The sequence below is a fragment of the Phragmites australis genome, chromosome 3 (genome assembly GCF_958298935.1).
Source record: "Phragmites australis chromosome 3, lpPhrAust1.1, whole genome shotgun sequence".
Classification (NCBI taxonomy): domain Eukaryota; kingdom Viridiplantae; phylum Streptophyta; class Magnoliopsida; order Poales; family Poaceae; genus Phragmites; species Phragmites australis.
In genome coordinates, this window is record NC_084923.1 from 7,947,296 (window position 1) to 8,088,336 (window position 141,041).

Below are 141,041 nucleotides of genomic sequence, written 5' to 3' on the forward strand. Positions count from 1 at the left end.
GAGTAAAAAGTGAATTAGGAACATAGAAGAGGAAATTGTAACACAAGGACTAGGTACAAATAGGATCACAAGAAGTTCGCTCTGATTCCCGGAAAAAATATTATCTCTGAGTTCTGAGTTTTTTTAAGTTCCTCTAAATACATGTATTCTACTTCCCTTTACTTCGGATTTATTTTACTTGCTTAAAAGCATTAAACAAACTTTCAAATGGACTGCAAACGCCTCCAAATTCATTCTTCACGTGAAAACGGGTTTCAAACCAATAAGGCATTAAGGCCAAAAAATCTCACCGAAGATCGAATGCCAAAAAATCGATACAAGAGTAGCATTACTTCAATATATAGACGATACAATATTCGCTTTCCAATGTGACATTGATATGAGAAGATGACGGGACTCAAAATCAACTATCAGAAAAGCAATGTTATTTATCTAAGAGAGGATTGAGATAGAGTGGTGGCTGTGACAGAATTACTCAATTGCAATATTACGTACTTACCAATCTCATACTTGGGAGTACCAGTGTCTGAGCAGATTACTACCCTTCTGATTGCAAAGGTAGATTGTGTATAAGAATTAAAAAAGTAGATTAAATAATATTATTGTCTATTATTTATACCGTGTTGGAAAATATGGCTAATTTATTTGTGAGAATTGAATTATTTATTAAGTAAGTGCAAAAAAGAAGAGAAGAGAAAAAAGTGACTAGAAATTTTAAAATGACTTATATTTAGAGAATAATTAAATAATATATATTTACAATTAGAATGAGTAATTACTGAGTGTCAATTTCTCATGGACAACGAGGTTAAAAGTAGGTACATGGAAGCGAAGGCAACTTTCTCAGGGAGGCAGGTTAATTTTGTTAGAATCTTGTTTGACTTTTATTCCTACATACATGATGTCTATGTACAAGATGTCTAAAACTGTCATTCGTTAAATCAGATCAAGAAGAAGTACCATTTAGTTATCCAAAAATTCACAGAACAAAATTTGGAGAAATAAATACACAAAACAATCTGTTTTCTCTCCCCCTTAGACCATTTTCAACAGCTACCTCAAATCTTTATCCTCAAAATAATATTACAGCATCCCCTATCACTATTACAGCATCATCTATCCCTAACACTGTAGCAGTACTGTATCACTGGATAGAGGATCTGTTGGAGATGGATTTCTAGTGCTACAGTATACTGCAAAACACTGTAGCACTAGAATCCTCAAATTTGAAGACTCCGTTGGAGATGAGCTTACTGTTCCTCCCTCTTCTCTCTCCGCGAATCCCACCCCACCGCCGCAAATCCTCCCACGCCTCGTCGCAACAGTATCTCCGCCGCCTCGGACTTTGAGCTGCCGCGAATCCCGCTTTTCTCTTGGCCGTATGCCGCTATCGTGGGCCGCTAAAATATGAGCCGCAACGGGGTGGCATGTTAGAGCGAATCTATTCGTGGGCCTCAGTTGGTGCTGCAAACCCTGGATGATGATGCACTGGGGCTGCCGGGCTGCGGCGCGCGCAACTGAGATACGGATCTGTGCCTACTCACGTGTGCTCTTCGATTCCGCGTTCTGTTTCTTTTGGTCTGCAACTCTGCATGATGTTTTGGTGTCTTGAGCTGAACAGCCAGTGAAACGGGGAATGAACTATGCAGGTCAGCAATCTGGAAGGATGGTGAACACGCAGCACTCTTGGCGGTGATCTTAAGTAGTCAGCTTTTTAGAAAGAACAACTAGTTCAATCTTACTGCGCAGTTTGAAAATCTAATAAATACATCAAGTAATATGGTTGCACTTGCATGCTTGCTTGTCGCTAGAAACAAGAATGATCATCTCATGCTATAATATATAGTAGTACTACGTAACATAAGACCCAGAATGAACGTTCAACCCACGCTTTTTTTAAAACAAGAACGATCATCTCATGCTAATGAAGACGAACCGTATCAAAATGATCTTTTGGCTCGTGATGATGTCACCGGTCCGCACCTTACGACAGTCTACTGCCTCTTTGCTGCTTCTTTCCTCTCCCCATATTCCTTATCTCTTCCCTAGTACTCCCTCTAGAAATAGGTATATTTCTTTTTGAAAAAATTAAATTTTATATATTTTGACTAACATTTAATTAAATTATAAAAATATATAGTGTATAAAAATGATACAACTAGATTCAAAATTCAAAATAATTTCATATTATATAGGTTTTGTAGCCATAAATGATACATGTTTTAAGAAAATCTTAGTTAAATTTCAATTTCGAAGGCTGAAAAAAAAATCTACTATTTATGAACGGAGGGAATATATTTTACTCTCATAGTCTAATGGCACTACATCAAACTATGTACTTCACCGCACCAGGAAAGTTTTGAAAACTAAACCAGAAATCTCGTTCGAGCAAAGAATTCAAACAAGGGCATATATATACACTAGCTAAATATCCGTGGTTACAACGAAAACATAAATATTGGACGTGATAATATCAAGTATAAACTCAAAGTATAGTGATACGGATATGTCATAGGAATGCCAATGAACGAATACATCAGGAGTGACGCCGTAATTTGATTTTAGATAGAATCTGAAAAAGGAGGAGGAGATTATCCGCTAATTCCTCTCCTAATTTCTTTATTTATTTTTATTAGTAAAACATATCTCTTATTCGTATCCAGTAACGAGTTGGGAAGACTAAAGGACGAGAGTGGATGATAAAAGTGGGTAAATTATCTAGGAATTTTATTATTTAGGATGCGAATATAGGTAGATGTGACGTGAAAACTAACTCGTGTTTTATACAGTAAAGATAAAAAGCAACCTGCAACAACGTACCAACGTATTGTAGCGTAAGTTAGGGCTAGCAACAGAGCGGGTTGGATCTAGTCATCGCGGGTTTACATCCGGTTGAGATGGGATCAGGGATAAATTTTGCCTCGCTGGGTCCGTATCGAGGCCCTAATTTGGGTTCGGGGTGAGGGTGGGGGCTGTTTTCACTCGCAGGCACCCGAAAAGCTTGCTCGCCTGTCCTCCATTAGCACAACACCAGTGCCGCCGATCGTCGTCCACGCCACCTTGCTCAGTCGTAGCCGGTCCCAGCTGCGCTCAACCTCACACACGCCCGTCACACGCTTCTGCTCATGAGGTCTCCATCAGATTTCGGGTTACCACCGGGTTTGAGACTAGCTAACTGAGGTTGAGTTTTCACCCGTTAGATGTTTGAGGAGTGAGTCGGGTTTCTTGATTCAGATTTCGAATTAGATACTTTCTTGGTGTATCCGTTTTGATCCGTCCTGTTAGTAGGCCTGGCGTCAGTACCAAAATCAAGACCCCTCCTACGTTCAACTTCAGTCAGCGCCAATAATTACCACCACGATGAAAATCTCACGAGCCGGCGGCACTAAAAGAAAGAAAAATCTCGCGAGCCGGCTCGGTACCATCCACCCAGGCAAGCCGCATCTTTGCACCACCGTCAACCCAACAACGCGCACGAACACAGCCACATTTCCCGCGCGGGTGCCGTGCCCGGTTGGGTGCCGAGAGCAGCAGCACGCGGCCCAGCGGACACGGGGAGCGGCGGTCAGTCAGTCAGTCTCAGTCAGTCACTGCTCACCCCGACTTCCCACCAGCACGCACCCTCCTTTTCGCCCCCTCACGTCCGTCAAACCCTCCAAACTCAAAAGCCCGTGTGGTGCCAGCTCCGTGCGCTCAAAAGCCGCACGGGCGCACGGGCACTGGGAGCCGCAGCATTGGCTAGCTAAGCGCAATGAGGGGGCCTAGTTGTAGCGTAGTATAGCTGGGACATGGAAAGAGGGGCAGCAGGTGCTAAGATTACCGGCATGATCGGGTTCGCTGGACTCACGCTGTCGCTGGTAATCATGCTGTTGGCCGCCGAGTGGGAGATTGTGCGAGAACCCAAGAAAAGAACAGCACATGAGCACAAGGATGATCGAGTTTGCACTAATCTCCGTACGTTTCGCAGAAACCAATGCACGCTTCTCTCCTCTCTCCTACTTAAAAAAAAAGGCGTAAATCATGTTCTTTTTGTCAGATTCCTCAGCTAGTTTCTCTTTCCATTGTCTATCTGTCCGATCGCTTGTATGTTCACCTAATTAGACATTCATGCCCTTCGTCCGCACGCCCGCTCGCTCGCACGATCGTCCTCTCGCCTGCTCAGGTCATCATCCTCTTTCTCTCTCTCACCCCTCTCTGTATTTCCCACTACTGAACACCCCCTCATCCCGATCTCTCCCGTCGGCCAAGCTCCACCACCACAGCGCCACCTAGAGCCCCCTACCACCCCCACCACCTACTCCCGCACCTCTCTCCCTCGCCCCCTATCGAGCTCCCCACGATCTCGGCAGGCCACAACAATGGCGGCTCGCCGCCACCATACCTCCACCCTCCCATACCCTACTCTCTCGCAAAACGAGCTCCCCGTGTCGCCAGCATCCTCCTGGTGCCCTCACCATCGCCAATGGTCGCTAAGAAGCCTATTTTGGCGAGTCCTCCATCGCAGATCGGAAACAAAGCGATGGCGCCGCCAATGCCCTTTGGTTGTCGACGTCGTCTCCCCCACCAAGCGAGCCTCTATGAAGCGATGGCGAACAGCGGCCAAAATCCGAGCTCGAGAAGCCGAATCTATGGTGCAACGGGCTGAACCCGTGCATGTTAATCACGTGCCGCCCATCGTCTTCAACTTCAGGCGCCGACTGTAGACTTCGGCCAGTCACTAGATATCTCTAGCTGCCATCGTGCACCGGCCCACTCATCGGTCCTCTTGCTCCGTTCGCCAGAGCCCGACTGTCGCGCTTCGCCTTCTAGCCAACTACCAGCCCACTCGAACCACTTGACGTCGTCGGCCTCCTTTGTTCAGACACAACACCGCCTTGCTGGTCTGCTAGCCATTCTACGGCTTACCACCACCGGCTTCCACTGCTGCTTCTGAGCTTCGTCGTCTCCGCCTCTGTCCGCCAGAGCCCGGCCGACTGCCACCGCCGGTTGCCTCTGCGAAGATCCAATCCAGGCCACATGATCTACCACACACCTGCAGCCGCAGAAGATCCAAAGCAACATCATCAGATCCGGACTGCTGATGTGAGATATCTTTTTAGAGACGCTTTTCTAGATTTATCAAAATTGCCAGCCTGTGATGACTAGTTTTAGAGGAGTTAAAAATGTTAACGTGTGCAAATTTTTTGTTTCTGTTGCAACACACTTATGTATGATTGTACATGTGTTACATCAATTTTATATTTAACAATTTTTTGACATCCATAACAACGTACATGCAAATAATCTAGTCAAATTCAAAAGACAGAGTCATGCATGCATGCACGCTGTTGGAAAACGGCGACCAACAGGTTGCTTTCCTCCGAGGGTGCGGTCGCGCATCGCTTGCCGCGTGGACTTATTTACGAGCAGTGCATGCTATTATACTTGCCGGCCTGCAGTGCGTGTTTCAAATTTGAAACCAGATTCCCAGATATGCACATGCAGGCCAGGGGGCTCATGTCTCGTACTCCAAGTCACTGCTGATGAGTGAACGATGGCCTATGGACGGCCCTGCAGGGCAAAAGAAACGAGACAACAATGGACTCCACACACAACACGCTCTCATTATGTTGTCCTGCGCGCTGACATCCCACGGCTTACGGTTGCCCACAGATGGGGTCAGTGTCGGGATTTGGCAATTAATAAAAAGGGAAGCAGGTGATGCGCTTTGGTGTAATTGTCAATGATGCCCGAATCCTTGCACGGCATGTTGGAGGACATTCACGCAGTGATTAAAACAAGTTGACCCAGCAGAAATCCATAGCTGTAGAAGTACTAGAATACTATTCCTGTTTTGTAGTATCAGCACGCACTCAAGTGGATTGGACTATGAAGGAGTATATTAAGTTCCTATTTATTTTTACTGTAGATCATCGTAATCTAATTATTTAGTAGAAATTTATTCTCATCAGATTTTATAACTTAGTTTGTGAGGATAAGAATTAGCTTTTAGATTGAGATTTTTTTGCTTTTAGAGCTAAAATTCATAATCAAAATAAAAAATAAACAGAGCCTACTACGCGATCATGGCCTAATTCAAGGACAATGCTTAGCTACATTACACTGGCTACCTTTGCATGAGGAGGGTAGTAGGTGAGGTTGGACGCAGACATGTGTGCCCTACACCCGACATTCCGCGTGATCCGCGGTGGTCCGCCCGTAAATTATTGTTCACCAGTGATCTTTTTGGAAAACGAACAAAGGCGCTAGCAGCAACTGCAACGCATGAGGAACCTAATTTTATCGCACTGCATGCAATGCAACCCGTGGGGACCTTGGTCCGAATCTAATCGCCCGTGGTTGGTAGCACTGCAGCTCTAAGCTCTAGACGAGCACGAACCCGCCTATCGTATATGTGACCCATCGCAAGTTCTTGTACAGTGCTTCTACTCACAGAGTTGGAATATTCATGCGTCTGCTGCATGATGAGCAGTCCTTCGATTTTTGCGTAATTTTTGTCGCGACAGGAGTATCTTCTTTTGATCAATCATCAATGGCGAACATATGCGCCCCACCTTTGGAGAAAGACCAGAAAGAATCGAAGAATGTACTAGTAGTGGCTAATATAGCTGATCGATGGTTCTCATATATGCCTATATTGCATACCTCTACGGCATCTATACTTGTTGAAGCTCTTACATAAAACTCATTTGTCAATTAATCTTAAAATAAGTACGTATGTAGGTCAGTGACTTTTTAATGATGGAGAATGGTTATTGCTTATTTGACAACTTTGATCCTGCGGTTATTTACCGACTTCACATGCGTCCGTATGTATGTCCAGCCTGCTCTCACTGATCTCCCGGCTAGTGGAGCGCACAGAGTATCATTTGGACTGACTGAAAACCGCTGGTTATTCTTGCATCACCTTATTGCAGACAAGGACTCGAGTACACCTCGTCCGGATTCAAGTTCCTCGGAAACGGTAAGCTGGAAATTACGGTCAATCCATCTGGCGCCCATGTGACAGTAGTACTACGCGAAATGATAATATTCAAATGGGAAATGCTTGCTTGCTCGTACTAAACCTGAGCCCAACTCCAAGTGCAGACTGCGGAGCTGGACTGACAATACACTGTCATCTGGCCTCGTCGCCATGACGGTCCGATGAAAGCAATGCAGCCTCGCAGTACACACTGGCAATCTTGTATTACACACACGAGCGGAACAAGTAACATAACTCATGTCCTCGCAAAAAAAAGGTATTGTACCATGATACCATCGAGCGTTCGTTGTGTTTCATGTACGAATCGAACCTCATAGGTCCACAAAACCGAATCAAATTCAACGATGCAAATCATACCGTACTGGTAAATATCGTATCTTTTTTCCCCAAAAGGTAGATAAAGCCGAACATCGATCGGAGAGAGCACCAAGGTCTGATTAGTTTTCTACTCGAGATCAATTTAGCTCGGCGGATATTTATAATTTTAATATAAGTATGTTTAATCATACATATGTACTATTTTATTCTAATCGGATAGATATAAATGTACACTCGTAATCTAGCTAAGGAGAAAATCTTGAGCTGACCCGATAGATACAAAATTTTGTATTCGCTCGTACAATTGAGCCCATATGTCAGTGTCATAAAATCATAGAGTAATCAATCATATTCTTAATTCTTGTATTCACTTATACAATCTCAAATTCAATCAATTAAATAGAAATTCAACTCAATCTATCCAGAAAGATATTATCAACCAAATAATATTCTTTTTAACAAATATCATTATGCTCAGCATATTTTCTTTCGATTTATATACTCCCTCCGAGTGCACAAGGATTAAAAAAGTAGATCAAATGATCTTGTTGCTATTTATTTATTATGTATTGAAAAAGATAACTCATTCATTTGTGAGAGTGATAGTATTTATTAAACAAGGAAAATAAAGGAACAAAAGAAAAAAAAAGTGCATAAAAGTTCGAGAACGATCTATATTTAGAGATAGTTGATGATGCTAAAACGACCTACATTTATAACTAGATTGAGTATATGATTCATACAGACAAAATCTATATAAACAACTAATCACATGATTAAGCAGATGCAACGTGATTAAGCAGATGCAACGGAACTGAACCCCACCAAATCCATCAATCAATCGATCCACCCGTCCATCGGCCGATCGAGCAATCACAGGGCTCGGGTACCCAGCCAACCGCTGCGGCGACATGATCGATTGACGCTGACGCGAACCCACTGGATCGAGCGACTTCCCCAAACAATCGAGGCAGCGCGAGCCAAAACCGTCCCCGATGGGTTGCGCATCCGGCACCCCACCGCGCCATCTCGTCCCCGTCCGGTCCCGGGATTCGGCCGAGCGCAAGGCGACGCGGCGCTCGCCGCCAACCGCCTCCAATGGTCAACCGCCCATGCATGCACGCACGCCGGTGAATTTTCTTTCTTTCCGCGCCTCGGGAACTGTGAAAAGAGAGGCTCGTCCTGGCGTGGCGTCTGGCGGTGGGGCCCGGACGGCTGCCTCCGCTCCGCACCGCGCGCGCGGCGTCGGCCCCGCGACGCAGGGAGAGTCGGAGAGAGACCAGCGTGCTTGCCTTGCATAGTTGCATGCATGGCAGCATCGGGACCTTGGAGTCGGGTGGAAAGCTGGAAAGGCTGGTTAGGTAAGCTGCAATGCAAGCACTGTCGCGGTCAGTTTTGCGGTTAAAAATCCGGGACGAGGTGCCGCTTTTGTTCATTTCACGTCTCGCTGGCAGTAGTGTTGCATCCAGTACCTGCCGGGGCTGGTGGGTTGGGGGCGCTGGGCTGGGCATGGTCGACCGTCTTGTTACCTTTCGCGGTTGGCAATTTTCAACGTAAGAAAATCACGTGTGGCCTCGTCGTTAACTAACTCTAGGCACTTGGTTGTAGTACCTCTATACAAACATAGCATCGAGTCCAATATTTCAACGGTACGGGCAGTCGGGTGGAGTCAGGCCCTGGGCCTGGACCCGTGGGAGTCCAATCAAAATCTTTTGGCTGGGCTGGACCGGGCTTGTCCTTGTCCATGTGTTGGCTCAAGAGCTCCATGTCCAAACCCAAGCCCAGCCGTATCCAAGTCTAATCAGGTTTACCAGCTGCCACTAACATTGGGTGCTGCGGCGTGCCTCCGTGCAATCGTGCCCCTCTGTTGGTGAATTTTTAATAATATTATTTTATTAGAAAATTATAAAAATAATAGCTAAATTTAAAAAATTGTAAGAATATGTATCTGTCGGTATGTGAAATACTGATAAGGGATATATCGGTATTCCACATGCTGACAGCCTATATAGCACTGAGCTTGAGGGCCTATCGGCACGCGGAATGCAGAATAAAGGCATGTCGGTATTCCTCATGCCGACAGACATTCGGGTAGACACCAATAAGAGTGTCACGGTAGCAAACAGCCGACAGGGCTGTCGACAAGCGGAATGCCGACAGGACTATTGGCAGTCCGTTTGTTGACATACCAATATCTGTCTCTTTTAATTGTTTTTTATTAATAATTAGGAGAATATCATGTATTTAATGAAATTTTTTTATTAATAATTAAGAGAATATCATGTATTTAATGAAATTTTTTATTAATAATTAAGAAAATATCATGTATTTAATGAGACATAGCTAGAACTCAATGTGCATCCTATAAAAGAAGTTAAACTTTTTTGAAAATGGCAACTAAAGGCTACACGTTGGTTGAGGCAATGATACATGTTGTTGTTGAAGATTGAAAATGTTCATTGTTCAGAGAGTTGTCCAAACGACATTATAGAGTGATTTATTTTTCACTAATATTGCTTTGATGTAATTTTTTGATATTTTGTTATTTAGTTGATATAAAATTGTGTGAGTAATTTTTTAGTAAAGTAGAGTTGGGAGGATACAAAATCAAAATTTTCGAACGATAGTAGTTGTGAATCATAATTATCATAATATCCGGTACGGAGGTTACATACGCTAGTAAATATTATATGGGATATGGGGTTTATCATCGTTGCACGAATGGACTATAACCATAAAGAAATGATGACAATAAATATTGCCATCTACGGTACGTCTAAAGACTAACCTAATAGCATGCTGTTGGTAAATCTAACATGTCTTATGGAATAAAAATAGGTCGAGTTACAATAGATGCTCTCTACTGAATGCACATAAGATATTTGCTCTTTCTTGGGGCATCGGGACCCTCCGACTTAGTATGACGGGTCCTCTCCTGCTTCCTTTTCCTCTCTGTTTCGCGTGCTTGAGCCACAGCACGCTCCTTTATGGCATTCCTGATACGCTCCTACTCTTGCCGCTTCATCCGTAGTTCCTCTTGATGTCGCTCATACTCGTGACGTTCGTAAGCTTTTCTTCTCCATTGTATCTCTATGTCCACCCACCGCTTCTAGTGCTTATTTTACTCCATGTCGAACCATTGCATGAAGTCGTAGATAGGTGTAGGAGACTTGACAAAAGAAACAAGAGGGGAAATTAGTAAGAGAGTGCATGGAACCGTATGAAAAGACTCGCATGAGTGATCTATGTCGATATACTGGTGGGTACTCATACGGCCTATGTCGATGCTTATCATATTGGTAGTTGGCACATATGAAGAAACGTAGGCCATAAGTGTAGGAGATATTCTGAGGCTCACGAAGCCTACAAGGGTGATCACATATGCACATCGACGATTCGATCCTCTGGAGGAAGAAAATCCCCCTATGTTTCTTGGGTAAGTTTGATGGAGCTGAGAAAGACATTGCAGTTGAAAAAACTTAGTAAAGAGTGATCTATCTATAGATAAAGAAGGAGTTATTTATAGTGGCTAAGGGCTGGTGCATGGACTGAGTTGCAGTAGGGCTTGGATGGGGCTGGAGCGTAAGATTCCATGTGAAAGCTAGAAAAGTTATGGTATTGATGCTGGACAGAGATTTTCTGTGAAAGCTGTTGCTTGATGTGGTTATTTTATTCTGTAAAAGTTAAACAAGAAATTATTACTGCCTCTACATGTGAGGCATCGAATCCTATGAAAGAATTAGGCTTAGAAAAAATGTATTGGTAGAATGATAAATCCCGACGAGTTCATTGTTAGCCAGTTTGACTAAAAGCAATGTATCTTGATGTATTGTCTTAGCCTTTTGCACTATTTCAATGTACCCTATTGTTTGTAACGTTGGATTTTGTACCCAGACATGCAACGTTAGATTTTGTTTCCACACGTAATAGTAGTGCGTCCATAATACGCATGATTTTGATTTCAAAAGTTGTAGTAGGACGGCACACTGATACATTTAAAAGCTGATAAGATTACACGATGTTACGTTTTAGGATGGAACGAGAACACGGGTAATAAAACCATGACTGATAACATAGTACTGACATAAACATCCTACATGACATGTCAATTACGTAATAGAAATAACATAAACATGTACAAGTACTATATAATGGCGCAATCAAGGGGCGTCGTCATGGCCACGGGCGCGCTTGATGCGCACGGCTGTGGTCCTCCATCTACCAGCTACTATGTGACACACCTGGTCGGTGGAGAACATAAAGGGGCCACGCAGAGGATACCGAGGCCATGCAGCGTCAATAGGGGTGGTAGGGTTGTCCTGTGACAGCTGCGTCAGTGGAAGTGCCCCGCTGTTTGTGACGGGGTCCTCTTCGTCAGTCGGCTCCATCAACTGGTTGTCCGTCACGAAGTGCAACGAGCCGGATACTGCGTCGAAGGAGGGTGGAACCGTTGCATAGTACAACTATGTCAAATGTTGTGCATCATAGTATAGTTGACTTGAAAGATATAATCTATGGCACGAGACATGGCGAAACCCATCAAGGCAAACTATTTTTTCTGACTTTTTTCATGTAAAAAAATGGGAAAAACGTTCATCAGTCATAAGTCACTTATTAAGATCATAAGTGATGAGTCATAGCTATGAAAAAAACTCAAAAGTAACAGGTCTTAATCATCATAGATGACGGGTGCCGCACCTGTCTCTCCGAACGCGTCACTGATGACAAGTCATAAATGATGGATAAGGATCCGTCACCAATGATATCGTTGGTGACAAGTCACAACTGTGGCCCGTCACTTATGATCTTAATAAGTGACGGGTCAAGTGTTGATCCGTCATCAATAATATTATTGGTGATAGGTCCTTACCCGTCACTTATGATTTGTCGTCAATAACGTATTCGGGGTGACAGGTGCGGCACCCGTCACTCATGACGATTATGACCCGTCACTTTTTAGTTTCTTTAAGTAGTGGTGTCGGTATTCCGTGTGCCGACGGGTATCTATTCCTGTAATTTTAAATTTAGCTATTATTTTTATAATTTTTCAATAAAATAATATTATTAAGAAAAATTCTTTTGGTTGCCCACTTCTGCTGATTTCACGTCAATCTGTCGCGTCGTGGACACTCGATCGTGCATCCTTGTAAGTTGTAACCCACCAAGCGATGGCTTTATCCAAGTATCCATCACCGATGCACGCAACTAGGATGTTTTTGAGCTTTTTTTATAACACTGAGTAAAACTCATACTTACGCATATATTCACACCAGTACATATATTCATACAGTGTCTAATAAAAATAAAAAATATGAAATTTAAAAATTAATAAAATCATCATTATCGCCGGCGACGGATACACCTCCCATTTAAAAAAGATTCGGCTTTGCTTTTGGAGTTTTAATTCCAGCAGAGTACCAACAATCGTTGCAACATCGCCTCACACTCAACCAACTATCATTGTGCAACGCTAGTTGATAATATTTTGAAGTTAAAAAATGCCGATCAGGAACCGTTACGTTATACTTCTTAATAGTACAAAAATGCCAACACTTACATTTCTTAACCCACAAATGCCTTTCGGTTTTGATTGGGGGGTGTCACGTACATCACAACTGACCACAACTTGTCCAAATTTCCATGGCTCCACTATGCCCTAACCCAAGTAAGCAATGGAGATTCGTGATCGAACAGTATAGTAGATGGACCATGGTTAGCAATAGCATTGCGTTACGTAGCTCGTTCGGAGACGCATGGGGCCTATTGGTTGAGCTGCCATGGGATGACCCACAGCGCTACGTACGTACGGATGAGCCCAGGGCGAAAAAGGCACAACGGTGGTTGGCTGCGTGTCATCGTGCGTGGAAGACGAAGCCAAGATGCCAAGGCGGCCAGACACGGCTCGATCGAAATAGAGTAGCCTGATAACGTACGTCCGGTCGAGATCACTTGAATGATTGCAACACAACACACACGTCACCGGTCTCTGTCCAGGCTCCCCCTGTCACGGCCGGCCCCTCGAGATCACAAGCAGAGAAAAGGCCCAGGCGTGTGAGCTAGCTATAGCTAAAGGCTGCCGATAATCCGGGACAAGACGCCAATGGACACCTCTTATCACAGGTCGCCTGTTGCTCTGCTTGGTAGTTAGCCATGAGCCGGGGAACCCCCCACACATGCGAACAGAATCCGCGAGCGCATACGTCTCGCGGCTGGCCTTGCTGCCTCGCCAGCTCAATGCCAGGCGCCGAGCGACGGAGTGAGACATGCATGCGCGGTTGTCCGGCTGCTGGGCGGCGAGCGCGACAGCCTAACCAACGACGGAATTTGCTACGATGCATGCATGCACGGCTCGCTGCTGCTGCTGGTGGTGATGTGTGCGCCAGAGACAATAACACTGGCTAAGCATTGCCAACGCCCGACTGCACACATCTGTACACGCCTGATTATGTACGTAAGCTATGTTGGCATAATGCTTTTTTTCAAAAAAAAAAAACTAACACACCCCAATTCGATGAGTGTGCCCCCGACTTCAAGGTTTATTTTTTCCGACGCAACGACGGGGGGCCAGGAGCCCCCGGCTTCAAGGTTAAATAATAATATTCATGGCGACAAACTTATCTTAAATATTCTACATTACACCAGATAGATGAACACCTTTGCACAAAGGAATCAATGGCCACTCGTCATGGAGCTGGAGCCAAAGGTGGAGGTGATATATGACAGAGCTGATAATATATACCGTTGGGACTCTGGTTTACGCTGTCCATTACATTAAAACAAAACTTGATGAATAAAAAAGATTATGGAGATAAACATGCATGCGTGAGGAAACAACGTCTAATGCTACGTTATTTACATGTAAATAGAAAATGTCTAAGTGGCTCTGAATTCATAATTGGGTTCCCCACTTAAATCCAGACATAATAAGTGCGTCCCACACTTTCAAACACAGATGTAGTAACATGCATATACGAGACAATTTAAGTGAATAGATTTTGTGATGCTTCATGTGATGAACCAGTGCTATAGAGATGTCCATTTATTTTCCAGGGGTGAAACTAGGAGATTGATGATGGTAACTACGTAAGAAACCAACGAGACACCATATTAGCGACGACTGCTCAACATATATCATTAATATACTATTAGTAACAGGTCAAAAAAACACGTACTAATGTCTCTTTTGATCAGGACTAGATATAGACCCGTCACTAATAAGTGGTCATTAGTGACGGGTCGTAATATGATCCATCACTAATAATAATAGTGATGGGTTAAGTTATGACCCGTCATTAATGACTAGGTCATCAGTGATAGATTATCTCAGATCAGTCATTAATGACGGGTCAACCTAGGGCAGTCATTAGTGACGGGTCATCCTAGGGTAGTCATTAGTGACGGATCAAGTTGTGACCCATCACTAATGATAAGGTTATCAGTGACGTGACGTCTTAGACCAATCATTAGTGACGGATGACAACTTGACCCATCATTAATGACCCACTCATTACCGACGGATCGTCCTATGTCAGTAATCATTGACGGATCAACTTGTAACCCGTCACTAATGACCAACTCTAGTCACTAATGACGGTATATGGTGTAACATCCTGAGTTTAAGCCTGCCAATTAGTACAAATCTCACTCCAAATTTTAGTTGGATCCTTTGGTTCAAATCGTCTTGAAAATCTTGAGATCCAAGTTCAAATATTCAAAATAGAGTTGTTGAATCCAAAGTCAAAACCAAATTCAAATTCTCCAAGTTGAATTATTCCAAAACTTTTTCTTTCTCTCCTTCTTTTTCCTCCTTCCATTTTTCTTTTTCTCCCTGGGCCGGCTTTCCCCTTCCCTCTCCCTTCTTGGCCCAGCTGGCCAGCTCGGCCTCCTCTCTCCCACGCGCTGCGCCCGGCCCAGCTCGCCGCGTCGTATCGGCCCACTCACGCGCGCGCACTCATACGCCCTCGACGGTCCGCTGAGCCACGCGTCGCTGATCCGCCCGCACGCGTCTGCGCGCCTCTCCTTCCTTCTCCCCTCCAGCGCGACGACGACATCGCCGGTCGCCGTCTCTCCGGGAAATATCTCGCGCACGCCCGACCACTCTCCGCAGTCCCCGCTCACCCTCCGCTCTCTCTCTCTCTCCCTGCTACCCATGCCTCTGCGCCGTGATTTCCGCGGCCCACGCGCTGGCCGGCGCAGAGTGCCCATGCTCCGGGGAAAATGGTGGGCGCCGGCAGCCACCTCGCCACCGACGTCCCTGTGACGCCAGCACGTGAACCGCCTCCCCGTGCCTTCCCTCCCGTCTATAAGTAGAGCAGCCTGCGTTTCTCTCTCCCTCCTTTTCTCCACTTCGCCGCGCCACCGTACCACCACCACCGCCATTTCCGCCGCTGCAACCTCGCCGTCACCCCTTCACCGTCCACGTGCCGTCAAGGAGTTTCAGGACACTACCGCCGTCTCTGGGCCGTTGCTTGTTCACCGGAAGCTCGACTGGAGCTCGTCCGTGCCGATAGCCGAGTTGCGCTGCTGCCATCTCTCTGACGAATCGCCGGCCGCCACCCCGCCCGTCGTCATTCCTGCGCTCGGTGAGCACCCCAAGCCCTAGCACCCCCCTCCTAGATAGCGTGTAGGTGTCCTCGCGCTCTCCTTTAGCTTTTCACCGTGCGCCGCCGTGTTTTGGTTTCCGCCGCCGCAGTTGCGCTCGCCGCCGGCATGATTCTGCCCGGTGCTGTGATCCGGCCATCGTGCCATATGCTCTAGAGGCATTAGGCCTCTTTTCCTTGCAGGATTGGCCCCTCTCCGTGCGGGGGAGGTGCTGTCCAGTTGCGCCGCGCCGCCATCTCCTCTCCGGCGGTGATCTGGCGTCGTTCTCTCTGCCGGTCGCCGTCAAGATGATCCTTGCCGAGTCCGCCATGTCGCGTAGAAGCCCGGCGTTAACTCATAGTCGTGAAACTCCGGCGAAAACCCGATCCCGGCGAGCTTTCCGGCGCTGCGCCGCCGTGATTCCTCGCCGCCGGCTTGTTTCCCCTCCGCTCCGCCGCTCGCGCGCGTTCGCGCGCTGGCGCGTTCACGCAAGCCAACTGGGCCATGCCTCTGCCTGGCCAGCCGGCCTGGCTTGGCCCAGTGGCCGGCTGACCGGCCTGGCCAGCAGGCCGTACACCGTGGGCCGACCCAGCTCCTCTAGCCCGTTAGCTAGCCAGCCCAGACCCGAATGGGCCAGTACTGTGTAGTTATTACTGTGCAGTCCAAGCCCAGCCCAGGCCCATCTAGGCCCAAATTCGGCCCAATCTGAGCCCATTAGGCCCACTGGGTACTATTTATGTGGGTCCCACCTATGAATAGTGTCATTTCATAATTTTCCGATTTAATTTTATATTAAATCTTCCGGGAGCCGTAACTACTCCATTCTGGCTCCGATTTCGGCAATTCTTTCGCCAAAATTCATCTAAAATCGAGATCTAGTTATCTGTTGCATTATGATGTTTGTTAAGGCTCATTGGTTTTCCATTTGGTGTGATTGGTTCTTCCCTATTATAGCTCGTTAATGGTCGTAGTCGCAATTGCAGATCTGCCAGAATTCTGTGAGTGCTGCGCGGGAAGCATCAGAAGCGAAGAAGATCCTGATTACAACCAAGATTTTGAAGAAAACTCCGGAGAAGGCAAGTCCTATTTCCTTGATCATATTGAACCTATGTTTTCGAATAATATACATGATCAACTAAAATCGAACTTATTATCGCATGTGCTATATATTGCATTTCTTTCAAACTACTTGTAGTAGTTAACCCTATCAATACTGCCATGCCATACATGTCATCATCCAGAATATATATCACCCTAGGAATACCTGTTGTTAAATATATTAACGATGGACGACGTCTTGATATCTAGCATGCTTAGGATTGAATACATCTCCTCGGAGATGTCGCTTTTAAAATACGTCTCCTCGGAGATATTGCTTTTAAAACACTTCTCTTCGGAGACAAGATTTACTGTTATCAACAATAACTCATATACCATGATTCCTTGATGGTTGTGAATTCCGTGATTGTGGTAAAATCCTTGATGTCGGGTGGGACATGGAAGGTGATGTGTAAAAATGGGTGAAAACTGTTTTGGCACGGGCAGGTAGAGTGGTCCTCCGGGGAGGATGCTCATGGGGGCTTGAGTTACATGATGGTATTCATTGCCCATGAAGATGCCTAGCCCGGCCGCTTAAGGACCGAGTCTTGCGCCGTCATGCTTAGTCACCCCGTGCAACCATGCGTCTTGTATGGGCAGGACTTGATTTTCCTTCACTAGACTGAGTTGGGCATCATACCAGGAGGCTGAGAGCAACGAGCAGCCAGGGGTCTATCTGTCCCGCTGTTTGGAGGTTCAGGGACCGGCTTAGGCTTAAAAATGGAGGCTGGCCTTCGGAACATGCAGCTCTGGAACTTGGCGTGTCTCGTGGAAAAGCCCGGCAGGAAAGGTGTTTGGAGAGTCTCGGTATGATTCGCTCCTCCGCTTGCAACGGTTGGAGGCTGAGCATATCGTATGGGTAAAGCTGTACAACCTCTGCAGAGTGTAAACCTATTCGAATAGCCGTGTCCACGGTCATGGACATGCAAAGCATTGACCTCACTTGAATAGACTCCGGGTGCGTGCGTCTTGATGTGTGAGTGTGTGGACTAGATGTCCGTGTGATGTGGTTCCTGGCTCGATCCGCCAGAAGCTGTGTGGTACTAGAGGTACACCAGATGTGATAAAAGGGACTGCGGAGTGAGGTATAGCCCCTCCCAGGACTGAAAACCCCCAGATACAACTTGTTACCAGGTCACCTTCTAATACGTTGGGGACTTGAGGTGATACTCAGTACCATTAGAAGATGCCTGCCTTTGTTTCAAAAGCTTTGTTGCGTTTATTTCAAAAGGGTAACAGTGGAGAATATAACTTGATACCTGCATAAAACCTGCTTTACGCTTAAAACTATACCGTAAAGCCTTATCCTTGAAATATCCATTATGCATTTATCAAACCCTTTGAAGTAATATAGGACTTGTTGAGTACCTTCCGTACTCACTCTTGCTGTCATTCAGATGAAGAAGCCGATGCTGACTTCGCCGGAGAAGAAGCCAGAAATGAAGAATAGTATTTAAAGTCGCGTCCGCACCCTCGTTGCTTGTGGCTTGAGCTTTTGTTCCGCTGTGTGCTTTGATGTTCGCTAGGCCAGTTATGTAATATACAGTATGGGTTGTAACCTTTTGTACTCTAAACCATATTAATCATGCACGAAGTTTGACTGTGATATCATTCTGTTGAATTCTGTGCGTATCAGCTACTTGATCCAGGGACTGATACAGGAGGCACAGGGGAACCCGGGAACGGGGTCCTGACATATGGGATAAGGTCTACGTTGGGATGACTCGGGTGAAAAAAATATATTTTTTAATTTTTTTTGTCAAAAATACGAAAATTGTTTATCGGTCATTAATGACGGGTCAAGATTATATTTCGTCACTAATTTTCAGTCAATAGTGACCCGTTATGACCCGTCACTAATGACCTCGTTAGTGATGAGTCAGTCATTAGTGACGTGATAAGAGTGATATGTACATGATCCGACATTAATAATGATTATCACCCATCACTAATAACGTTTTTTCATGTAATAGGTGCACACATGTACAATCTTGAAGCAATATTATCAATTATAGTTGTTTTAGGTAGTCACAATGAGCTACCTACTACTAACTTTTTTTCTAGCATGATACATGTGCACCACCCTGCTTAACGTGGCTTCGCCGTTGCTATTTTACATTGTCTATCAGATAGACAATTTGGACATAATGCATTATATGTATTGTTTCCGGCTTGTTTCTATGTTTTTTTCCTGAAGTCAGGACTCAGGAGGGGAGGCCTCCACCTAAATTTTCATTGAAGCGAATAAAACGATAGTTCTGTTGAATGCAAGCAGAATTAGGAGGGAAATGTGAGGGAATCGGAGGCACGCAGGCTCCTGAAGATTACAATCGCCAAAAGAAAAATTTTGCATCAAATTTACATGTTATTGTCCGCTATGCAACTAGCGATGCAAGTGGCACGGGCCTTGCCGCAAAGCCGCTGGACCGACCCGCATCGTGAGCCCACGTAACGCGCCGCACCGCAGAGCCCACATAACGCGTCGTGGGCTGACGTGGTTGTCCCTCAAGACCCAACAGTGCTGCAATCGCTGCAAGATTGGGGCACAGTGATGGCGCCGCCTTCTCCGCCTCCACCCTTCACCGGCCCATTCATCCCCGTCGTCGTCTCGTTGGCTGCCCCTCATTGGTGGCCTCATCTCCATTCATCGGTGCCTGCATGGTCGGCGCTCCCTTCAACATCGCGCCCTCCGGCGCCACCGTTGCTAGCAACGACGCCAACCTCCGTGGATGCACGACCCATGCCAGATCTGAGCACGGTGGTGGCTTCCCCTAGCGAGGTGGGTCGAGCTAGGAGCTGAGACTCCAGCCGTGGCGTAATTGGGATTAATGGCGCTATGGCGACCGCTCGCGACCGCTTGGTGGATCCCTAGGCCTCGCATCCACCACTGCGCAAGAAATACAATGAGCGGCCTTTAGTGACCCACGATGATACGACTACAGCGACGGGCAGCAAGGCACCGTGCTGCCTTCGCCAGCCCGTGGGTTGACATGTTGAAGCGAACAACCTCCCTGGTCCGCTTCGTCCAGAGGTGCGACAAGATGTTGTGGAAGACAATCCAGACCTTGGTTCACTACTGTGGTCACCGAGGCGACAAGTGGGATGTCCGCTTCAAGCCGTACCGCAGGCGGCAGCTTTTGTCCATCTACACGCTTAAGCTCCCTTGCTCTCTTCTTGGCTTGATGCACTGTCATTTTGGCATGGTGAGTAAGGCTTGAGATGGAGTGTGGCCGACGTAGGACGGGGGTCATCTCGGGCTGGTGTTGCTGTCCTCCAGCGTCGTCGTGGTTCCACTCATCCCAAGTGTGGCTCGATTATTTGCAATTCTCCTAATATTTGTTAGTTCAGTTCTTTTCACTTATGTTCTAATTATGTTCTTTATTGTTTTTTCTCTAACTTTTATGAACTAAACCAGTACGTATAAATGCCAGGCTATAATATATGGTAGTGCAAAGCTACCAGTATGAATGTAGCTGCAGCTGCAGCATACAACGTACAACGGCATCTCGGTGTTTGGTATTGCTGGAATTCATATGAGATATTGCAAGTACTGAAGCATACGGGCTTAGGCAACTGAAGCAGCTCGTGATCGCTTACAACCATGCAACTGAAACAGACCGCCAAAGCTGTCCAACTTAAGCTATCCAACTGAAGCAGCTCGCCATCTTGCGATCGGTGATACCATTGTTGGAGCAGCTCTAAACCATAGCTTGTTTCTATGTTGAGTGGCACTATCGGAAACAAGGGATTGGCACTTTAAAGTATCCGTTGGAATTTTTGATTCGAAATTTTATACTAGTTATTAGGCGCTTAATAAGTAGCACTGTCATAGATCCCTGCAGAACCAACGACGGAACTTGCTACGATGCATGCATGCACGGCTCGCTGCTGCACTGCTGATGGTGATGCTGGTGATGTGCGCCAGAGAATAGCACTGAACCAAAGTATATTATGAGATGAGAACACCATTGCACATGGGAATTGGTGGCCACTCGCGGGCGGAACCCGGTGGAGGTGGTCCATGACGGAGCTGATAATATCATCGGTACTCTGGTTCTTCATGCCATTAAACACTGAGACAAAACTTGACTAATAAGCGACGTCATGGCGGTACACATGCATGTCTGACGAATCAACAATGTCTACAGTCTACGTTATTCACATGTAAAAATGTCTATGTGTGGCTCAAAGTTCATAAGTGGTTCATTCTACTCTCAACTAAGCCTATTTTAGCTTAAGATTCTGAAAAACAGCTAGTAGATGGTGTATTATAAAAAAATAGATGGTAAAATACTTTTAGACTATAGATTTAAAAAACTTTGAATGAGCTGTTCAATAAAATAGACTTTCATAATCAATAAAAAACTGAGAAAACAATTTTTTAGATTTCTACAATCCAATAAGCAGATCTCTACTACTTAAAAAATATATAGTGATACTCGCACCAGTCAGAACGTCATGCCTCCAGTTCTGCAGACTATCCCTAACTTCACAGAACTTACCCACCTCATACTACTCAAGCTCTACTACTCCGCTCGTATGTGTTCCGCTCCCGAAAATCCCGCTCCCGCATTGCGCCTCTGGCTCGCATGTCCGCCTGCCCAGTGCGCTGCGCGCCATGCACGTCGACCGCCTCCCGCAACTTCTGTTTGACACCCGTACACGGACGGGTCCAATGACTTAGTTATAAAAAGTTATGATAAAAAACTGTCTGTTTATTTTCAGTTTTAGATTGTCACGATCCGAGGTCGAAGCAAACCAGCCCTAAATATACAAGTACAATAACCATGTAATTGCGCATGCTGTTTTAGTAATGTATAAAATTTAATCAAAAGATACAGTAAGACTAGCCGATAGTCGCGCAATTGCGCGGCTGTTTTGGTAGCGCGCAACTGCGCAGTCTGTTTTGAGTATATGATATTTGATCAAAGTAACACTAGCCGGTAGCAGAGCAATTGTATAGACTATTTTGATAGTATATAATATTTTGATCAAAAGATATCATAAGACTAGCTGGGAGCCGCATAATTTCACATGTTGTTTTAGCAGTATATAATATTTGGTCAAGAGACAGCGTAAGACTAGCCGGTGATTTATGAGTACCTCTCTCTCCGGGAGCGCCTTGAACACCGCTGACCGCTCGGTCTAGCCGGCGGGTACCGAGGATGGCTTCGGAAGTGGTCTACATGCGCGTCCTTCGTTAACAAATCTGCCTACAACTCCTTCGGGCTGGACTTTTTTCCATGTGCCAAGATCCTGTGGAAGGTGTGGGCGCTAGGCCGATGCAAATCTTCCTGTGGCTTGTGCCCCGCGGCCGCGTCTGGACACCTGACCGCATGCTACGGCGATGCATGGATACACACGAGCTCTGCCCCCTTCTGTGAATCAACATATCTTTTGGCACTGCTCCTACTCACTATATGAGAAAAGAACTTCAGTAATGAATAATAATCGATACTAGTAACGGGTCTTATATTTATTATCTCAAATGCATAACTGATAAGACGTTATTAGTGACAAGTTATGATATATATTATTTATGAGATCATAGGTGATGTATCATAACAATAATTCATCATTTATGACTGATAAACATTTTTATGATTTTTTAATATGAAAAAATAAAATAAAATTCACTCGAACCATGTCAACACTAAGACTCATCGCATATGCTCCCCAAGTTACATAATTTTTCAAATGGTTTTTCAGTTTGCACTCCGTGAGACTCGAATCTACGACCTCCTCTTATGCACGTAGCTTCTTTACCACCTCACCTATCATATAGTTGTGATAAACATCGGAGATTAAATGCTTATTAGTGACAAGTAAAGATTGGTCTCATCGAGATTGGTCTTTTAGTCTCTACTCCTATTTCATTCATAACCCGTCACAAATAAAGTTATTGGTGCTGCACGAGAAAAATAAAGGAAAAATATCATCATTAGTGATAGATTATAGCTTGATCCATCACTAATAACTGATTTAGAACAATTTATTACTAATAAGTTAGTTATTAGTGACGAATCACCTAATCTACGATGACTTATCGTTATTATTATTATTATTATTATTAGTTACAGATTATATTATAATTTATTATTAATTTTATATCTATTTTATCTATTTTTTATATAGTGACTGGTCTTCATTCAGGGCCTCGACAGATTATTCATCCTCCTAACCTGGCGTCTTTGGATGGAACACAACAGCCTTACGTTCGACTCCCGGCTGTCCACCATCTAGGCGCTCTTCGGCTCAACCAGCCACGACGAGGCCAAGCAATAGAAGCAGGCGCGTGCCCGACATCTGGCAAGTCTTTGGTCGGACTAATACGAGCCTCGGCGGCGTTGTTTGGTTTATACTTTTCATGTAATATTGCCCTGTGTTTCCTCATTTCCTTTTCCTTTCGGCTGCACCGCTCGGTGTTAGCGTCGTTTGTAAAAAAAACTTATACTTCTTTACATTTCTTCTATAAAATTGACACGAAAAGCTTTGGCGTGTTCAAAAAATAAACTTAAGACTAGCCGGTAGGCGTATGCTATTTTAGGAGTACATAATATTTGATAAAGACAATGTAAAACTAACTGGTCGCCGAGCAATTGCGCATGCTATTTTGATAGTATGTAATATTTGATAAAAGAATCATAGGACTAGCGGGTAGCTGAGTAATTGCACATGCTGTTTTTTAGTGTGTGTGTATATATATATATAGAGAGAGAGCACATGACTAACGCACACTACACTTCTACAACACACATGCATGCACGTCTCGGAGGTAAACCCACTTGGAATAAATCCAGGTGGTTGGTGAGGCATGCAGGTTGATCCAAGGTTGGCCTTGGCTTTTTCGTGGCCCCGGGGATGAAACTACATTGGGCCTCATCGAATAAGAACATGATAGTACTTATATTTCAATTGTAAACATAGTATTTGGCGCATTAAAAAGTTGTTACTGGTAAACACATAGTACACGTACATCACAAAGACAACATTCATTGGTGACAACGACACTACATTAAGAGGTCAAAATCATAGCATATTGACTACTAAGGAAAACACTTTCTAAAAACATTGCATCAACCAAAGTCTGATAAGGGAAACTGGTTGTTCATCGACACTATTAGTTTCTACAGTAGGCAAATTAACTAATTTTTCATGATCACTCAAATTATTATCATCCTTATTGATGCCAATGATGTCTTCTAAATTCTCATTAGTTTGTTCTACAACAACTATGGCCAACTCCTCAATATTCCTAGATGGTCCAGCATTAATCTTAAAATTTTTGTAAGTGGCTCTTTTCTATGATTCTATTAACTCATCTACTCGCACCAGTAGAAAAATAGTGTGAAGCTATAATCGAGTCAGGATAAACTAAAGCAAAATTTACCAATTGTCATGAACAGCTTGCAAGACTTTGTAACCTTAATCCCCCTTCTATGTAACCGTTGAATTCTCTCTCAACTCATTAACCCTAACGGAAATCTTTGTAACCAAATGGAAGGAACACCTTGGGAAGGAGGTGAAGTAGGCGTCATCGTTTGGGGAGAAGAGGAGGGGAGGGGAATGGGCGAAAGGGCGATCAAGATCAGGATTCAACTGACAGGACATTTCAATGCTTGGTTTGGAAGGATAGATGAGAGCAAATTAGGTAGCTTAATTGTGGGGCTGACTGGTTATAGTTGCATACGCTGGACTTCTAGTATGGTTTTTGAGTGCCGAGCGGGCTCAATACTTTGTTGGTTCCTGGCTTCGCCCTTAGTCCATGTACTATATGTAAATCTAGTTGGGGGTCCTAAATTTTTGGGGGCTAGAATGCCTTGCCTCATGGCCAGCCTTGGGTGGATCTTGGATCCAACTTGAACGTATTGAGCGAAACCCTGTTGCTCAAACCACCAAGCTCAGCTCGGTCCTCACACATGCTATTTTAGTAGTACATAATACTTAATCAAGAAACAACTTAAGTCCAGCCGGTAGGTACATGTTATTTTAGTAGTACTCTATCCGTTGAAAAATATAAGATGTATTTTATTTTAAAAAGGCAACGTAAAGTAGCTAGTGGGCGAGGAATTATGGTGCAATTTTGGTAGTATGCTGTGAAATCACAGAGGCGGGTGGAGTGGACGTCCAAACCGTAGGGGCCTGCGCAGGCAAACGTCCGTTGCCGTCTGCCGTCAGCGCGTAGCCTCGTCTGCCAGAGTTTGTGACTTGAACGGCACCCCGCCCGGCTTATAATACTCTCTCCTCCTCTCGCCACCACTCCACTCTCAGTTCTCTCACCACACCACTCCGCCGTTCACACTTCCCTTTTCTCCTCCCCCTCCCCTCTTCCTCCTCGTGAAGGCTGCTGCCATGGCCGTGAACAAGGTGGACGCCAAGGAGAGGGAGAAGACCGAGGCCGTCCGCAAGTTGCTGCGCAAGCAGGCCCCGCTCTCCGCCAAGCAGGTGCACGCGCGACTTCCTTGCAAGGAACAGCATTTTCATGCCGTGTCCATGCATGGTGCATACATCTCTGTGCTTGACTGTTTGTTTAAGCTTTTCTCCTGGTGCTGATGGCGAGCAGGCGCAGTACTGCAACGACGCGTGCGTGGAGCGGTTCCTGCGGTCGCGGGGGGATAGCGTGAAGAAGGCGGCGAAGCACCTGAGGACCGTCCTGTCATGGAGGGAGACCGTCGGAGCTGGTACGCGCAGCTTCCATTCCTCTCGCTCCTAATTTGCTGAGGCTTTCGTCTCAGGCCCTTCTTTTTTTTTTTTTCAAAATCTGTGGTTGTTGGGACGTGAACAAATGGAAGCTACTCATTAATGCTGCTCTGCTCTGTTCGAAATCTGCATGTTCTTACACCGATACCTACGGCACAGTGCATTTTAGTCAAGTCACTGTGCGCTCGTCGAATTTATTGCGCTGCCGATTTGGTTCATTCCTGGTATTTTCAAGCAAGTACAGTCTGCAACAGTGCAATACTTGTTGCTATTATGTTCGAATGATTGATTATCCGTGAAGGGCTAACGGAGCTGCCTTTCTCTGGGGTAAGCAGATCACATCATGGCCGACGAGTTCTCCGCGGAGCTCGCCGATGGCGTGGCCTTCGTCGCCGGCCACGACGACGACGGCCGCCCAGTTGTGGTACGCTTACACATGGACCTTTCTAGTTATACAGGCAAGCTGGGCTCTGACTGGAATTTATTTGTTTCTCTCTGCAGGTGTTCCGAATCAAGCAGGACTACCCCAAGTTCCACTCCCAGAAATCGTAAGAACTGGCACTCATTTAAACACTGCCTACTTTCCTGTTTCTTTCGTTCTCCCTGCTTGAACCCAAGAACGCGTCGATGCTTGAACTTCCTTCTTACTAGGTTCGTGCGCCTGCTGGTGTTCACTCTGGAGGTGGCCGTCGCATGCATGTCCCGCTTCGTGGACCAGTTCGTCCTCCTCTTCGATGCAAGTAAGCCACCGATCCTTCTCAATGCAGAACGAATACAAAATACCAGCGTACGCAGGCGCGCTACGCTCCATTCCTTCTTGGTAGTATTTGTCCTCTACTCCAGAAATGAAAGAAAAATCAGTCAAGAAGCAGCATTCGTTTTCGACATTGCCTTGCGAGAGCCAGGCACTCAGTCAGTGCGCAGCGGTCTAGTACCAGTACGGCATCCACCGGTCAGACGCGCACATGCGGCTGGCTCGGTGAAGCCTCTGCTCAGACCCGACCCCGTCGCACCAACTGCTGCATCGGTTCTGCGCCTGCGCTCGCCGTCCCCCGCGCCCCCGGGTCCGGTCGGGTCGCGTTGCCGTGCCACTGCTGTTGCTTCCGCGCATGGTCCCTCGGCCTTGTCCGAACGAACGCTTTTAGTTTAGCCTTGCACGCTGCATGCACATTGCACAGGCACCGGCGCACTGCTACACAGTAGCAGGCACGGCCGCCGCTTTTGGGGGAGGCCGTCCTCCTCGGCTGCTTGCTTCCCGCCGGTGCGGTTTGAAACGAGTAGAAGTAAGAAAAATGATTGATTTCGCTGCGGGAAAGCGCGAGCCGTAGAATCTGCAGGGATGCAGGAAAGGGTTGGAGTTGGTCGTTGACAGATTGACGAGACGAGACGAATCTTTTTTGTGGTGCAGGCTTTTTCCGGTCGGCGTCAGCTTTCCTCAACCTGCTCATGGGCACGCTCAAGATCGTCGGCGACTATTACCCCGGCCGCCTCCACCGCGCCTTCGTCATCGACCCGCCCTCACTCTTCTCCGTCCTTTGGAAGGTACGCGTCGTCGGCCGTGTCGTTTCTCTTTGCAGCAATTGGCAAGCCAAGAAACGTGGCGATCAACGTGCACGCTGCTGTGTGCAGGGAGTGAGGCCGTTCGTGGAGCTGGCGCCGGCGACGGCGGTGGTGTGCTCGCTGGACTTCGATGACTCGCTGGAGGACGCATCGTTCATGGCGTATCCGCGGACGGCGTCGCTGCGGTTCGAGCCGGCGGCGGCGGCGGCGGTCGTGGGTAAGGCGGGCGTGGGCTCGGCCTCGTCGCGGTTCTCCGTCATCCCCACCGACAACCCCATCAAGCCGTGGTACCTCTCCACCATCCCGGCCTCGGTGGGCTCGCGCTGCGTGGTGCCGACCTCCAGCAGCCCGTCGCTCGTCGGCGCTTCCCCGCTCTCCGCGCGCTCCTTCTCCTTCGCCTCGCCCGCCGCGCTGCGCTCGACGGCGGCCACGCCGCCTCCGTTCCAGCGAGGCGGCGTGCCGCTGACGCTGTCCTCCGCCGCCAAGGGACAGAAGACACCGCCACCGCCGATGCCGCAGCAGTTCCCGCGGACGCCGCGGCCGTCGTTCCTGCAGTCGCCGTCGATGCTGTTCGCGTTCCGGAAGGACGGGCAAGCCAGCCGCGGCGAGCGCGAGCGCGAGTCCTTCCTCCCGTTCCTGCGCTTCTACCGCCGACCCTACGACGAGATATCCTACCGCGCCAAGATGCGTCCCCCGCTCGGCGGCCTCATATCCATCGTTAGCGAGAAGTTCAAGCAGAAGCCGGTGCAGCAGCCGCTGCGCCGACACGCGGGACTGCACCCGCAGCAGCAGCAGCACCATCACCACCACCATCAGCAGCAGCAGCAGAGGATCTGATCTGGTTCTGCATGAATCAGTCCAGGCGACTAGAGAATTTTCTCCATACAACATAATCCGATGCTATATTATGCTAAGTTAATCTTTTGCCAACTTTTCCCCCAGTACTTAGTGCGTAGTATGATATTCCTTGAACCCGTGTACAATAACAGCCCTGAAAATGTGATTAAAATCGACCCCTTTCTGCACCAGCCACTTGCCTCTCTGTGATTGATTGTTGTTTGATCAATTCAGCATGTGCTTGGCCCGAACTGAGATTTTAAAATACAAAAACTTTTGACAATATCATACGACAGCAAGAGCTTGGACTCGTTTCAAACACGCGACAATGTCATACGACAGCACGAGTCCACGGCCTACCACACAGTTCGAGGTAGTAGCCAGCAAGGCTCCATGCACGATGATGCATGATCAGTTAGGCGTCTGAGGTCACGTAAGTACCGTTGAAAATTTTCAAACGCTGAGAGGAGGAGGAAGAAGAAAGTGGCTTGGAGAGTGACGACGATTTTTTCCTTTTCGATCTTTTGCTGTAACCCTGTCGGGCACTCCGTAAACCGCCCAAAGCATGCATTAGCGAGCTTTACTTACTGAGAGCAGGTAGTATTACGTGGACCCTACACACATACGGTTCCAACGCCTTTTGATTCTCTCCTTGAATTTTCTGTATAAGTTGGTTTTACTTTGAGATGATCAGGGTTGACACTTTGTGCTTTCCAACGAGAGCTTACAAAAAGCAAAGCGCTTGATGACGGAATTGGATGAAATGCATCATTTCTTCCCTTTGAATATAAACTTAAATTTGAACTAGCAAGCACGTCGCAAGCCTGCGTCTTTTTTCCTCGAGTTCGGGTAAAGCGAGGCAAAGCAGTACAGGGTGCATGCGATGCAATCCTCTTTTGCGACGAGAAATCCTGCTAAAACAATCGATCGACTGCGACAGTGATGCAGTTGCTTTCATTAATCCAGATGCAGGATCTGCTTCGTGTGGGCCTCGATCCTCTTTGGTTTTGTCCGAGAATGATCGCTGCTCCATTTGCGCAGACCATCTTTAACCGCATTCTCTCTCTCTTTCTTTTTTTTTTTCTGATTCTCTTCTTTATTCTCATACTTTTATTTTTTTCTCATCTTCAACAATCTACTTTTAAATGAATTCACGAAGAGAAATGAGAGAGATTACTAAGGTGAAGAGCATGGAAGAGAGAATCGCTTCTGAAAGAAATTATGAAGGGAATCTATTAGAACGTTGAAGAGAACAAGAATCCATTCGCGAAATAAATATGAATCGCGCAGAGAAAAAAAAGCAAAATAATCCCATCTTTTCACATGAATTACATCTCCTTTAACTTTGTTGTGGGCGGCTTGCTGGAAATCCAAAGTATTATACGCCTGCTCTAAAATGTTTTTGGATATCATGCGTGCAGTTAGCAAGATATACTTAGTACTCCCTCTGTATTTTTGTATATGACGTTGTAATTGTGAGTAGAATGAGTTTTAATATGACACTGTAGTTTTGAGGAAACGCTGTCTTTCATTTTGGCCCTTTGTAGTTCTCCTGCTCAAGACCCAGCGCTCTACCCCAATAGCGGCGCTCTCCCTCGATGGCGACAGCTCTCCCTGGGCAGTGGCACTCTCCCTCAAAGGCGATAGCTCTCCTCGAGTAGGACCTCTCCTGCCGCACCCTCTTTCGTGCCGTCTTCATCGATCCGTGCCAAGAACCGCTCCGGACCTTGCGATTTGGGGAGATCCGGTGCTGACTCTAAGTCTGTGATTTTTCCAGGAATCGATTTGGGGAGATTCAGTGCTATGTATACTCATGAAATCGATTTTTCTACGGTGGAGGCGACTTCTCTGCCGGATGCGGCCGAGGTCGCGCCGATGAGGGAGATGAGTGCGGGCTTGGCCTAGAACATGGAGCTGCGGAGGAGCTTGAGGAGGCGCGGGAGGAGCGCCTGGAGGTACGTGGTGAGGTCGTTGAGGCCTCGATTGCCACCACGATGGCAAGAGCGGCAGCCAACTACGCGCATTGGTCCTGCTCATGGAGTAGCGCATCGGCTAGCGGCCTCAGCGCCGAGGGCGGGGACAATGCAGTGGCGTCCAGTCGGTGGGCCGCTAGTCGAAGACTGTGACCACGAACCCCGGCAGCTCGTCGGTGTTCAGCCCATGCATGATCTTATTTAGCTCCGCGGCCGCCATCGGCTTCGTATCCCTGTCCGATTTTGAGCAACGAGGTCCAGCCAATGCCGATTGTCGGTGCCAGCCCACACCAACAAAAGAAGAAATCAGTTGTGGTCAGGCTCTCAACTGTTAGAAGGTTACTAGTCCATTCTTGATATGTCAATGTTCAGGTCCGAGGGGAGAGCTTCTTCAAGTAACAAGTGGGTGATATTGTTGTGAACATATTGCTTGCATGTCTATGATAAACCCTTGTGTGGCTCTACTGCAAAGACATATATACTTACACAAGGAAATGAGAAGATATGTATGCCTGCAGAAGGAAGATAAACCATATTGTGCAGCACCTCTTGCTTCCGTCTCTGAAGCACATGAATTTTGGATGTGTAGTGAACAAACTGAAGAGTAAATATCTACACAGATGATAATATTGAATACATGTTGGAGTTTGAACATTGTTATTGAAATGCTGACCATGTACAATCTTGTTTAGAATGAATGGCACAAAAAAAAATGGAGAACTTTTGTACTCCTGAATTCCTTTGCTTCTTCCATTTTGCTAGTGACTAGGCTCAGGAGAAGCATACAGAAACACAATAAAATAATTTGAACACTTGTTGCCCATGTTTTTAACATGCATTTGGCGAAGTATTGCAATATCCTCAACAATAGCAACAACCTGCCCAATGGGGATCTTAAAATTGGCATGCTCGCACAGAAGGACATCCTCTTCTTGTTCCATTGTCCTCCCGCTTCTTGAACATTCAGCCCTCCATGCGCAACCCTACAGGAGGTCAATTGAAATATGGGCTAAAATGTATTGGTACATGTATTAGAAAATTTAAATAAACTGTCAAAAGTTCACAGTAATTGGCATCTTGAGTTCACATGTACTAGAATTAAAAAATAAATTGAGCAAAATAATCTGTGAGGATATGTATGTATGCTGCTACCAGAGGTTATACAAAAAACAGAGGATATTTTAGATTTAAAAGGTATCAAATAGAATGTACTAGAGCCTATAGGTGATGGATACAAATGATAGAGCTACCCTACAATCACACACAAACAATCACCATATATAATTACCACATGTAAATTCAGGTGGAAACATAATTACTCCAGAAAATGATGTTTCAAATCATGGAGGAATTCAGTGGAAATCATGTGCAAAGAAACAATATGAAAAACCTTAATTTAGTCTGCATTTTAATACTTTAAACAATAGATGATAATAGAGTAGAAACACAAATTTCACATATGGGAGACACTAACTGTAGGACTCCAAGCGATGACACAAAACAAAATGAACTGCCTAGTAACTCTGTCTTGCCTTAAATTGTAGGTGCATTGGACTCAAGAATTCATAATAACGCCACTACCTTCCCCAGTAATTTTGGTGGCCAGGAGATTGCAGAATCAGGTAGTGCCAACCCAACGTTACAGAATGCTAGACTTGAGTTAGATTCAATCAAGAATTTTCGGTAGTGTTCTGCATACATTGAAGCAAAGGGAAAGAGTTGGGTAACAACCACAATTCACAAGCAATGATTTTCATGTCAAGAACCTCATCCACAATTGTTCATTACAAGATCAAGATTACCGTGGAACTTATTTAGCACAACTTGGCAGACAGAGGGAGACAAACGGATTGGGGATGACTACCTGTGCTTGTGCTTTTCCTCACTTTAGGGAAATCCTAGGCGTCGCTCCTCGCTTTGGGCCCAATCAGTGCCAGTGCAGCGGTGGGGGCGCCCTCCTCGCCGTCGTTGACCACGCCACGCTCGTGCTCCCAGACCTCCAGCGGCATGTGCCCAGGGAGTTACACCGCGTCCATCACCGCACCAGCATGCCACCCTGCCCCGCCTTGATCCACAGCCACACCGCTGCGGTCGACGTCGACCCGTTGTGTGGCTGTCACAGGAATCCCTGCATGACAGCACACGACGCACGGGGATGTGGATGGAAGTCGAGGGGGTTCGTGGATGGAGGCGTGAGTCGTGTGGCGGCGGGGCATGGCGGGGTGGAGCGCAGGGTGGCGGTGAGGCGCGGCGGGATGGAGGTGCGAGTCGTGCGGTGAAATCTTCACGGAAATGGAGGGCACAAGAGTCAATCCACACTTTCTTCAAACTTGTCTTAAACATCATAAAAAAAAAATTTATAGAGGGAGTACCACATATCAGAATGTACCAATGTGATGTGCATTGTGCAGTATCCACATGGACCAGTGTGTACAACTCATCTTTCCATACAATGAGCTAAACCAATGCGTCCCAACCATTTGACGTGTTAACGAACACTCTAAGTATGTTTACCTTGATTACTTATAAAGGCTCTCAGAAGGTTAAAAAGAGAATTGATCTACTCCGTGATTGACTCAATCTTGGTAACTACACTGGTAGCGCGCGCGCGCACACACACACACAAAAAAACCCCGAAACGATGGCAATTTTGACTGCTTGTTCTTTCTTTTCAAGCATGAGTAGGAATGCCTGTTGCTTTTGTTGGAGTAGGTTTGTATTGAATTATTTTACAGCAGTACCATATACGTGACTTTTCATGAACTGTAATGCAGATAAACCACCCCTTTGCTAGCTTCTCGTAGCTCCACGTACGTACGTTTGGACGAGGTGTGCGTGTACTTTGGCTCGATCACTCGTGGGCAAAGGGAAACAAAATGCAAGCCGAATGGATACGTGAAGTCACGGGCGATCCCAGTCCCTTGGGGCCTCATGGCACGACGCTACGATCGGTCGTACCAGGCTACAGACCACGGACCACAGAAACGGTCGGTCTGCCTCCTCGGCGCATCGGAGGGAGGACACACGCCCTGTAACAGCGGTGTCGCCACGGCAAGCACACGCACGGACGCACAGGCGAGAGGACATGCAAAAATAATGCCCCCGCCCAGTCGCCCACGGATGCTGCCGGGCGCGCTCGCCGTAGCTCGCACGCAGTCGACCGCGACCGCCCGCACGGCCGTTCCCCAGCCGTTTTCCAGGCATCGCGACTCGGGACGCGTTTCTTTACTCGTATCAAGCGAGCCAGCCAGCCAGCGTAGGTACGTTGGCATCAGTTCGATGCCTGGTTTTGGTGCGTCAGTTCGTGACTTCGTTCACTCGCGCGCGCAGTGGTCATCTCGATCTCACAAAAGTCCACGAGCCGCGTCTCCGTGGCGGCATCGGCCGGGCGCGCGGGGAGCCGAGCCGCGCGGGCGGTGTCCGTAGCCGGCGTCGCGGCCCACGGCATCCCGCTGCGCCCGCCCGGCGCCAAACGGGAAGGCTCCAAGGCCCTTCTCCGATCCTCTCGGGCACACTCGACCGGTCCCGTTTCGCGCACAGTTTGATGCCGACGGGCGCGCGCGTCCCGCCGAGACGACGTGCATCGTTGTTTGGGCACGCTTTGGTCGAACGGGGCTGGCACGGCTCGCGCCTGGCGCCTTCCCTCGTGTCCGTTTCCCGTCGAGGCATTTTTTGCTAGGGCTGACCTTGGCATCAGTATCAACGGAGGCTAAACTTGCAAGCCGTATTGACGTTGTCTGCTCTCTTGTTCTTGTCTGCTCCTCCCTTGCGAAGTTGCAGTGTTCAGAGTGTCTTGGGACTGTAATCTCATTGTTCGCAAGGATCACCGGCCGGCTGTTGCTGAGGAGGACGTCATACTGTCAAGTGATAGATTCTTGTGGAGCAAGGAGGTTGATTGAAAAGAGGGTGGATAAGCATTTTTAAATCACTCAGAACCGGGATCTAGCAGCAGTTTGAAGTAAAGAAAAATAGGGTGGGAGTAAAGCAGACGGTTGCAGATGCGCAGACAGTGCAGTACGGGAATAATTTCCGATACAATAAGATGATTCCATGTTCAGATTTGTCATCATAGTGTGTTTGCTTGGTTACCTTGTGGAAGCAGAGTAAATGCGAGACAACACTACCAGTTGTAGAGCTTGCCATTTGACCATGGCACAAATTAGATGGCCATTTTAGAACTATGAGTATGTACTCACAAAAAGCTGACCTGTTCTAAAAGAAAAGACATTGCTTATGTACAAATCCAAAAGCGGCACCCATTATAGGGTATAGGCTTAGAGTATCTCCAATCGAACTCTCTTCCCACCCATATCTTATATTTGAGGGAAAAACGATGAAAATCAGTCTTCAACCGACCCTCTATCCGGCCCCTTTTCTTTGAGGAGCTCTCAAATCTCCTCCCTCACCCTCTACATCTAGGGGCTCCTCATCCAGCCTCTCATCCGGCCCCTCACATGCGCCACTGCGCCCGCGCACAGCCCCTCCCATGCTGCCGCACTGCCCCGCACCTGCCCACCCGCGCTTCCCCGCACCCGCTCGCCCGCCCACGCTGCGCCGTCACCCCCTCACCCGCCCACTCGTGCCGTGAAGGCGTGGAGAGAGGGAGCTCGAGGAGAGAGAGGTCGGGAAGAGAGAAAGAGCAAGGAGAGAGAGGAAGCTCTGACCAACGTCGGGAGAGAGGCTATGGAGAGAGGGGAGAGAGGGGGAGAGAGAGTTACCAGATATTAATAAAATAAAGATGATTTGAATATAGAGAGTCAAATATGAAAGGCCGGTTGGAACGCGTTGAGAAATAGGAAATGAAATCTGGATGAGGAGTCCCTAGATAAGAGAAATAGGAGGTCAAATATAAGTAGTCGATTGGAGATGCTCTTATAGCTTGCCCTAAAAAAGGCTTATAGCTACAGATAACCAGTGACACCATTGTTGTGGACAGGCAGATGTCAATACAAGGTTTTACTAGCATTTTCCACTTATTCAGATCGTAAGATTATTGTAGAAATAGCTGAAGACAGCAAGGACACTAAAATGTTTAGTCTTGAAATGGCCCAGAACAACGAGCATCATTTCTATGTCTCCGCACAAACATACTGCATATACCACGACAAATTCCTTGGCCTTCTTTTTGGTGGACCTTGGATGTTATTTGCTAAACTGCAGACTGAATTCCAATGATACCTGCAAGTGTATTTGTAAGGGCCATCGAAATATCAGAGCTATCATTTATGCAAAGTAAACCAGTTTCTATTTTTTGCACAATCTGTGTATGTACACTTCTGGTATAAACATTCTGTTAGGCTCGCTTAGAAAAAAAAACTACTAGGCTCTTTCCTATAGTTTGAAACACTAAAAAAGGGCATGTCATTTACCACATCCAATTCTAGCTCCTGCATTTCCTGTTGATTTACTGAGTTCATGGCCACCTTCAAAATATTAAAGAACATAGTCAGGAGGAGCAGTTAAAAAATGAGGATGCCTCACACTAGAACAATTGTTCAGGAATCTGAAGTATGCCGATTATTACAAAATGTGGAAGGGAAGCAAGGAACAAAATACTTCAATGTTTGACCTGCAGCAGCACGATGAGCTGTTGAACATAGTATGAAGAAAACCACTCATACTTATTTAATAAAATGAGTGTAAAACTAGGGTCAAATAGCATGCAAGATTTTCTCTCTTTTTTCCATTTCTAGCGTCCAAATTATATTTGTAGCAATTGAACCTGTACTAGTACACATAAGCATTCAACGTCCAACATATAATTATATGACAATCTTGGAAATGATTTATCGAAAATTGCGCCATCATGAATGCCTTTCTTCAGCCAATTTCATCATCTGACTGCTACTGCAAATGAGCCATCAATGGAGGGCAGGATCTCATGAAGCCAATTTTATGTACACAACAGAAAGAGATCTTAAAATATCGACTAGTAATTCATGGTTTCTAAGTGTTACATGGCATAGCACATGGTATGGTACTGCTGTAATGTGGCGCTACCCTTGCATAGTGAATTACGCCCTACTGCAGCCATAGCAGTCATGAAATGAATGAGATGATATGCTCGAGGAACAACATGATGATACTGGTTTTACAAGTGTTGCATAGCCTAGCACATAGTATGGTAGTGCTGTAAGTGGGACTACCGTTGCATACGCCCAACTTGCTACTGTAGTCATAGCAGCCATGAAATGAATGAGATAATATTCTCGAGGAACAACAAGATGGGATTGGTATCAATTGGCAGTAACATCTCCATTGAGCAAGTGGCAATGCCAGTTATTCTATCTAAATCCCACACTGAATAAAATATTTCCGGAAAGACGAGGCCCCATCTGCATCAATGATGAACATATAGGTACAGAAGGGGGCACATTTTCAATTTCGTAAGAACTATAATAAAATTGCAGTGGTGATACAAACATGCTTACCCCTCCCTAGATCATCAGCATCAGCATGAACTACAACTGCCCTTCCCAATATGGAATGAGGCCCACTCAGTGAAATCTTCAGAGAGCAGCAGAGACAGATTAGCAGCTGATCAACATTAACAAGGTCATATTTACATCCTTCAAGACAATCGAACCTGTAAGTCCTTTATGAACACTTCTGCAACTCCTGAAATAAGTATGCAAAGCATTATTAGGAGACATGGATTATTTCATAAACAAACATCTCCCCTAGTGATGACAGGACCTTATAGCAGGCATAGTACTAACCATCTTTGTTGGCTACTATGTTTCCCAGATCACCAACATGTCGCTCATCATCAAATGGTGCTCCATGGGGCTTATTATGAGGGTTAAAATGAGGTCCTATGAAGCAAATATATCTGTCAATACAACATAAGAATGACGGATACCAGCCCATAAATAACACAATCCAGTGTGATGCACTAAGGCACATACTTCAAAAGAAACTATATGAAGCTAACTTTTCTTCCTGAAAAGGTATTTTTAAAATACAGTGTTTGCGAGAAGCAATTCTATATTCCGTTATCACAGTAGATGCCACAAAATGATAAAATCCTTCTACTAAGTAAAGATGTAATATTTGGCACCTAGTTGCAGTAGCCATTAGTCTGATAGTATAATTATGAAAAAAGGATGATACTATAATGGAAATTGTTCCATAGCAAATATCGCACTTCAACAATTCTCTGCTAGCTCACTGCCAGTATACTGCAAAGCAATCACTGTTCATTTCGTCAACAGCTGCTGAAGTAGTTCCATTCACTAGCAAAGGTGAAGTTTGCAACAGGCCAGATGAAGGTATCGTAAGACCTCTGCTGGAGATATAGCATTTTATATAGCAACACATATCTATAGAACCTGGCATGTATGGCTGGCTCTTCCCTGCTCAATTGAATAGGTTCACGAAATTCTAATCCCCACTTCCTATCTGAATGGATTAGCCAAGTCACTCAAACGTTTCACCAGCGTCGTGATTCCCTGTATTATCTACTCTCCCTAATTCGACAGCACCAGTCAGTCAGTCACAACTTACAAACAAGCAACCGTGGTGGGCAAAGACGGCGACGCACCGGTGGAGTTGCAGCCGTTGGTAGTGTCGCCGAAGGCGTGGATGTGGAATCCGTGGGGGCCTGGAGCGAGGCCCGTGACCTTCCCCCTCACCTCCGTGTACCCTAGCGCGCACACAATAGAGAGCAAGCACTATCAACGGGAAGAGGTGAGCCAGGACCGTACAGAACGCAGGGGTCGAGAGAGGGGTACCGGTGGCGGGGTCCTGGAAGAATTGGAGGGCGCCAGCGACCACGCTGTTGGCGCCGCCGCCGATGAGGGCGACGCCCTTGAGCCCGCCGGCTTTTCCTGCCATTTTCTGCGTCTCCCTTCGCCGTGTCGCCTCCGTGCTTCTTCGGCTTCGGCTCCTTTCTGCCCACTGAAAAAACCAGGATGTGAGACCCGGTACGGTCCATTCGCGGATAATTTTTGCCGTCCTGTCCGACCCATAAATATGTATCGCGGATAATAATCGCGATCCGGCCATCTAGAAAAATGGATTAATAATCGCGAGCTGGCTAACCGATAAATTGATGCTTTTCTTTTATTTTTTTCAAATCTAATAATTTATGACCTGAAATTTCTGTGACATCTAGAAGATAGCATTCTCTATGCTATTTTTTAATAATTATTTATATAGTATTTGAATTTTAAGATAATAAAATGTTGTTATTTATTTTTTTAGCATATCGTCCGTTAAAAGATCGATAACCGCATATTATTTTTTCAAACCAGCATCTAAAATTACTAAATTTTAAAATCCCGGATAAATCGCGACCCGCCCGATATATTGGATCGCGGAGAATAATGGCGATCCGACCCAGTGAAAAAATGGATAGCGGATAATAATCAGGACCCAGTACGGCCCACCGGAATTCGGGAAAATATGTGAGTGCTCGACTCTTCTAGGTTCTAGCCGGCCCGTACCTTCCACCTCGCCGACGCGCTCCGGCTGGCCACCTCGCCTCCACCTCCACCCAACCCTCATCGTCCTCCACCACCCTACTGCCTCGCCTCTAGTCCCCGCGGGAGGGAAGCTGCCGACATCGCCGGAGAATGAGGTGGTCTGTGCCGCATCGGCAGTTGGGCGTGGTCCTTGCGGACGTCTCCGTTCACTCGCTGGTCTGCACGCTACACGCCTTCGCTAGAACCCTACCTTTTTAATTGTGGTGGAGTAGCTTCTTTTCTTCTCCTATATGCCTCATTTGTTCCCATAGCAAAAATCACCTTTCTTTAGTTTCTATCTCTAGCAAGTACTTCTCTGACGAATCGATTGGCCCATCCGATGTTTCAGGTTGTTGAAAGTTCAGAGATTAGTTACTATATGTCTATAATGTATCTATATGAAAGCATTTGTAAAAATATATCTGCATGTCTTTGGCATCATATTAAGCGATCCTGATCCCTGATAAAAGTATCAGTATGTATGAATTATGACCCAACATCATAGTTAGGAGGTTTTTGGATCAGTGGAGCATTGATCCAACAAACTGAGGTTCAGTGAACTGCACCCAAACGCCTCCACTTGTTGTGCATATCCTATAGATGTTCTGAACAAGCTGTTCATTGTATGCTGTTCCTATGGGCATCTCATATACTCACACTACGCAGTCTGCCTCGTTGTCGATATGTTCAGTGAACCAAGGTTTCACCTTTGCCTTGCCCATGGATCAAGAAATGTAGCATCTGCCATGGTGTCCTCATTGCTACTGATGCATTGAACAACACATATACTCCCCTTGTTCCTCTTTTTTGTTGTTTAAGATATCAACAAGATCTCCAACGAAGGTATTTGACTATTGGCGTTTCTAGTAATATTCTAGCAGAATTTATTGAGAGTATATTGAAGTATATACTTTTGATGACATATTTTAAAACTTATTTTATTTGACCTCAAACCATCATACCAGTTCAACCAATCTTTACACTTCTACTCTGCCAACAATGAACAGGTGAAATGCAATGGCAAACAGGGAAAGAAACGGCAGGTACAGCGATGCCACCCAAGCACTCCTGGTTGACTGAAACCAAAGGAAAATAAGCATGCATTCAGATCAGACAACTCAATACTCGGCTTCCTCCTCATCATTTTCAGCATCAGCTCCAACTTCCTCATAATCCTTCTCCAGTGCAGCAAGATCTTCCCTCGCCTCCGAGAACTCCCCTTCTTCCATCCCTTCACCAACGTACCAATGAACGAATGCACGCTTTGCGTACATGAGATCAAACTTGCGGTCAATGCGGGAGAAAACCTCAGCCACGGCGGTGTTGTTGCTGATCATGCAGACCGCTCGTTGCACCTTGGCCAGGTCCCCACCGGGGACTACAGTTGGTGGCTGGTAGTTTATCCCGCACTTGAAGCCAGTAGGACACCTGTGAATGCACAACACAGAAAGATGCTTATTGCCCGAAGATTGCAAGATATATCAATCTGATGTAACTTGGCAAGAGTTTTGAGCATATACCAATCAACAAATTGCACCATCCTCTTAGTCTTGATTGAATGGACTGCAGCATTCACATCCTTTGGTACAACGTCGCCACGGTACATCAAACAGCATGCCATGTACTTACCATGCCTGGGGTCACATTTTGCCATCACACTTGATGGCTCAAACACAGAATTTGTGATTTCAGGAACGGAGTGCTGTTCATGGTAGGCCTTCTCCACTGAGATAATTGGAGCATACGAAGAGAGCATGAAGTGTATCCGAGGGTAAGGCACAAGGTTGGTCTGGAACTCAGTTATGTCGACATTAATAGCTCCGTCAAACCTCAGCGAGGTGGTCAGAGATGATATAACTTGAGCTATAAGCCTGTTCAGATTGGTGTATGTTGGGCGCTCAATGTCCAGGGACTTCTTGCATATGTCATAGATAGCTTCATTATCAAGAAGCACAACAACATCAGTGTGTTCAATCAGGGAATGTGTGGAGAGCACACTGTTATAAGGCTCGACAACAGCAGTTGAAATCTGCAACAGGAAATGGTTTCAGTATAGAGTATTTGTACTGTAACAATGACAGGTAAACCTCCTTCACTAGATTTTTCTTATCATGCCAGTGCTAGTATACAAATTATTTTTATCCCTCTAGGCCTCTACACTCAAGAATACAGATGATCTATTATCAATCATGTATGTAGAAAATAAAGACAACTGTCCCCAATGGTGTAGCATAATATTCCTATGCATACCCACTCACATCTTTGCTCCATTTGCATAAGTGTGGCTGCACATGGTGTCCATACTTAGTACTTAACATAGTAACCTCTCAAAGACATCTGCTAAAGAAATTTTTGGTGCAATCAATGATAGGTCAACATAGCCCCGGGAAGAAGGTACACCTGTATGCATGCTATGTCTATTGGCAGGAACAAATGAATAGTTCCACTCTCTGACATAGTTAGCTCAACTAAAATGGCCATAAAATATACTTTTGCTTAGCTCTTCTAGAAACTTGGCAAAGGCAACATACTAGTTGGAAATAAAATATAAAGGTCCAAAACAATTATATTAGCTTGTCACAAAAGAAATGAAAGTAGGCCATACTATTTTCTTATGAAGGTAGTATCAGATATTTGATGAACCGTTTTTGTTAAGTTGAGATTTTTGTGGTATAATAAAACTGATGACAAGTTGGAGATGTGTTTGTCCACTGGTACTATAGTTGATCCTTGTAGTCTTATCAAATCACGATTCATATTATAATTTAAGTAACATTCTTCTAATGTTTACACACCACATAGTAATACAAAATCTTCCATGAGATGGTAATTTATTGTTAATAAGCAAACATGACAGAATAGTGTTCTCTAAAAACATGATAGAATAGCAACTGCCTAGATAAGAAAATGCGATGACAAATTATGTATACAGGAATGATCTCAAATTGTCATGATGATACCTGTGGTGAAGGATAGATGGTGAAACCGAGCTTTGACTTCCTACCATAATCTACTGATAGGCGCTCCAAAAGTAATGAACCAAGTCCAGAGCCAGTTCCACCACCAACAGCATTGAAAACCAGAAAACCTTGGAGGCCAGTGCAGTTGTCTGCCAGTTTTCTTATTCGATCAAGGCAAAGATCTACTACTTCTCTTCCAACTGCAGCACAAAAAGATATTGTAAATCTTCAGTTGTCACTTAGTTCCCAAACAGGATAAATATTAAAACGAGCATAGGACAGTTTCTCAAGCACGGCAATTTTTTAAAGTTGCCCCAAGTTAAAAAAGAAAAAGTGATATTGCTTGTATGAATAGTAGACAGCATAGAATGACTGAATATTTAAATTGTGGATCCTGACCCCTTAAACCCCTTAATAGTATTTTCCCTTTTGTGGATTAGTTCCACCTGCCACTTGCTAGCACTATTCAAATATATAAATATACACAATATACAAATGCACCTTACAAATGCCAAAATTCAAGGTAGCGCTTGCAAACCACAAGAGTTATTATACCCTGACCAATCTTACATTTTCAATTGTTGCAACTTTTTTTCCTTTTCTCAGGAAATGGCTTAAAAGTGAGGCAAGGCATATCACACCTGTGTAATGTCCACGGGCAAAATTGTTTGCTGCATCTTCCTTGTAAGAGATGAGTTGCTCTGGATGGAAGAGCTGGCGGTATGACCCGGTCTTCACTTCGTCAATGACAGTGGGCTCCAAATCGACAAACAAGGCCCTTGGAACGTGCTTCCCTGCACTCGTTTCACTGAAGAACGTGTTGAATGCATCCCTTGCAACCCCAGGAGAGGTATCACTGCAAGCCAACGGGCCAAAGACTGAGAATTAGATAGTGTAAAATAGGAGAGCTAGGCACACAAATCGGTAGCAAGTCACATGCTATCCTCCCTGAAGCTTGTTTCACAAAACAGGAGCTTTTTTTATACGCAAATTTTTCGTATTTTGATCATGTCCTTTTTACTTTTAAAGCAAGTGGTTCTGAAAACAAGGGTGTCATCAAGAACAGTACTGGGATGCATGGCCCAAACTGAAACAGATTATCTGAGCATCCAACAAAATTTCCCAAGTTTTACTTCTTCTGGATATCATCCACAGTTGAGGATCGTCCTCAGAATTATCTCCAAAATCGAATCCTTCTGTGAGGCTACTACTACAAGAACAAAAGAGGTACCGCTATATCTCACAAATAATTCGTCATCTGCTTTGGAATCAGCATCAATAGACCAAACTCAGACAGAATTCTGAAGGAAGAAATTAAAAAAAAAAAACAGCAGAAGTGGAAGAATTGGAAAAGAAAGGGACCTGGGCATGAGGCCATCAGGCTGGATGCCATGCTCGAGGCAGTAGAGCTCCCAGCAAGAATTCCCCACCTGGATGCCCGCCTGACCTATGTGGATGCTTATTACCTCTCTCATCTCTCTCTCCTTCTGCTACTGTCAGGGCTCAGACTTGACAATCGGCCCCTGCACGAGGAAGAAGGCAGAAGAGAACCGAAAAAGGCCTGCAGCACACAGGAAAAAGGCCTGCAGCAGAGCAGAAGGGAAGAAAGGACAAGACATCATAGCGGCGTCAACCGGGACGTTCTTCAGAAAGTAGACAGCGACGGATGGTTTGCACAACGCACACGTCGGAAGCGACTGGATGGACAAAAATTACTAGGTTACTTTCTCTGTTTTTATTTTTTTTATTTTTTCTCACCTCTAACAAATTTCTTTCGAAAAAAATTACGAAAAAAAATGAGAGATAATCTCGTTCTGAAGGAAATGATCTTGAGAATACTTTCATGACAGAAACCGTAAAGTGAAACTGTTGAAACGCTGAAGGAAAAAAAATCCCTTCACGATAAGATTTTCGTTACAAAGAGAAATGGTTGGCCTTAGTCTAAGGGACATAGGCGTATGGGTTAAGACTAAAAGTATGAAGGTGCTAAGGAATAAAGTTTGTTATCAGTACTAATTTTGTTTTAGTAATAAAATTAAATATTTTAGATCATCTTAGCACATGTGAAGGAGTGCTAAGTATAAAGTAGATGTTGCTAAGAGAGAGGTGATGCTACACGCTCTATGGTCGTCTAGCCTGTCTGTTATGTTTAGGGTCGGTAACTGATAAGTGCTAGTAGTCCAGGTAAATGGTATCTAGATGGTTTTCAAGATAGGTGAAACCAGTACTTTTCGGTTAAAGGCTTCAATTCTTTTCTTTAACTTGTGCAAAACCTAATAATTCCTCGAGTTACCTCATGTTCTGACATCCAAGGTGCATCCCGCAGTAGTTTTTGTGGTTTCGACGTCAATGTGGAAACCGAGTTGCTGATCTCCCATGTTTGTTCGTCAGGACTCAAACCACGTCATCTGGTAATAAAAAATGACTGCACCTCCTCTTCGCCATCGATTCCAAATCAAGCGCCACTATGATAAGAAGAGGACACTACCGTCGTGGGTTAAACTCATGCAAGAGGCTACGCTGGATGGCGCCAGCACAAACTGCGGCTATGCTGATGAGCTCAACAGGGGGCGGATATCGCCATGCTGGTGAGGTGGTGATCTTGATGGAGCACTGTTTGCGTCAATCTTGATGATTACTGCGTGCCGCTAACGCCACTGCCCCAGCAGCGCCCACAAGGTAATGATCAAATGCTCTGCCATCGATTGGCTTCCTGAATCTTCTTATATTTCATAGGACAGCAATAGTATCGTGCGGTTTTTGAGTGCTGCTATGCTAGCCAAGCAATGAGGTGTATACAGGAACAGTACAAAATCCAGTAAAGCTAGCAGGGAAAAATCATGTGTGATTATCGCTCTTTGCACCACGATGTCGAGGGACGTCTGAATTTCAACATCACAATCAAAGACTTGCCAAAAAATCGTAGACTTGTGAGTTCTAATAATTTTCGCTGCTTTATTCCTACTCCGTCAGTACATACAGATCATCGGCAAAAATACAAAATTAGACAATATATACGATCGTTTACCGAAATAGATAACATATCATCGTATTTACAATTTTAGCATTCGTATTCGGCACCTCGTTTATCGAAAATTAACTTTCGGTACACCGTACACCGAAAATACCATATTCAGCACACGGTATGCCAAAAATAACACTCTAGCACCGTATTCGACACACGACGTCCCGAAAATGGGCAGTACCGTGCATGAACAGTAACAGCAGTGCGTTTGAATTTTGCTTTACCTCTTTTTCAAAACAGTGGTCTTCTGTTACTCCAAAAAATTTAAAACTTTTTTACATGTTCCATATTCCATGTACAACCTATTTTAATTAGATTCACTGAAAAATCCTTTGTATATTTAAAACTAAAATTCTCAAAAAAAGACTATTTTTATAACTTGTAATAATTGTTAATGTCTTAAATAAATTCCCAAAAATCTAGAAAAATTCACCAATATTCTTCTTATGTGATGGAATAATTTCTAAAATTATTTCCAGCCCTAGTTTATATGATGAAAAAGTGAGTTCCTTTGTAATACTTCATTTACATGAAATGATAAAAATGCATATAAATGAATCATTACAAAGGAACTCACTTTTTTATCATATAAACTAGGGCTGGAAATAATTTTAGAAATTATTCCATCATATAAGAAGAATATTAGTGAATTTTTTCTAGATTTTTGGGAATTTATTTGAGACACTAACAATTATTACAAGTTATAAAAGTAGTCTTTTTTTTTTGAAGAATTTTAGTTTTAAATATACAAAGGATTTTTTTGGTAAATCCAATTAAAATGGGTTGCACATGTATTATGAAACATGTAAAAAAAGTTTTAAATTTTTTGGAGTAACAGAAGAATACTGTTTTGAAAAAGAGGGAAAACGGAATTCAAATGCACTATTATTACTGTTCATGCGTGTTACTGTTTATGACAGGCCTTTGTGCAGAAAATGTCACTTTAGCCCATTTTTAGCATATGTTGTGCTGAATACGATGCTACAGTGCCATATTCGGTATATCGTATGTTGAATATGGTATTTTCAATGTACAGTGTACCAAAAGTCAATTTTTGGTAAACGAGGTGCCGAATACGAATGCTAAAATTATAAATACGATAATATGTTGTCTATTTTGGTAAATACGGTCGCGTATGTTGTCTAATTTTGTATTTTGGCCATAGATCATCTAGTCGCGTAGCAAGTACATGTGTACTACTCATGCTATTATTTGGATAAATCTACATAAAATCTACCCAGCATCAAGAACAGAAGCCACGCAACGGGAAGACTTTGATCCTACCAATGAATTTTTTCAGTACCGCGAGCTTGGGAATTGGGAAGTTTTTAGTGCAGAGCTTATGCACTTGTTAGTTCGTGACACTGTTTAGCATACCTCAAACAAAGAAAGGCTCGCCTCAAAAGATGAAGATAAACGCAACACGAGGATCTTCGAGGGACGCTCGCACAGCCTGTTATCAAGTTTTCGGCCGCATCAACGAGGAGATCGCCACGAGAAGACAGGCGTGTGGCAGCTCGGTGATAGAATAGTTTCCCCAATGATATGCCGATTGAGATTGAGTTTCTTTTGTTTCCTATGTAATACAACTCTGTAAAGCTTGCTTGCTTCTTAATTGATTCAGCAGGGCTTTAAAAAATGCATTGCGGAGGCCTTGATTATTCTGTTCATGAATCATAATTCATCCAGCAATCACTACCTCGGTCCAAAAATCGATGCTGATCCTTCTAAGTCTATTTTGGCTCTCTCAACTCTTGCTCGAGTTCGATTTTCCTTTCTGAATCAGAAAAACAGATATTGAAGCTCTCACAACAATTGGAACCGGTTGTTATTTCCTCCCCGAGCGGTGGGCAGTGGTTTCGTCTAACGTGGCGCGCGGTAACTATCCTTGCTGGCACATGCCGGTCGCTGAGGTGGCCAGCCATGTCGATTAAAACACGCCGAACCAAATCGAGCTGTCATTCTCGCTCCATTCCATATCTCACCCCGAAACCCTAGCTGCTTGCGGCGAGTGGTAGGCGATGGCATCAACGACGCAGAGGCGATTGAGGTGGCGGGTGGATGAAATCGGCTCAGGTAGCTAGAGAGCGATTGAGAGCATGGCGAGTTCGAGGAGCAATAGTTTGTTGGCTTCTTTCTGGTAGAGCTTCGAGGGCGGAACCTCTTCTTCTCCCATCTCGAACAGGGAGGGTCCATTGGACTATCACTCACCCGTAATGTGCTTCTGCAATGCAAAGGTGACGAGGTGGATCTCGTGGAGTGACAACAACCCCGGCCTGCGGTACTTGAAATGCCTTCGTGCTCGAGTGAGTGCATTCCTTTTCTTATTGGTTCATTTCCTAGAACTTGGTTTGAAGATTAAAAGATGGGAGTTGCAATCGCAGGTGGGTGGCTGCAATTTCTTTGCTTGGTATGAAGGGGGGATGACCAAGTCTCTGAGGCAATTGCTTGTTGATTTGCGTGATGCCGCTAAAGAGGGAGAAGGAATAATTAGCATTTGCAGTTGCGAATAGAGCTTTGAAACTAGAAGAGCAGAGAAGGGAGATTATTTCATTCAGGAAAGAGTTGGCATCACTGAAGAAGATGGCCTATGAGAAGGAAGCAGAAAATGATGTACTGAGGTCCAGGGTCAATAGGTTAGAGAAGGAGAGACCTATGCGTATTGTTGTGTTTGTGGCATGTGTCCTTATTGTAGCAATCAGGTTGTTTTGGAATTAAAAATGTATGGATGTCTATCAAAAGTGGAATGAATGTTTGCTTATCATATCTATGCCACTATAATGACTGTTATGCTATGAGGATTGAACCATTAAGCATATGTTTTAGTTGCCTTTTTCATTTTGAAGAAACTGTATGTTTGTGTTACATAAGAGAAATATTGAAATAAATGTATCAATGTGAAGCATAACTGAACCATTGTGCACTAGAAGTAGTTTTATAATATAACAAATAAGCCAAAGGTTTGGTATTACATCACAGATAGTTGGCCAAATAGTATGACAGTACATCGAAGTTCACAATACCACACACATACAATAAATCTCAGTTCACGATACCACACATAAGTGGCCCAAATAGTCTGGCATTACATCATATCCTAACATTAAGTTGATAAGATAGGTTTCCTTCCATCAGTGACATCACAATTTAGCAAACTCCCACGGAGGAAGGAGGAGTAATGGTCCATGCTTAGCTTTTTTTGGTGCTGTCTTGATCCTAGCAAGTTCATATGCTGAAACTTGAGCAATAGCTGTCCCAGCATTGGTCTTGATTGAGACACTTGAAGAAGCTTGAGACAAAGGCACACGAGAATGCAAATCCATAGTAGCTGAACCACCAGGGCTTGTTTCCACTCTTGCATTGGCACTTTGTCATCTTCTGTCACTTCATTGGTGCCTACAAAAAAAGGTAAGTTTACCACATTATCATGACAAGTTCTAGATACAAATGAAGTAAACAAGGAAAAATGCCTTTTGTTTTGAAGTCCCAAATATGTTCGATAGTTGTACATGATGTTCTACAGGTGTAGATGCCTTCCTTTTTCTTGTGTTTGTGGAGTTTTGTCGTGTGTTTGACAACACTACCATGGCATTTGGAGTTGCGACAGACTGAGTACCAAGTGTAGCAGATGGTCCTCCCCCATTCCTCTTATCATATGTAGATCTATTATGACCAATACATTTGCACTTCCTGCATTTAATGATTGTACCAACTCTGGACATTTTGGTGGCTTTTGGTGGCTCATTAGGCTCCCTTCTGCTCTCTGCCTTAGACCTGCTAGGCATCCTTATATATTCAAGAGCCTTAAGTGGCTCTCTATCAGAGATTGGTCAGTTGTTCATGTTCTCAACTAGGAGTAGGCAATGACTATAAGTCTGTCTAAACTCTTCCACTGAATAGCACTTGATAATATAATCATCTAGTGTATTGATCTTGCAAAAAATGCATGAGATTGCATAAGGGCATGAGAACCTTGATAGTTGTCAATATCTACAAGAACACTCTTTCTTATCTAAGTTGACTGCGAACCTATTGTAATGGTGTTTAACTTCATACTGTTCAACCCCATTACAAATGGCATGACAAAAACCTGATTCAGTGATATAAGCATTCAACTTCTTCAATATATTTGGAAAAATTGTTGTTATCCATCTATATAACTTAGACCTTTGTTTTTTTATCCTCACCATCACTTTCCTTCTAATGGTCTCAAGCATAATAATGATAGGGAAGAACATAGCCTCTATAATCCACTTGTTAAATGATTCACATAAGTTATTATCTTCTGAGTCACAATTAGATCCTAACCTAAACCAAGCACTGCTCCACTGCTGAGGATGAGTGTTCAAAATGGCTTGAGCTCCATCACGTGTATCTTGGGCCAACTTTGCTGTAGCCAAGTTGAACAATATAATGCACGGGGCCTTAGCACACTTCTATAACTTCTTTTGATATTCCTTGTTCCTGAAATACCTTTTCCAGTTGACATATATGTGCCTAGCACAGTTCCTGTGCTCATCTTTAAGAGCTCATTTCTGAACAACTGCTAAAAGACCATGCAAACAAGCCCAACTAGTGTTAAAAGATGGTTGAGGTGGATTCATACTTAATAAAAGGTACAAGTTAAAGTGCTTATGTGAACCTAACCTTTTGTTGGTCTGATATGAACACTCAATCTCTTCCATCACTAACATTTATGTCCCTGAATAAGAGGTCATATAACCAATCTCATGAATCAAGTGTCTCCTTATCCACAACTACCCATGCAATTGGGTACATTTGATTATTAGCATTCATTCCCAAAGAACACAACAACTCCCCATCGGTTGCTCCTTTAAACAAACACTCATCAAGATCTACTACTTTTCTGTATCCAGCAATCAAACCTTTCTTGCAAGCATCTAGATAGATGTACATTCTTTGGAAAATAGGTGGATCCACATCTGGTTCCTTATTCACAATGATAGTGCTCCCAGTGTTACTCCTCAGAAGCTCAAGCTGGTAGTCATACAACCTCTGTATTAGCCTTTAGTTGCATCCATTGCTTTTTTTCATCACAATGGATTTGGTTCTCTTCAACTTGGAGATGGACAAATCAGCAAGCATTTCTTCTTATACAATTCTCTTCATATGTGGTATACTCCATTGAGAGTTTGCTATTATGAACTTTCCATACTTTGTTGCTATCCTCGAGGCAGTAACCAGCTTGTTATCTCTTATGGGGGGGGGGGGCAATTATGGACAAGTATGGAAATTGATAAAGGTTGAAATTTGCCAACTGTCAGTCCTTGAGTTGGTTGATAGTAGACACACCTAAGGACAAGTCTGCCAGTCACACTTTGCCTTCACCTTATTTGGATCATCCTTGATAAAATTTATCACTTTCCTCTCTGCCAAAGCATAATTGATTACAACTTTCTTGAATTGCTTCTTGCCACTGAACTTCATCCCTAATTCAAATTTTTGAACACCATCCTTTCTTGTACCTTGGATACTTACTAGTTCTTGTGCTTATGTCCCCATCACTACTCATCTCTTTTACTGACTCTTCATCATCACTATCAGCATATGGGGTTTCATTCCCATCTTTTTCAATGTCAACATGTTGGGTTGACTTGTCAACATGTTGGGTTGGCTTACCCCTTGAGGCATCTAGAATCACATCATCTAATCTGGCATATTGACCGTTATTCAACTTCTTCTTAAATTCTTTGAATTTCTTCAATATCTCTACTGCCTCTTCATCAGCATCTTAAGAGCATTTATCTCCTGGCATGAAATCATTGTTTGAGTTTGAGTTCTTGTCATCTGCATCCTTGCTTTCTACTTCATTCTCTTCTGCTTGGCTACTAGATTTCACAACTTCCTTTTCCTTCTTGCTATAGCTTGAAGCTTCATAATTTCCTTTTGTATCTCTTCACTTCTCACTAGCATCACTGACTTTTTGGTTGCTCTTCAGCTTCAACATCATCTCCTTCCTCTAAATCTGGCTCAGACATGCCATCTAGCTCATCCTCGAAGTCACTATCTTCATCACCTGGGCCGCCCTCATCATCAGAAACCTCCTGCACTGCTACCTCTACAACATATATCTCTGCAACACCTCCTTCCATAATATGGCCCGACATAAACTGACATATCTTATCCTCCACCAACACACGAAACCCATTCTAAAGTTTTGAACCTAGAAACAACCAATGCAACAATGCACCATCTTGAACATTGTAGTGGTCTCGCAAGAGCCCAACAATCTCAAGCAAACTCACCTTATCTCGCTCTATGTAACATTGCATCCCTTCCACCATGATAATGGAGCTTTTTGCCATCGTTTATGAGCTCTCCATTGAAATGAAACCCCATTGGGAGCGTGCTAGACACATCCATGTTTAAACTATAAATAAAAATGAACAATCAAAATCACGCCTTACTAAATAAATGCATAAACCAATCCCTAGACTTCAACAATTCAAAAGGGGCAACTTTTAAAGCCCTAACCAACTACACCTACTGAATCCCCAACTAAAGCAACCATTCAACAATTAAATGTCCAATCCCTAGCCATAGATTAATATTGAAATGCCCTAACCATTATCTAAACACACTGCTTCACATCAGATCCAAGACAAGCAGCCCATGTACCGTTTCGAGGGGACGGTAAGGTGCATCACTAACCTCACAATGTAGCTTCAAATCACATGAAGAATGAGCTACCCAAGCCGATTTTGTCCACCCACTACTTCAATCGCCCTCCACGTCATCGCTGCCGACGCCTACCACTCACCACAAGCAGCTAGGGTTTCGGGGTGAGATGGGGAATGGAGCGAGAATGACAGCTTAATTTGGTTCTGCTTGTTTTAATCAACGCGACTGGCCACCTCAGTGAGTGGCATGTGTTAGCGAGGATAGGTGACGCGTGTCACGTTAGACGAAACCACTGCCCAAACTGCTCGGGGAGGAAAAATAATCAGTTTTAATTGTCGCGAGAGCTTCAATATTTGGTTTTTCAGTTCAGGGAGGAAAATCGAACTCGAGAAAGAATTGAGGGAGTCAAAATAGACTTTTTCCAATCCTGTGCCATTTTCTTTTGTGAATTTCCAGCCCATTGCAGGCAATGAGTGAACCCATCAGAGGTTTTTAGACTTTCAGCATGCTATTTGACTCTCTATTGTCTATATTAGTTCTTTTATTTTAGTTATGATATTTTTATTTAAACCTTATAGCAAGTTTGCACAACCACTATCACTATCTAAGAGTTTAGGTTGCGATTTTACCTTGCGCCCTTTTGCCATAAGACAAGTGGGTGTGTCATCGTCATCTCTCATGTCACTCAAAAGTAAGCTTGTCGGTGGAGTGGAGCGGACGATGATGGTGGCGACTCCTTCATCATCGGAGTCAGAGTCGTTGGAGTCCCATTCCTCGCTGATGTGAGTTGACCTAAGTAGATGTTCTTGTGGGTCTTAATATATCCTTCTTGTGAGGCTTGCTCTTCTTCTCTTCCATGTCCTTGTTCTTCTTCTTACTAGGACACTCAGCTATGAAGTGGCCAACCTCGTCACACTCATAACAAGCTCTTTTGGATTGTTTTCTCTTAGACTTGTCTTTCTTATACTCGCTATAGCCGTACTTCTTCAAGAATTTCTTGAACTTCTTCACACAAAAAAATAATTTCTTCATCATCAGAGCTCTCTTCTTCACTTGAGCTCGATCCTTCATCTTGCTTGATCATGCTTGCCTTCAATGCAACATCTTTGATCTTGGAGCTTGAGCTTTGCTTGACAAGATTCTTTACATCCATGACTTCCTCCTCCATGAGATCATGAGCAAGAATTCTTTCAATCACATCACTTGGTGTGAGTCTCTTGTAATCATTTCTCTGGCGAATGAGTGTTACCAAGGTGAGATTTCTTAGTGCGAAAGCTCTCAACAATCTTCTCACCACCTTGTGGTCATCTAACTCATCACTTCCAAGCTCTCGAATCTTATTCACAAGCACCATCATGCGGTCATACATCTCTTGAGGGTTTTCAACATCTTCCATCATGAATCTTCCTAACTTTTCCTCTAAGAGTTCTATCTTTGATTCTCTCACATTTGTGGTGGCTTCACGTGCCACTTGAAGCGTGCCCTATATCTCTTTGGCCTCTTCAAGCCCATCCACCTTATTTAATTCCTCGAGGCTCAAAGCACCAAGTAACACACTTGTGGCTTGTGCATTGAAGTAAAGATTTTGCTCTTATTTGGGAGTAAGCTCTATGTCTTCATCCGACAGCACAAAACCTATGCAAACAATCTTCCAAATACTTGGATGAAGAGAGATTAGATGCAATTTCATATTGTGCCTCCAAGTGGCATAATGTGTATCGTTAAAGTACGGTGCACGTCCAGATGACACAGATATATAAGAGTGAGATGCATTCAATTTATTATAATTGAAACCAATTTCAACTCACTTGTTCTTGCCGTCACCCAATGTATCATCCTTCCAACTTTTCTGACTCTTCTCCCCGGATGTAAACATTTTCAAATTCTCCAAGCGGTGAAACCTTATAGCAGATTAGGCTCTGATATCAATTGAAGCATCGAGATATCGCCTAGAGGGGGGGGGGGGTGAATAGGTGTTCCTGAAAAATTAAAAGCTTTGTAGTAGATTAATTAGAATATGAAACTTCTGGTTTTATCCGAAAGTTCTGGGCTCAACCCGGATAATCCGATCACAGTTAGTAAATTTGAAAATGGACAGTGCCTAGGGACTTCTAGTTGATTCTAGATGTTACCATAGGTTATAAAAGATGTAGTGAGTCCTTCCTATAAGACACCTACAACAACAAACACACAACCGCATAGATTAGACAAACCGCCCAAAAGTCAACTAGAACACGAACGAACACAAGAGCACAAGAAAGTGAGCAAGGAGACAAATGATTTGTTTCTTGAAGTTTGAATCCAAGGATCCTACGTCTCCGTTGAGGAGCTCACAAAGAGTCAGGTCTCTTTCAACCCTTTTCCTTACCGAACGACCATGAAGATCGAGCTTGAGCTTACTCAAGTATCCTCTTTCCTTGCAGAGGCGAGGAGATGCCTTCACAAACTTCTTGTGGCACTCCACAAACTTCGGTACTCAGCAGGTAACGCCTAGCCATCTAGGAGGATGAACCTTCAAGAGCAACAAACACGATGAGAATGTTGTTCACTAGCACTCAATCTCAAATCCCTCACCAAACTCCCAAAATCTATCAAGAATTTGAAGCAAAGAGAGTGGGGGAGTTCTAAATGTGCTTTAAAGACTTTTGGCTCAAGGTAGGTCAGCACCCCCTGAGTGAAGGGATGAGGGGGTATTTATACCTAACCCTAGAAACTAGCTGTTACTGTGCTCTCAGGCTCAATCGGTTATATCTAAATTAGTCTGGAACTTTTGGATTGCCTTGAGATAGCTATGTTCAAAACCCTGCTAAAGTAACAGAATCCGGAGGTTCCAGAAATATTCGGAACTTTCGAGTTCAAGAAATTAATACAACCTGAGAGCTTCAACCGTAGATAACCCGGAGCTTCCAGAGCGACAGAATCCAGAGGTTCTGGAAATATCCAAAATTTCTGGGCTAGAAAAAAAAACTCACCCGAGATCCCTATCCAGAGAGAGTCCGGAGGTTCCCACTATCTGGAACTTCCGGAATAGCTGAAACTTTCAGGTTCAGTCATTACACTAGAGTTTTTCCGTGTTCGTGGGCTGTTTTGTGTCTCTCACAAATAGGCTAAAATATACTTTGAACACTAAGACATCTTTAAGTCTATCTAAATGCATCCATCTTGATAGTACGGTATGCCTATACTCAAATTCAAAAATAAAAGATAATTTTAAATCTATTGAGTATCTACAAGCCGCTTCTCTTTTTCTTTTTGAGGGATTCTAGCGTCATTTAACACTTTATGAGACTAATACTTGTTCATAAATTCATTAAATATCATTAGTCCCTTAATCGCTTATCATCAATTATCTAAAACCCATACGAGGGGCCTAGATGCACTTTTAACGTGTTTGTATGGGGAAACAACGGCGATAAGGGAGCATCAGTGTTGAGCGTCACCCACTCGTCCGACTATTGTTTGTATGATCCCTCGAGTCTGGCGGCCCTGTCGTTTGGCACCTCTCATTCAGCTACAAGACGATTGGACTGGTGGTAGTCAGACCATGCAAGAGACGGAGCTGAAAGAGCGTTGAGGTGAGGAAAAAGTGGGTCATTCGTAGCGCACTTAAGTGCTGACTGCTGAGGGCTTCTAACACAACTAAATGATTACTTTCAAACAAACCTAGGCCCTATTTGTTTTCTGCTATAGATTGTCATATTCTGGATTCTGTGGAGAAGCTTCTTTCCACCAGGTTTTGGATTGTGAATTTTTGTAGTATAACTTGGTTTGTGGATTGTGAGATTCAGCTTTTAAGTTGTGACCATTTATTTTTGTTTTTACTTTTAGGCTAGAATCCATAATCAAAATAAAAAAACAAACACAACTTAGTGCTTCGTTAGTATGCATGTTAAAGCACATGTGTTGCATTCTTGGCGGGGGTGTGTGTAGCCTTGTGCGCAAAGAAGTTGTTCTCTTTGATTTATAGGGTGATGGATGCAACTATTGCTCTTATAAGAAAGTATTTGTGACTTGAAGTGATTTTTTAGGGGACATTTACAAAATCCCTAAAAAAACATTTAGATTATGTTTGCAATACCTCAATGAAGTGTTTGTAGTTTGTGAGTTTGATTGTTAAGCTTTAAATCTCGTATTGCCCTTCCCCCGCATAATCTATCAAGAGGCGACACGGGGGAGACACCACCGCCGCCACAAAGAGGCCCTCCCCACTACGTCCTAGAGCGACCGTCACTGCCACCCGTTTGCTAGAGATGGCGGCAAGGGTGACTGGTGACAGCGCCAAGCAGCGGCTATCGTGGTGCTCCCCTTTCCCTTCTCTCCCTCCACTCTACTCTCCTTTTCCTCTCTCCTCCGGTGGAATGCCGACGAGATACGGTAGACCAGTGCGAGGTTTGGCTTGATATGCTATTTTGGAGGTTAGATTTGTAGGTTTTGGCTGTCATGCAGTGGTGGCCGGATAACGACGTGTTCTTTACCGACGTGCAAGGGTCCCCAGGGGCGTAGCTGTTTCGTGTACGTGGCATGGATCTGGCATTAAGAGGATATGGCGGCAGTGTGCGTGGTCGTGACATTCAACCAAGCTGTGCGACTGGTGTGCCGCTTGTGAGTGAGGTGCTCGCCTTTGACGGTAATTGTGACCCCTCAGCCCTAGGTATCTGGTGGGGACCATGCCCATGGAGTGTGTAGGCGACACGCTGCACGACTCTACACAAAGATGGCCGGGAATTCGCCGATAGGGTGCGTGCTAGCTGCGATCCAGCGCCTTGAGGCAATGTCCCTGAGCTTGAACTTCCCCACGACCACCTTGCGCGTGTTGGCTACATGCTAATGCGGTTGCTGGTCTCCATGGCTGTGCTACCACCCCCGTCTCCCCGACGCCCAAGCTCCCCCATGCTAGATCTGCCTATTCCCCCCAGATTTGGCCTGTGTGAGGTTGTGGGGCGTTACGCTCTCATGATAACGAGGGAAACAGCAAAGGCGGCGCGACCACTAGCATGTTATCTTCACAATAGGTGGGATGGGGGAGCCTAGGGCGAAAGCCTAGCCCAGTTTTGCTGGTGTCGACAATGGTGACACCTTTGGGCGCTGTCCCCCTCCATGGAAGCGCCTGTCGATGTGGCTTCCCTTCCCACCAAAAGGGCCATTCCAGGTGAAAACCCAGTCTATTCTTTGGACCGGCGATGGTAGTGCCATTAGCTTTGTGTCCTTCTTGGAGGCATCGCCTTAGAGGACCCTCACTATGATATGGTGGCTGTGGACTTGGGTGCTACGCGGTTGCGATCGACAACAAAGTTTGTACACACCTAGCCTTGTTAGGGGCTTGTTGCGGCGAGGTTTCTGTCCTTTTGGAGCTATGCCTCAGGTTTATGACGGGCAATTGATACGCTTGGTTGCGTCGGTGGAGGTGGGGTCAGAGCTGCTTTGTTGTGAGGTGGACGACGAGCTTGGCAACAATGACATGAAGTGGGGATCTCGCGTGTTTCAATGGTGGTCATGGGTGGAGACATGACGACATAGAGGCTAATGTCGAGGTTTTTCGTGGGAAGTCAGGGCTGCTATGCTGCTAATGCGGTGAGTTTGGCAACGATGACTCACGTCAGACCCCATCGGTTGTGTTTGTTCGGGTATGTGGTAGTGCTCTGTTTTGGTTTATGGTGGTCGTGGTGTTCCTACCGTTGAGGTCTTTACCGATTTCCCCTAATTAATTGTGCAGTTATAAGGTTTTCGGGCTCAGTTTATCTTATAAACTAGACCAACTCTTTTTCTTCTATGATAAAATTGGCAGATCTGAATGTCGTTTCGAGAGAAAAAATCTGGTATTGCATACCTAGTGTATCTAAAATAACTCATTTCTCCTAGGAATCAACCAACTGTAAGCAAAAAGGGTTACATTCGACGTTGGCAACAAGGTTTAGGTTTTGAGGTGGGGTGTAGGGTTTGGGAGATAGGTTAGGGTTTTGTGTGGTGTTATTTGGATTTAGAGGGATGCTTGGGGGCGAAATTAGAGCTCTAAAGAAGGAGTGCACATATCAATATATTTGAGTCTAGATGAAGCAAATGTTTGGAACTAGACGATACACAAAAGGTGAAATTAAATTACTAATAACTGAGGTTTTATTTTTTCTCTAGCTTTAGTGCACTTAAGCCAGCTACCAGCGGAAGGAGAGGCAAGGGAGGGGAGCAATGAGAGTGAAATGATACACGTGAGAAGGAAGAGCTGTTGGTTGAAGACGATGCACGGGTCATTGGATCTTGATCCTGTCCTATGAGATCTATTTTTGCCGAGTTTGATTTAGCACCTCCTAAAATAATTTGGTTGTCTTTGTTTTTTTAAGCATAGTAGCAACTTTTTACACGACAGAGATGAGTACCTCTAAGCACTTCATCAACAGTATCAGATCCTCTGAACTTAATTTCACCACGGTGTGAGCTACAATAACATGAGCTACAGTAAAAATGGGAAAGTACACAGAGGTATTCCTATTGCCTCGTTGCTACAGTAGAATTTCTATAGTATTTTAGTTTCTTCTCGCACGTTACTTGTGGACTGTTTGGTAACCTTTCTTGATGTAAATTTTTTAAGGAAACAATTCGATAAGGAAAATGATTTTGTGGTTAAAAATAATTTTTTAGTAAACTCTATAGTGGAATGATTTTGCGTGAGAAGTAAATTAAAGCTATTTTTTGAGTTTTTAGCATTTAGTTTATTTTAGATAATTACTTTATAATTTTTATTAAAATATTAAATTAAAAAACTATTTAAATTTTAATCGAGAAGCTCCTCTAAACTCTGCCAAACAGCTCTTACTTCACCCGTTCCGAAGTCAGATGATTTCGATCCTCATCAACATCGCCACCATCCCTGTCAAATGGCAAAACACATCGAGAACCCTGGCCGGACTCCGGGCTTTGCCTAAACCCTCGTCCATCGTCCTCATCGCCAACGCCCCGTAGCCGCACCCTACTCCGGCCATGGTGGGCTCGGATCCGAATGGGAGCGGAGTCGCGCCGGACATCTCCGGGCTCTTCTGCGACTACAACACCCTCTACTTCCGCGATTCCCTCGACGCGTGCGCCGTCTCCTGGGCCGAGGAGCCACTACCCGATCGGTGAGCGCCCCCCCCCCCCCCCCCTCATTCTTGAGTTCTCGAGTGGCATGCGGTTCGACTTCCGGGGCTCGCATTCCGATGGATTGTTCCGTGGTTGCAAAACGTTGTCTGTTTTGTATCTCTTCTACCTAGATTTGATGCACTGTGATACAATTGGGGAGAACCTTAGCGTATACAATTTTTTATTTGGTCCCTCTGGAAGACGCGAGCCCTTCCATCTTAGTTTCATTTCTGGAGACAGCAGTCTAATCCCCGTCTTGTTCATTAGAATTGCAACATTAGTTCACAAAAAGACTAAATTTAGCGCATCAAAGGGAACGCTTCATGTTGACAACATTAACCCAAAGCCCTTCACATGGCTAAGGGCTGGAGTTCCATTGCCACCTCTGAAGATTTCCATTATTCGCTTGTTCATTTGCCGAATTCTGTTTGCTGGAGTGTCACCAGATGGTGTACGTCGATGCCTGTATTTGCAACGAGAGGAAAAGGGGATACAAAGGAAACGGTGTAGGGCATATTACATTGATACATTTAGCAGTTAGCGCCACTCAGCAAAGTAAATGGTGCTGGACAGTTTTACAAGGTATGAACCATCAAAGACATTATATGGAGGGATAAAAAGGTCTAGAAATGAACAATTACCCACGTTTATATATCAATGCATTATGATACGCCTGCAATATGACCTGAATTTAGCTTTTGTGGTAGTATCATCATGAGGGTTTGCTTGAAGCCATGCAAGTTAAGTTCAGACAGCTCTGAGCACCAATACAAAGATTTTAGATGAATCTGGATCTTGATCACTTGGAAAGTTGATAAAAGTAGAAATTTTGATGGCAAAATTTTGTCCTGTTATGGTGTCTAGTGACAGCTTTGCAATTGAGGAATATCCCCAATGCCAATTCAGGAATTTATCTGTCAGAAATATATTTGAAGGCCCATTGAATTTTCTTTTTAGATATGGGAATGCATACTTCTTTTTAGTTAACAGCAGACTTGCGACACTTATTATACTAATAATTGATTCATTTGTGTCGAAAGACTATTAATAGGCTCATCAAGTACTGGGCATTTTCCCTTCTCTTGCACATGATCGTTTACAGCCTTTGCTTGCATATTTTGGTAGTGCAATTATAATTGATAATGTTAAACACTTCCTATATTTCTTTCCGAAATGTTGCTGCATGGCCTGCCCCTTGTTCCTTGTATTGCAGCTGAAAGTTTTGCTTACATCTTAAAGCCACCACATAAAATGTGGAACATTTATCCAGAAGGCAGGCTAAGTAAGGCTGAATGATGCTGGCCCATTAATGGTATCAAACTACAAACTTCGTAATATGATTAAATGGATTTCTGAAGTATGACTTTTGTTACAGAATCAGGTCTAATTGTATATAGTTTGCCACCCCCTTAAGTATGTCCTCCAAGTACTCATTAGCTGATGTTACCGGAAGGCTTGTTGTAAAACTTTTTTAAAAAAATTCTCTTGCTGCAGTGATGTAAGCACATGTGATTATTATCCCGGAGGAGGTGGCTGCATGATACTTCTTTCCAAGTCCTTGTGCGAATGTCATGACAACTCTGATGTGAAGAATGTTTTGCTTCATGAGATGATTCACGCCTATATTTGCATCAAAGACAATAACAATAACCATAGGTTGCTGTTCAACAGAAGCTTGTATTTTTTAATATACTTCTGATTTCTAATATCTTTCTGATTATTTTCGAAATTGTGATCAAGCAGTGACCATGGTGCAAAATTCCAGAAACTGATGAATACAATCAATTCAAGCTCTGTAGCTGATCCTCATGTAAGTTGAATTCATATATCAACTATCAATTAGTCTGTACTTCAGAATTCAAATTCCTTGTTAACATGATTAATTATATTCAGCGACCAGTTGATGGCTACAGCATAACTATGCTCCATGAGATCAGAAAGAAATATTATCACTACCAAGTAAGAGTCTGGACTGTGATGAGTAAGTTTTAACTTATATTTTCACATTAACAGCCAGCAATTTTTGCAGTGTGAAAGCTGTGGAGATTTGGTTAAGTCAATCAAGATGAGAGGACCTTCTCATGATGACTTCATTGAGAGAATAGGTGCCGATGATTCGTGTCGAAATTCAAAGTGTCACTGGCATAGGTATTTGCTATACACTCCACTGCAATTTTCGGCCTTTACTTGCCTACTCGATATAAATAAAGGTGCATCTGAATGCTGACAGAAAGGTAAGTAACAGTGAATCTTTTCATCAGTGTCTTGATTCCCTTGGGCTGGGACCAATCTGTATTGCCTTATAGACAACAACTACAGGCACATAGATTTATACATTCAATGAAGCAATCATTGATGTACTTTTAGGGGCATAAATAGTCAAATCCAAATTGAATAGTTGTCAAACCATTTTAAGGTCATGTATTCAAACAGGAACAGGATGTATCCTTGCAAAAAAAGAAGGAATGAGGTATTGGATGCATAACGGGTATGGCATCTGAATTCATTTAGGATCTCAATTCGGTTGAATTTGAATACTATACTGAGTCAATAGTAAACTACATGAGAATTTGTTAAGGCACAGTCACTCTGAATTTTCTAATTAGAGGTTAGCAACGTGATAGAGATTTGTCATATAACTAAATAAAGTGTTATCAGGTTATGTATGAAGGTATTAGCTTAGGGATTGTAGTTTCAGGTGTAGTAGTTATAATAGACCCCTATTTGACTACATCTGTGATACCTCATCCAAATTCAGTGTAGTAAATTATAATTGGATAATATTTAAATCACAATGAGTATCTGGATGGAAAATCTTACCAAATAAGCATGTGTCAGATTCAAGCTTTGGATATTTCAGATTATCCATATCAATCTATTTGGATGTTTGGCCTGCTTATGTCTGTCTTGATATGCAGGCACAAGAAACGGTGCTTGGGTAGCTATCGTAGAGTTCAAGAATCATCACCTGAAAGTTTGGAATTAAAATGTTCAAAAGGTAATTTTAGCTTCAGACCTACCATTTCTCAAATTATGACAAATGCTGGAGATGATTCTTCAATGCAGAGTCTGCAGATATAAATTTTATCTAGTATACTACCTCATACAGAGTAATGAAATTGCTAACTATTCTTGATAACTTCAGCTGAAGTAGCACTTGATGAGGGCAAGGCTGACGAACTTGTTTGCAAAAGTTGGCACCCCACTCATACATCAAATAGGATCAGAAAAAACAATAAAAACGAACTGGAAGATGCCTCTGCTGGGTTCCATCATCGTACTGAGAATACAATTGGCTGTTCAGGATTCGATTCCTCTTCAAGAGACAAGTCTAATAAGAAAATCAAACTGTCAAAGGATGTTAGCTTTGACCTTCAGACCGCAGAAACTGTTCAGGAAGCACCAAAACGTCCAAGAACAGCTGTACTACAGAACCAAGAGTGTAGCAGACGGAAGAAAAGGAAACTAAGCCAGTGGGACGGTTCCTACTCAGTAATAATTGAATGGTTGAATTACTATTGTGTTAGTGAGTCGGATGAAGATGAATTACCTTTGATCAACAAGCGAACAGAAAGAAGGAAACAGCAAAAAATACTTGGAATGTCTCTAGCAAGAGAATCCAGCAACAGTATTAAGTGTGCTAGCTCAACTTCTCATACGGTAAATGGAACAAAAGATGGTTGTGCTGGTTCTTGCTCACTAGACCCAGGGGACAATAGCAAATTTTTAATTGCGCCAGCTTCTCGACCTGAAGAAAGGTCGTTGCCAAATCATGCTCCGGGTAGTCATGGAGTTGCTGGAAATCAAGCCGGCTGTGAATCGGTGTCGTCTCCGTTGGATTCACCAATTAGAGGTGAAATTGTCGACATTTCAGATGGTTGAGTGCAAGAGCTCCGTTAGTTTCTTTTAACTGAAACCAGGATGACAGATTATCCAATATAATGGTTGTAAACCTTTGTTTCATTTGTGCACCTTGCAACTGCTAGATATGTGCGGACTGCTAAGTCGTCCCGTGAAGCATCGAACATGTGTCTTAAATGTCTTTGTATATAAGTTTTGTTACTGTCCCGTAATCTCTTTGTATATAAGTTTCTGTCTGTTCTTTTAGCATTTCACCCATTTTTTCTTGTCGTAGAGCGTTTCACTCATGCCCCTAGTCTTGCAAATGATGCGACATTGATGGTTCTTTTTCCCCGGTAGGATAACTTTGCATGATGCAAGCCACGAACCGCTCTGGTTTTGTCATGGTTCTGAAGCTTTCTTAAGACTTCCATTAGACCGTCAGATGTGGTTTTCGTCTGATTGGCAGAATAAATAGCGAACTATGTCAAGAATAAATGTTCATAACTTAGCTACCTAGCGAACATTTTAGCTACCTAGTGAACATTCAGGTAGGTTTCAAACAACTTAGGTGGTGTTTGGTTCTAGGAACGGTAATACAAACGCAAAGGGAATGGATTCACAACGATAATAGGAAAGTGATCGATGATTACTTGCTTTGTTTGGATGAGCAACGGTAAGGGAAAGGAAAGCACATAGGCCCAAAGGTAGCAAGTTTGGGCGGTGATCGACTCGTCGCAGCCCCGTTAGGCGGTCGGGGTCGCTCAGATCTGGATAGCACCGTCATTGCTCCTCACCTTGATGACGCTCATCAAGGCTCTCGAAGGCACCATGGCCATGGGACCAACTTGGAGGAGGAGGGGAAGACGGGTGGGAAAGCAAACTAAAGAGGCGTCACACGTCGCCGGGACACTAGATTTGATCTCGCCGTCGACGAATTTGGCAAGGTTGCCACCGCAAACAGGCTTGGAAATGGTGAGGGATGGCAAGGAAGCTACGTGCAACGTGGGGGAGTAGCCATGGCCACCTGATCGGCGCTTCTTCTTGCGCATATGTTGTGGCCCGTGGGGACGGATGGGGCAGCGCACCGATCACCAACGAGCGGGGCAGTCAGTGACACTCACACAGGACAAGGCCTGGGAGTTGGCCGCATTGGGTAAGGAGGAAGTGGCGTGCCGGTCGCCGGGAAGATCAATTGCACGGGCAAGACAAAGGCGGTGCGCGGTCGCAGGGTCACAGGAGGTGAAGGCAGAGGCATGGACGGTGGTATCATTTTGTCTTTGAGGTGGGGTGCAAGCGGAATCAGACTTGTATAGCGCTGGTATCTTATTCAATGTAATATGATTACAGGTCAATGAAAACAAACCGATGTAACGATATTGATTACCCTTTATAATCAGGTCGCGTTATAAAATGACGAACCAAACATCACCTTAGCTACTTAGATATCCGGTGAAAATTTAGAATTTATCTGGAGCACTGGTTATATGGGATCCATTCATGCGAGCACTGATTTCCTTTAAAATGTTCACATTCTTGAAATGGCCTTGCTAAATAGAAAAAGGCCATTAAAAATGCAAGCACGAAATAGAGGGAACAGAGACGGCGGCCCATCGTCTCCATCTTATCTCCCTCCGAAACCCCCAGTCCTTCTATCCACACCCGCAAGCCGCGCACGCGCGCCATCCGCTCCGACGCCAGCCATGGCTTCCATCACCCTCCTCTCTCTCGCTCCCACCACCACCTTCCTCCACATCCCGGCCTCCGCTGCCGCCCCCGGGGCCCTCACCAGCCGCCGGGCCGCGCCCCGCGCCCTCCCGCTCCGCGCGCGCCCGCCCCGCCGCGTCACCGTCGTCTGCAGCGGCGCCGCGGCGACAGCCGAGGCTTCGGATGCGGCGCCCGCGGAGAAGTTCCGGCTCGACAACCTGAGCCCGCAGAAGGGCTCGCGACGGCGGCCCAAGCGGAAGGGGCGCGGTATCGCGGCGGGCCAGGGCGCGAGCTGCGGGTTCGGGATGCGAGGACAGAAGTCGCGCTCGGGGCCCGGCGTCCGGCGCGGGTTCGAGGGAGGGCAGATGCCGCTCTACCGCCGTATCCCCAAGCTTCGTGGCATTGCCGGCGGTGAGTCGCTTTAAAGAGAAACCTCCCTTTGTCTCCTCAATTGAAGCATCATACACTTGGTTCTAGTACAGGAAAATGCTTGTCTCACTTCGGCATCGTCCATACTTGATTGAGTTTGAGGCATACAATCCGGTGGAACTACACAGTGTGTTGTGAGAGGAACTTTTTATCTGGGAAGGACTGTGATTGATAAGTTACCTGATGCGAGAGCCTCACCATGCTTTTCCAGGAATGCACATTGGGCTGCCGAAGTATGTGCCATTCAATTTAAAAGACATAGTACGTGGTGGGTTCAAGGATGGTGACGAGATATCACTGGAGTCCTTGAAATCGAGGGGTTTGATCAACCCGTCTGGCAGGGAAAGGAAGCTGCCACTAAAGGTATAACCTTATGACGGTAACCCTTTGTTGCTTGTTTAAAAGTTGTTTCGATATGAGTTGGTGCATACGATGGCCATAATATGAGTACCTTCACATTTGAGGGTTTAGCTTAGCTCTTGCAGTGAAAACAACATGTTGCCTAGAACTGCTCTTGAAGACCTTATTGTACCTCAGATTTAAAGCAACAATCAAAGTGTGCTTTAGAGTTCTATTTGTATATCTTTTCTTTTTGACGCAAAACTGTGGGGGAGTTCCCCACAGTGCATTTTTCATTTATAAAAAAGACAAAAAGGGTTGTTAGATATGTACAAGGGGTTAGAGAAAAGCAAAGGAAGGTCAAGCTATACAGTCTGATCTAGCCATTGAAAAATGTTGGATACCAAGTATATCTTGTTGGAATGAGTGATTGGTCTACTTATTTTTGCACTTGTTAAATGTTGCTGTATTATGTCTGAATTGGCCTGCGACAATTGTAGCTACCAAGTATAGCTGCCTTGAGTCTGAACTCTGAAGTCATCTGTTAGAACTTGGAATCCTGGATCAATTTTTGCCTGCTTTTGTTAGATGAGGGCCAGTTTGAGCATTGAATGGTATTGTTGGTACAGTTTGGCAATGTTACCATCAGCTGCTCATTTTTTTTTTTGGGAAAAGGGAAGCTTTATTAACTCTCACAATCACGTCAAGTTGATACAACGCATAAGAGTTCACCCCCGGCTTCTACATATAAATGCACGTAGCCAAACGAAAGTAACAAAGTAAAGATGGACAATCTGTAACAAAAGAGAACATGTCTTCAATAAGTCGATTCTGGTGGCGGAACTTCAATGAGAAGATTCAGCTGCTCATAGGATGTACAATATATTCCTGAGGAATTACAAGCTTCCATATCTTCCGACTTAAACATATAGTAGTATCCAGACTTCCAGCAAATACATGTGCTATAACATTACTTTAGTAATTGATCTGGTAATGTTTGCAGTGAGATCTTGTTTGGACTGCATGTTCACTTTTTGTTCACTTGTCTGTAGATTTTAGGAGATGGTGATGTATCTGTCAAGTTGAGCATCAAGGCTGGAGCATTCTCAGCTTCAGCTAAGGAGAAGCTCGAGGCAGCTGGTTGTACTCTGACTCTGTTGCCTAAACGGAAGAAATGGCTTTCACAAGCTTATCTGAAGAATCAAGCCCGCGCAGAAGAGTACTTTGCCAAGAAAAAAGGCGGCGCTGGTGAATCTGATGGCGCCTCTGTGTAGAATTCATATGTGCTGTACTTCTCTTCTACCCTTTTCTTTAGCATATGCTTATTTCTCCCTTTTTGTTCTTAATTCTTCATGTACCATGAATTTTGTATCTACGTGATATGCAATTATTTTATGTCCCTTCGTTGCCCTGGTCCTTTCTGGAAGTGTTTTTCTGAAGAAAGCCCAGAATCATATCTTTATAAGAAGAAACCCAAAAATCAGGCTGAATGCAAATTCAGTTCCGAAAAGATCAATTATAATACTAGAATCCTTGCCCTTAGATAGTTAGATTTCTACTGTGGCTTGATGACATTAGCTCAACATGCATCCATCTGCCCATAGCAGCGAATGCTACTGCGCATGCAGTGTTCTCTGTTTCTATAAGTATCATCTTACTCTCCTGCAGTGTTATGGCTCGATCAATGTTTATTTTATTTAAAGAAAAGGTGTTTCATTTATGGAGCTAGAAGTGTCTTTTTATTAAAAGTATTTTTATTATATGATCCTAAAAATAAAAAGAACTATTATTTCAGCGTCTTCATTTATGCCCTAATATAAACATGTCTGCTTCTTAATCCTGCATGTGCACCTTTCATGATTTCTGGACAAAGATGGCCATGCATGATGCACATCTTCTAACAAGAATAGTCAGTTATTGTACAGGGCACACCACACGTCATTCTATTTGCATTTAACAATTCGTTGAGATTACATTTCAACAAAACTCATGCATGGAGGATGCGTATTTGAAGAAGTTATGTTAAGATGGTGGTACAAGGTTCATAGATTTCTTGAGTTGCCTATTACTGGAGAACGTATAGTTAACATGTTCCACACAACAGTAATTTTGTGTAGCATCTATGGACTATGTCGCTATGTTAGGGTCTAACACTGGCTTTGGTAGTTGGTATACATCACAAGGATTAATTATCAGTATTCCTACCAACCATTCTTAGTTATCAGTGATCGTTTGAATTTTGAACTTTTATGGATACTAAGTTGTGGATCTGCGCCTTAGTTTCGTAGGATTTATTGATATCTCTGCAGCCTTTGTTTCCGTAGGACGTTGTTGATATCTCCGCAACTATTATACTGATATATATTATTGGTATTTTTATTGAAAATTTTCCCCGTATCTTTTTCCTTCTTGACGTTGATAATGATTTGGCTATTTAGCCTACTCTATTGTTTCTATTTGCTTAAATAATTTGATGAATTATATCTCAGTTCTACCCCATATTTTGTTCCTGTTATCTTCACCATCTCTTTAGTACAGTATTAATTTTGTGTGTTGTCTAAGTATAAACCGGAAAGAGACCTTTTTATTTGAGGAATGCAGCTAGCCATTACTTAAAACCAATCCATCTAACTAATCTATTCCGCTAATTTCCTTTTAACGTTGCATGCATGTCAACATGTTGACTAGTAGTGTGTGTGTGTATTCCGCTAATTTCCTTTTAACGTTGCATGCATGTCAACATGTTGACTAGTAGTGTGTGTGTGTGTGTGTGTGTGTAGTAGTAGTTTAATACCAGATTGACAAACTATTTAATCAACTTTCTAACATATTTCTTAAGCAGATGAAAGTCTAATATCACTGCAAATATTTGGACGATATGCATGTCTGGATCCTCACAGACAAATTTGAAGTTTTGTTAGAAACATCCTTGGACTGATGGATGCAGTGTACAATGATACTGAAATTTCCTACGTCAGGAACTGTTTCAAACAAAGTTGTGGTAGAAGATAGAATACTGCGAAGTTGCTGTGTTATAGAGATGTCATGATATCGTATTAGACTGATGTACACATATGCTTATCAAGTAAGGTTTCCTTTGAATGCATGTAACAAAGTGTTCCTTTCCTTGTCAATGCATCATGCTACTTTGGTGTCAAAAGAAAAATGTTTCATCCTAGTGATGAGAAGACTCCCCAGCCAAAGGGATCATCTCTTGCTCATGGATTTTGTGTGAGAAGACAGAAAACCAATACTCCCTGTGGCCATATCTAGCTAATTTTGTGGCAGAAAGTTAGCTTTGTGTTGGAATACACTTCAGAATTGGACCTGTCGGATATGTTTGGAGATATCAGATGCACAGGAGTCTACTCCTGTTTCGAATATAAATTGATAACCTGGTAACTGCTAAATAGTAAGAGTATGTTCCAAGGAGGGGAAAAAAACCAAGGTTTCTCTCTTTTTTGGGGTGACAACCAGGTTTCTCGTTCTTTTAGGGACAGTGAGCACAGCATCTATATGTTCCTTATGCTTCTCAAATTTATCGAGCAATGCGTGTGGTTCACAAAGCTGAAATTAGTGTTGATCACGATATTTCAAGGCCGAACTAGTGCCTTTAGGTTATGGAGAAATGATGAATTGATTTCTATTTTGCTTTACATAAATGGGGCACAGCAGTACAAGTGAATTATAGCAGCTCGATCCGTCACGGGCACTGCACCATGAAAAAGCACGTACGCGGCTGAGACATGAGAGAAATGCCTGGAATTTGAATGTGACGAGAGGAGAGAAATGTTGCCTGGAATTGAACAACGTGTTTATTCACTGCTGTTCCGGGTCGGGAATTCTACAATCCAAAGTAAATGCTTGACAACTTTGTTTGTCTGACAGTAGTTCTTCACCGAACAGAATGCCCATGTCAACCAAGCCCGGCCTGGTCCGACACTTGCTCAGCTCTACGTGACACATTCAAGCCTGAACCGCCAACGGAGGAATTGAATGCGGCCGCTGGCGTGGCGGCGGAGCAACCGAGCCTGCGCTGCGCCCCCGCCGAAACAAACGCCGGAAAGGGCTGGCCCCGTTTGCTTGTTTTTCGCACCTCCACTCCACGGCCCCGTCGGTCCAGCCGAACAGCGACGTGCCGCCCGCCTCATAACGCCCTCTTCCTTTCGCGCCAACAGAACCCCACTCTAAAGGAAATTCTATAGATTTTTCACATAAAGATCTCCGCGAGATCATGATTTATAACGTCTTTTCTCTAATCCAACGACTAACACATGAATGAGAGAAAAAAAAAATCATACTTAAAAGATAAACTCAATTAAAAAATTTCATCCTATATAATTTACTTCCCTTTCTCGTAGCCTCGGTGTGGTGCTCGGCCCAACCAACACCAACCCAGAGCCATCCTACGCATTTAACGCCTCCCAACCGCGACAGAAGCGACCGAGGCAGGCAGTGCAAGCTGATCGCCGCGCGACGCCACCCCCACCATCTCTTCCTCTTATTAAACTCGCTCGCTCTCCGCCCGCGCGCGGAGCAGCGGCAGGCGAGCGCGCCGTGACCACGCAATCGGCGATCCCCCTCCTCCCTCCCACGCGATGGCCATTAACCGCGAGCCCAGTCCAACCACAGGTCGGCCTGTCACCAGAACGCAGCTGCCTGACTCGCTCGCTCTTGCCCACCCACCCACCCACCCCGTCGTGCGCGTGCGCCTCGCATTCAGGACCCGATCGGCCTGTCAATGGCCGCGTGTGACGTGAGACACTGCGTGTTGCGTTTCAGGCAGCGTGGGACCGGCCGGCCGGCCAGCCGCTCGCGGCCAAGAGTCGCCCAGTCTGGATGATCGGACGGCTGTGGATCTTGATTGAGAAGTCAGTGCAGGTGCTTGTTGTCACCAATGCAGAGGTAGAGCTCCAGATGTTGTGAGGTGGAGCAGAAACAGAGGCGCTTCGCAAAGCCTTTCTTCCATTCAGGGAAGAGCCTGTTCCGGGAAGGTTGTCGCCATGCCAACCGCATTGCATGAGCTTGGACTTTTCCTATTGGAACAGCAAATTTGGACACCGGTGGGAGGCTCAGAGGAGATACACATGTGCATGCGTATCCAAGTCGGTGCCAGTAATGATTTTAGGCGGTTAACCTTATCGTGTAGAATGCGAACATGAGTTAAAATTACTAGTGATGAGCTTCAGTATATGCAAACTACTGAAGTGTCAGCAAATTCGGACAAGGTGAACTGTGAATCGATTTAATCAGCGTGCAAGTGGCCCTAGTGAGTGCATTAATTTTTACCCATTATCTATCCCAGTACAAATCTCAATGTCAACAGGCGGTCATGATAAGCCACGAGTGCACATCCACATCTGAAAATTTTCCTCTAGTTTACAAGGAAATGCAACTCCATCTCCAAATGTGCGCACCTGGCTAATCTCGTCCATCCATTCCTCTCACTTGATGTTCATCTATTCTTTGATTTCATCACTTATTCCATAATTTTTTTACCTATCAGTACAACATGAATCTCAATGCAAATAAATGATTGTGATAAGATATATGTGTGCATCCACATGTGAAAATTTTCCTTCCATTGTTTATAGGACTAGTTAAGAAATAGATAGATCATTAGTAGCTTGTGTTTGTGCTTAAACAATTGCTAAGCAAATGTTAGCAGCTAGCAAGCAGTGGCAACGCTACGTTGTAGTTTGGTGGTTCACATACACCACGGTGAATCCAAATTTTACTACTAACATACTACTATTCATGACATATCGCTTTAAAATTACATGCATTGCTCGATATATAATTAATTAGTACACCACCATTTAAAATTGCTCGATATATAATGAATTCGTTTTGCCGCTAGCTTCGCCACTGCTAGCAAGTGCTCCAAAGCATCACTTGATCTCAGTCCATCTCAAAGAATAGACTATTGTTGCAAGCAATTCAAAGGAAATTAACAAGCAGAAATGATTGGCACCAGTAACTAACACATGTATTCCTTTCAGCAGTTACAACTTACAACATGGATTATAAATTTATAAGTACTTGATTCCTTACCATCGGAATTCGAATCACTTAATCCTGACACATGGCGGTTTGACAATCACACCGACCTTAACATCGAACAAATAACTAAATAATCTCCTTATGGATAATTATTCTTCCTGTGACATATCCCGCAATTAATATCGATTTACGTTTTTTAATTGCGAAAAAAGAAGAAAAGAAAAGAGAAGAGAAGAAAAAAAGCAAAGAAGAAAGTAAAAAACAGCACAAAGGTTTAATTTTGAAGCGAATGCTTCGCGGGACGTACAGGTACAATATAGCGGCGCGGCTGCCGCAGCGGTTGAGCTGGCTCGTCGTTCACAGCTTGACGATCTCGGGGATGTCGACGGGGTAGCGTTCGATGCAGTCGTCCCACGGCCCGTTGGTGGGCGTCTTGATTCTTCGGAGGCACTTCCAGACGGCGCTGTTGCACTTGAACCCGCTGCCGAAGCCGATCTGCCAGACGCGGTCGCCGCGGCGCATGCGGCCCTTAGCCTCGATGTAGGCGAGCTCGTACCAGAGGGAGCTGCTCGACGTGTTGCCGAACCGGTGCAGTGTCATGCGGGAGGCCTCCACGTGCCGCGCCGACAGCTGCAGGTTCTTCTGCAGCTCGTCTATGACGGCGCGCCCGCCGGCGTGGATGCAGAAGTGCTCGAACGCCAGCTTGAAGTCTGGGATGTAAGGCTTCCAGTTCCTGTTGATGAGCTTGCGCCCGACCAGCCGGAAGAAGAAGAGCAGCTGCTCCGACATGGGCAGCACCAGCGGGCCGATGGTCGTGATGTTCGACTTGAGCGCGTCGCCGGCGATGGCCATCAGCTCCTTGGACAGCGAGATGCCCGAGTACCCCTGTTCGTCCTCCTCCTCGTAGACACACCGGTACGCGCGGTCGTCTGCGCCCTTGTGCGTCCTCACCACGTGCACCAGCCGGTATTTGGCACGCCGCGCCTCGCGCCGCCGGTTGGACAACAGGATCGCCGCCGCGCCCATCCGGAACAGGCAGTTGGGCAGCATCATGTCGCGCCGGGTCCCATGGTAGAAGTTGGGCGTGATAATCTCCGTCGACACCACCAGCGCGTTCGAGTTCCGGTGCACCTATCAATTGATCCATTGATTTTTAGTTTGGTTTTACTCCAAGTCCAGCTTTAATAATGAAGAACAACTCACTAGATCAAGAAAAGCTCACGGTGAACTACTTAGTACTGCCAAGGCAAATGGCAATGAGGTACCAATTAATTCGGCAATCACCTGGAGCATGTCGCGCGCGAGGTCAATGGAGATGAGCCCGGCGCTGCATCCCATGCCGGAGAGATTGAAGCTGCGGATGTTGCTGCGGAGCTTGTACTTGTTGATGATTATGGCCGAGAGCGAGGGCGTCGGGGAGAAGAGGCTGCAGTTGACGACGAGGATGTCGATGTCCTTGGGCTTGAGCCCCGTGCGGCGGACGAGGTCGTCAATGGCGGAGAAGATGACGAGCTGCGCCTCGGCGCGTGACGCCTCCATGCTGGGGTTGGGCGGGATGTAGTGGTTGGCGGGCGGGAGGCACGTGTCCTCGCCGAGCCCGGAGCGCTCGAGGATCTTGGTCTGGAAGCGCACGCTCTTCTCGTCGTTGGTTATGAGGCGCGTGTGCTCCATGAAGGTGGAGAAGGGCACGCGGCAGCTGGCCGGCGGCTTGTAGCACGCGTAGTCCACCAGGTACACGGGCCTGGGTCGCGACATGAAGTAGACGGTGCCCACGAAGACGACGAAGAACGCGGAGCAGAGGATGTGCACGAGGTCGAGCTCCAGCGACCGCCACAGAGACAGAAGCTCCCCTGGCCCCAGCCGCGCCAGCTCCAGCGCTGTGGCTGCCATCACCGGCACCAGCAGCAGCGTCAGGAAGTGCTTCACCAGGAGCTGGTACCCCTGCTTCACATACTTGAGGTTCACCGACCCCGAGAACGGCATCTTGCCTGCTCGCTTGCTCTCGGCTCGGCTCGGCTCCTCACTCCCCTGCCGCTCTACTTACAAACCTCGCCTCGCGCCTCTACTCTCTGCAGCGTTTTCCCTGCGCGCAAGCGCAACCGCGTGCCGTGCGCACAGTGGGAGAGCTGGGTGCGGTGCGGTGCGTTGTGTTTGTGTGGAATGGATGCGGACGAGGTGGTGCCGTGATGGGCTCTTAATATAGTGGGGTGGACGTGGCCGGGACGGCAGCGGGAGGGGAACGCGCGTAATTGAATCGGGTGGCAGATGTGCAGGGATTTCAATTTCTATTTACAATTTTTTTCGTTTACGGTAAAAAGGTTGAAATTTATGAAATTTTACTAAAATTTTTGTTATTTTTCATCCTCTGTCACGTGGGTGCTACAATAAAAGAAAATTTCAAAATTAGATATTTTATTCCTCTCCAAATTTCCAAAATTTGCAAAATTTTAGATGAATTTTTAATCCTACAAATGTGTAGTCTAAATGAGAGCCTGGCTACCCCACCCACCGGAGGAACAAGGGGTTGGCCATTGGGGAGACACCTGCCTCTGAATGGGGGCTTCTAATTTGCGCGCGCGCTAGGTAGCAACTTTCTTTTTTTAAAAGTAAAAGTTATCGAGAAAAAATATTAAAAAAATTTATTGAGAAAAGTTTTTGATGAAAAGTTATCGAGAAAAATTATACACCAAAGTTTTGAGAAAAATATTTGCTTTAAATATCAATACAACCTTTTTTCAAAAAAAATGTCAGCACAAAATTTCGAGAAAAACCCCAACATAAACTCGCACGTGGGCCTCACCCAACCCTACTGGGCCTCCCGCTACCCCCTGTGGCATCGGCCTGTAGGCCGCGCGTCCCTCGGTAGCCTCACAGGCCGCGTGCCTCTGATTCGGACATGACGACTGGGTCCGCAACATCCCTAGGTCGCGTGCACTCCAAAAAGAAATTTCACCGTGCATGTCTTCTCTGTTGCTTGCTCTCTCTCGCGTGCACACAAGGGATTTTCTCATTTTCTGCTCATGTCGCTCGGGCGTTAGTGAGGAATTTAGGGAAAATAGCAACTAGGGTGAGCGAAGCCGCCCGTTCCAGATTTAGGTCTGTTTGGTTCATATACTAATTTTGCCACAATTTTGTGCCACACTCGTCTAAGGTTAGTCGATCAACATCTTCGTTACACTTTGACACGCCTAAGACAATCTTGTCACACTTTTGTGAGTCATTGATGCACGGGTCTATAGTAGCAGGAAGAGAATTTTGTCATAATTGTAGCTATGAACCAAACAAGTTTTGGCTAACTTTAGGTGTGGAAAACCATGTCAAGTTTTGGCTACGAACCAAATAGACCCTTAACAACGGTGACGGCTAGTGAACGCACGATGAATGGTAGATTTTGTAAAGCGAAGGAACTCATAGATTGTGGCTAGGCAGGCTCGGTTTTCCGATTCGTTTAGCACAAATTGGTTTGTCAGTTAATGCCAATGTTGATCGATGATTTGCTAACAGGTGATGTTTAGATCTGTGTGTGGGGGGGGGGGGGGGTCACCATTAGAGACCCGATGCACTTAGGCTCTGTCTACTTGGGTTCAAAGGTCGCTAGGCTTCGAAGCCCTTCCGGACCTACGGGCTTTGGACTCTCTATAGAGCTCCAAGCCTTTTGAGGCTTAGGTCCCCTAGAGGGTACTAACTCCTAAGGCCTTAGTGAGGCAGTTGAGCTCCTAAAAAAATCAGCAGAAAGAGGGCACATCAGCCATCATCAGTCTACCATGAAGTGATCGGTATTTATGTCGGTCTAATTGATGGCTGGTCTGACACCCTGTGCAAGGCGGGTGCCGCAATCAGCGACAGGCCGCACACGGCAGCCACTTGACGCCACTATAGTGTCACAGCTAGATGATGTTATCAGAGTAAGTACAGAATCATCTAGATCTGAGCGATGTTTTACTAGATTGGCCATAACTTCCGGTTGTATACTTGTATAGTGATAACTTGTAGCTCAGCCTCTTCCATAGGGATATGCATATACACCTATCCTTTGTAAGGTATTATAAATATAGATTGTGGGTACATAGTGAAAGGAGATCTTGACAAAAAACCATTCATGGTTTTCCATTTCTCTTCACTTTTTTTTTTTAAGCTTGAGCCATCCTATGGTTGACTCTTGTCACACTTTGTTAATGAAAAACATATACTTTTTTCCTTTCACTAGCAGTGTTGTTGCTAACATAACTCTCGGCAATGTTCCTTTCAGAGAAGCTTCGATATCGAATTATTCGAAACTGAAAACGTCAAAGACTCGGAGACTGAATATATTAGCTACATTTCGCATGGAACAAACGTATTTCCAGTGGACTGGAACCGAATGTGTTGCGTTCGTTTGCCAGACAAATCATTGAATTGCCATTGCCATTCTAGTGTGAACCGCAGAGACTACTCGTGCTTCAGCGGTTTCGGAAAAGAAGCATGAGAGAAGCGAGGGAAAACAGTGACCAGAGCTCAGATACAGAATGTCTGCATCTCAGTCTGACAGGGATCATGCTAGTTGATCATCAAGCAAGGGATGAACAGAGTTTATAATTCCCACACGTTGCCACCCACCCTAATGTTGGATCTGGTGTCTGAAGAATTCAGTGACACCAGCTCATAATCGAGTTCCAATCAAAAATAAATAAATAAACTCATAGTCGACTTTTTTCTTTCAACTATTGCTCCTTGTCATCGGCAGCTTAATCGATTGAATATTCATCAGTCTCCTACTGCATTGCACAGTACTCCTCAACTGTAAAATTTTCCTTTGGAGTTTTTACGACAACAAGAAGAAAAGCCGTCGGCAACTAAAACAAGGTCTGAGCTTGGAAGATAAGAGCCCCCGCATAGCTCCTGAGGGCGGCTCGGGCGGCCCTCAACCCTAATACTGTCATCACTCCCCCACTGCTCCTCCCATCTTGCCGCTGCTCGAGTGCTCCGTCGGATGCTTGTGCGGCCGCAAGGATGACGGCGGCGGGGCTTTCCCTTCTAGGCTGTCAAGTGTCGGCGCGGGGTCAGCTGGGAGGTGGCTGTAGCGCAGACGTCGGGCGTCAGCACGGGGTCGGGGAGGCGGACCTGGGCCGGGGTGGATGATTTGGGCGGTGGCTTCCATGCGAGATGGCATCGGGGACGACCTTTGGTGCGGCGGGGAGCTCGGGAGGAGTGGATCTGGCGGGATCCGCTCAGATCCGTGCAGGATCGGGCGTCGGTGTGGCTCACACGATGTGCTTCTGGTGTCAGCAGCATGGCTCTGTCGGTGGCTGGCCGAGGCACGGCCTTGGTGTTGGCCTTCACCATTGTGTTGGCCTTGCCATAGTGACGTGGTGCTCTGCACTAAGCATCAGGGCTCTGTGTAGCCTTGTGTGGGTTTCGGGCTAGCGGCGGCAAGCTGCGGTTCTTCGCATGCTGGGATGGGGAGGCTTCGGGCAAAAGTTTTGTCCGACAGTTCACCGGTGTCGGCTACGGCGACGCTCTTGGGTGATGCTCTCTCCCATGGGGGGTGTAGTCATGGTGCCTCCTCCGCCCCCCTATGGAACTATCTTGGTGAAAACCCTGTCCACGCCTTGAAGCCGGCGCCTTGGAGGTCCCGCATCGCGTATGGTTCTCGGTTTGCCATAGGGTTAGGTCTTTCAGCTATGCCTCTACCCCTCAGAGCTACCTCTTGCTTCACAGTGGTCGGCTGGCATGTGTAGGCGGTATTTGTCGTGTGAAGTCGAAGCTGCTTCATCATGAAGTGAGATGAAGCTTGTCAACAATGACACACGGCAGGCTCCCCTTGCGAGTGCCTTTTGGGTTGATAAGTGTCTGGGTGTAGCATCGCAGAGTTAGAAGTTGTGGTCTGTCGTGGGAAGTCGGAGCTGCTTTGTCACTTTGACAAGTTTGGCAACGATGACTCATGTCTGGCTTCGCTATTTGCAAGTCATCGGTGTGTGGTGGTGTATCACCCTAGGTGGTCGTCCTCGCAATTTCTAACTGTTGTCGGGGTTTTCATCGGGTTTTTTTATAATAAACCTTATAAGTTATCTAAAGATTTTTAGATCCGATTTTTCTTATAAACGGATTCAATTCTATTATTTATAGTGAATTAAAAAACTCCTTGTCTTTTCGAGGTTTCTAAAAAAAAAATGAAATGAAGCTCTCTTCTAGAGAGGTGCTCGGTGAGCAGAGAAGGAACTGACAAGACTCCTGCCCTTTCTTTCTTTCTTTCTTTTTACTCGTACTTATTACAGTCACAGAGATGCAAGAGGATATATAACTTTACTTTCTTGTGTGTACGAAGACATATGTAATGGTTGGCCTGATTTGGCTAACTTGCTTCTGCAACACACCGAGTAATGACAACAGCTTCAGGACTGCAACATGTGCAAATTACTTCATTGCTGGTACCTTCTGTTTGCACAATTAAAGCTCTGCTGGAGCAAAAGGTACCGCCAATCATAAAACGAAAATTGAGTAGTCCAACCCAGTTTTCGTAAAATACACTGGCACGAGCCGAACGGTTCCTGCCTGAATTTTCCTCTCATTTGAAGAAATTAGAGGAATAATAAATCAGAGACGCCGTCACCTGCTTCGGCAAAATCACTCTCATTCTGAAGCAAAAAAAAAAAAAAGCCTTGATTTGGATGGTTTCTGGATGGAGCATTTTTCCCCCCGCGAGGATTAGCACAGAAAAAATATAGATACACTCACTGCAGCACTCACATATGTAGGCCATCACAATCCACCTGCAGCCACCAGAACTCATTAAGGCTGTACCCATCCCGCCATTGTGTGGCGTGCAGGTGCTATCCTGTTTGTTTGATGTCTCATCTCAGTCTCTACTCGACTCACCGTGAGGTGAAGTTGAACCGCCTCATCTGGACCACCTCACCTGATTGTTGTTTACTTGGTACTCGTCTACTTGCTACTGAATACTAACATCTGCCGCAACAGTGAACCCAGCTACTACTATGAGGTGGTGTTTGGTTAAAGGAGTGGTAATGCAAATGAAAATGAAATCAAATCACAGGGGAATTAGAGGTGGGACGGGCGATGACAAGGTTTGTTTGGTTTCACAATGTAATGGTATTAGATATCAATTTTGATAGAAATTAGATATCAGAACCTTCATCCTGCTCCAGGAGCTAGAGAGTGAGGTGGCTGTGGGTGTCGGCCAGCGCAAGCAGCGACGAATTGGGGATCCACTTCGCATCGAGGACTCGGCGGTCTCCATCATATGTACGATCCGAAGCAGCAGGGAAGCGCCCGGCGTCAGCCGCATCGGCGTAGACAAAAAAAACAACACGGTGCCCATCCAGCCTTGCCTCTGCACGCCTGGGTAGAACCCCCATCACGTTCCCGTTTAGATAGCAGTAGATCAAATCCCTAAGTCTCTTCAGCGGTAGTACGGTGAGCCGGTGACAAGAGTCGATCTTGGTCTTGTAGAAGAACACATCTGGACTTTGAGGTACTACTACCATACGAGTATGATAAAAGGGGAAAGTAAAAGCAATTGCCGTGGCTCTCACCGTCAAAGAGGCAGCATTGGTCGCTGGTGGAACTGCTAGTATGGGGAAGGTGGAGGTGCGAGCGAGCGGCAGCGGTGTTTTGAGTCTCCTAGCGACAGTAGTATTGTGATGCGATAACAGAGGATGACAGAGGTATCGGTTTTGAATAAGTTGTTATCTGATTACACGATAACTGATTAGGCCATACATGTAACATAATCAGTTACCCCTTTGTAATTTGACTACGTTACAAAATGGTGAACCAAGCACTACCTCTATTTCAGCATGCAGCTCTCAACGTATTAATGGTAACTGTTTATTTAAAAACGATTTGAAGTGAGACGTTGTCTGTTACCTGCAAGAAAATAACATGCCGCCTCCTCTGTCGATGGATCTTGTTATCTGATTACACGCTAACTGATTAGGCCATATATGTAACAGAATCAGTTACCTTTATAATCTGACTACGTTACAAAATGGTGAACCAAACACTACCTCTATTTCAGCATGCAGCTCTCAACGTATTAATGGTAACTGTTTATTTAAAAACGATTTTGAAGTGAGACGTTGTCTGTTACCTGCAAGAAAATAACATGCCGCCTCCTCTGTCGATGGATCTTCCCTAGCGAAATGGTTACGAATGTCAAACAGAACTTAATCCTGAAAAGCTCATATATCTGCTACAGATCAAACTTTTGCTCCAGCAATTTTGATTGAATTTTTTTTCTGATTTCGCTAATACTGAACGAGAACTTATCACTACTAAGTAATTAGTATACTAACCAGCTGTCTCCGTGCTAGCAAATAGCAAGACGGTGAAGATCAGCTTCAACTTCATAACTGTAGGACCGAGAACAGCGATCAGAAGAGAAGTAGTGAATAGATGTTTTATAAATTTATTGCGAAATAGATGATCTGCTTCTTGTTCACCCAACGCTCAACAAAAGCATAAATTTTAAAAGATAAAGTGAGAAAGAAAGTTCTAAAATAATATAACTTTACGGATGAAATATGAATAATAGACTCTATTTAAAACCATTCCATATATCTTTAAACGTAAAAGCTTGAAACTTGAACGAATAACAAAACAAAAAGATAGTCACCGAAAGAAACAACTCTCCAAATTAATAGTCTAGAGACAAGAGGGTTCAAGACCATCTTAAATACATGAGTATATGAATGTTTATAGCTCTTGCAACAAGAAAGACAACTTTCAAAAGTTAAAAAATTACAGCTCAAAGATGAAAACGAAAAACAACAAGAAAATCATAACTAAAAAAAAACTTACAAATTTACAAGAGAATCAATAGAGAGACTAGAAAGAGAGGAATTCAAGCATATACAAAAACATAAATTTTATTAATCAAAGAGGTCAACCATATTTTAGACAGATTACAAGAATTTTACTCTAAAAAACTCTCACATATTACATAGACTAAGCATTCATCTTTCTCTCCATAAAACACTAGTACTAGACTCTTAAATGGGTGGCAAAGGGGCTTAAGTGGTTGGTTCAAACTCTCTTATAGTACATACATATTTACCACTGATGATATTTTGGTCTATTTTTTGCTCCATTCATTGAACGGCTGTGGCACCTTCACGACTTCGCTTCGCCTCGATTCAAGCTTTATGATGGTACAACATACTCCTTCAGCCCTCTTACGGTTTTTAGGCCCAATCGTAAAACCCTTTGTACCTTCTCAAAGCGTGACTCGCGTCGCTTGCTTACACCCTAAACAAACGCTTTGATGTTGACATGTGTGTTCCGTCTTGCAATTCTGACCGCCGATAACTCTCTTTCGCTCCCGATCTCTCGGGCCGCTTTGTCACTTGTACTGACATCTCTTTCGCTTGACTTTGTCAACATACCATATTTATCCTCTGTTTTATACTTTGTTTGACATCTATGTGTACAACTAGGATCACCCTTGACTCCGCTCGATCTTCTTGATTGCCTGACACCAAGCACCCACTTAGTCTCGATCACCCGCTGTCGACCGCTAAGTTACACCCGTCACCTGTACACAATGAGACAAGCAAACATATTCTTCTAATTTTAACTTTAGTTAGTCCATAATGAAAATGCTCAAACCAAGCACAAGCAATCTAAAATTTAACAAATCAAATCGACAACCCTTATGAATTACTTATCGTATATAAATTAAGGTATATTTCAATTTAGTTTCTCCATTATATGAAGTTAAATCAGCTTGATTTGCTTCTAAGAAAGGAATGGAAATGAAAGGCTTGACTTGATCATATTTTATAGGAGTGAATTCATTGGACACAGGTCAAAGTTTTGCTTATCCATCCATCTGCTGTCAGTCATTGATACCACCTAACGGTTCAACGAACTCAACTGTATGTGCTCTCCATTCAATTTCCTTACGCACGCTCGGACTCACAGCAGCTGCACGTACGTGACTGGTAGGATGCTGGAGTAACTTAACCTGCATTCTTGCAGGACAGGAAAGAAAGGCACGCGGGAACCAAGTCGGGTTCAGCATCTGCCGGCCATCCTGCGGCATCTGCTGCTATAAATTGCAGCTTGGACCGTTTGTGGTTGGGCGTTAGTGAGTTTGGGTGATCTGATCCGAAGAAACTTCGTTCGACGGTGCCAATATTCTTCAGTTTTCACTATCAGATCGATCACCTAGACTAATTAAGCTACCATCAGGCGAGCTTGTTAGTTGCGTTGGCAAGCTAAGTATTGGAGTTGCCATGAAATTCTTCGCTAGGTATAGATGGAGGTTAAGTATAGGCTATGTGTTGGTTGCATTATTAAACATCGTGTGGCTTGTTATTTTATTCTGGTGAGAATTCAGCCTTGAGTTGAAATGATGTAATTGTTAGAATATATAGGATTAGCCTATTATATTTATTTATTTTTTAATAAATTTTAAAGGTCTAACGATGTGGATGTGAGTGTGTATCTTTTAGTCTCACTTTAGTAAAAATGGTTCTACTAGGTTATAATTATGATTTTGGTAATTAATAACAACATAGTTATTAAGACTAACATATTTGTTAAGTATATATTTTAGTAGTTCTCATAGATACAATATATAAAGAAGTCACCGTAGTCGGGATAAAGATTGACTAAATTGGAGAAGTTCTAGGAGAATTGCTCTCATCGAATGGTCTGGTGCTCTGTGTGTTGAACTCGCTGGAGTGTTTCTGATAAAGGGGGAGAAGGCTGAGGACCTCACCGTATAGTCCAGTGATCTATATTGGTTAACACCAGAGTATTTTCTGCAGAGAAGAATGTAAGTGCAAAAGATTAAAGATCAATCCACCGGATGGTATGATACTTGGTTTATACACACCGGATTATAGCACCAAAGTATTTATTGCATAGGCGATTGCAAGTGTTGAAAAATGAAGAACAACCCACCGGAAGGTTCGGTGCTCTGAAGATAATGCACCGGAGCATTTCTTACAGAGAAGAAGTGGCGCGGTCTGGCTCAAGTTAACCCATCAAAAGGTCCGGCGATGAAGTTGAAGATCTCACCGGAGTATCCGGTGTTCACAGAGGCATTAAGTGGAGTTCTAACGGCTAGTTTTTGAGTTTATACTCACCGGATGATCCGGTTTTAGTACTAGTGTTCTCATCGGATCATCCGGTGTTAACAGCTTTTCTGAGCCATTGGAAAAACAGCTAGTTGGCGGGTTTGAGACAATAAATACCCCTCCACTCAGTCATTTAAAGGTGTGGTATGCTGTTGAAGTCTAGAGAAATTCATATACACTTAAGAAGACATTCAAGCCGTAAAAATACTTAAAGTGATCATTCAAAGCAATTAAGCATAAGATTAGTGAGTGATTAGTGCTTATAGACCTAAAGAGACTGTTGCTAGGTGATTGCTGCCTAGATAGTGGATCAAGGAGTGATCCGAGTTTGTACCGAGAGGTACGCCAGCGTCTTGGAGTCTTGGTTTCTCGCCTACATCTTGGTGGCTCAAGCTTGTTGACCCTCCAACTTGGCATGGAACGACAAAAAAACACGTGTACGGGGACGTGAAGACTCTTGCATTGGTGGCTCAAGCTCCGAAGTGATCACGTCGGCAAGTGACCAGAAAAGAGGCTAGTGGCGAGACCTCGCCTTGGTAGCTTGGTGGCTCATCTAGCTTGAGGTCTTGCCTTGGTGGCTCAAGAGTCATGACCGTGTGCCGACCAGGAGCATATCTTTGGTGGAGCTCCAACGTGGCCTAGGGGTGAAATTCATGCCATCAACACCATGAGATAAAAATCTCTTGTGTCGAGTTTGTCTCTCTAACTTGTTTACATTTTCGTATTTACATTCTTGCAATTTACCTTGCTAGAGTAGGTCGTAACCCTCTTGAGCGGTAGAGTAGACACACTAGATAAACATAGAGCATATTTAGATAGAAATTGAGATAGGTTTATCTTATGAAGTTTTTAGAGCCATTAATTTCTAAGTGTCCTAATTCAACCCCCTTTAGAACGTCATCATTCCTCACAATTAGTATCAGAGTCTCACGCTCTTGATAGGCTTAACATCTTAGAGTTGTGACATCCGGAATTGTGATGGATACCCATAGCGCTCATATTTTGATGACACTAATTTCCCCTGTTGAAAAATTTTAGTGACTTATTATTTGCAAGCTAAATGTTTAGATGTTTGGAGGGTCACCGAGGAAGGGATGAGATCTCGTATCACCAACAATGAGAGGCAATTAAATGCATTGGTAAAGAATATCCTTTTATCATCTTTAAATATTGATGTATTTAATCGTGTTTGTTCTCTTACCAATGCACATGATATTTGAAATAGTCTCATTGAAATACATGAAGACACAAAGAATGTGTGCAATGAGAAATATCATACGCTTGTTACTAAGCTCAATGGCATCAAACAACAACCCTATGAAAGTGCTAATGACATATACTCACGTTTCAATATTCTTGCCAATGAGATCAATGGGCTAGGTTTGGCACAAATTGAATATGATCAAGTGATGAGAATAATACTTCAAGCACTTCTTCCGAAGTACAAGTTGATAGTCTCCATTATTTTATGACAACCATGATATGCGCAAGATGACTCCAAGCCAAGTTCTTGACAAGATCCACCGCCCATGAGATGACCATGAACATGAGGATAGAAGCCTTTTCCTCATTGAATGCAAAGAACCTTGCTCTCATACGCAAGAAAGCACCATGCCAACACATCAAGGCAAATATTAGGAGACAAGAGCAAGAGTCAAGCAAAGATGATAGATATGAAGATAAAGATGAAGAGAACAATGAAGATGATGATAAAAGCACATCAAGTGATGAAGAAATGGACCCCGCAAGTCGTCAAACTCATCTCTCAAGTGGAGAAGAACATCAAGAAGATCAATGCAAAGATTAATCACCGAATCTCCGTGAAAGACTTAGTCAAAATAATTGATTACATCAAGAAGGAAAAGAAGACTAAGAGCAAGAGGGAAACAAGGGGAATAACCAAAATATTTGCAATCACGAGAAGATGGATGAGTGAAGATAAAGATTCAAGCTCAAGTGATGAGAGCTTCACCACCCACTCCTCTAAGAGAAACTTTTCCTCAAGGTCATCATTACGCAAGTGCCTTATGGTCAAAGGTATGGATAACAATGTAAATGATGATGAATCAAATGAGGATTCTCCTTCCTATGATGAACTCCTTCATTTGATCAATGGGCAACAAATGGCACTTAAGAAACAATCTAAAGAACTTAAGAAATTCAATACCCTTAATGACATTTATGCTACATTTATTTCTAATTATGAGCAATTATTTAGCAAATTCAATTTGCTAAACAATGAGTATGCAGATTTTAAGGAAAAATTTGAGTGCATTGAATCTTAATCTAAGGTTTCTTTGGAGCAATCTACCTCTTTATTTAATTTCAACCCTAAGGTAGATGCATGCACTTCTTGTGATGATTTAATTGATCTATCTAGATCACACCTTTGCAATGAGATATGTGTTAAGAATGTTGTTGTAGAAACATATGATAATCTCATTGAATAAGAAAATGATGAGCTCAAGCAAGAAGTGAAAAAGCTTAATAAGGACTTGGAAAAATTAAAGGGCAAGAACTATGTCCAACCTACTCAAGATAACCATGGTACCATGGTGAAGAAACTTGTGGAGGAGTACACCGTGACATGCTTCAAGTGCCGTCAAGATGACCATAAGTTCTTCCAATGCAAGCAAGTCAAGAATGAGACTAAATAAAACAAGAAGGCAATGCACCTCTCCAACAAGATCTTCAACATCTACACCAAGCCCAACTATAAAATCAAGACCAAGAGCAACCACTACAAACTCAATAAGAAGAACATATGATTGGGAGAAATGACCGGGGGTGAAACCAACCTATTTAGGTGACTAAGGAAGTCATGAACATGATAGGGCCCCAATCGGTTTGGGTTCCAAAGAAGACTGAAGCCTGAGGTGGATATTGAGGTTTGGAGACTTGGCTCACAAAATAAAGTGAAGGTTCAAGCAAAGAAGTCAAGTGTATAAGATTGAGTGCTTTTATGAATATCATGATCATCATATATTCAAATCCGTATCCAAAGGTTAAAAAAAGGTAATAGAGCTAGATGCAAAATCTTCCAATTGTTGTAGCTCATTTGCCTTGTCTAGGATTGCATGTGCATATTTTAATTTATTGCAATGACTAGTGTAGGTTTTCATATGGTTGGTTGCTTGTGTTTCTCTCTTTCTTATAAACAATCTACATGATTTTTTAGTTATAGGTTACTTTCATGGCACTAGTTTTACTGGTATCTTTCATGTGTCACGATCCAATCTATAGGATAAATTCTCATTGTTACCAATAACTAGCGCATAAATCTCATAAGTATTCAACATTTGTATGCACACAATTATAGGGAGCATATCCTATAGGTTGTGATTTTGAGACTAACATGTGTTGTAGATGTATCTTTTGTAGTCTCATGAAGAAATCAACACTTCCCCGGAGGTACGCAATGCTTAAAGGTTTCAATTGGTATCATTGCCAATTCATTTCTACATTTAAGCCAACTCCATGCATGATATGACTTAAACTTTCTATCTCTACTTATTGTCTATATGTGCATATATTGCTACATTTCTATAAGTGATATTCACAACTGGATCTCATTATATGTATACACACATAAATGGGGATGTTAGATTATATCATGTGACTTTCATGAATTATGATCCTTGTTTGTCTTTTTCAATTGATATCTGTCGGTGTATCAGGAACTATGGGTCCCCGAATCCCGAGGCCAGGCCAGTGATCTGCCACATGGCGCCATCCCGCGGAGTCTCCACTGCTAGGTAAAAAAGATCGAGTCCCGGGAGAGGGCGCTCAGGGCCACAGTCGATGGTCCCCGAGTATCCCAGTTCCCCAATGACCCACGAAGTCTAAGTGCCGGGAAGAACGTGCTCGGGAAGGTGCGCGGTGACCTCCGAGCATCCAAGTCCCCCGACGACCAGGAAAGCTAAGTACCGGGAGAAACGTGCCCAGGACCGCTAGCGGTGGCCCCCTGGGCACCCAAGTATCCCGAGGACCCACGAAGGAAGTTTCGGGAGAGAGTACTCGGGGCTGCGCGCAGCAGCACCCGAGCACTCGGTTCCCCGAGGATCCATACAAGTGTGCCCGGAGAGAGTGCTCGGGGAGGTGAACAGTACCCCCGAGCACTCGGTTCCCCGAGGACAAGAAAGGGCATTCTCGGGAGAGAGTGCTCGGGGAGGTGAACAGTGACCTCTGAGCACTCGGTTCCACGACGACTCAGAGAGCCCCCTAACAGTGGCCCCCGAGGGGCCCACCGATGAGGTGTCGGCCAGTCAAAGGCCCAAGGCCGCATTTAAAGAGCGTGCGTGGCCTGTCACCTCTAACTGCTCCCGCCGCGCTCAGCGTCAGTTCCTGCCACGTTCTGACAGAAGGGCGTGGGGCTATTAATTGCAAGGGTCCCATCCCGTGCCATCCGGCCCGTCTCGGGATAACGTCGTAAGGGCCGAGGCGTTCCGTCTGCCACGCTGTTGTGGCAGGGGAACAAGACAGGGTGGGCACGCCGGGCTGCTCTGCGGCTGCCCGGTGGGCCCCCTCCACAGCGCCCGTTGCCAGTGCATTTATGGTGATGGATGACCGGACGTGGGACGCATTTTCCACCCCCGGTCACTTCGCCCAGAGGAAATGATGACGCCCTTTCCATTTATGGTGTCTCGGAACTCATGCTCCCCCTCCCGTTCGGGGCACGCTGCTGGCGGCACGAACAAAGTAAGTGAAAAAGAAACAACAGCTGAGAAGTGTGGGAAAACAAAGTAAAGAAAGGGAACAACGGTTGAGAAGGGAACAAACAGCATAGAAGAGAGAAGAAAATATCACAGGCCGAAGAACAAAGAGCCCCAGGCTCTAAGATAGACAATCATTCTTGTAACCAGCAACATCCTTGAGGGACTTTCTCAGGGTATTTATAGTATCCATACAGGAGTAGGGTGTTACGCCACCGTGCGGCCCGAACCTGTCTAAACACCAATGCATTTACTCCTTTCCGCACTAGATCACTCCGCACCGCTGGCCATCGCATTCATACCCATTTATTTCTCAGGCGAACATATTCAGGATCATCCCCCCGGCCGAATCTCTAAAAAGGGGTGCCCCAGGATCCCTGCAACAGGAGTTCACCCTCCGACAATATCAATTCCTCATATCCTTACAATTGGTATATCTTTTCAATTGATATCATATTATATCATAATTTATGAAGCTCTCTCCCATGTGCTCTAACGCTTTTCCTCGAGCTCAACATATGTTTGTAGCTCTTTTTGAGATTGTTAATAAAGGGGGGGGGGGGAAGTTGGATGACCAAAGCAAGAAGCAAGATACAAGATGTTTAGAAATGCCAAAGTTGACAAAGGGAGAAGAAGAAGATACAAGAAGCAACATGATGCACTTAGGTTGATAAAGGGGGAGAAGTTCTTGCATGAGTCAATCAAGGGGATAGTGGCAATAGAGAAAGGGGGAGCCACAACAATACGGGGACTAAATGGTAAGAACATGCATCCAAGCAATAGGTAAGGCTTTGTGCTCTTCCGTTTGGTATCATTTATTATTTGCCACTTGTTTTGGTTGTGTTGTCGTCAATCACAAAAGGGAAAGGTTATAGCAAAAATAGCCCTATTAGGCCATGCTTGTGATTTTAGTGATTAATGATAACATAATTATTGAGACTAATATGTTGGTCAAGTATATGCCTTAGTAGGTCTCATGCATATAATACCTAAAGAAGCCATCGCAGGTAGGACAATGATTGATTGAATTAGAGAAGTTCTAGAAAAATTATTGTCACCGGATGGTCCGGTGCTCTATGTGTTGAATTCACTGGAGTGTTTTTGACAAAGGGGGAGAAGGGTAAGGACCTCACCGGACAGTCCGATGATATGCACTGGGTAACACCGAAGTATTTCCTGCAGAGAAGAATACAAGTGCAGAAGACTAAAGATCAATCCACCGGATGGTATGATACTTGGTTTGTGTACACCGGATTATAGCATCAGAGCATTTCTTGCAAAGGCGACTATAAGTGTTGAAGAATGAAGAACAACCCACCAGAAGGTTCGATGCTCTGAAGATAATGCACTGGAGCATTTCTTACAGAGAAGAAGTAGTGCGGTCTGGCTCAAGTTAACCCAATGGAAGGTTCGATGATGGAGTCGAATATCTCACCGAAGTATCCGATGTTCACAGAGGCATTAAGTGGAGTTTCAATAGTTAGTTTATGAGATTGTGCTCAGTACTACTGTTCTCACCGGATCATCTGGTGTTAACAGCTTTTCTGAGTCGTTGGGAAAACGGATAGTTTGCAGGTTTGAGGCTATAAATACCTCTCCATTTAGTCATTTGAAGGTGTGGCATGCTGCTAGATTACAAAAAAACCCATATACACTTGATAAGATATCCAAGCCACCAAAATGCTTAAAATGATCATCCAAGGCAATTAAGCATAAGATTAGTGAGTGATTAGTGCTTATAGGCCTAAAGAGAGTGTTGCTAGGTGATTGCTACCTAGAGAGTGGATCAAAGAGTGATCCGAGCTTGTACAGAGAGGTATGCCGGTTCCTTGGAGTCTTGGTGACTCATCGACATCTTGGCTTTGGTGGCTCAAGCTTGTGGACCCTTTGACTTGTTATGGAACGACGGCAAGACAAGTGTATGGGGACACGGATGTAACATCCTGACTTTGAGTATGTTAATTAATTGCAAAATTCGCTCCAAATTAAAACTTTTTATGATTAATTAAGCGAACTATGGGTTAAGAGAATAGGTAAGTTGATGTATATATACCAGTATATATGTACATTCGTATTTATAAGTTGCATAGGTAATTCAAAGTGCACTAAAATCAATTTCAAAATAGTCTCTGCATTAAGTTGGTTCATATGCATTAGTTTGAGATTTCTTGGTTCTTTGTGTGGAGGTTTGAAATTGAATATCTCTCAATTTCAAATCTACTCTTAGATTCTTTTCAGCTCCAATCCAAAATGAGTTCTAATCCTTTGTTTCAAATCCTTCCCCAAAGATCTTATTCCAAATTCAAATCAAAGTTCAAATATTCCAAATGGAGTTGATCTTAATCCCAAGTCAAAATTCAAATTCAAAATATTCCATTTTGAATTATTCCCAAAATCCCTCCCTCTCTTTTTTCTTTTTCTCTTTTCCTTTTCTCCTTCTCTTTTTCACCCCGGGCCGAATTTTCCCTCCTCTCTCTCTTTCCCGGCCCACTTAGCCAGCCCACTCCTTCTCCCCTTCTCCCCCCTCTTCTCCCGCGTTGTCAGCTCGTTCACGCACGCGCTAGCGCAGTCGGCCCACGCCACCACGCTGCTGGCCTAGCCGCGCGTTCACGCACGCACCCACGCCTTGCCATCGCTGGCTGTCCACGCGTTGCCAATCCATCAGCTCACTTCTTCTCACCCCTCCTTCCTTCTCCCTTCCAGTGCGATGATGAATTCGCTGCCGTCGTTCCTCTGGGAAATATCATGCGCGCCGACCAGCCTCCGCTTCCTCACTCTCTCTCCTTCGCGCTCTCTCTCCTCCCATGCCCTGCACGCACGACTTTTGCAACCCACCCATGCTTGGCCGGCGCAATCGACCCATACCTCAGAGAAAAAGGTGGGCGCCGGCCGCCACCTCGCCGCTGACATCCTCGTGATGCCAGCCCGCGCGCACCGCCTCCATGCTTCCTCTCCCTCTCTATAAATAGCAGACCGCGTCTCTCACTCTCCCTTTTTCTCCATTCGCCTCACCACAGCGTTGCCGTCACCGCTATTTTCGCCGCTGTGACCTCGCTGTCGCCCATTCACCATCAACGTGCTGCTAAGGGGTACCAGGGGGCCTTCGCTGTCTCTGCGCCACTGCCTATTCATCAAAAGCCCGATGGGAGCCCGTTCGCGCCAATAGCCAAGCAGCGCTGCCGCCGCCTCTTCGATGAATCACCAACCGCCGACCCGCTTCTTATCATCCTTAAGCATGGTGAGCACCCCAAGCCCCTAGCACTCCCTCCTAGATAGCGTGTAGGCGTCCCCGTGCTCTCTCTTAGCTAGACGCCGCATGCCATCGTGAGCTCTGCCCTTCACCACTGTGTAACTGTCACCGCCAACATGCTGGTGCTCCGTGTGCATGGTCGACCATCGTGTCGTGATGCCTAGAGGCCTTAGGCCCATTTCTCTATGCAGGTTGGCACCTCCCAGTGCAGGGGAGGCGCTGTCCAGTTGCGCCACACCGCTGCCTCCTCTCCGGTCGTGGTCTGGTACTGTTCACGTGGGTCCCACCTATGAACAGTGCTATTTCTTAATTTCTCAATTTAAATTCTAATTAAATCTTCCAGGAGCTGTAACTTCTCCGTTCTGGCTCTGATTTCAATGATTCTTTCGCTGAAATTTATCTAAAACCAAGATCTACTCATTAGTCACATTGTGGTATCCATTAGGGATCATTTGGCTTTCCATTTTGTGTTAATTGATTCTTCTTTAGTATTACCGTTATTGATCATAGTCACAATTTCAGGGCAACCCGAGTTCTACGAGTGCTACGTTGGAAGCATCAGGAGTGAGGAGGATCCCGATTATAATCAAGACTTCGAAGAAAATTCCGGAGAAGGCAAGTCCTATCTTCTTGATCATATTGAGCCTATGTTTTCAAATAATATACATGATCAACTAAAATCGGACTTATTATCGCATGTGCTATATATTGTGTTTTTTTCAAGCTACTTGTAGTAGTTAATCCTATCAACACTGTCATGCCTTACATGTCATCATCCAGAATACATATCACCCTAGGAATACCTGTTGTTAAATATATTAACGATAGACGACGCCATGATACCTAGAATGCTTAGGGTTGAATATGTCTCCTTGGAGATGTCACTTTTAAAAACACCTCTCCTCAGAGACAAGATTTATTGTTATCAATGATAACTCATATACCATGAATCCTTGATGGTTGTGAATTCCGTGATGGTTGAGAAATCCTTGATGTCATGTGGGATATGGAGGGTGATGTGTAAAAATGGGTGAAAACTGTTTTGGCGCGGGCAGATAGAGTGGTCCTCCGGGGAGGATGCTCTTGGGGGATGGATTACATGACGGTATTCATTGCCCATGAAGATGCCTGGCCCGGCCGCTTAAGGACCGAGTCATTTCGCTGTCATGCCTTAGTGACACCGTGCAACCATGCGTCCTGTATGGGCAGAACTTGACTTTTCCTTCATCGGACTGAGTTGGGCATCATACCAGGAGGCTGAGAGCAGTGAGCAACCAAGGGTCCATCTGTCCCGCTGTTTGGAGGTTTCAGGGACCGGCTTAGGCTTAAAAAGGGAGGCTGGCCTTCGAAACATGCAGCTCTAGGACTTGGCGTGTCTCATAGAAAAGCTTAGCAGGAAAGGTGTTTGGAGAGTCTCGGTATGATTCGCTCCTCCACTTGCAATGGTTGGAGGCTGAGCATATCATATGGGTAAAGTTGTACAACCTCTGCAGAGTGTAAATTTATTCGAATAGCCGTGTCTACGGTCATGGACATGCGAAGGCAGAACCTTTTTTACTAGACTTGGGAGTGTGTGTCTTGATGAGTGAGTGTGTGAACTAGATGTCCGTGTGATAAGATCCCTGGCTCGATTCGCCAGAAGCTGTGTGGTACTAGAGGTACACCAGATGTGATTAGAAGGGACTACAGAGTGAGGTGTAGCCCCTCCCAGGACCGAGGAACCCCAGTTACGGCTTGTCACTGGTTTTTGAACTACTTAAAATGTTTTGAAGTCGATCATAACTCATACCATTGGATATCTGTATAAACTGTTTTACGCTTAAATTTAAACCGTAAAGCCTATCCTTGAATAAACCCTTTATGCATCTATCAACACTTTGAAGTAGTATAGGGCTTGTTGAGTACCTTCCGTACTCACTCTTGCTATCATTCAGATGAAGAACCCAATGCCGACTCCGCCGGAGGTGAAGCCGGGGATGAAGAATAGTCTCTGAAGTCGCGTTCGCCCCCTCGCTGCTTGTGGTTTGGGCTTTTACTTCTGTTGTGTGTTTTGCTGGCCGCTAGGCCAGGCTTGTAATATTCGGTATGAATTGTAAGCCTTTTGTACCCAGAACCTTACTATTTACATACAAAGTTTGACTGTGATACTACAACTGTTATACTGTGCGTATCAGCTATGTAATTCAGGGACTGATACAAGAGGCACAGGAGATCCCGGTAATGGGGGTCTTACAACGAAGACCCTTGCCTTAGTGGCTCAAGCTCCGAAGTGATCACTGTGGCAAGTAACCGGAAGAGAGGCTAGTGATGAGATCTTGCCTTGGTAGCTTGGTGGCTCATCCGACTTGAGACCTTACCTTAGTAGCTTGGTGGCTCAAGAGTCATGACCGTGTGCCGACCACGAGTATATCCTTGGTGGTGCTCTAACGTGTACTAGGGTGACATTCATGAACCGATACCATGGGATAAAAATCCCTTATACCGAGTTTATTTCTCTACCTTATTTACGTTTTCGCATTTAAATTCTTGTAATTTACCTTGCTAGAGTATGTTGTAATCCTCTTAAGCGGTAGAGTAGACACACTTGATAAATCTAGATCATATTTAGATAGAAATTGAGATAGGTTTATCATGTGAAGTTTTTGAAGCCGGTTAGATCTTTAAGCGTCCTAATTCACCACCCTCTTAGAACGTCACCATTCTTCACACCCACCTTGTTAGTGGAGGTAGAGGAAAACCAACTTAAAAGGGTTTCTCTTCTCCACCCACTTAGCATGTGCGGATGAGAGAATTAGGAGAACACACATGCATGGTCGCTTGCCGGGGTGGGGGTGTGGGCACGCGACACCTACGTGAATAGTTTATCGAAATCGGGTCTAATGCTTACACAGGTGCGACTTCTTTTTGTAGTTTCATTATTTTTGCTACGTGGGCAAACATATAAGTATATGGAAATCGTGTCGGTTAAGTGTTTGATCGTGGTGCATATGAACCACGCAATCCTCCCTTTATATACATCTGCCAACCACTGCCACAAAAAAATGCAATTAGGGTTTTGCCAATTTCTCTTTGTTGTGCCGTCGCACGTAGTCTACTCCATCCTGCTGTATCGACGTGCATCGACGAACAGGAGAGTAGGTTTTCGAGACCCGTCGCTCTTGGGATCTTGCACCAGTAGAGGGCGAATAAGTGTTTCAGAAAGCGCTTATCGCGACTGCTCATAATCTACTTCATTTACATCATCATGATCTACTTCGACTACTTCATCATCTTTGTCATTGTCTACTACTTCGATATCACACGAGCCTCTGCAACACAAGTTGCCATCAGGTACGTACATCGCTATCTAGTCGAACCCTACTCAAGTGATAGACAAATCTAGTTGAGACTCGCCAGAGCTAGTTGAGCCCTACTCGAGTGATAGTCAAATCTAATTGAGACTCATCAGAGCTAGTCGAAACCTAGTCAATATTGATTATCTGCATATATTCTTATTCATGTTATATCAGGAATTGAATTAAATTAAATCTGAAAGTGTTATATTTTCAATAGTCCAAAAACCTTATTGTAGGCACTTTGATCTAACGATGGCTAGTTTTGTCGATGCACTAAGGCCAGACAAGTTTACCGGTGTGCATTTTAAGAGATGGCAGGTTAAAACCACTCTGTAGCTTATAGCTATGAACTGCTACTGTGTTGCGTTTGGCAGGCCTGAAGGAACTCATTCCTCTGATGAGGAGAAGAAGTTTGAGGAAGCAAACACACTCTTTGTAGGATGTGTTCTTAGTGCTCTTGCCAATCGTCTCTGTGATGTGTACATGTAAATAAAGAACTCAAAGGAGTTGTGGAACACACTAAATGCAAAATTTGGTGCCTCAGATGTAGGCAGGGAACTATATGTCATGGAGCAGTATCATGACTACAAGATGGTCAATAATCAGTCAGTAGTCGAGTAGGCTCATGAGATTCAGTGCATTGTAAAGGAACTTGAACTCCTAAAGTGTGTCTTAACCACAAGTTTGTGGCTAGGGGCATCATTGTCAAATTGTCTCTGTCGGAGGATTAACTCCTGTCGCAGGGATCCCGAGAGACCCCTTTTTAGAGATTCGGCCGGGGGGATGATCCTGAATAAGTTCGTCGGAGAAATAAATGGAAGTGGAAGTGAATGCAACGGCCGGTGGTGGGGGATGATCGACCTAGTGCAAAGAGAAGTAAATGCACCGGAGTTTAGACAGGTTTGGGCCGCACGGGGGCGTAATACGCTACTCCTGTATGGATGAAATAATTGTCCTGGGGGAGGTCCCCCGAGGATGTATCTGGTTACAGGAATATTGTGTCTAACTAAGAGCTTGATGCTCCTTGTTTCTCGGCAGGAGCTCTGCTCAGGCTAGCTCACAATGTCTTCGTCCGTTGGCTTGGTCCGTTGTGGGGTTCGTCTTCTTCGTCTGTTGCGGCACGGTTGACTGCTTGGGCTTGTTGGTCTCTCCTTTTTCTTCCCGTGCGCCGACCCTTTTATGCACTCACCGGCCGCGACATACCCCGAACGGGAAGGAAGGGCACAAGTTCCAAGACGTCATCATTTTCTCTGGGCGAAGTGACTGGGGCGGTCGAAAAGCACGGCGCGCGTCTGGTCACTTGTCACTGTGGACGCCCTGGCAACGGACGCCGTTGAGAGGGCCCATCGAGCAGCCACAGAGCCACCCAGCGTGTCTGCCCTGTCTTGTTCCTCTGCCATGGCAGGGCGGCAAGCGGAACGCCTTGATACTGGCAACGTTATCCCGAGATACACCGGATAATACGGGACAGGATCCGTGCAATTAATAGCCCCACGCCCCTCTGCCAAAGCATGGCAGGAACTGACACCGCGGCGGGAGCAGTTGGATATGTCAGGCCACGCGCGCTCATTTAATGCGGCCTCGAACCTCTGACGGGCGGACACTTCATCTGTGGGCCCCTTGGGGGCCTTTCTGGGTCGTCGGGGCACCGAGTGCTCGGGGGTACTGTTCGCCTCCCCGAGCATTATCTCCCGAGCACTCTTGCACGAACCTTCAGGGAACCGAGTGCTCGGGGGCTGCCACGTGCAGCCCCGAGCATTCTCTCCCGAGCACTTTTGTACGGATCTTCGGGGAACCGAGCGCTCGGGAGCTGACGCACGCAGCCCCGAGCACTCTCTCCCGGAACTTGGCTCTTTTGATCGTCGGGGGACTAGGGTGCTCGGGGGTGAGTGGACACCTCCCCGAGCACTTTCTTCTTGGTACTTAGACTCCGTGGATCATCGGGGAACTGGGGTGCTCGGGGACTACTGATTGTGGCCCCGAGCACCTTCTCCCGTGACTTGATCTCTTCTCATCCCGCAGGAGGGACCTCGCGGGATGGTGACACGTAGCGGACGGCTGGCCTGGCCTCGGGACTCAAGGACCCCTGGTTCCTGATACACCGACAGTCTCCCTCGTGGAGAAATTTTGCCACTGCTCTAAAACACAAGAGACAAGAAATCTCTATTGAGAGTCTGATTATCTCTCTTGATGTTGAGGAGAAAGCTCAGGCTAAGGATACGCATAATAAAGGAGGTGATAGACAGTCTAGAGCAAATATGATGCAACAGTCCTCTAACGTCAAGTTCAAAGGGGAAAATAACAAGGTCAAACAAACCACCAACTTCAAGAAGAAAAAGATGAACAAATAAAATAAACCTTGTTTTATATATGGCAAGGTTGTCCATTGGGCTAAAGATTGCCGAGACCGCAAAGGGAAAAAGGTTAGTCAAGTAAAGAACGCCAAATATCTCAACGAACCATTGACAACACTAGGGATGGAGCCAATAGGTATGATAATTAACCTATTGTTCTTTCAGTGAATCAATCTATTAGTTGGTAGATTAATACTAGGGCTAATGTACATGTGTGTGCTAACATTTCAATGTTCTCTTCTTATTAGGTCACTCGGGATTCTTCCATCTTAATGTTGAATGAGTCTCATGCTTCTATTTATGATGTTGACATGGTAGATCTGAAGTTTACTTCAGGAAAGATCGTCCAGCTCAGGAATGTGTAGCATGCGCATTCAATAAATAAGAATCTAGTTAGAGGTTTTCTTCTCTGTAGAGATGGATTTAAGGTGGTATTAGAGTCTAATAAAGTAGTTGTGTCTAAGCATAGATTTTTTATTAGTAAAGGCTATGAGTGCGGAGGCTTGTTCTGCTTTTACCTTTATGATTTCTGCAATAAATCTGTGAACCATATTTGTGGCAATATTAATGGAGATGAGGCTAGTGTTTGGTACTCATGATTATGTCACATAAACTTTCGTTATATGACGCGGCTTTCTAACTTGAATTTAATTTTGAAAATTTTCATTGTCAAAGGTTCTAAGTGCTAAAGTTGTGTGCAATTTAAGCAACCTCGTAAGCCTCATAAGACAGCCAAGGAGAGAAATTTGGCACCATTAGAACTCATACATTCATACCTATGCAAAATAAATAGTGTGTTGATGAAGGATGGAAAAAGATATTTCAAGACATTAATTGATGATGTATCTAGATTTTGTTATGTGCATTTGTTGAAATCTAAATATGAGGCTCTAGACTACTTTAAAATCTATAAGGCTTAAGTCAGATCGTGGTAGAGAGTATTTTTCTAGTGATTTCAACTTATTTTTTAAGGAATATGGAATTATTCATAAGAGAACGCATCCATATTTGCCTCAATCAAACGGGGTAGCCAAGAGGAAGAACCGTAATCTAACTGACTTGGTTAATGCCATGTTAGAAACTACATGTTTATCTAAGGCATGGTGGGGAGGCCTTGTTGACTTCATGTCATATTCTAAATAGAGTTCCTACTAAGAATAAAGAAAAAACCCCATATGAAGAATGAGATGGGAGAAAATCATCACTTTCTTATTTATGCACTTGGGGATGCTTGGCGAAAGTCAATATACCAATAACTAAAATGTGCAAACTGGGACCTAAAATAGTGGATTGTATCTTTCTGGGATATGCTCATCGCAACATTACCTCTAGGTTTTTAGAAGTTAAATTTGAGGTAGCCGACATGCTTGTCGATACAATTATAGAGTCTCAAGATGCTACTTTGTTTGAGAATGTTTTTCCCATGAAGGATATACATAACACTTATATTCAAACTTTTGAGATAATTCCTGAACCTGCTATACCAATTGAGTATTCTGAACAACCACATGAGCTAGTTCCTGAGTAGGATGATAGTAAAGCTCCAAGAAGGAGTAAGAGACAAAGGACAATAAAATCCTTTGGTGATGATTTCACTGTGTACCTTGTGGTTGATACTCTTAAATCTATTTCAAAAGCATATACATATCCAGATGCATACTACTGAAAGGAAGCAGTTTGTAGCAATATGGATTCCATTCTCGCCAACGGGACTTGGGAAGTCACAAATAGACCTTATGGTTGTAAACCTGTGGGTTGCAAGTGGGAGTTCAAAAGGAAGCTTAGGCCTGATGGTACTATCGATAAGTATAAGGCTCAGCTTGTGGCCCAGGGTTATACCCAAAAAGAAGGCTAATATTTCTTTGATACTTATTCACCTGTCACTACACTGACCATGATAAGAGTATTACTTTCCTTGGTTGTATTACATGGTCTTCTTATTCACCAAATGGACATTTGGATAGCTTTCCTTAATGGAGAGTTAGATGAGGAAATCTATATGGATCAGTTTGATGGGTTTGTATTAGAAGGTTAAGAGGACAAGGTTTGTAAGTTGATGAAATCTTTGGATGTTCTCAGACAAGCTCCTAAGCACTAGCATGAGAAGTTAGATAGAACTTTAACATCTATGGGCTTTGCAGTTAATGAAGTTGATAGATGTGTGTATTATCATCATGGTGGGGGTGAGGAAGTTATTCTGTGCTTATATGTTGATGACATACTGATTTTTGGGATAAATCTTGATGTGATTAATGAGGTTAAGTCATTTGTATCTCGAAATTTTGATATGAAAGATCTGGGAGAGGCTTATGTGATTTTAAACATCAAGTTGATCAAATGTGAGAATGAGATTACACTTTCATAATCCCATTATGTGAAAAAGATCCTGAGCCACTTTGGTTACATGGACAGCAAGATCACTCGAACACCTTATGATCCTAGCTTAATACTTCGTAAGAATAAAAGGATCGCTAGAGATCAACTGAGATACTCCCAGATAATTAGATCATTTATTTACCTAGCTAGTGATATATGGCATGATATCTCATTTGTTGTAAGCAAATTGAGCCGGTTTACTTCTAACCCGGGTGATGATCATTGGTATGTGCTTGAGCGAGTCACACACTACTTGCTAGGTACTATGAATTATGGATTTCACTATACTAGGTACCTATCAGTACTGGAGGGTTATAGTGATTAAAATTGGATATCTAATATTGATGAGATCAAGGCCATATGTGGATATGTATTTAGTCTTGCCAATGTTGCTCTTACATAGAGGTCTTGCAAACATATCATATTGACGAGGTCAACCATGGAAGTAGAACTCATAGCGTTAGACACATCGACTGTTGAGTCAAAATGGCCGCATGTACTCTTGATGGATTTTCTAGTGGTTGAAAAACCGATACTGGCTATTCTTATGAACTGTGATAATCAAACGAATATTGTTAAAATGAACGGTTCTAAGGACAACATGAAATCCTCAAGACATATAAATAGAATATTGAAATCTGTTAGAAAACTAATAGCGTTGGATTATATCCAAACGGCTAAAAACCTAGCAGAACAATTTACAAAGGGAATATCATAGAATATGATAGATAAAGCATCGAAGAAGATATGTATGAGACCAATATGAGTAATACCATAGTGGTAACCCAACTTATATGATTGAAAATCATATGAATTAAGATTTGGGAAGAACAAGTTATTGGTTAACTGAAGGAGAGTACCACACAACCCTCTCAAGTGAAGATGCAACACTATCGAAATCTGTAAGGTAGGTTAGCTATTGCCTTAATATGTTCTTTTGACTTTAATTAGCAAAGATGCTATCCTACAGGGCATTCGTGAAAAAACACACATATATGAGTCTGTCTGTTGGTCACAGTGTATAAGACTTGTGTGATCTCTAATAAACTCATGAAGAGACCATGGAGTACGACTTATATGCTCCACTCAAGGGGTAGCCTATTGGCAGCCAAATATCAGTTATTACTTTAAGTGAAACTTGTTTGCACAAAACTTGCAATTCAAGAATTGATCCATTGTTCAAGTTGCAAATGAGTGTAACTAAACACTGGTATATCAAACAATATTGAGAAAAAGATAAATCTCCATAGAACTTTGAAATCTTATGGAGGATTGTTAGAATATATGAGTTTGACTTATTATATTTATATAATTTCAAATCTTTCATACTAAAAAAATCATTAATCTATATATTATGAGCTTTGTTCTGCCCATGTTCAGCCGATCGGCCTACGCCCTCCCCATCGCCCCCTTCCTCCAAAACCGCTAGATGATTCCTTTTTGCTCGTATGGTTCTTGGCTCCCCTCTTCTCTCCCACCCCATCCATAACCCCTTTTTGCACGTCCTCCTCCCCCAGCACCTGCCCTTGCCGCCTCTCTCTCTGATCCCCCGCTCTTGTGCTTCCACCGCCTCCCTCTCTGATCCCCGCACCGCCCTCCCCTCCCCTCCCGTGTTGGATCCATACGGGGAGGCATTGCCTGCGGCTGGATTGAGGTGTCTTCCTCCTCCGTACTCGAGCTCAGGCAATCATCACAAGCAGGGCGCACCGCTACCGACATGGAGCGTGGGGTACCTCAACGGGTGGTTGTCACAGCAAATGGTGAAGTTCCGGGCTCCACCTCTGGGTGCTCCTCGGCGCCGCCATCGTGCTCTTGCTCCTCCTCATCTTCGTTTGCCTCACCCACGGCCGCCGATAATAGTCTCGTGTATATGCACAAGCACGGAGCTGGCCTGACCATGGAGGCCATGGGGCGGCCGAGCAGCTGTGGCTAGAGCAGCAACCAGGTGGTGCCAGTGGAAGATCTTGCTTCCTGGTGCACTTTCCAGGCTTCTAAAAATTGATCATTCAGTCTCCTGCCTTGGTTCATGTTATTTGTATATTCAGTCACGAGTCCCTTATGCTAGGAAGCAAAATGGTTTCTTTGATGTGTCAGGGAGGGCAATCACGTCCAGCTCACGTAGCTTTATCAGAAGTATAGCAACAAAAGCTACAGGTGGAGTGTAAGTTGATTGGTTTGTTTTGTATTATTTGCTTGAATTATCTCTTTATTTCTCTCCTGCTTTTATAATCTCTACGACTCTGACTCTGCAATTATTACAACAATCCTATTTTTTTAAGGCATCTGACCCTTAAATTATTACAACAATCCTATGTTTGTTTCTAAGGCATTACTAGATTTAAGTCATCTGTGAAGTTCTGCTTCAAGAGGAAAGAAAATGTAATACTGACCGCGTGTAAATCCAATCCTTGGATCAGTGTCCCTTTTAAAAGGATATACTTAGTATCACAGATGATACTATTAATGTCGAAAATCACGCGTCAGCTAGATGCAGCTGGTTAGTTGCCGGGCACGGTTAAACCCAACTGTTCAGCCAACCGTTTCCTAATCCGTCTTTAAGATTTCAGTAATCATCATGTGCAGGTGAGCCGATCGATCTATATCGCCATCTGCTGAATGAGCTTCAGTTTTCTCCTCATTTTATACACATGCATTTTTAATTTTGATCACAAAAGCCATACCTCACCCATGTTTGCGTAAGCAATTTCATATGGTAGCGCGCGGTTGGGTACTTACTTGCCTACTTGGGTGTAAGACTTGCAGCGCTGTAATACCCGAGGATTTTTAGAAATTCAGAGGTTGACCGTGGACTCTGTGTAAGGGTAAAGATTTGACTTTTGATCTGTTGCTTGGTGAAAGGATCGAATGGCCCAAGAGGGGGGTGAATTGGGCGCTAATTAAAACTTCTACCGCTTTCTAAAATAAATAACAATCTTAGCCTAGATAAAGGAGAATGCAACTACGTGATTTAAACTAGGACAAGGTAATTAAACAAGCAAGATAACTAAGAGCGAAAATGGTAAAAAGAAAGACTTGCAAGAACCAAGATACTCAAAGTAAAATGCGGGAATGTAAATAGTTGGAGAAGAGAACACCAGTTTTTTCCCGAGGTTTTGAGAAGTTGGCACTTCCCCCTAGTCCTCGTTGGAGCATCCACCAAGGATGTAGCTCCCTCTTGAGTCACCAAGACTCAAGTGCTCCCTCTTGATTGCCCCTTCTCCATCTCCGGATTGGTAGGCATCAAACCAAGTACATCATCTCTTCCCGGGGCTCCCACAAGTCCTCCAAGAGCTCACCGAGAACATTTTCGATCACCAAGACCATCTAGGTGTTGCCAACCACCAAGAGTAACAAGCTTCAAGCTTCACTTGACAAAGACAAAGCCTAGACAACAGCTAGATGCACACTTGTTACTCTCCAAGCACTAAAGAAGTCCTTAATCTTCAACTAAGAACTTGAGATTAAACACAAGTGCTCTCTCTTGCTTCTAAATGACACACCAAGTGTATGAGCTGCTACAGGGTCGCAAGAGCACCAAAAGAGACCAAATAAGTCGGTATTTATAGGCTAAGGATCAAGAATTAGCCGTTGCCTAACAACCCAGAATTTTTCTTAACGCCGGAAGGTCCGGTGTGAATAACTCGGTTCACATCGGAATATCCGGTGCTAATACCCCTAACAGAATAGCCGTTAACTGTTCCATTAGCCATTAAAGCTCTGGTGTTTCATCCGGACTAACGCCGGATCATCCGGCGCATGGAAACCAGCCAGATGATAGTTTGCAACCTCTCTGTATAAATTCATCCGGTGAATACTCTTTTCTACGCCGGACCATCCGGCGCATTGAAACCGGCCAGACGATAGTTTGCAACCTCTCTGTATAAATTCATCCGGCGTTTACTCTTCACAATGCCAGACCATCCGGCGTGGACTTCAACAATTTTTTGACTCGGAACTCTTAGGAAATTGCTCCGGTGAGTATACTCTTCATACAGAGGATCATCCGGTGAGTTGAATTTTCGCTGAATTTATCTAATTCAAATAATCTTGAGTTCTAATTTCTTGGACACTGAACCAAAAGCTTGTATGACCAACCTAGGTCTAGAAATTCACAAGTGTGCATCAACTATGTCTAGACTCACCTAGATCAAGCTACAACTCTTAACCCCCCTTTATAGTACGATCAAAAGACTAAAAAAAAATAGAACCTATACTATTCTAAGTGTCCTTCATCTCCTTGTGACACTTAGAACTAGAAGATCCTTAATCTTCTTGTACCGGTCCTTTGATCGTCCATATAAGCGCTTAAAGGGCCAAGAGTATCAAGGCATCATTGTTAACTAAGTTTTTCTTTTTCTTTGATACTGCTCAAGACGCATACGTTAGTCACAATGATACGGTTGTCATTAATCACCGAAACTCTTACCTCTTACCTAGGGGCCTAGATGCTACACTTGGATGAACGATCGGAGACCGTGAATGCATATCTCATCGATACGATTCTGTTTTGCTACCTAATGTTATGTTTGGACACTCAATGAAGTCATAGTGAGTCTAATAAATTTAGATTGTTGGTTGAAAAAAAAGATAAGTTGCATGGGATCTGTCCTCAACACGATCCCACCCAGTTGCTCGCTCGACCGCCTCCGACCGCCACCCATCTCCACCCAAACCCTAGACCCCGCTGCCTCTCACCACCTCGTCTCCAGATCAGCCCACCACCATTGCCCCAGTCGAGCTTGCTGCCCACCTGTCTGTCTGACGTCGCTCCGCAAGTCGCCACGCTGCCCTGACTGACGTCGTTGGAGGCTACAGCCAGGGGGGTTGACTGAAGGCAGGGAGAGAGAAGAAGGGGCCGGACGGCCAAGAAAAGGAAGAAGAAAGAAGATGAAGAAAGAATAAAGGAAAAGAAAGAAGAAGAAGAAAGGAGGAAGTACAGGAAGGAGGAAGGTGAAAGTGAAGGAGGAAGAAAAAGGGAGGAGACACGGGTTTTTCACGAATTTGTCATATTTTGTTGTTGATTTGCAATTCCGCTCATAAGGTGACCTCTTCATAGTTCTTAGACACTTGGAATCGGTGGTTTTCAGTGTCGGATTGGTGTTTCGGTAATTCGTTTAGCGTGCAATGAATTAATTTGAATTTGAGGTGTAATTCGTGTTGAATTTGATCATATGGGTAACACAAAAGTTGTAGATCTCGTCAATATCTTTCCATTAGCGCTGGTCTTGCTCATTTTGGACAAGAGGTTTAGAAGTAATTGATAAAACAATGTTGTTGTCCACCGAAAGTTTGTTCGCGCGCTGTTTTGTTGTTTGACCTCGACCTCATTAGAGGAAGTTCTTGCTCGACATCTTGCAAGTAAAGTGGTAGATATCTCTCCATCGATTTTGATATCACCTTGTTTGCGGAGTTTTCGAGTGTAGGAGCGTGTCTCCTTTTGCTTTTATAGTTGCGGTGTTTTGGTACTAATTTATACACTTGTTCAAGTGGTGCTGCTTCAAGATGCAGCTAGTTCCCCCTTATCATCAGTGAAAGCAAGTGAATGTAGCAGATGACTACGCTTTAACTTATTATTTGGTTGCCTCCATCTTTTAATTAGCATACTTACTAATGATTTATTAAATTAAATGTGAGTGTGTTACTTTTTGCATTGTGGAGATTAGACGTTTCCCTAGATTATAAGGTAAAGGAAGTGGGTCATGTCTTCTTTCTTGCAGTTGTTTATATTCCTTGTATGCAAAGCATGAAGTATATAGCTATGTTGGAAGTTATGTATTTCAATTATGCATGAGCTTGTTGCCTTGATATTCACTTTTTTTTAAGTTAGTACCTAATTCTTGTGTTATGAAGTGTAGGAAGCAAGATACATCACTTGCCATTGTTTATTATTATAGTATACAATTCTTGAAGTATTATGCATGTCTTAGGAAGTTATATGGTTGAATATGCATGAAGCATGTCATGCATATGCATCACATGCATTGGAAGTTTTGCGTCATCTTATAGCTGTGACTATACCGCTATAGCGTCACATGTTACTTGTAGAGGGATACGGCACACACCCTTATATTACACATAAAGGGGTAAGAGCGAGGAGGAGCATGTCATATGCATACATATGCATTCATATGTATATTTTTACTTTAATCTCTTTGATGTCGTACTTATGTTGCAAGTAAGTTTCTAATTCTGTTTTTAGATGATGTCTTTGTGATGTATTAAGCTGGAGCAGGTTAACTTGTTGACATTGTTGTTGCTCTTGCTTAGCCATATTTTTCATATGTTGATAATTTATTCAATTTCTAATTTTTATTAAAGACGATTGCTTAATTAACTATACACGTATCCATATCCATATATATATACACATACGTAGGACCCATATAAATAGTACCTACAGTGCTTTGGATCTAAAATCATTTCTATTCTTGAAGCTTTAATATATAGTATTGATGAGCCGATTCTTTAAGATCAGACAAAGGCAATTCTATTGAAAGACGTTGACAGTTTGGAAAAGAAGAACAGAGCATTTAATTGCAGGAACCAGTCATCTCCGTGTTAAGATGAAAATAGACATCCGAATTGGAGTCGAAAATGACTCCAACCTGAATGTCGTACACTGAGGTCTCCAGTCTCCTACCAATTGACCCCTCAAAGCTGTCGTCGATAGTTTTGAGAGTACAGGACTGCTATACCTCGGCATTATCACCATGTCTGTGCAATAACTTTGCTGAGGTCTAAGTTATGTTCTGTTTCTGTCCTTCAGTCGTTGCGCGCATACTTTGCTAAAGCCACAAAGGCACCACTCATCAACCAAATCGCCATCGCAACATACAAAGTTCTGTATGGTGGGGCTTGGATCCTCAACTTCTAACAAACATGAAAAAATGAGTGGGATGTCTGACCAACTAACAGCCCAAAATGAGGACACAGTGCTACGGAGAGCGAGTTTGACAAGCTAAGTGTCAACCTCAGATACAGCATACATCGCGCCGCGGGCAGGCGAATTTTTGCAGCCAAGCAAACAGGTCAACGAACAAGTCAGGAACTATTCGTCGTCGTCGAAACGTGCGAGTGTAGGGTCGCTGCTCCGCTTCTTCCATGGCACGGTTGGCTGTTACGCCCTCTTCATTGCGAGATGCGAACGCGGCGACGCAGCGTGGCCATTACGTTGTGCCGTGCAGACGTGCGATACTGTATTGGCACTTCAACGCAAAGTTAGTTAAGTGGCAGCTCATGGCTGTACGGCCGGCTGAAGAAACGAAGTCTGCTTCGAGTTCTGGCACGGCCGGTCACTTTTTTTTTCTTTGGAACCGACGTTTAGTCCCATTTCCATTACAGATATAACGGAAATGCAAATGTCTGAGCTGCCAGAACTAGATAAAGAGAACGAGAAGGAGAAGTGAAAGTTTTGCTGGCCACTAGACCTATCTACTTGCTTCAAGCAGACAGCCTAGCCAAAATACGCAGAAACGCCAGTGATTCCAAGTTTTTCATACAGCATAGAATACTGGAAATGCAACTACACTCCCATCTTTGAAGCATGTCATCGGCTGCCTTCACTCCTCTTCCTCTTCATCGTGACTTGTTCCCTGATCAAGTCCTGAAGCACCATCCTTGTAGTGGGCTAATAGAAATCGCTTTGCACACTGCCGTCAACATTCTCTCTACGCCCTTCAGGATCATGCCTTGCATTTCACCACCATAGAGACCTGCCCAATATCACATAAAAGAACACTCATGGCAAATTATTTCACCCGGAGCAGGCTCGTTCCGCGCTTTCCACATAGCCCAACAAACAGCCGACAACCCCAAGGTATAGACCAGATCGCCATGCGGTAACCAAATCTCAATCTATTTCCAGAATTGAGAAAAATTGATGGGTCTGTTGTCAGCACCAAAACAACTCCATACTATTTCCCAAGCAATTCTAGTAGCAATTTGTCCTTCGTTATTCCCCTGCCATTTCCTACGAATTATGTTGTCCTCTGTTAGAATTGCCTCATTTTCAAGCAGCCACACATAAATCTGGATTTTATATGGAATCTTATATTTCCAAATGTGTTTATAGTGCAGACCCACATCTAACTTTGTCAGGTGGTTACATACAGATTTATAGAAGCCCAATTTTTCTCCCATTTCCACTTAACAACATCATATTCTACCCCAAATGTTATATGATTAACTTTGGATAGCATTTCATTCAGCTGAGCATGTAGAAAATCAGGCAGCCATCTTCTGAAGGTAAAATTGAAGTTGCTAGCAATACCTTCAGAAACCAGAATGTATTTTTCTTCACAAAGATCAAACAAGGTAGGATATAAGATGCATAAAGGTTTCTCTTCTAACCAACTATCAATCCAGAAGAGAGTATTAACGCCATTAATAGTTTAAACAGTGCTACCATCGTAGGACCGAGAATGGTGATAGAGGGGTGAATAGGCGCATTAACAATTTCTTTCGAAACGGATTATTTTCTCCTTTTATCACCCAACGCACCTCACACATGAATCGAAGGCTTAAACACATGTTTACGTGTGAGTAGTACGTTAAGTGTTGTACGTGAAGTATTTCTTTTTTCTTTACATTATTGTAGACACCTATTGATATATTTCAAACTCTTCACATCTCAAATAACTTATATTTGTTTGAGTGCCCCATCGGTACTTGCAAGGAAAATGATGTCATCCGGTTTTGATACTCGATAGCCATTGTTTCCTAGCTGATCGAGCATGCACTTGATGCAAACGCCGCTTACAAGAATAGCATCTGCGGATCTACTCAATATAACATCGTAGGCGGGGTACTGTAGCCACGCAGCTGTGCCTTGTCATAAGCAGCTCTCCCAAACATCTGAAGTGCAACAGATCAATGTCACAGGAGTTGGACGGGCATAACCTGAGAGACGGACGGATCACGGCACAGGAGTCGGAAGGCCTTTGGCTGTTGCCTGGATTGTTGAGCCGTGTGTTAAGGAATTTCGAGAATTATTGTCAGAAATTCCCAATCAAAAACGGGATAAGAAGTAGTCTAAATCGTTTTTGCTATCATTTTTACATAGTTTTATCGTTTACATTTCTGTATTTTCGAAATATTGTTTCCGGGTTCTACGGTTGGAAAAGCTAAAAGTGACCTTCGAAATTTCAAGTTTTATCGTTTTTATTTTCATGTAGGAGAGCAGATGGGGAGACGACGGCCGCCGTTTCGGTACGTTTTTTTGCAGCAGCCTACGCACTCGACGACACATGACATGCAACCGTGTGACCTTGCGGGGTTGGGAATTCGGTCGATGCCGTCATTGATTTTCCCACTTTTCGGATGCGAGTGTCCTTGGACGCCTTGCACCGTTGCACGGCGAGGGAGGGAGATGGGCGGGCCTTACCTGGCCCAATGGGTGTGAACTTATTCTGGACTGAAATGGAGATCTGGCCTTGGGCCCTCGGGTTTCCGTCCAGAAACTCTAACCTCTCCAGGCCTTCAAGGGTGCCTCGGTCGCCGATCCGTATTGGCTGAGCAAGTCCAGCTCAATACGGGCAAACTATGCCGGCTCGCGAACACTCCGGGCTCAGTTCTAGTCTTGACAGGTCAGACAATATGTCTAACCTGCACCTTCCGGCCCAAAGAACCCATAAAGACTAGTACACAAGGTGGGCCTTTCAGAAAGGACCAGAAGCCTAACGCGTTGGCATTTTTTTAATTTAACAAGTTGGCTTTCAACAGTAAGATTGTTCTGGATTTTTTGTCCAAAGTCCAAACCTGTTGAAACTCGAAACATGAAAGTCCCATCAAGAACGGACGACTCATGGGTTCTGATTCCGGGGTAAGTTGAACGTTGCCCGATTCGTGGTGTGGAACCAACTGATTCTCCAATCTTCGGCTGTTGCACCTTGCCCAATTCTTAGCGTGGACTACACTGGCTCTTAGCCTGACGCGTCACGTTTACACGGGACATTGTTTGGCAAGATTGCCCGGGCGGAACTTCATCAAAAGTAGTCAAATTCTAGCCGCACAGTCCCCGCATGCATCTGATTCCAGGCCCAAATTATCTGAAAAATTATTTTCATAATAATATTTTTATTTTAGCAATACATTACAACAAAAAATATTAGTCACAATTGTATTTTAGGATTGTGTCCATGTACAAAATAACACCTATTTCAAACGGTTGCGCTCAAATTGCATTTTAGGACCCTATCAATATCTAAAATAACACATACTGTATTTTGAACTGTTGGAACTTGTAAAAGACAAAGTTCAAATTTAAGGCGCTTAACTTGGTACCATATTGTAGGCGTACGAATCCTGTTGCCATTGCGCCCGTTCAAACTTCAAAGCAACCCGGGGACCGTCAACTGATCTGGGGGGAGCGCACCTACCCCAGGAACCAGTCCGCGTTCGTTCGTTCGCCTTCGCCGATTGCTTTGCTTCTCCCCCAATTTAGTCGTCTTTTACCAACCCGCCTGATCTCATCGCGTCAATATATCCCCACGCCCGTTCCTCCGGTCGGCACGCACGCACCTCTTGAGTCTCGGCTTTGCATCCCTCTCGTTGCTGGTGGTGGTGAGTTGTGTTGCTGCCAGCGCGAGGGCGGCGATGGGGGCGGTGGAGGAGCTCGTGGAGAAGGCGGGCGGGTGCGCGGTGATCGACGGCGGCTTCGCCACGCAGCTGGAGGCGCTCGGCGCCGACATCAACGACCCGCTCTGGAGCGCCGCCTGCCTCATCACCAAGCCGCACCTCGTCAAGGAGGTAACTGCTCTGCTAGCCTCCCGCTCGACGTGCCTGCGTGTACATATATGCGCGCTCATCGTGGCAAGCATCTCACCGCCCCACCCACCATGGATTGTTTGCATTGCACACATTCGAGTTGCGACAGACAAGGGCGCTCGGCACTGCGCAATGCGTCCAACACATACACAAGCACGATGCATTGCCGGCTGATTTGTGCTAGATGTGATAGTACTTGAAATGAGATTTCGTGTGCCAGTAATGATATATTTCGCTGGCGATTCTAGTCTTGGCTAAATCAATTCCTGCACCGGATATCATCAATCTATGATAGATTTCATCCAAAAAGTTATCTCTTTTGCTGAAGTTTTTTTAACATAAAAAACAATCGATCTCTGAGCCTGCGTAGGTCATGTGAACCAGGTCAAAGGCAGAAATTGAATTCTCGGTCTCTTGGGGGACGGTGGTGACTGGTGACCAGCGCAAGAACTTCCCTTTCCTCTGTTTCTTTTATTTTCCTCTTTGAAAAGAATACCACCTGCTTAGCTTTGTGGATACTAAACATTATTTGTGTGAACGTTCCCCTGTAAACATGGCCATAGTTTAACTGGACTATCATACACCATCAGAATTTCTGAATGATTGTTTTTGTACGCATGAAAATCTGTTGTTGCAAACTTTTGAAACACCCACCCCCGATGGACCCCACCAGCCATTGCATTTAGGCCCACCGGTTAGTCAGTAATTCGGTCTCACGGAATGGAAGTTTGGATACACAAATTAGAACAAGAACAGAGTGTTCAAGCTTTTGAATAGTCTCCATGTTGACATTCTGCTTTCACTTGTGCAGGTTCATATGCAGTATCTTGAAGCTGGTGCCGACGTCATCATTTCATCATCCTACCAGGTATGCCTTTCATCTACAGAACTTCAAAAAAAAAGACAACACATAGCCCAGACTCTGCAGTTCATAGTTGTTTCATAATCCAACTCAATAGAGATTCAAAGGTTGCTATAATACACTGTACATGTTCTTTCCATCTGCAGGCAACTATCCCAGGGTTCTTAGCCAGAGGAATGACCATTGAGGAAGCAGAAGGTTTACTGCGAACAAGCGTAAAACTTGCCCTGGAAGCACGAGACGAATTCTGGAAGTCGACTCTGAAGAAGTCCAAGCCTATTTGCAACCGTGCTCGAGTCGCTGCATCCGTTGGAAGCTACGGAGCCTATCTTGCTGATGGATCAGAGTACAGGTAACATGAGCATTCCTTAGTTAACAAGCAACATTAGGTCGTTTATGTGATATCTAGTTAGAATTCTAGGCATGTCATCTTGTCTGTATGTCTGCCACAATGACATATCTTGATTATTGCAGTGGGTCATATGGAGCTGACATCACAGCTGAGAAGCTGAAGGACTTCCACCGGCGCCGGCTACAGGTCCTTGCAAGTGCCGGTCCTGACCTCATTGCATTTGAGGCCATTCCTAACAAAATGGAGGCACAGGTTAATTTCAAATCTGTCTTAAAAGATTGAATTCTGACTTGTTATTTCAAGAAACACTGGTTGCGTTGAACTTGAACATGTCCCGTACTCCCATTCTGAAATGAACCTTTCAATGTGTAGGTTTTAGTCGAGCTTCTGGAGGAAGAGAACATCCAGGTCCCTTCTTGGATCAGCTTCAGCTCCGTGGACGGCAAAAGTCTGTGCTCAGGGGAGAGCTTTGCGGACTGCCTCCAAATCCTGAACGCGAGCGAGAAGGTCGCCATTGTAGGAGTAAACTGCACACCACCTCAGTTCATCGAGGACATCATATCCGAGTTCAAGAAGGTCTGCATCCTCCTCTTTGCACAGCAATTCCGTCCACACCGGTTCTTCAGCTCTCTGAATTTGCCGGGTTCTGCTTCTATTTCCAACAGCAAACAAAGAAGGCAATTGCCGTGTACCCAAACAGCGGCGAAGTCTGGGACGGGAGAGCGAAGAGGTGGCTGGTGAGTAGAAATCACGTCACATTATTGATGGTCCGTGCAAATCTGCACTTTTGTCCGTCGCCAACTGACGACTCTGTCATGCTTAACAGCCAGTGGAGTGCTTCGGCCACAAGAGCTTCGACTTGCTCGCGAAGAGATGGCAGGAGGCCGGTGCGAGCCTCATCGGGGGATGCTGCCGGACAACGCCTTCGACTATTCGGGCTGTTTCCAAGATCCTCAAAGGCAGGACGGGACACTGATTTCTTTCAGAATTGAGATGTTACACTATGCTGTAGCGAGAATAACATTCAGAACATAAATTCTGCAGTTTATTTTTTAAAAAAAAGTTTTGGGATCACCGCATGAGGGTTTAAATATAGTTTTGCAGTGTAAAACGTTTAACAGTTTGTAGTGCTGACGTGCACCACTTGAATTTGGAAACGGATGGTTTTTAGTCACAAATTCAGGTAGGGACTAAAGTACAGCAAAAGATTGTTTCAGTGTAACGCCCTTCACCAAATACAGCTGTTCGGACTGTTGGAAGCTCTTACCCAATTAGTGGTCTTGTAAGATTATGGTGAGAAACGCTCAATATGAACAATGAAATAACCTAGGACCAAATCTACTTTGCAGACATTGAGAATAAACTTCTAATCAATCTGAACAATACTGTTAACAATAGCTATGGATCCAAATCTTCATATCGTAATTCAGACGTTAACAAATGCTTATCTATATGCTAACCAGCATAAGGCAGCCATCCGTAAACAAAATGCCCAGCAACAACAGTTTCATTGCTGTAGTATTGTAGCTGTCTAGCAAACGTAGACAGCTACAATACTGGCAACATTGTGAGGAGAGCAAACACATAATGTATATTGCATGCCGTACTCTAGAGTCTGGCCATGCAGATTTTTGCCAAGCGTGAATGTCGATTTAGCAATAATATTTGTAATTAATGATATCTTATCATCCAAATTATGTCGGCAGTTACTTTTGGCGTTGTTAATCCTGTTACAGATAAAGATAGCTTTTCTATAGATAGATATGAATCTGTTAAAGATAGAAATAGTCTAGAGATAAGGATGTCCATCCCCTCACGATCGCTTCCCATGTAATCTCCCTGCTGTGATTTGACAGCTATATAAACACGTACGCGGCCTGGACGAGAGGTATGAACGCTTATGCAATATTGACATGGTAACAGAGCCACCTCCTCGTAGATATATCTAATCACCATGAGTGCATCCTCTTCGTCTGCTCCGGCCGGTGCCTCACCGTTTGGTGTACCGGTGACAGAGAAGCTAGGAAAGAACAATTACTTGCTATGGAAAGCTCAAGTTCTTCCCGCCGTGAGGGGAGCCCAGATGTTTGGCTACCTTGACGGCACCATCGTTGCCCCATCGAAGGAAATCGAAGCCAAGGAGGGCGACAAGACCATCCAGATCCCAAACCCAGACTACGTCCGCTGGATGGCTGCAGACCAACAAGTCCTAGGCTATCTGATGATGTCCCTCTCACGCGACATCTTGACACAGGTGGTGTCTGTGACAACGGCGGGACAGCTGTGGAAGGCGCTCGAGGACATGTTTTCCTCGAAAACTCACGCTCGATCCATCAATACTCGGATTGCACTATCTACCACAAAGAAAGGTAACATGTCAGTTAATGAATATATTACTAAAATGAAGGCTTTAGGTGATGAGATTGCGGTTGCTGGAAAGCCGCTTGAAGAAGAAGACATCGTGTCGTACATACTTGCCGGTCTTGATGCTGACTATGAACCGGTGGTAGCGGCACTGGCGGCTCGAGTAGAGCCGGTCACCGTGGCCGAACTCTACTCACAGCTGCTAGGATTTGAAGGAAGAGCAGATCTTCGGCAAGGAGGCTATCAAGCCTCAGTGAACTCTGCCTCGTTTGGACGAGGTGGAAACCAGCGCGGTCGCGGCCGTGGTCGGGGTAACCCTAGCAACAACTCTGGTCGAGGCCGCGGCGGAGGACGAACTTCAGCAGGAGGACGAGGAAGCGCTCGCCCAACATGTCAGCTCTGTGGCAAGATGGGACACACGGTCAGTATTTGTTGGCATAGGTTTGATCCTGACTTTGTTCCGTAAGAAAAAAGTGCTGCAGTTGTTCAGTCCTACGGGATTGACACGAATTGGTATGCCGACACCGGTGCAACGGATCATGTCACGGGCGAGCTGGACAAGTTGAACGTCCGGGAGAAATATCATGGTGGAGATCAGATCCACACAGCAAATGGTGCAGGTATGCGCATTAGTTATACTGGTCGCACTCAAATTCGTACCCCTGATCGCAATCTTTATCTCAATAATGTTCTATATGCTCCTGATGCTAAGAAAAACTTAGTCTCTGTTTCTCGCCTTGCCAAAGACAATCATGCATTCTTTGAAATTTTTCCAAAATTCTTTTCCATTAAGGATCAGGTCACGAGGAGAACTCTGATTCAAGGAAGATGTAAAGGAGGCCTATATCCCTTGCCTTCGTCGTTACCATCTCATCCAGAGAAGCAAGTCCTTAGTGCTGCTAAACCTTCGTTGGCTAGGTGGCATGATAGGCTAGGACATCCGTCTGGTGCTATTGTTCGGCAAGTTATCTCTAGAAATAATCTTTTGTATTCCAAAGAGTCCAATAAAGATTCGGTGTGTGGTGCATGTCAACAGGCCAAGAGTCATCAGCTCCCCTATCCTAAGTCTTCAAGTGTTTCTGCTGCTCCTCTAGAACTTGTGTTTTCTGATGTCTGGGGTCCTGCTCCTGATTCTGTAGGCAGAAAAAAATATTATGTCAGTTTTATTGATGATTATAGCAAGTTTACTTGGATTTATTTGATTAAGTATAAATCTGAAGTCATACAAAAGTTTCAAGAATTCCAAGCTCTTGTAGAAAGACTCCTGAATCGAAAAATCATTGCCATGCAGTCTGATTGGGGAGGAGAGTATGAGAAATTAAACTCCTACTTCTCCAAGATAGGCATCACACACCATGTTTCCTGCCCTCACTCCCATCAACAAAATGGATCTGCCGAACGAAAACATCGCCATATAGTTGAGGTTGGGCTGTCTCTTCTAGCTCATGCCTCTATGCCTCTTAAATTTTGGGATGAGGCCTTCATCACAGCAACCTATCTCATTAACCGAACACCTAGCAAAATTCTTCAGTTCTCCACTCCGCTGGAGCGATTGTTCAATCACAAACCAGATTATTCTTCTCTCCGTGTTTTTGGATGCGCATGTTGGCCAAATCTCCGTCCATATAACTCACGAAAACTTGAGTTTCGTTCCCAACAATGCGTCTTCCTTGGTTACAGTCCTCTACACAAAGGCTTCAAGTGCCTTCATGTCTCCACGGGTCGTGTTTACATCTCCCGTGATGTTATTTTTGATGAAAGTATTTTTCCATTCACTCAACTTCGTTCCAACGCTGGTGCCTTGCTCCGCTCCGAAATTCTTTTGTTTCCACATCTGCTTTCTGGTTCTGATCAAGGGGGTGCATCAGTGCGTAATCAGTTAACTGATGTGCATACTAGTTCTACTGATAATTCTATGGCAGATTTTGGTGCAAGTCTTGTCCAGGAAACACATGAAATCATGGAGGAGCAACCCAGCGGAACAGAAGCTGAAGCTGACGCAACTACAGAACATGAAGTGGCAGGTGAATCTCCCTTGGTTTCAGCCGAACAGTCATCTGAATTGATGCTTGATTTATCTGGTGTCGCTTCCAGTCAGAGTGAAGGTTCAGAACAGCAAGGGGAGCAGGTGGAACAGTCTTCCTCGGTAGCTGAAAACGCAGGATCTTCTGTGGTGCCTCCTGTTTCGTCTGAAGCAATCACTCGGCCACATACCAGATCACAAAGTGGAATTACCAAACCGAAAGTGTATACAGATGGGCAGATCAGGTACAGCTATTTAACAACTACAGGGGAGCCACAGAGTATAAATGAGGCTTTGACCGATAAGGAATGGAAGCAGGCTATGGACTGTGAGTATGACGCTTTAATCAAGAATAAAACCTGGCATCTTGTACCGGCCAAAGAAGGGAAAAATATAATTGATTGTAAATGGGTTTATAAGATCAAAAGGAAAGCTGATGGTTCTTTGGACAGGTACAAGGCTCGTCTGGTGGCTAAAGGATTTAAACAAAGGTATGGAATTGACTATGAGGACACTTTTAGTCCTGTAGTTAAAGCTGCAACTATTCGAGTAGTTCTATCTATTGCAGTTAGCAGGGGATGGTGCCTTCGGCAGTTAGATATACAGAATGCTTTTCTTCACGGCATTCTTGAGGAGGAAGTTTATATGAGGCAACCGCCAGGATATGAGAATCAGCTGCTACCACATCATATATGTAAGTTAGATAAAGCTCTTTATGGACTCAAACAAGCACCTAGAGCATGGTTTGCAAGATTAAGTAAAAAATTGCAACAACTTGGTTTTAGTTCCTCCAAGGCTGACACCTCTCTATTCTTTTATAGCAAAGGGTCAATTACAATATTTTTACTAGTGTATGTTGATGATATTATTGTGGCTAGCTCATCACAAAGTGCAGTGACAGCTTTACTTAGAGACCTTGCAGTGGACTTTGCACTTAAGGATCTGGGTGATCTACATTATTTTCTTGGAATCGAGGTCTCCAAAATGAAGGATGGAATTTTGCTGTCACAAGACAAATATACTACAGATTTGCTCAGGAAGTCAAATATGCTACATTGTAAGCCGGCGATCACTCCATTGTGTACGTCAGAAAGATTGTCCTTGCAACAAGGGGAATCGTTTGGACCTGAAGATTCAACTCGGTACAGAAGTGTGGTTGGAGCACTTCAGTACTTAACTCTTACCAGACCGGATATATCATTTTCAGTAAACAAAGTGTGTCAGTTCTTACACTCACCAACAACTGTACATTGGACTGCAGTCAAACGAATCCTCAGATATCTCAAGCATACTCTAGGCATTGGTTTAAAGATCAAGAAAACTCCATCCATGCTTGTGAGTGCATTCTCAGACGCTGATTGGGCAGGAAATATTGATGATCGTCGATCAACTAGTGGTTTTGCAGTCTTTCTAGGCTGTAATCTAATCTCTTGGAGCGCACGCAAGCAAGCAACGGTGTCTAGGTCCAGTACAGAGGCAGAGTACAAGTCATTGGCAAATGCAACAGCAGAGGTGATTTGGATACAAACTTTGTTACAAGAACTGAAGATTCACAGCCCGCCGACAGCACAACTTTGGTGTGACAATATTGGAGCAACCTATTTGTCTGCAAATCCGGTGTTTCATGCCAGAACAAAACATATCGAAGTTGACTACCACTTCGTTCGTGAGAGAGTTGCACAGAAGCTGTTGGAGGTACGGTTTATATCAACAAATGACCAAGTGGCTGATGGATTTACAAAGGCCTTGTGTGCTCGGAAGTTAGACATGTTTAGATACAATCTCAACTTATGTAAGTTATGATTGAGGGGGGATGTTAGAGATAAAGATAGCTTTTCTATAGATAGATATGAATCTGTTAAAGATAGAAATAGTCTAGAGATAAGGATGTCCATCCCCTCACGATCGCTTCCCATGTAATCTCCCTGCTGTGATTTGACAGCTATATAAACACGTACGCGGCCTGGACGAGAGGTATGAACGCTTATGCAATATTGACAAATCCATCACGATGTATAATGTGGTTAGCTTAAGTGTTGAAACTTTGTAATAATTAACGGCTTGGTGCTTCCATTAAGCAGAGTCTAGGATGATCTATTCCATTATTTAAAAAAAAAATGGGTCTCGGTCCTAGCCTTTCCAAACAAGGCCTAAAACAGTTCAGTATGCAATTGACCTCCTGTAGCAAAAGTTTGGGCTAGCACAACTTAAAAATTAAGTTGCTCGGCTGAGTCGAATGCTAGAAACCATCCCGAAAGTATGACGCAGGCATACAACTCATGGCAAAGAGCTTGATGGCAGTTCCATTCGTTCTGCTATGCGCGGTCGTACTCCTTGGACAATGGAACGGAGCTTCGAGCCCATGCCCATACCAGTCTACCACCTGCCCCCCATGGCCCATGCCCATACCGATCAAATTTCAATGCCAAAACCGAAGCAGAAAATTCAAATGCGCTGCGCTCTAGAAGTCGTTCGTACGTACGACGTGCGTGCCGCCGAGACGACGCCTGCGAAGACGACCGTTGGGGACGGAAGCCGAAGAAGGCAGTGAGCATCATCGCCACGAGCGCCGCGCCGCGCCGCGCACCCAGTCCCAGCCCAACTCGAACCACGCGGGAGAAAGGCGAGGCGACCAGGCCCAACCCTCTCGCCTGCCTGCTGGCTGCTGCTACCAGCGGTCGGGCGCTCGCAAAATTTGACCGTTGCTGAGCCACGTCAGACCCCGTCCCATCCCCTCCTCCTCGCACAGCATGCCTGCCCGTCCGCGGCACTGTCGCCATGTCCATCGCCTAGCTCCCCGCTGTAGCTGACGTGTGGGCTCAGGATGGGCCCACACATCGGTGACGGTGAGCGAGCTTTCTTGGGGTTTGTTCGTTTCTTTCCCGTCGTCCCAGGCCCACGCCCGCTACGATCCAGAGCTGGGAAAGCCGACCAGAGATTAACGGATACTGAGTTGCTGACTGGTGGGCTCAGATGTCTCGGTGGTGGGTGATGTCTCAGCAGCACGCAGGCACGTAAGGGTCGGAGCTGGTTGGGTGCGAAACAAACCATCAGCACCGCCTCGTGGCGCCCCAAGATCGCGTCGCAGCCGTTGGATGCCTGACATGCGCCACGTGATCCGTGCTACCACCACCGGATAAACGCGCTGCTCCCGAAGAGGGAGCCTTTTCACTGACAGCTAGGCCAAGAAACGTTTCGGACCCATACGTCAGTGAGAAGTATGGCGCCAGAGGCTACTCATAATGTCATGCAGCTTCGACAGACCCCGATGGGCTCCTCCCCTCCCATTGGGCCCCGGCCCTACTTTTGTACAAAAGACCCTCCTTTTCTGTATTCTCATATTTAAAACCCCCAGTTGCCACACCAAACCTCTGCCTCCACTTCACTTCCTTTCCATCTCCTCTCTTCCCATCCCCTCCCTTCTTTCCCTTCCACCTCTTGGTTTGCTCTTCTTGGCATCCTCCTCGTATTCCTGGTTCAGGCAGTTTGGAGGTTGCAGTAAAGGCGGTTGGTGCTTTGCTTGTTACCCGTTGGCGTTTGGAGAGACAGGCAGGCGAAGAGAGATAAAGATTGAAGAGACAGGGTGACCAAACAGAGGGGCTGCAAGTTCCTGGGCTTTTCTTGCGGCAACATGAAGAAACTGTTCGTCGTCTCCTTCCTCCTGCTGCTGGCCGTCTCCGCGATCCGTGGTGAAGATGGTGAGATTCCTATCGTCCTTTTCTTTTGATCTGTTGTCCCGCTTTGGATGTGTTTGTGCTCCGTCCCGCGGTCCCGCCGTTCTTGGTTCTGGACGCATGGACCGGCCTCCCGTTTTGCTTTTCGCTGCGGCCTGCGTTTCTCTGCCCGCTGGGTTTTAGTCAGATTGCAATCTTGGAGTAGTATACCAGTGTGATTGAGACAGTTGATGGAGTGATGTCCCTTTCCCTTCAGATTCAGTTTGTCGTATTGCGGTGTGGTCTAGCTATTACAGTGGACCGTAGGCTAAGTTCCGCCATTAGCTCTGTTAGCAATAAATTAAATACTATCAATAAACACCTTGGCGTGGGAACTTTTAATCTTAAATAGTTAGTTCAGTTACTAGAACAGCCTATGTTCTTAGTTAACCGGTAGGTAACTTTTGGGTCTTGGATTTGACTATGCGTCCGTCTCGCCTTGTTCTTCTCTGCTTGTCCACTTCGTTCCCCCTGGGATTCCTTCCTTCTCCGTGCTTCCCTATGTTCAGTTTTCGCCCATTGCCCCCTTCACGTGCACCAGTTTTATATGGCTTTCTGCACTTTGGTAGGAACATCCACTGTCATTACCATATTGATTAAACCGGTTCGGAATAAGATTTGTACTTGTAGGTTGTAGCTTAGGAAAGGAGTTACTTAGCTCGTATAGCAACGGCCAAGCTGAACGGCTGTTTAGCCCAGCTTTCCACTAGAAAAGCTTGCAACAGCTAGGCATGAATTTGCGATCGCGTTGTGCATAAGTTTAGCCGAAAGAGGGTTGGCTCCGGGTTTTTACAAGTGCTCATCATTGGTATCAACCTTTTGGGCCCTACTTGTCTGCCCTTGTGCTCCTCCATCTTTTCTGCATGTTCCCACTAACCTCTGAGATTAGTGGAGTAGTAGTACGGCACCACATGCAGCACCAGGCAAATGCCAATGGCTGCCAAAGATTGCCCAGGGTTTCGTCAGTGACTCGGGGTGTTCGTTCCTCGCTGTGACGGTAATCCGTAATCATTTGCACTTTGGCAGTCGCTCCTTTGACCGACTGGATTCGGTGTTAATCATGAGGCAGGCACGGTGTTATTGACTCAGTGATTACCATCACGGATCACCTGTTGATCGGCCTGCGCGCTTGACAGTCAGTCGGTACTCGAGTGTCCCGGTGTGCAGTGGATCGTTTGACTGCTGGGCGAAGGATGCCGTTTTCTGGGACCACCTGGCAGTGTCTTCTTGGGGCCGTGCCGGGCCCCGCGTGATTAATCGAGTCACGTCCGTCGTGTACGCGGCACGCCTCCTTGTCTGCGCAGGTGCAGCGTTTGTGCGCAGGTTGCAGGCTTGCAGCAGGCATCACTGATTAACTGTGGCCATCGCATCAAGGCCGGGATTTTGTGCGGGTGGCCGGCGCACTGCGTGGTGGATCCGGTTTCATCGTTTCTCCGTACCAAGTTGCCAGTCTTGTGCTTTACAGCTAGACGGCCGTCCTCTCCCAAATCTCGATTTCTCCTTCTTCTTTTTTTCCCCTGAGTAGGTAAACTGATATGCTACATTTGGTCCCTGTAGTTTTCTAGTGTGCTAATTTCTTAATTTCTCTTTCGCCAACTTTGCTCATAAGAATGTATTGTCTACCTAGATTCCTGCCTTATGAAGCACTTATTGTCTCGCATTAGACAAAACAAAATAAATTAATCTCCATCTCATTCTGATTGCCTGCAACACGAATTTTGTGACGCGTTTGTTACCGTAGTAATTTTCTTTCTAACCTTTTAATTTCTGTTCTTGGTAATGGCGCTCAGGTGCATACATCGGCGTGAACATTGGCACAGCCATGTCGTCGGTGCCGGCGCCGACGCAGATCACGACGCTGCTCCGCTCGCAGAACATCCGGCACGTCCGCCTCTACGACGCTGACTCTGCGATGCTCGCGGCACTCGCCAACACCGGCATCCGCGTCGTCGTCTCCGTCCCCAACGAGCAGCTGCTCGCCATCGGCAACTCCAACGCAACGGCGGCCAAATGGGTGGCCCGCAACGTGGCCGCGCACTTCCCGGCGGTCAACATCACGGCCATCGCCGTCGGCTCCGAAGTGCTGTCCACGCTGCCCAACGCGGCGCCGCTGCTCATGCCCGCCATGCGCTACCTCCAGAACGCGCTGGTGGCCGCGGCACTGGACCGGTACATCAAGATCTCGACGCCGCACTCGTCGTCCATCCTCCTCGACTCGTTCCCGCCGTCCCAGGCCTTCTTCAACCGCTCGCTGGACAACGTGCTCGTGCCCATGCTCAAGTTCCTGCAGTCGACCGGCGCGCCGCTCATGCTCAACGTGTACCCGTACTACGACTACATGCGCTCCAACGGTGTCATCCCGCTGGACTACGCGCTGTTCCGTCCGCTGCCGCCGAACAAGGAGGCCGTGGACGCCAACACCCTGCTGCACTACACCAACGTCTTCGACGCGGTCGTGGACGCCGCCTACTTCGCCATGGCGTACCTCAACGTCACCAACGTGCCAGTCATGGTGACGGAGACCGGGTGGCCGCACAAGGGCGACCCCTCCTCCGAGCCCGATGCCACCTCCGACAACGCCGACACGTACAACAGCAACCTCATCCGGCACGTGATGAACAGCACCGGCACGCCGAAGCACCCCGGAGTGGCCGTGCCGACGTACATCTACGAGCTGTACGACGAGGACACGCGGCCCGGGTCGACGTCGGAGAAGTACTGGGGCCTCTTCGACATGAACGGCATCCCAGCGTACACCCTGCACCTGACGGGGTCCGGCGTGCTGCTCGCCAACGACACGACGAACCAGACCTACTGCGTGGCGCGGGATGGCGCGGACCCGAAGATGCTGCAGGCGGCGCTGGACTGGGCCTGCGGCCCGGGGAAGGTGGACTGCTCCGTGCTGATGCAGGGGCAGCCGTGCTACGACCCGGACACGGTCGAAGCGCATGCGACGTACGCCTTCAACACGTACTACCACGGCATGGGCATGGGCTCGGGGACTTGCTACTTCAGCGGTGTCGCTGTGATCACGACGACCGACCCAAGTAAGCTCGATCAAGAGCCATGCTTCATAGCTCTTGCCATCTGCTGATTTGCGTGCCTAGACTCATTTTTTGTCAACTGTTTTGCAGGCCATGGATCTTGTGTTTACGCCGGAAAGAACGGGACGTCGTTGCTGAACGGGACGTCGCTGGCGCCGTCGTCGAACTCCACGGCGGGGGATTCCGGCGCGCACCGGGCGATCGGCGACGTGTCGTCGTCACTCGTCCGCGTCGTCGGCACCGCGCTGCTGTTGAGCGTCCTTCTGTTGTAGGCAGTGATAAGCATGCAGTCATGCAGACTTGCGGAGGAGTTAGGCATTCGTGAGCGATTCTTTTTGCTGTGAAGCGGGATTGGCCTCGATGAGATTATTGTCATTCCAAATGGAACGGGATGCGCTATTATGTTGCTCCATGATCTTGCTGGGCTTTTCTCTCCGGTATTGGTTTGGGAAAGGAATTGGTTAGCAGCAATTGCCCGTGTTCTGCTGGTTGGTTGGATGTGATGAACTGAAAATGTTGAGGGTTCAGTAGATTGTATTTTGCAACATGTTGTTCGGATCTTCTCCCAGTCATATGTTACGATGTGCCCCTACGCTCAAGGGTTGTTTTGATCGGAAATTACGGTTCACCTAATTTGGTGTGTTGATCATTTTCCATTCCTGTTTATTATTAATATTGAAGTCGGCGTGTTTCATGGAAGGTAAACCAACAACAACCAAGTTCAGAGCTAAGAAAACAAGCAAAAGTATAGCTGCTGAAAGAAACCAACCGCTCCAGTCCCCAACAAACAACGCTGACGAAGTTCTCACAACGGCACTGGCCACTACCCAGAGTTTGAACGACTTTGCAGAAAAATTGGCTTGTTCATTGAGGGTCTCTACAGATCATAGGATAGGAAAAATATAAGATTGGAGTTGCTTGACACTTGCAAACCCACAGGAATTCAGAATGCCGGAAAAATTCTAATGGAGCGTTTGGCAAACCTGAGCGGCTTAACCAAGCATGGCCAACTTTGTGGTATAGTTTTGCTACGTCTAAGCCCAACCAGCTTCGGCCCACCATGTCTCAATTCCAGTTCTAGTTCAACCTTGCTGGGCTGAGAAGGCCAGGGAAATCAGCCTGTAGTGAACCTGAAGTCTGAAACTCTGAACGAGCGCGGCTTGGAAGATTCTGAAAAAGAAATGTAAAGCACCCTGCAGAGAAGGATGTATTTTGCAAACACTGACAAAGAAGCACCTAATCTAATGTAGCAAGGCCACTATCAGCTGCGACGAGTAGAGCAGATAATATCAACAACCGGACTCGTTTCGCCCGATAGAAAAAGAAACAAGTGACGCTTTCAAGATGCTGCCATTTGAGCAACATGCTTGACAGGATTCTACATTGTCCACTTGGATGTGCAACTGTCAACTAACAGCGGTTACTAGGGAGGCAGAGCTGCAGATGCACTCTCCTCTTAAGCACGGGTTCGACCTACTGCATAAGTCTGTCCTGCTTGTGTTGCAGAATCAACTTTGTAGCAGAACTCAGGGTTTTTCCTTTTTCCCGGCGTGTTTACAAAGTTATAGATTTTTTTAATAGAAAAAGGAAAGGAAAAATGACGCAACACGAGTACTTCCCAGGATAAGTTGAAATGGAAGAGGAATAAAAAAAAAATCAAGGAGCAAAGAAGGAAAGGCACGACAAACAAAGTCAAGTCTCGACTTGACATGTTAGAAGAGCGTTTCAATCAGGAAGGAGCTTTTGCTCTTCTCGCTGAATCATCCTTGGCTCCAAGTGGGATCGTCTAAGAGCATCTCCAACCAAACCCTCTTCTTACCCCCTATCCTACATTTGAGAAAAAAACGATGAAAATTGATCTCTAACCGACCCCCTATCCGACCCCCTTTATTTGAGGACCCCTCAAATCTTCTCCCTCATCCCCTACATTTAGGGACTCCTCATCCAACCCCTCATTTGGGAGAGAGGGGAGAGAGAGAGGAAGAGAGAGGAGAGAGAGGAGAGAGAGTTACCGGATATTAATAAAATAGAGGTGATTCGAATATAGGGGGTCAAATATGAGGGGTCGGTTGGAACACGTTGAGAAATAGGGGATGAAATCTGGATGAGGAACCCCTAAATAAGAGGGATAGGGGGTCAAATATAAGGACTTGGTTGGAGATGCTCTAACGTCTAAAGGGAAAAGTCAGAGAGGTAAGAGAGGTACAGTACCTTTGGAATCTAGAGCCACAGTAAACAAATGAACAGTGCATTCGTACGGTATTTTGTGAATAGTAGATGCGTATAATGGCCATATAAACAGTAATGTCAGAAGTACTGTAACAGTAGACTCATTTTACTGTTTGTGCCTAACGTTTGAGCACAACGTCAAACCATCCCATTCCCCTTGGCTCGGACTGGGCCTCGCGTTCTGGATGATTATTTCCAGCATTTTTCTCTTTACCATAAATGCCATATCACATCCATTTAATACCGTTAGTGATCATGTCGTTCGATTTGACCCGACCTGGGGTCCTCTGCAGTTGATCGATGCCTTTTACACTGCCGTGTATGCGAGGGGATGTACCAGCGGCCGACTTGTTCAAACCTGCCGACTCAGTGCACTTCATGGACACGATGCGAGCGAACCCTGGCCCCCGTCTGCCAGCGCGTACGTTCGGTGAGCTTTTCCCCGACCGCGAAGAGCACCGTGCGCTGCGCCTGCGCTGCTAGCTCCTCGGCGTTTGCCGGGAATTACAGAGGGATCGGTCTTACGGGTAGATCCTCGCGAGGCCCGAACACGTGTCTCTTCACCGCGTCGCGTGTGTGCGTACAAACCGTCGGATCGAAGGTGTACGACATGGATGAGGATTTCGTAAAGGTTTTTTCTGCAAAGGTTTTATAGAATTTGTCTCCGAACTGAACGGCCTACCGCTCGGGTTTCGCGAGCTAGCAAGGCACCTGGCCACTGCGAGCGCGCCGCGGACGGGTCAGCGGACGGCTGGGAGGGACAGGTTGCCGCCGTCAGATTGGTCGGGATTCATCCATGGAGTGAAACGAGCTCGCCACGCGCTCCTGTCTGGGGGTACCACAAGTTGCTCATATTTTTCCATCGGCAGAGCCTTCGTTGCTGTTGCATTGATTAGGTGCGACGGCAACGACACATTTCAATGCGTGATGAAGAAAATATCCGTGCTCAAGGGATGGTAACACCTCGATGCGTAACGAAGAATTCCTTGACCTGATCCATCTCTCCTAGCTCCATGATTCCATCGATGCTGAACGAATCTTCATAGCGACATGTAACCAACTAGTAATAACTATAATGTGGTGATAGGATATGTAGCTTCATGCTACAGCATGCGAGTGACGAAAAGGTCAAGCGCCGATATACACCGGAAAACGAAAGAGATAGGAGAGCGGGAAGAAAATCAATCATGTAGCATGTACAGACAGATCGATGAATCTTTTGGGGCTATAAATTTGGAACGTGACATAACTTGTTGACTATGGCTCTCTCTTCTGAAAAGCGTGAAAGAAACAGTACATGTTACCCCGTGAACGTGGAGTACAATCTTAACGGACGTGATCATGTGCATGCCGCATATTGCCGCTGGAGGCCCTTGTTCTTTATGTCTTCCCGTGTTTTCAGAATTTTTTTTCGACGCAGCTGCATGTTTTCAGAATTGGCAAAGCCCATGCCTTTGTTTATTTTTATAAAGACTGGTAGTATTTCATGGGATGCAAGTCACGGATGATGTAAACACAACCGTGAAAAAGCAAAGGTTAAATGGAATGTGCAAGTGTTGACTGCCGAGCAAGCGAGTGATCCCGCAGACTGGCAATGCAAGCTGAAATTTATTCTAAAAAAACAGCCAAAATCTTTAATGCCCAGCGATGGAAAATAATTCTATGAAATATGATTTTATGTATTTGGAGACTACATCTAATTTATAATGTGACACGTGTCAATTTTTTTTTTCTTCCATGTGTTTATCACACATGATTTTCTTTCTCCTACCATAAGTTAGAGATACTAATTTTAGGTTGACTGAAATCGGTTTCTATTTCAGTCGACAACTGTCAGCCGTTCATCTACAATTAAACGGTGTATAACTCATCTTCTTCTTCCCACTCATCTGCTCTTCTCCATGAGACAACGTAGCATTGTGCTCCCCCGCCTCTTGTCTGCCTGCCTCCGTCCCCGGTAGCATCCCTGCCGTCAGATCCATCCCCATCACCCCCACCGCGCTAACCCACCAACACGTGATGCCCCACCCATTGGTCGCCCCTCGCCACCCGTGGCCGACGGTGCCTAGTCTCACCACTCCGCCCGCCGACCATCACCTCCGCCGAACTCACTGCTATCCCTAAACCTATTTTATGCCCAAGGCACAAAGAAACCTATCGGCAACCTCGATCCCTAAACCCCATTATCTAATCTCGCCGACAAACTGAGCGTCGATTAAAATTATCATCAAGTTCAGCTGATTAAAACCGAGGAAATAAGTAAGTTCTATAGTGATTTTTATCATGTCACCATACACAGGGACACGCCGAGAACCCAGCCGAATCCAAGTCCAAGATGATTCCTCCCGCTGTGTATATAATTGCCTCAGCCTACTTGCTGTATCTGAAACAACAAACAAAGACCAATAATTCTAAGCACAAGTGTTGCAAGCCACCATGCTCATCCTCCTCCTGCTCTTCTCCACCCTGAATCTCCCAACAAGTGACGCCATTGACACCCTCACCTTGGGCCAGTCTCTCCCATGGAACCAGACGTTGGTCTCCAAGGGTGGTAACTTCGAGCTCGGTCTCTTCTCTCCGGGCAACTCAAAGAAGCACTACATAGGAATCTGGTTCAAGAAGATTTCCAAGAAAACCGTCGTGTGGGTGGCGAACCGCGAGCGCCCGATCCTTGAGCCGTCAACCTCTCGCTTCACGCTTAGCAAGAACGGCGAGCTGCTCCTGCTCGCGACGCCGTCGAACGCCTTGCTATGGTCGTCGAACGCGTCCTCCCCGTCGCCGGCGGGCACCACTGTCGCCACGCTCCAGGACGACGGCAACCTCGTGGTGCGGAGCAACGCGACGGCGGCGGCGTCCCTCGTGGCGTGGCAGAGCTTCGACCACCCCACGAACACGTGGCTCCCTGGAGCCAGGCTCGGCTACGATAGGGGCCGTGGCGTGCACAGCTTCCTCACGTCGTGGACGGACTCCGAGAACCCGGCGCCCGGCGCCTTCTCCATGGAGATCGACACGCGCGGGCGGCCCAAGTTCGACCTGCTCGCCGGCGGCGCGCACCAGTACTGGACGACCGGTGTGTGGGACGGTGAGATCTTCCCGAATGTGCCGGAGATGCGGTCGGGTTACTTCGTCGGCGTCCCTTACGCGCCGAACGCCAGCGTGAACTTCTTCAGCTACCACGACCGGATACCGATGGGCATCGGCATCTTCACGTTGGACGTGAACGGGCAGATGCGGCGGCGGCAGTGGAGCCAGTCTGGTGGGGACTGGATCCTCTTCTGCTCGGAACCCCACGACGCGTGCGACGTCTACGGTTCGTGCGGGCCCTTCGGCGTGTGCAGCAACACCACCAGCCCCGCGTGCCAGTGCCCCGCAGGCTTCGCGCCGCGGTCGCAGGGGGAGTGGACGTTAGGGAACACGGCGTCGGGGTGCGCGAGGCAGAGTCTACTGGAGTGCTCCAACGACGGGTTCCTCAAGCTGCCGTACGCCGTGCAGCTCCCGAACGGCTCTGCGGAGGCGGAGGCCGGAGACCGGAGCGACAAGGCGTGTGAGCTCTCCTGCTTGCGAGACTGCTCGTGCACCGCCTACGCTCACGATGGAGCGAAGTGCTCGGTGTGGAAGGGCGAGCTCGTCAACCTGAGGACACTATCGAATGATCAAGGCGACGATGGCATCGCGGGGGCTGTTCTTCACCTCCGCGTTGCGGCTTCGGAGGTGCCGCCGGCGTCGGCGGCGCATTCTTGGAAGAAATCGATGGTGATGATAGGTAGCGGAGTAGCGGTCGTGGTCCTACTTCTGGCAAGTCTCGTGATCGTGGCCACGGTGGTGCTGGTGCTGCGGAAGCGGCGGGGAAAGGGCAAGGTGACGGCGCTGCAGGGCTCGCTGCTGCTGTTCGACTACCAGGCCGTGAAGGCGGCGACGCGGGACTTCACGGAGAAGCTCGGGAGCGGGAGCTTCGGCTCGGTGTACAAGGGTGCGCTCCCCGACGCGACACCCGTGGCCGTCAAGAAGCTGGACGACTTGCGGCAAGGCGAGAAGCAGTTCCGCGCCGAGGTAGTTACCCTCGGCATGATACACCACATCAACCTTGTCCGCCTCCGCGGCTTCTGCTCCGAGGGGCACAAGAGGGTGCTCGTGTACGACTACATGCCCAACGGCTCGCTGGACGCGTACCTGTTCAAGAACAGCTCCAGCTCCAAGGTCTTGAGCTGGAGCCAGAGATTCGGCGTCGCGGTTGGCGTGGCCAGGGGCCTGGCTTACCTGCACGAGAAGTGCCGGGAGTGCATCATACACTGCGACATCAAGCCGGAGAACATCCTCCTAGACGAGGAGATGGGCGCCAAGCTCGCGGACTTTGGCATGGCCAAGCTCGTCGGCCACGAGTTCAGCCGCGTCCTGACCACCATGCGGGGCACGCTGGGTTACCTCGCGCCGGAGTGGCTCACGGGCGCGCCGGTCACAGCCAAGGCCGACGTGTACAGCTTCGGCCTGCTGCTGTTTGAGCTAGTCTCGGGCAGCCGGAACAACGCCCCCTCGTCGGAGGAGGGCGGCCGCTCCGCCATGTACTTCCCGGTGCACGCCGCGGTCAGGCTGCATGCGGGCGACGTGGTCGGCCTGCTGGACGAGAGGCTGGCTGAGGCTGCCAACGTGAAGGAACTTGAGAGGGTCTGTAAGGTCGCATGCTGGTGCATCCAGGATGAAGAAGGCGACCGGCCGACGATGGGGCTCGTCGTGCAGCAGCTCGAAGGCGTTGCCGATGTTGGGTTGCCACCGATCCCGTCGCGGCTTCACATGCTGGCAATGGTGAATGGATGCATTAGTGGGGGTGCAGAGGATGAACTCTGTTCAATGAATGGTAGCAAATCAGCAATATAAAAAGCGTACCGAGTAGTCGTCGTCGTATGACGATATTACAGAAGTGTGACATATAATTGTAGTTTCAGCATGATATTCCCTGTGTTAGACCATGTTGAAGTGTGAAGAAGCCGTCCTCTGTAGAAATAAGCATAGCAACCAACCAGGCAGGGTTAAGGATCCTCTGCAATAGTAGCTTCCCATTAAAGTTTCTTTGCTTTGTCTCTATTCTGTGAATTCCTTCCTGATCAAACCGTACATAGTCCCATGAATAAGCAAAGTGCTTACAGCCTTAAGAATATCCAATACGTGAGGATCTGAGCTGATTTTCAAAACAACTCATTGCCAAAATTGCAATTCCATTCATTTACACTCATTTTTAGCTCTGCTCTGTACAACTTAAGGATGGGAAAACTTTCTGAAGACTACAAAGAATAAAGCAAGCACATACCTAGATACCCAGCTATCAAACTGTACAGATTAACAACTAAATACAACCCCCAAAAGAATGAATGAAATCACTGCAGAATTACAAGAACCAACATTATCAGGATATACACTTTACAGGTAAAGACGAAGCTGCAGCTGCCGAGTAAAGAGCCTTAAGTACAGAAATGAACTTCAGAAGTGTTTCTTCAGAAAACCACTTAAGTTTCCATGTATGTACAGAGTCAATTTCATCTGACTGCTTGTTATGCGAATTTTGGATGCTACTGTGAAACTTTCCTTCTTGCATACGGTTGTTCATAAACATTGTCAAGCATTTATCGTTGCGCTGATCCACAACCTGAGTGTGCAAATTGCAATAGAAGTTGAAGGAAATATTAAAAAAAAGGATGAAATCAACTTTTTGAATGACATGACACCTAATTTGCTAGTACAGCAGTACATCGCACAGTTTTTTCTAGAAAAAAAAGCACCCTGACAGAAATATGAACGTTTCAAGATCAGGGTTAATTCATTACGGTAACAATTACAACAAAGTCACATTGTTCCTTTTTTAGTAGCAACAGATTTACGACCACTACAGGATATCAAATCTTTGCTTAGCACTATCGGCTCCATGCCCCCATACTTCGTCATGTCATCTATGCTCTGTCTGAGCAAGCTATTTGACTTCTTTTCAAAAATGTAAATGCTATACAATCGATTTCACCGGACGGAGAAAAAGTTTATTAAGAAAAAAAGGGGGAGGGGCTAACAGAAACAACCACCAAAGGCAATTCAATGCGCCTATCACGAATACATGTGGTTCACCTCCACTGCTATGTCCCCAGAAACTTTCTATATTTCTTGCTATGCATATCGTCCACTCCAAAGCATTAATAACTGAGCACCACCTGACTGCATTTGTTTGATTAGTTTACCTTAGATCACAGTTTTTATTCACACCAAGCATCAATGAGCTTTACATGACTTCATGCTCACCATATAGCATATGGATGGTAACGAACTAAAATATTTCGAGCTGTCCCCCCTTTTCTAAATATGGTGACGTGCACTATTTGGAACCATATAAATGAGTGCCTCCAGCTTAGCGCCAGACTTGCACAAGTTTGTTCCTGCTAAATAGAAAACAATGTGCATACAGAGACTAAAAAACATAAAGGCACGCGATGATTTGATACTAAAAAAGGTTTATGAAAATAGTAATGTGAAAATTATCATGTAGCAAAACAGAGAAATTGGAATTGCTAAAAGCCAAGCACAACTTACCACTTCTTGGATACTGTCAATAGAACAAAATGCATCAAGAGAAAAGTATGGAGGATTTGAATCATCGGGGAGACCACCAAATTGATCTAGGTCCTCAATGCAAACAAGTATTGATCCTTCAATAACAATGATGGATCTGATAACCATGGAGTCCTCTGCAGAAGAAAAATGAACAATAGTATTTCAACAACTTGTATGTCTTGATCAATTTAAGTTAGAATGGAATTTGGGACATGCAGCAGCCCAGAGTTCATGTGGAAAGTTCATATGATTGCACTTGTATGCGAGCTTACACCAGATATATTAACAAACAATGGTTTATTTGAGATGAATGGCCTAATGTTAAGCTAAAGTTACTATAAGGCTAACTCAAACAATGCCAACCCCCAACCACGAACAAGAAGAAAAAGTCCGCAAGAAGCCTTTTGCCGTGAATCCTATTTTGTGAGGACACAGACTTGAAAGAATAGAAAGGTAGTTCTGATATGTTCCATGAATAAATAGTAATGTTTCATCACCCAGATGACCAGAACATAGTACCTTCAGCATCATTCTTTGAGAACATCAACATTGAGTAGAGAAATATTCCAAGCTTTGCACTTCCGCATATACATTTCTCGAGCAATTTAACTTGGATGTTCTCCCAACTGCCATTTAAATTGCAAAAATAAGCATAATAAGAAAATTGAAATAGAATCTGCAACGAACAAAATAATGTGTTCTTTATTTGGCTCAAAAAGAAGTTTGTTTGTTCATGGTGATTGTAGAAACCAAGTAGACTGTACCTTTGCAAAGATATCCCATGGGTTGATTTGGGAAAGTTGAGTACACTTAAGAGCCAAAGTACATCTTGTGCTTCCTTGGAAGTCCGAGTCAAGAATAGATGAGTTGTATTGTCTACCATATGTACCCTATGACATTGCAAAGTAAAAGTAAGCCTCAGGTCAGCCAAGCCGTCATTGCTAATGAAGTAATGATTGATATGCTAATAGACCTCAGTGCTTGTAGTCCCAGCCCAATTGAAACTTTTTCCAGACTTTCCAGCCTATAGCTGCCCAATACTCTTGGCACAGTTTCTGTAAATTAATCAATATGTAAGAACTTATGGTGATAACAAAGGTCCAAAATAGAGACATGGTGGAAAAAGCTTATGTACAACAAATGACCATGTAAACGACCAGTTTCAATGGTCTAACAGAAACACAAGGAAGCTAGAAACAAGATTTAGGTGGGAAAAATAGACAATATGTAGGAAATTAAGTAATGAACCTTGTCCATCTTGAAACATATCAAGTAGCAGTACATACAATTTGTCGTAAGAACTTCGCAGTAAGGCTACCTCTCTACACAAAGAAACAGAACACCTGTCAAAGTATAGTAATCGTTGCCAAAATGAAAGAAAAAAAAAAGAAAGAATAGGAAGAAAATATAATGGTGAATACAGACTGTGACTGCACGTCCAGGAAATTTCCAGTTTCTTCAGATCAATATGGCTTAAAGTGGCATTTAAGAAATGTGGTTTAGAACTAAATAAAGCAGGTAAATAGAGAGAATTAAATAAAGCTAGTCATTTTCTCATCCATTGAGATGTTATTGGTAACTGCTCATGATGCATTGAAGTACTTTGGCTCAGGGATACATTACTGGGTGGAAACAGATGCATGGCAGTTACTGGGTAATATGTAAGAGAATGGGCTAAGCACATCTGTAAATGGCGCATATGTAAGGTACGGACTACAGACATATTTTCTCATCTAGGTGCAGCCAGTCTACGCGCCTGCCAGTGTGTTGCACAATCCACTACTTTCATATTTTGTTTAAATCCCACCATCATAAACTGGAATGCACTTTATTAGTTTTGATTATGAATTCAAACGTAATTGCATGCACTATGGCAACCATGAAGGACGGTTCTCTCTGCGAAGAGCACGTTTAGTTCTTGTATTAATCTGTGAGCTCGAAGATAAAAAACTGTAATTTTTGAAGTGCCGCACGGATGTCTAAGTTTTGAAAAAATATATATAACTCTGGCACAAAAAGGGGTAACTACATTAATTTGATATGCTGTATTCAAGTCCTTAACCTGTAAACTTACAGAAAAATACTACATTGTATTGATAGTAGTCACACAAGTTCTGCGAAATGTTATTCCCAATTTTTTTACTGATAGTCATTGAGGAAGTTCTATGAAATATAATTTGACATTGAGCCTTTAATAAGGTGCATACCAGTTTATTAACCAATGCAACAGATGTGCACCAATTACAGGGTTGGAAAATACGGGAAAACAGCTCTCACCTTTGAACTAAACTGCTTGCATCCTGAAAAAGGTGCACACAACAAGCTACTTCTTCACATGTTTCGGACTCTCCATTGTTTGCTACATCCACATTGAAGAAATCCTCTATAATCTTGTGTGTGTCTGTGTTACGAGAAATAGTATTTGTGCTGATAGATGAATTGTTCCTACGCAGGACACTTGAATTATGGCTTTCAGAGCCTTGTTCCTTGAGAGGAATACTTTTGCTCAGGCTGTGTGCCAAATGGCCATTTCCTTCAAGTAAAACATGCTCATCCACTTGATCTTCAGTAGCCTTCATAAATTTTAATTTGGCACCATTATGATTCTTGAAAATAGGAAATACCCTCCTCTTAAACTTCTGCTTGCCATTTTGTTTAACTGAATGATCTAAATCGTGACTTAGATGACCATTTCTCTGGTTACTGTCATGAAACTCCTCAATATCAAACTCTTTGTCATTAGCACAGCTAGGTTCATTTTCTGACGAATGGTCAGACAAACTTTTCTCCCCTGAAAAATACTCTAAGCTATTCTTTTCCTCAACATCCCTATCTACAAAAGGAAATGAAGCCATCTGACCATCAAGAGCCAACTCCATCTTTGTCTGCATTGCTACGCAATCATCTTCCGAATTGCATGAACACAAATCATCTGATGAATCATCGCTGCAGCTGCTACCAATACTGATGGAATGAAGATCTCCTGAAATCTGCAAAAATTCTTCCTCCAAAAAAAGTCTGCGATGTAGAATGTCCTCCTTGTATTGTGGAGGTGACTGTGGACTAGGATATGTATAGGGTGGACTTGTTTCTATTAACTTGCTCATTGTATTGGATGGTGTTCCATTTGACAGCATATTTCTAGAACCATCTCCCAACTCAGGAAAAGGGTCAGAATGTGAAGTGCCTACTAACTCTAGGGGAGGAGGTCGTTGAAAAGAATTCAAGTGCATCCTTAGATGAGCTTGATCCACATTCACTTCATTTGTGGATTCTTTGATGACTCCATTAACAACAGTACATGCGTTATCTGTGAAAGATGAATCCGATTCCAAAATGTTTGAGCTACTCCCACCTTCTGATGTATTTACCAAATCTGATATGTTATTTGAGGTTTCCCTGTGTGCTTTGTGCCTTTTCTTTTGTCTCATATACCTTCCATTGCCATTGGTGAAATCAACATACAGGCTGTCACCTTCTGTTTTCTCTGAATTTTCATCCATCCACTCCTTAAATTCACAGAGCCAATTACTTGATTTTTCCTTCTTCAGCAATTCAGCAGTGTTTATCAAAGAAGCAATTTTTATGTCATGATCAGCAGCTGCAACTTCATCCTTCTTAGAACTGTCACTATCACAGGGAGTGGACTGCTGGTCTACACCTTCATCGCAGAGATTTCTCTCTTCCTCCACTATACTGGCAAGTCGGGAAATTTTTCTCTACAGTAAATAAAGGTGAGAACGAATTATCAATTTTATCATTGAAGTAGTTGCATACGGTCAGACTTGTACAGCACTATTTCAATTTTGCAAAGAAGCATAGATGGTATATCTTGCAGTTCCAGAAATCAGATTATTTAGACACACCATCTGGGCTGAATCAACCAGAAACCAAATTCATGAAAGAAAAAGATGCTTCTGCATTGCATGTGAAAACTAACAAGAATGTGCATTCATGGAACAAAATGCAAGCATAATAGCGATCCACTACAACATCTGTGTCAAATAATCAAATTATCTATACTGTAAGAGAATATTAACACAAAAACTCCTGACCAAGCAAGCTCGATATTTGGTGTGATATACAATGGATCAACTTAGTGGAATTGGTTTAACAGAATAATAGAGAAATACCATCTTTGAATTTATTGTGTCTTCGTCCTCATGATCATCTATTGCAGGAAAATAAAATCCATAACCAGTAGGCTGATTTTGTCTGCATGCAAACAGTACTTGCTTTTCCCAGTATTCTTGTGTGTTCATACCCTTATCATCTAACTTCAACTGAACCAGAAAAAGTCATGGAACAGAGCTGTCACTTTACTCCAATACTGCGGAACAAACTATTGTGATGGGAGAAGTTATAGAGAGACAAAAGGAGTTCGATATTTGGAGTAAAGTACTTACATTCTCTGGATTACGGAAAAAACTGAACACGTGTGCTCGATACCACCGAGCACAGCAGATTGGGTTGCCTTCCAACCATAGGTTCTGTAACAAAGAAAGGGTGCCGAGGATTTCCAATTCTGAGAAATTTGAGATGATATTATAAGATAGATCAAGCCCCATGAGTGACTTGAGATTTTCAATCCCATGTATTGTAGTTAAAGCATTGTTTCTCACAACAAGTTTTACAATTCGACTGGAAACCTGCAAGAAAACGTATAACTGTAGATATAATTGGAAAAACCTAATGGCAAAAGGCTACATATTATGGAGTGAATTACAAGGAAATGCAATTACCTCACCCAAGGATGAAATCGAACGTAAATGATTAAATCCGAGATCAAGATTTCTCAACTTTGTACATTTCCGTAGATTGTCCAACTTTGCAAACTTGTTCCGACTAAGATCCAGGGTCTCAACTGCAGGTAACAATTGCAATGACTCGTCCATGAGTACCAGGCCATTAGAAGCACATGAGACATATGAAAGTTTGCTCCATACGGGAGACTCCTTGATATCCGTGATTCTACTCGTGAATACATGCCTAAGAGCATCCTGCAGTAGCACAAAAACAATAATTGTGAATTTGGATAAGATATTCAAATAACATGAAAGTTCTTAGAAAGGAATCCTGAATCACACAACTGCTTGAAGGGAAAGATAACAATACTTCTCTCACTATACGAACTAGATGAATTCTTCAGTGCTAGCTCAACATTTTATTGTAACCCACTAAGGACCCATTATTTGGCAAGCCCAATCAAGTTGCAGTCACCAAAGCCACAACCAAATACTAGAGTTATACATATTTATGCTCAATTTTCATTGCATATCCTATCTGCCAACAAAGCACTCTATTCAGAACGGTTGATATCTACTAGTTGCGCAAGCAACACCGAAAATGGAGTATAGAAAATCTAAAGAGAAGAGACGCTATCTGCCATCCAGGAGGCATTATGTTCGTGTTACTTCCAAAGATCACTGACAATCCCCAAAACCTCAAACTAAGATGAATGATTAATTACATTTATTTTTTTCTTCATAATAGGCAAAAGGAAGTAGATGAAGATGCAGAAATTTATTAAGATGCATGCAACAATACAGATTGAAATATGGTATGTCCATCAAGAGACCGCATGGCTGGACAATTTTTTGATGTCCCAGCTTAGCTGATTAGAACACGGGATAAATGCAGCAACCACAGGAGGCATGATTGTTACAGTTGCATATATGCACTCTAAAAACCAAGCAGCGATACAATCCAATAAGTGATCAGAACTTCAGAAGCTCTGCAAAATGACCAAATTTATCTCCTCCAGAGAAATAGCTGCAACTAAATTCATATTTCATTAAGAAATGAATGGGTGATAATGACCTAAAGCCATTAGCATAAAATTCCATTAAACCACACATGCAAGACCAGAAACTTCAATAAACATAAGAAGTTTCACACTTCGAAGCTATCTTAACACTAAGATCAAAATCACAAACAAAATGGCAGAAACATGCTGAGTGAACAGAATATCATCATATAATAAATGTACAGGACTGGATCCGATCCTAGGAATAAATCAACAGTGTGGTCGTGTGGACGGATCATAGTATTGCAGCAAGCGGGCTAAAATAAAGGCAGCTAACTAGCTGTCGATGAACCGAAACAGCAAACCATAAGTACAATTGACAGCTCAAAATAGCTCACAGTTTAGTTGGGGATCATAAGTAGAGCCTCTGGTCACCACCACGCGAACTGCCGCGATCAGCGAACTACAAACGAAATTATACGACAGATGATAGAACCGCACCGTGGAATTGTAACAGACGAGCCTCTCGAGGGTGTGTCGGAGGTCGAGCAGGCCCCTGGCGGCGGAGGTGGAGAGGTCGCAGTCCCGCAGCTCGAGCACGCGCAGGCGCGCGAAGGGCAGGAGCGAGAGCGGCGCCGGGTCGCGCCCCGGCCCCGCGGCGACGACCTTGAGCGACGTGAGGAGGCGCAGGATCCGGCGGAGCTGTTCGAGCGCGCGGTGGTCGCCGAGGTCGGCGACGTAGGCGCGGAGGTAGTCGACGGGCGCGCCGGCGCCCACGGCCTCGAGCTCCCGCAGCGCCTCGAGGCGGGAGGCGACGTAGTGGAGCCCGACGGGGTGGAGGCGCAGGGTGACGGAGCCGTCGAGCAGCGCGCCCGCGTTGCACGCCACGAAGCGGACGAGCAGGTCGAGGTAGCGGTCGCCGGTGACCGGCACCCCAGCCCCCGCCCCGGCGCGGGGCGCGGCCATCGGGATCGGGGGCTAGGGTTTGGCCGCGGGAGCGCGCCGGCGCATCAGCGAGCAGCGGGGCGGACGCGGTAGGGGAGGGGGGTGGACACGGCCGCGGTGGTACGTATGATTGGGGACACGCGGGCTAGGCTAGCTGTGGTATGGTGTGGGGGAGGGAACGGAAGGCGACGCGACGTAGATGCAATTGCGAGCACCAGCCACCAGGTGGGGGTGATTCACGGTTTCGTCCCCGCAAAGACTTGGTTCGTTTGGCTAATGCGGAGGGCGATCGCGTGGCTCACTTGGGCTGTGGCGTGGGTCGGACGGATCCGTGTCGAGCCGATGGGTCCTGGAGGTGGCTGTGTGGTTTTGCCGTTTCCGGCGCTGGCATTGAGTTGTGTGCGGTTACGCCTGCGCGCGCTTCGGCGCTTTGTTGCAACCTGCAGCGTGAGCGTTTGGTGGCTGCTGGCTGACCGGCCTGGCGTTTTGTTTGGGTCCACGGTCTACACTACACCAGCCGCGCGAGATCAGGCGTCAGGGGAAGCGCGCCAGCGCCGTCCTCCTGGGAGCGTTGTCTTGACTGCTTCATAGGCAAGGCTCAGATGTGGACCCGCCGGTGAAATGTTCTTTCTTAACAGTTTGTGTCAGTACACAGTACATGTGACTATGCGCTGCCTAGATCCGGCGCCTTGTATTGTTCTACGGTACCTCTGCGGCGTCATGTTACATAGTACTGTAGTACGCACATGACGCTGGTATTTTATTTTTATTTGCAGTACAACCCGGCATGATTTAGGATCTGTTTATTTTAGCTTTGGAGTGTGGTTTTCAGCTTTTACGATTCGAAGCTGAAACAAACAGACATCTTTTATTTATAGTTTTTTAAAATTTGCTAGTTGGATTGTGGGAATTTGAGAAGCTGATTTTTCTCAGCTTTTAATAGATTGTGAAAGTTCATTTTACTAAATTGTCTATCACAATTTTTTAAATCTACAATCTAAAAGCTTTTCACAATCCAACCTTTTATAATCCATATTTTTACAACCTAATTTCTATAAACTATTTTTTAAAATCTACAGCTGAAATAAACAAACAGACACTTACTAAGTAGCACGACGCAGATCGTGCAGTCACCACTGCCTCACCTAGTCAACTTCATGTTAGCCCACGTGTCACCGACCAAGAAAAATACCAGCCACAGTATCGCATGATAAATGGCATTCAGGCATGCAGCGTGACACGTTAACCTGGACTGATCAGGTTCATGTGTCCTTTCAGTATGTTTTGAGGCTCAAGTCAATCTAAAGGTTCTCTCCAGAAACGCCAAATGTCAGGTTGGTCGTTGGCTCGTTGGTGGTACTGCGTGCTAACCCAAGCCTCCAAGGTATCCAAAGCCGTTTTGGGCATGATCGTTTCATGAAGAATTTGATGAACGTTATTGGGCTAGCCCTGCCTGGCCCGCCTACTATAAACATTATATTGGGTCATCGTGGGCCCATTATATTGGGTCATCAATTTATTCTTTGAGTTGGGCTATAGCCGTTCCACTGAAATCTAAGAAGTCTATTTTGGGTTTGCTGGTTTTCGATTCTGACTGTGTATTCTAATTTCTAAAGTCAGAATCTAAAATAAATGGAACAATTCTACAATCTACAATTCATAATTTGGGATTAGATTATGCCACAATTCACAATTAAAAAAAAACTGCTTCTAGCAAATTGTGACACATATTTACCTACCATACTATTACAGTATAACGGTTTACTTCTTTCTGCCTTCACTTCTTTCTCCATCGAAGGTGATGCCGCTCTATTCGTCCCTCCAAACCTAAAGCACCACCGCTCCCGCGCCTTTCTTTCCTAACTCCAGTGTGACCCCATGCACGTTGATCTACGCCCACGATCAGTCCCGTGTCGTGACTTCATGGCTGGAGCACTGCACCACCACTAGGAACACGCTCGCGACCTCACCTTCAGCCCCTGCCCACCACAACAACGCCATGACAAGCATCTTCTTCGGCGGCCGCATCTCGTTGTCGTGCCGCCTCTCCACGCCATCTCTATCGAAGCCAAATCTGGCTATGGCTTAAGTCCGTATGGTGCCGCAGCACCCCTTCCTCGTCGTGTCTGCCAACGACAAAAGAAGGTATTTTTACATAATAAAATATCCTGAAGAATATTACAAAAGTAGTTTTTTCCTTATCTTTCCCATACATGCTACTCTAATGGTACCCCGAATGGGTGTCTAAGAAGCCTAGTAGAGTGCTACCGGCGGTCGAGTCAACAAGCTAGTCGATTCGGGGTAGAGGAAAGAGATCTTTTGGGTACGTCTTATCGAAATCAGTGAAGTCGACGCACATCCTCCCTTACCATTAGGTTTTCAAACCATGACAGGATATGAGGGACCATCCAAACAGTATTCTAATTAATCATTGAGTTGATCATTTTCTTAATCACAACTTCAACGATAAATCAGAATACCGCTCTGGTAGTCCTGGCACGTGTTTTGTGCCCAAGATCGAAATACATGACTTTCCAATATGGAACATCATAACAAAACTTAAGAAAGAGCGAGTAATTAACATTATATTAAAAGTTCTTAAGCATGCACCACATTAATACAGTTTACAGCAAAAGAGAGCTAAGAGGAGACTAAAACCTGTTCAACTCCTAACCAACAAAAGAAACTACGCAGTGGAAACAAAAGCTAAAGACAACAAAAGATAGGTGAAGTCATATGCCCTTAGGCTTCACCCTGAACACATGACCTACATGAGTAGGATGCACTACTCATTCCCACCACTTGCATCAGTTGACGTGAAGTAGCAAAGAACCAACTCCTCCTCACCTGAAAAACCTGTAGAGCAGTTGAGTACGAAAGTACTCGCAAGACTTAATCAATAATGAGAACTTATAGATAGTCCGACTACAAGGATGATGTATGGGGACGTTAGCAAGAATACGGCGATATGATTAAGTAAATTCATATGCGAAAGCAAATTTGACATAAACATGTGTGAGCATCTATACTTGAGCAAAGCAATAAACTAGTCTACAAACATCAACTGAACATAAAGTAAAAGGAACCATAGTAGTAACATCTATAACAAACCATCTCAACCATACCAAACCACATTCGTAACTCTAAGAATGCTGCAAATTGACAAAAATATGCTCATGACCGAGAGCATGGTATTTTAAAATATTTTACACCCTGCAGTGGTACTCCTTTACCTACATTTCGTCTCGTCCACCTCACTCATCCAATCAACACCGTCAACCTATTATTATGATCATTATGCAAGTAATTAAAGTCTATGCTCATGAACGATGAAGCATTTCACCGCTCGACTTCTATCGAGGACATAAGCACTTGCTAAGCAGCCGAATAACATTTTAAGTTAGATAATATCATATTGAACCTAGGCTACAAGGATACGGATCAACAATTATTCAAGATAGGAGAATTAGTGCATCAACATAGGTTCCCCTCATTATACACCTGATATCGATTCGAACTCATGCATAACATACATAAAGCATAATTTATCACATATGACGCATATGATTCAAATAATGAGAGAAGTATGCTTAGATTCTTACCTTATTGCTCTGGGGTTTGCCTTATACTACCCGCGTAATATTCGCAAAACTCGGATAGATTGGTGTCACCTTCAACCACGATCGCGACACGCTCCGGTTCTTCATTCACTAAAGAATAACGTGTGCAATGATGAGCATGAATGAAATGCACAATGTATACTATAATATGTATAACAACAAGTTAAAGGTGTAAGACATATAAAGGAATAGTGAAACTTGTGATTTAAACAATGCCGAAAAAGTAACAGGAGGCCGGAGACTCTACGTTGAACTCAGAGTATCCAGGTTCTAGAACCTTTGGGTGAACCTCCGAGTGAGAGCTCTCAGTAGCCATTTTTTAAAAAATTTGGAACCTCCGAGTGAGTTCAGATACTCTAGATTGGGCTGGACACTCTAGACGAGGCTCCGAGTGGGACTCTCGGCTATTTACCCGGACCCTCCGGGTCTAGTCCAGATACTCCGGATTGGGCCAGACACTCCGGATTGATCTGGACTATCCAGGTTCTTGCCGAGTTGAGTTCTAAAGTTCTTTCCACGGTCGATTCAACTCGTATGCTAAATCTATTTCACCAAAATATGGATATACAAAGGGTTCTAGACTCGAATTGCACCCTAAATTGTCATAGTTTCTAAGGACAATTCAATAGGGTTTTCTCTAGGTTTACCCGGCGTATCCGGGTCAATCCGGATTGTCCAGAGAGGCTGCTTCAAGGGGGAAATCTCGATCGATTTGATTTGCGAGCTTCTAAAAAACAAAGAGAAATATGTTTGAGAGAGTTTATAGAGTCTAGAACTCACTCACCAACCTAGCAACATGATTCCTAACTCAAAACTCATCCAAATCCTCATTTTAGCTCAAAAGCTTAATAACTCAAGAACTTTGCAACCGAAGCTTCGAACTTGGGATTCATCTAACCAAAACGTGTATCTATGCCATGGGAGCCTAGGAGACTCACCCAAGATGCTTTGCCGAGCTTCAGGACCGTCGGTTGAAGGAGGAAACGCTCGAAAAGAGGAAGAATGTCGGTGATCCTTGTGCTTCAATCAAGAACAACAAAGACATTAAAACAGGCTCGAATTCTTCAGGAAAACAAGAATAAATTGGATAGATGGGTAGCTCATGAGTT

At 44.9% G+C, this 141,041-nt stretch overlaps 10 protein-coding genes, 1 long non-coding RNA gene and 1 other non-coding gene across 21 annotated transcripts; 8 read left to right on the forward strand and 4 right to left on the reverse strand.

Moving 5' to 3' along the window:
* Positions 1–25,249: 25,249 nt before the first annotated feature.
* Positions 25,250–28,266, forward strand: LOC133911919 (uncharacterized). Its single transcript, XM_062354398.1, has 7 exons — positions 25,250–25,426; positions 25,545–25,662; positions 26,017–26,105; positions 26,183–26,229; positions 26,333–26,421; positions 27,090–27,223; positions 27,311–28,266. The coding sequence occupies exons 1-7, from the start codon at positions 25,334–25,336 to the stop codon at positions 28,076–28,078; spliced, it is 1,338 nt and encodes a 445-aa protein (XP_062210382.1). The 5' UTR covers positions 25,250–25,333; the 3' UTR covers positions 28,079–28,266.
* A 6,726-nt stretch (positions 28,267–34,992) lies between these two features.
* On the reverse strand, positions 34,993–37,998 carry LOC133911921 (superoxide dismutase [Cu-Zn] 2-like). 2 transcript variants are annotated; one of them, XM_062354401.1, is made up of 7 exons: positions 37,785–37,997; positions 37,595–37,696; positions 36,771–36,866; positions 36,638–36,669; positions 36,483–36,558; positions 35,421–35,474; positions 34,993–35,229 (listed from the first exon to the last, which is right to left on the reverse strand). In XM_062354401.1, the coding sequence occupies exons 1-7, from the start codon at positions 37,885–37,887 to the stop codon at positions 35,201–35,203; spliced, it is 492 nt and encodes a 163-aa protein (XP_062210385.1). In that variant the 5' UTR covers positions 37,888–37,997; the 3' UTR covers positions 34,993–35,200. The 2 variants fall into 2 exon arrangements, with proteins under 2 accessions (XP_062210385.1, XP_062210386.1); XM_062354402.1 differs by lacking the exons at positions 34,993–35,229; positions 35,421–35,474 and adding an exon at positions 35,496–36,386 and having other exon boundaries at positions 37,785–37,998.
* A 1,440-nt stretch (positions 37,999–39,438) lies between these two features.
* LOC133911920 (tubulin alpha-2 chain) lies at positions 39,439–43,076 on the reverse strand. The gene is made up of 5 exons (XM_062354400.1): positions 42,839–43,076; positions 42,118–42,332; positions 41,477–41,676; positions 40,037–40,545; positions 39,439–39,944 (listed from the first exon to the last, which is right to left on the reverse strand). The coding sequence occupies exons 1-5, from the start codon at positions 42,949–42,951 to the stop codon at positions 39,635–39,637; spliced, it is 1,347 nt and encodes a 448-aa protein (XP_062210384.1). The 5' UTR covers positions 42,952–43,076; the 3' UTR covers positions 39,439–39,634.
* On the forward strand, positions 40,462–42,479 carry LOC133911922 (uncharacterized). The gene is made up of 2 exons (XR_009908732.1): positions 40,462–40,597; positions 42,083–42,479. It is a non-coding gene; the product is annotated as an uncharacterized LOC133911922 (long non-coding RNA).
* A 14,869-nt stretch (positions 43,077–57,945) lies between the features above and the next one.
* LOC133911923 (uncharacterized) lies at positions 57,946–62,360 on the forward strand. Of its 2 annotated transcripts, none has more exons than XM_062354403.1 (7): positions 57,946–58,252; positions 59,748–59,909; positions 59,997–60,063; positions 60,147–60,212; positions 60,283–60,401; positions 61,172–61,251; positions 61,399–62,360. In XM_062354403.1, exons 1-7 carry the CDS (start codon positions 58,116–58,118, stop codon positions 62,133–62,135), a joined length of 1,368 nt encoding a protein of 455 aa, XP_062210387.1. In that variant the 5' UTR covers positions 57,946–58,115; the 3' UTR covers positions 62,136–62,360. The 2 variants fall into 2 exon arrangements, with proteins under 2 accessions (XP_062210387.1, XP_062210388.1); XM_062354404.1 differs by lacking the exon at positions 57,946–58,252 and adding an exon at positions 58,295–59,565.
* Positions 62,361–63,688: 1,328 nt separating this feature from the next.
* On the forward strand, positions 63,689–67,702 carry LOC133911924 (large ribosomal subunit protein uL15c-like). Of its 5 annotated transcripts, none has more exons than XR_009908733.1 (5): positions 63,689–64,211; positions 64,441–64,592; positions 65,621–65,856; positions 66,483–66,608; positions 67,411–67,702. XR_009908733.1 is itself a non-coding variant. In XM_062354408.1 (4 exons), exons 1-3 carry the CDS (start codon positions 63,797–63,799, stop codon positions 65,840–65,842), a joined length of 789 nt encoding a protein of 262 aa, XP_062210392.1. In that variant the 5' UTR covers positions 63,689–63,796; the 3' UTR covers positions 65,843–65,856; positions 67,408–67,702. The 5 variants fall into 5 exon arrangements, 3 of the variants coding, with proteins under 3 accessions (XP_062210392.1, XP_062210390.1, XP_062210389.1); XR_009908734.1 differs by having other exon boundaries at positions 66,494–66,608; XM_062354408.1 differs by lacking the exon at positions 66,483–66,608 and having other exon boundaries at positions 67,408–67,702.
* Positions 67,703–70,535: 2,833 nt separating this feature from the next.
* LOC133911925 (3-ketoacyl-CoA synthase 6-like) lies at positions 70,536–72,738 on the reverse strand. The gene is made up of 2 exons (XM_062354409.1): positions 71,856–72,738; positions 70,536–71,702 (listed from the first exon to the last, which is right to left on the reverse strand). The coding sequence occupies exons 1-2, from the start codon at positions 72,552–72,554 to the stop codon at positions 70,929–70,931; spliced, it is 1,473 nt and encodes a 490-aa protein (XP_062210393.1). The 5' UTR covers positions 72,555–72,738; the 3' UTR covers positions 70,536–70,928.
* A 35,246-nt stretch (positions 72,739–107,984) lies between these two features.
* LOC133911926 (homocysteine S-methyltransferase 1) lies at positions 107,985–110,838 on the forward strand. The gene is made up of 7 exons (XM_062354410.1): positions 107,985–108,428; positions 109,258–109,314; positions 109,455–109,660; positions 109,783–109,912; positions 110,033–110,236; positions 110,326–110,397; positions 110,487–110,838. The coding sequence occupies exons 1-7, from the start codon at positions 108,276–108,278 to the stop codon at positions 110,634–110,636; spliced, it is 972 nt and encodes a 323-aa protein (XP_062210394.1). The 5' UTR covers positions 107,985–108,275; the 3' UTR covers positions 110,637–110,838.
* A 1,262-nt stretch (positions 110,839–112,100) lies between these two features.
* LOC133913900 (small nucleolar RNA Z247) lies at positions 112,101–112,239 on the forward strand. The gene has a single exon (XR_009909137.1). It is a non-coding gene; the product is annotated as a small nucleolar RNA Z247 (small nucleolar RNA).
* A 5,083-nt stretch (positions 112,240–117,322) lies between these two features.
* LOC133911929 (glucan endo-1,3-beta-glucosidase 3-like) lies at positions 117,323–121,484 on the forward strand. Its single transcript, XM_062354418.1, has 3 exons — positions 117,323–117,745; positions 119,551–120,807; positions 120,895–121,484. Exons 1-3 carry the CDS (start codon positions 117,679–117,681, stop codon positions 121,074–121,076), a joined length of 1,506 nt encoding a protein of 501 aa, XP_062210402.1. The 5' UTR covers positions 117,323–117,678; the 3' UTR covers positions 121,077–121,484.
* A 3,842-nt stretch (positions 121,485–125,326) lies between these two features.
* LOC133911928 (G-type lectin S-receptor-like serine/threonine-protein kinase At2g19130) lies at positions 125,327–128,097 on the forward strand. The gene has a single exon (XM_062354417.1). It carries the CDS (start codon positions 125,470–125,472, stop codon positions 127,903–127,905), a length of 2,436 nt encoding a protein of 811 aa, XP_062210401.1. The 5' UTR covers positions 125,327–125,469; the 3' UTR covers positions 127,906–128,097.
* A 129-nt stretch (positions 128,098–128,226) lies between these two features.
* LOC133911927 (uncharacterized) lies at positions 128,227–136,624 on the reverse strand. 4 transcript variants are annotated; one of them, XM_062354413.1, is made up of 12 exons: positions 135,869–136,624; positions 134,364–134,621; positions 134,028–134,288; positions 133,755–133,904; positions 131,899–133,340; positions 130,870–130,943; positions 130,595–130,676; positions 130,386–130,511; positions 130,141–130,247; positions 129,601–129,755; positions 129,313–129,446; positions 128,814–129,228 (listed from the first exon to the last, which is right to left on the reverse strand). In XM_062354413.1, the coding sequence occupies exons 1-12, from the start codon at positions 136,331–136,333 to the stop codon at positions 129,207–129,209; spliced, it is 3,276 nt and encodes a 1,091-aa protein (XP_062210397.1). In that variant the 5' UTR covers positions 136,334–136,624; the 3' UTR covers positions 128,814–129,206. The 4 variants fall into 4 exon arrangements, with proteins under 4 accessions (XP_062210395.1, XP_062210396.1, XP_062210398.1 ...); XM_062354411.1 differs by lacking the exons at positions 128,814–129,228; positions 129,313–129,446 and adding an exon at positions 128,227–128,671 and having other exon boundaries at positions 135,869–136,611; XM_062354412.1 differs by lacking the exons at positions 128,814–129,228; positions 129,313–129,446 and adding an exon at positions 128,227–128,671 and having other exon boundaries at positions 134,028–134,270; positions 135,869–136,603.
* Positions 136,625–141,041: the final 4,417 nt, after the last annotated feature.

Bases quoted from the DNA above. Each gene is read 5' to 3' on its own strand.
- LOC133911919 (XM_062354398.1), top strand. From the start codon at position 25,334: ATGGCCGTGAACAAGGTGGACGCCAAGGAGAGGGAGAAGACCGAGGCC. The intron at 25,663-26,016 runs GTACGCGCAGCT...TGGGGTAAGCAG, and splicing joins GAGGGAGACCGTCGGAGCTG to ATCACATCATGGCCGACGAG. The intron at 27,224-27,310 runs GTACGCGTCGTC...TGCTGTGTGCAG, and splicing joins TCTTCTCCGTCCTTTGGAAG to GGAGTGAGGCCGTTCGTGGA.
- LOC133911921 (XM_062354401.1), bottom strand. From the start codon at position 37,887: ATGGCAGGAAAAGCCGGCGGGCTCAAGGGCGTCGCCCTCATCGGCGGC. The intron at 36,670-36,770 runs GTTAGTACTATG...TACTTATTTCAG, and splicing joins CATAGTAGCCAACAAAGATG to GAGTTGCAGAAGTGTTCATA. The intron at 35,475-36,482 runs GTAAGCATGTTT...AATATTTTGAAG, and splicing joins TGCTGATGATCTAGGGAGGG to GTGGCCATGAACTCAGTAAA.
- LOC133911920 (XM_062354400.1), bottom strand. From the start codon at position 42,951: ATGAGAGAGGTAATAAGCATCCACATAGGTCAGGCGGGCATCCAGGTG. The intron at 40,546-41,476 runs GTATCATCATGA...TTCCTGTTGCAG, and splicing joins CCATCTATCCTTCACCACAG to ATTTCAACTGCTGTTGTCGA. The intron at 39,945-40,036 runs GTATATGCTCAA...GTGCATTCACAG, and splicing joins ATGGTGCAATTTGTTGATTG to GTGTCCTACTGGCTTCAAGT.
- LOC133911923 (XM_062354403.1), top strand. From the start codon at position 58,116: ATGGTGGGCTCGGATCCGAATGGGAGCGGAGTCGCGCCGGACATCTCC. The intron at 60,402-61,171 runs GTATTTGCTATA...CTTGATATGCAG, and splicing joins TCAAAGTGTCACTGGCATAG to GCACAAGAAACGGTGCTTGG. The intron at 61,252-61,398 runs GTAATTTTAGCT...TGATAACTTCAG, and splicing joins GGAATTAAAATGTTCAAAAG to CTGAAGTAGCACTTGATGAG.
- LOC133911924 (XM_062354408.1), top strand. From the start codon at position 63,797: ATGGCTTCCATCACCCTCCTCTCTCTCGCTCCCACCACCACCTTCCTC. The intron at 64,212-64,440 runs GTGAGTCGCTTT...ATGCTTTTCCAG, and splicing joins GCTTCGTGGCATTGCCGGCG to GAATGCACATTGGGCTGCCG. The intron at 64,593-65,620 runs GTATAACCTTAT...ACTTGTCTGTAG, and splicing joins AAAGGAAGCTGCCACTAAAG to ATTTTAGGAGATGGTGATGT.
- LOC133911925 (XM_062354409.1), bottom strand. From the start codon at position 72,554: ATGCCGTTCTCGGGGTCGGTGAACCTCAAGTATGTGAAGCAGGGGTAC. The intron at 71,703-71,855 runs GTGATTGCCGAA...ATCAATTGATAG, and splicing joins TCGCGCGCGACATGCTCCAG to GTGCACCGGAACTCGAACGC.
- LOC133911926 (XM_062354410.1), top strand. From the start codon at position 108,276: ATGGGGGCGGTGGAGGAGCTCGTGGAGAAGGCGGGCGGGTGCGCGGTG. The intron at 109,661-109,782 runs GTAACATGAGCA...TGATTATTGCAG, and splicing joins GCTGATGGATCAGAGTACAG to TGGGTCATATGGAGCTGACA. The intron at 109,913-110,032 runs GTTAATTTCAAA...TTCAATGTGTAG, and splicing joins CTAACAAAATGGAGGCACAG to GTTTTAGTCGAGCTTCTGGA.
- LOC133911929 (XM_062354418.1), top strand. From the start codon at position 117,679: ATGAAGAAACTGTTCGTCGTCTCCTTCCTCCTGCTGCTGGCCGTCTCC. The intron at 117,746-119,550 runs GTGAGATTCCTA...AATGGCGCTCAG, and splicing joins CGCGATCCGTGGTGAAGATG to GTGCATACATCGGCGTGAAC. The intron at 120,808-120,894 runs GTAAGCTCGATC...ACTGTTTTGCAG, and splicing joins GATCACGACGACCGACCCAA to GCCATGGATCTTGTGTTTAC.
- LOC133911928 (XM_062354417.1), top strand. From the start codon at position 125,470: ATGCTCATCCTCCTCCTGCTCTTCTCCACCCTGAATCTCCCAACAAGT.
- LOC133911927 (XM_062354411.1), bottom strand. From the start codon at position 136,333: ATGGCCGCGCCCCGCGCCGGGGCGGGGGCTGGGGTGCCGGTCACCGGC. The intron at 130,248-130,385 runs GTACAGTCTACT...TTTAAATGGCAG, and splicing joins CATGGGATATCTTTGCAAAG to TTGGGAGAACATCCAAGTTA. The intron at 129,756-130,140 runs GTACTATGTTCT...TTTCTTCTGCAG, and splicing joins CTCAAAGAATGATGCTGAAG to AGGACTCCATGGTTATCAGA.